Source organism: Limanda limanda, chromosome 16, assembly GCF_963576545.1.
Source record: "Limanda limanda chromosome 16, fLimLim1.1, whole genome shotgun sequence".
In the NCBI taxonomy this organism is placed as follows: Eukaryota; Metazoa; Chordata; class Actinopteri; order Pleuronectiformes; family Pleuronectidae; genus Limanda; species Limanda limanda.
Window position 1 is genome coordinate 11,856,553 of NC_083651.1, and position 144,179 is coordinate 12,000,731.

Sequence of the window (144,179 nt, forward strand, 5' to 3'; positions counted from 1 at the left end):
GGATCTACTTTTTAACATTTGCTCAGGCTGTAAAAGCTAATATTTGCAAACCATTGTATGAATAGCCCTCTAGCAAAGTAAAAATCCCTTTCTTAATTTGTTCACACCCACTTGATCCCATCCATTCAGCCAAAACATTTACCATTAGACAACAGCCCAGAGGGACAAATATCGCTGGTTTCAACATCTGCTGCCAGAATCATATGTGGTTGGTCATACACCACTGAGCTCTCAGCATGGCCTGCCTGGGCCAGACAGCCTCAAAAATAAGCAAACCTCAGAGTCGTCTACATCACTTGTCTATATGTGCCACGTGTGTATGAACACGCATGTGTGTGCCACTGCTTCCTCGACTACTTCCAGATGTCTGTCTTCTTGACATTTAAAACAAACGGAACACAGTGAACTGTCCGTCAGGTGTATGACGTCAGGAGACTCGGGGGAATGATATATCTGTAAGCTGTTGTTTTTGCTGAGTCAACCTTCTCCACTCCTTATGCGAGATGCAATCTCCATAAAGAGTAAAGAAAGAAAGAAAGTACAGAAAATCACCCCACAGATTATCATGACACTTTACTGTGAATCTGGGGGGATCCTGGATTTTGTTCTACTTTCTGTAACATTGTGAGATTTCTTCAATATTCTCATTGATTTCCACAGAGAATAACTCATGGATTTTGATAAAAAAATATATCTAGACAACAATAAAAATCTCGATCTAGAGAATTTTAAAGTGGTTTCATAATGGGCCTGTTGGGCCTTGGCCAAGGTACAGTATGCTCTCTGCTGAGTTCTATTCCAGTTTGCTTTGGAAACACCTGTCAATAATTGAAGTATCATGGCTACTATTAATGATGGAATGGATGCTGGTGTGTAGTGTTACTGCAGTTTCAGGAGAAATCAATAAACAAATGTATCTGTTTCTGCAAAAAAGGCAGGGATACCGTTATTTTGGGGGATAAAAGATTGCAGTGATATTGCTATTGTGTGCCAAACGGCAAAATGATTCTTATGCTTGCATCATAAATTTAATACATGTTAATGTCTTTTTAGGTGGTGTGATTTGTATCCTAAGATCCACAACGTAAGTGAGGACTAGGAAGGTCTAGGTGTTTCAATGATTCCTCACTCATGAAACACACCTGAATCTGGTGCCCTGGATTTACTTTGATCTGTTACAACATTAAAACCAGTTCTGATCTGTATATATTGCTCAGCTGATGGGACAGTCCTTCCAATTGCCTCATTCTTTCACAAAAGCACGTTTTAACCTTTCCTCTGATCAAGATGGAAATATCAGCTGCGTCTACAAGTCTCCAGACACATCTGTCCATCCCCCCTCCTCCGTCGGATGCAGACACCTCTCTTCTCACCGTCTCCACTTCTTCCTGCATCTCTGGCCGAACAGAGCCGTGTCTGTTCTTCACCGGCTTCACCCTATATCTCACTCCTCTCCTCTCTGTCTCCATCTGTCTGTTTGCCCCCAACGGCCTTTTTTCTCCTCTCTGGAAACATCCAGCTTCAGTGACCTGGAGCCACTCAGTGACCTTGCCGACTGCAGTGGAGGTCGGAGGGTGAGACGGTGGGTCTCTTTAAGCCACCTTGTCAACAGAGCAGGGAAAAGAGCTACAGAAAAGTCCAGTGGTGGCCATTTGAGGTTGAACAATGGATCTGTTGAGGTTTAAGTGTTCTTACATGCATGTATTACTTGTGCTTTGAGTTTAAGTGTGCCTGCAAAAGCATTTACAACCTAAAACAGTCACTTATTCAGCCACATTGGGTCCTACTTAAAGTTCGCCCCCATTGCTTCTCTTAAAAAGGGCAGCCTGACCAAAAACTAGTGTTTAAATCCCAGTGAACATGTTTGGCAAACCGCTCTGCCTTCCTGCCCGCACTGAGAAGCATTTACAAATTCAAACCTAGGCCAGCGGTGCCCTCGCACTCAATCTTGGTCAGTGTACCGAGGCTGTGGTTTCTCGGGGAACAACATTTGCAGCTCCACGGCTCCCTAAAAGCAGCTATTATCACAGAGCACACCTCATAAAATTAACACCTCTTCACGTCACGCTACGATTGTCCCCGTTCAAACAAATCTCTCTCTCTCACACACATACACACACACAAACACGCACGCACACATGCACACACACTGACACAGCTGTGCAGCAAGTGTTTGCCTCCTTTCCTCTACTTTACCCGACCATCTTTCTTGGTTTTCATTGGGTTCTTTTGTCTCTTTGTCCTGCACATTCCTGAAGTTTGTCAAATAACAGATACAGGGACGTGCAATGCACGTGCACATGCAAATACAAGCACGCACTACATTGAAAGTTCATCTATTGTGCACAGGACCATCCGAAATCTCAGGGCAATGCAGGACCAATACATTAGTTTTAAAGTACGAAGAGAGAAAGAGAAATAAAAGCGAGAAGGAGAAATGCTGAACATCAAAAGACATTAGAAGCTTGTTTAATAGATTTTTTGGTACACAGCATAATGTGTATTTTCCTGTAGGTCCCTGAACACAACGCAATCAGATCAGAGTAGAAATAAACGACATATTGCTCATCCAAGAGGAGAAGTCATCTTTCTCCAAATAAAGCAAGAATAAAATTAGCCAAAGATCAGAATTTTAATCTTAATTCTTTCAGAGAAAACTGGCAGACAATATGGGTAGGTGCCACATATTGAAAAAACAAATCCACATAACACGAAAATACTTTTTTTTATTCATACTCATGCAACTAAAGCAAAAGTTCTGACTTCAACACTTGTTTCCGAATCATACACATCACATCTGAGGTGTAGCCTCATAGTGACAGGCCTGAAAACATTACATTTAACATTAACCCATATAAACGTATCATTGTTCTGTCTTTTTAGGCCTCGGGTCCATTCCTCAGTTTGTACACTCCTCCGAAGCGGTAGAGATTTTAGCTCTCTTTCTTTGTAGCAAGTGAATCATCTCAAGTTTGTGTGACTGAGGCCTCGAACTGAAGATTATCGTCAGAGAAAGAGCGTTACAAAGCAAACCAGGCCACAGAGACAGAGCTGCTCTGTTTGCTCTGCAGGCTCTTCTCACCAAACTGCTGCACTTGCCCCCATCGCATACATCTGACAGTTTGGCTTCAGCTTTCTGCATACACACACACACACACAATCACAGACACACAGACAGACAGACACACACACACACACACACACACACACACACACACACACACACACACACACACACACAAAACTAAAACATTTGAACGTGCTGAATATTTGCCTTTAGCCCAGACTTTCTCTCACAGAGATCCTCACAGTACAGCTCTGTGACATCCTGGAGAAAGGAGTTCAACTACAGGGAAACAGCAGTTTGAGAGACACCACTCAGAATATGATCTCTCGATGATGAGGCACAGAAATTATGCTAACATCAAAGGTAAAATCTGTGAGGCCTATAGACAGCCATCAGCAGCGGGGAACAGATACCACTGACACGTCAAGTCATTTCAACTACAGAGAACAAACATGTGATTTCGGGCTTGGAATAGGAATTATTTATATTTATTGTGTATATCTAATATTTACATTGATTCATTTAAATCTTATCATGGAAATCTGTTAACAGAGTGAGAAATGGGATGTTTAAGGACTCTGCATTCCTGGAATTCACACAATTAAAAGCTCTATTGGCTGCATAGTAAATCACAGAACGGGCAAACAATTCACTCAAGGGAATAAACCAACTTTCATGCAGATGAATGAGAAAAATCCCAATCGATTTACTTGTAGAGGTTAAAATCAAAAGCATATGAAACATTAGTCAAAGTGAGAATAGAGCCGTGCTTACCTTTTTGAGTGGTCGTTTATGGGGAAATAATCACTGCAGACTAACAGACCGAATACCAGGCAGACAGACAACCACACAGAGGGAGCCCTGGGATATGTGCTCATAACAGACGCACACCTTAAGGACACAGCTTATATCTGCTGGAGGGTGGAGCCACGTGGGTGGGAGGGGGAGAGAGAGAGAGCGGTAGAGAGCGAGAGAGGAAGGGAGGGATGGATGGATGGATGGATGGATGGATGGATGGATGGAGGGAGGGATGGGGACTTGACCGCAAATAAATATAACCTCCCAAAATCTTATGCCACCATTTATAGATCCAAAACATGCTCACGTCCCGATGCTGTGCAGCCGCAGAGAATGACAGTGATGAAGAGGGAAGTTCATTACATTAATGGTGTGATCAACCGTCACTGAATGTGATAAAGAGTGAATCTTTACTTGTGTGTATGAGCCTCGACACACTGGAGCTAGTTGTCATTAATAAATTGTCAAATTTAACAATTTATTAATGAGGTTAACCTCAAGTAGTAAGTATTTCTTTTTTTCTATTACCTAAATCACGTTATATGATGGCATATATGCATGTCACAGCTACTATAGGGTGAATTAACTTTTTTTTGAGTATGAGACAAAAATAAGAGATACGGATTTGCTGTACCTCATATTTAATAACTTGATATATTAAGGATTAAGCATTAAAATAGGCAATAAAGTGTAAAGTCAGTGTATTAGTTAGTCACTAATCAGAGTTAGTGTCAATTGCCCAATAGAACATTAAAAAAATTGTACTATAATAAAGTTTCTACTATAATATAATTTCTGAAGTCATATTTATTTTAATTTCGAAAACACTTACTTCTGATACTTCCTTATTTTTTTCCATTTATTTTTGTATTTAGAACTCTAACATACCACCCTACTATTAATTGAGCAAAATCCAACCTAAGAATTTATAAAAATGTAATTATGTTATTGTGGCAATGCTACTTTAGTTTTCTATAATTAAACTATTTAGGCTCCTCTTCAACCAATGAGAACTGTAGAATGACACATCCTCCATCAGTCTAAGTTCAACACCTGCGTTTTTCTATAAGCAGAAGGAAAAATAACATCCATGCTTTTATACCGTTTCATAGCACACGGGTGAAAAGTGAAGTCAGAGTTAAACTGTGGTAAAAAACTGTCTAATCCACATTCTGAAGTAGCATTAAGTCACAACCACGGACTAAAAATAATCTTTCTCTCAGAGGTTCTTTGTTGGTCTCTGACGACAGACACTTTCCAGGGCAGGTTTGACACCGGCGTACAACAACCTTAGCAACTCTGACGTGTCCAGCCACCTCATTATACAGAGTATGAATAGTACTGTACCTCTGCTGTGTGACTGTGTGCCTTCTCTTTTATTTCCTTCGCTGCAGTTGTATGATCCCTGGAGTCTAGATACAGAACAGAGGCCGGCAGTGTGTCCCAGCTGAGGGTCTCGGGTGAGGGTCCGGGGTGAGGGCTCAACGTCTGTGGTTATGAGGGATGCATGCGGATCCAAAGTGACACCGTGGTGTTAAAGGGTGGATGTCCTGCTGCATCTCCAACAGCCAGGTGTCAGGTTAGTCCGCTTTCTGCTCTTTGGCGAGATGTTCTCAACAGTGTACAACCTTTTGTCCATAACACAATAAAATAATAATATTGTATTTTCTTATAGGTGTGAGAGAATGCTCCAATGATATCATCCTTTCGTTAATGAGGTAATCAGCTCAAATCCATCACGTTGGCTCCATTGCTATGGTTTATATAGACTATAAATAGAAGTCAAAATATAGTTTTCATCTCTAAGGAACAATTCAGCTTGTAACTGCTCCCCACCCGCCCACTCAAACACAAAATTCACATAAATGTTATAAATGCACCACGCACACACACGCACACACACACACACACACACACACACACACACACACACACACACACACACACACACACACACACACACACACAAACACGGACACATTCGGACACACTTTGAGTTGCAGTGTGAAAGGTACACGATAGCCAGGGGGTAATGAGTTGTGTGTGTTTGCCCTTGTGCTTCAAATCTCTTCCTGTTCCATTAATGAAGCCTCAATGGGCCTCAGCGCTGCCTCCCGCCATCGGGCCTGCACTGCATACTGCAGCGTGTGAAAGTAGACGGTGAGTTCAGTAAAACTCTCGTCTCTGACTCTTCTCGCCTGTTCCACAAATTAGAGGTATCTTGAAGCTGGTGTCATGTGTACGGAGTCACTCATAATGGTGAAGCTTTAAACATACTGTACACTAACCCTCAAATCTGCAGATTGCTTTTGGCGTTGAGACTTAAAGTCAGGAGTGTGTGGAGACCAAAGAAGAGCTAAAAGTAGCGTTAATATAGAATGTAAATCCATCACATGACTCTGTGTGAATGCAAATGTTGCTCCAGGTCTGCTGGAGGTATTTGCCATATCAACTGATAATATAGATCAATATAATGTATGTTTAGTATATTAGTTATTCTACTTGTTACATAGGGAAAAATTAATTTATGATTTGCCTCTTGAGTTTCAAAAAATAAAATTTTTAAAACAAGATTTGACTCTGATCATATCAAACAAGGAGCTAAACAGCTATAACATATATTAATAAACATTCGGATGAACAGTTGTACATTTTGAATGTATATGATGAGTCTTTGAAAATTTGCAAAATGATAATTGTGGAAGAAAAGATGGTTGACAAAACTTCAAATTTTGTGAATAAATGGGAATGTTCCATCAAAAATATGATGTTGAGTGGGGAAGAAGGAAGGTTTCGGACTGTTACATGAACTTTGACTTTTATTCTCCTGTGGGGTTAAGAATGGCAGTGAGCAACGTTTCAGAAACATATACTTCCATCAGCTGAGTCCTAGTGAGAAACAGGCTGATGTATGTATGTAAGATAGAGCGTCTTTGTTTTACCACCAGCTGACACACCTCTTCTGTGCCCTGAGAAAGTTTATGATGCAGATTTTGCATGACATTGTCCAGAGCCCCTGGTGAAAGTTACATTTGTTATTTGTGTTTTAGGCGAAGCGTGCCCTTGGAAAGCCACTTACAGGCAGAGTTAATTAAAAGTAGATGGCAGGGTGAATGACATTTTGACAAATTTGTCACAGTGGGGAAATGGGGTGAAGTGTCTCCAACTTCCACCACTATTTTCTGCGACCTCTGCTCCTCAAACTGTACATGCCCTTGTTTTGTTAATGAATGCACATGTTGCCCAAAGGCCTGCAGGGTCCAAGCAGCTCAGTGCTATAGATGCCGTTTTAAATATTTGCCTGGCTTTGAGTTGACATTTTACAGTCATAAAGCGGAGACAATCAGCCCATCACCACAGTAACTCTCTGTTAAGAATCTGTTTTGTTACAGTTTTAGAGTGGCCGTCCCACAGTCCTGTCACATTTTCAGATGAGTTTACGGCATCTGAGTTTGTGAGGCGGCGGCATTCCTCACTTCTTCCCTCTTCACCATGAGGCAATCTTGGAATTTGCAGTGCAAACAAAAGTAAATATCTGAAAGTGTTTGTGTCACCTCACCCGTAGGGACAGAGAGCTGTGGAATTTAGCTCTGCCAAGCACCCAAAAATACTAGTGATCTATTGATCAGTCAATGGCTTCAACACAAGAACGACAGCCTTTTCTAAAATCACCCTTGACAGTCATGGAATAGTTGCTTTCAAGAAAAGCATCCCTATACTAGATAGTTACCTAAATGTAGTCTGAAAATATCCATGTGCCTGATTCTGATCTCACACACTGAGTGAATATTGACCTCTTCATGATGTCACGCAGGGGCATCCAGCTGCTGGAGGATTCTTTCAGCTCACCACAAGTAAATCAGGGTTATGCCCACAATGCTTTTCAACAAGTGTGTGATCAGCTTGTTCTTTTCAGACTTTTACTATTTTGAACTTTTGCCCCAGTGCCCAGAGCAGTGAACCTTGACCTTCCTTCTCTAACCCCAGGCGTCACACTGAACTAACCCGGAACATGAACAAAGGAGGTGGTAAACCGAGAAACTCAAAACTATGTTTGGAGAAATTACTGTACTGCAGAAATCAAATGTGTATGTGGACACTGACACAAGAGCCATGGTGCCCCTCCAGCATCTAAAACTGAAATGTATGAACAACTATTTAAATGGTTTACAATGAAGTTTGGTTCAGGCATTTGTGGTTACCAAAGAATGAATCTGAATCGACTTTGATGATCCTTTCATTCGTTTATGACCAACTCTGCAAAACATTCCCACCACATTGCTGCTCATGGTAACCAGCAAATTTATGATAGACTGAGCTGTAGACATGGTCAAATATTTATCAATTAGGATGTTATTATGCTTCCATTATCATTACTGGTTTTACCAATGCTAAATTCATCTCTTTCTTAAAACAAATTGAGCTTCAATCCGGACTGATTAGAATAAAAAAACTGGAGCATATTTCACCTCTTTTGAGAAGACGTTTGTCTACCGATCACTGTCAGAAGCAGCTTAATGATCAGAATCAAACCAGTTGATAATATTTGTTGAGACTTTCTATCTACCAGCCATGGTCTCTTATAGCAATTTATTCATGCAGTAAAATGTTCATATTTTCCCTAGAAAGCTAGCCTGCTAGCAGATGTATTAAAGGCTACAGTTACCATGAAGTCAGCTCAGTCCTAATTCTTCACCATGACTTCATCGCTGTTGCAGCTTTCACCCCACACCTGCTTCACTCAGGGTGGGTACCTTTCATTCTTTACCCCGACCTCAGGTCTATTCATAAATCACTGGGTTTAAGAGTCCCCTGTGTCACTTGAAAAAAATGCCCCACTCGCCACCAACAAGGCCAGAGGTTTGTTATTCAGTATTTTAAGAAAACAACGTCATTGCTCACTCAGTGGAGCTCCAACAACTTGAACTGCCTCCCCCCTCTATCAAGGGACCTTTTCAAAAAAGTCAAAATCCAACAAGCTTTACTTTATCTCAACAGCTGCTTTCAGACATGCACTGAACTCCAGATATTTTCCTGAAATTAACTGAACTGGCTGTATGTGAGAACACAAATTTTCGAATCAGTTGCTCCTTACAGAGCGTTTCCTGCCAGTCCCCTTGTAAAATGTTTGGAAAATGTTCAAGTGAGACCATGCGAGAATAGCAATTGACTACATATTGATAACATTTCTAACAAGCAACAGATGCAAAACTGAAAAAACTGAACAAAAATAATACAAATATCTTAGGATGAAAAGGAGGAGCGATACACATAGAGAATGATGATAAAGACAACTTGGATGACAATGAGACAACATGATTTCCAGACCTGTATGTTCTATCCATGCACCACCCCTCGCCTGAATGTTCCGAAGATTTTAGTGTTGTCGTGAATATGTCGGACCTGCACAATCTCCTGCTGCGTTCTTCATATGTAAAAGGCAACCTCTGGAAAATGTCCATACAAATTTCCTGACAATTTCCGGAGCTCTAAAATGGCTCCTATGTTACGGCCATTAGTCACAGTTATAGTATGCACTACAGAATTTTCTTTTAAAACAACACGAACTACTTGAAGAACCATTTAAGCAAATTTTCTCCTAAAGTGGAACTAAATGTGTAAAGTAACCGTCCCTGGAGGCTCCCATGTTTCAGACCAAACCACCAAGAACAACACAGTCTCCACTCTGTCTATCCAGGGAACCGGGAACAAACCCTGTGGTTACAGTATCATATCCATCATACTGTACATGTATCTCTGTCTCAAAGTGAGTAGTGGGCTTATTTAGCTTTGTGAGTTTACTGTGAACGTGCAGGCGGCCCACACACTCCCCCGCTCACAGCTGGCTGCAGCGAGTATTCACACAGCGGTGTTGCAGCAGAGCCCCCGAACATGCACATACTGTGGAGGTACACATGCACAAACACATACACAGTCTCTCTTCATACCACATGTTAAAACACAAGCACACACACACACACACAGCACCCATCACACACTCCTGTCCCTCAATCAACAGGCTGTTACATTCCTGCGTCTCACCTGGGTCTGTCCAACGATGACATCACTGTCCCGGGAGACACGGGGGTTTACAAGGTATGAGGTGACCTGGTGGGTCGAGACTGCTTCAATGGTCTCTCTCTCTTTTCATGGGCTCTTGTGAAAACAGAAATATATCCAGATGAAATATTTTACAAGACATCCAAAAGAATGAATCATGTTCATCAGATGTTTCTTAAGGGTCGTGCTTTTGTCTGAGAGGAATGCAACCACGGATGAAGTCTGTGATCCGTATATTTTATAGAAATAGTTCCCATTTTGGCACATACCCATGTCTACTTTCTCTTCAAGGGTGGTATGGAAAGTTAGGCTCAACCTAAACACGTCCCGACCCCCGCTCCTCACTCATGCCATGTTTGTGTACTATTGGAGTTACCATAACAACCCATTTCTGACTTAAAAATGCACATCCACAAGCACTTTTTTCTGGAAATTACTTTAAAAAGGGTTGGACTATTTTCAAGAAAATCCTCCCTGTATGTTATGTGTTTGTTTTCATATTTGTTTGTAAGCAGGATAACACAAAAATAACTGAACAGGTTTCCACAAATCTTGCGGGAAACGGTTGGTAAACTGCGGTCCGGAGAAGAATCCGATCAATTTTGTTGCAGGTCTGCATTATGGGTTGAATCCAGGAAATTGTTCCCCCTTTCTTTAACATTGTAAGATTGGCCTATTTCAACATTTTCACCATTTCCCCAGGGAATAGGTCATGGATACACACATTTGGCGAAATATAGGAAAATATATATCTTAAAAAGGGTTAAACAATAGTTTGTGGGCTGCTGTGAGCCCCGGTCATGTGCACACTGGAAGAAATCTTTACAGTAAAGTCACACCTACCTGTAAATCCAAAACAGTCTAAAGTCACACATATATACATAACCTCCACATACGCCCTCATCACACTACTGTACGACTGCCCAGTCCCCATACACCTGCACCCACAAGTTGGCAAACAGACACAATGATATGAGTGAACATTTCCGAGAGAGACAGACAGTCTGTAAGTGTAGGTGTTTGATTTACTGGTCAGATCTTAAGTGAGCTAGAGAAACATGTTAGTGACACATTTAAAGGAGTGAACAGGGGCATGAAGCTGTGGGTGAGTCTAGCCTGTTCTGTTGTCCTGTCCTCTGACTGTCCTATTACCTGATGTCCTTGTCTCATGTCGTTTGCGTAGACTACAGACTCAGTTACTCATATGGTCCAGCTCAATTTCATAGCTTTGTGCTGGCCCTTGAGATTGACTGATTCTTTTTCCAATCAACACACTGATTTATGGACTATTTACCCATGTCTCGGGTCTCAGGAGAATTTAGAGGCAAAGGAATGTTTCATCTCTGAGACGAGCCTCCCAGGCAACACCTCCTGTCAGGCTGTGTGCACATCACACAGGCTCTGCTGGGATAAACATACCCTGTCTGACCGCAACCATACTTCTTCATTCAGTGGCACAGGCAGATCGAACACAACCTCACATTTATTTTCCATGAGGAGCAACACCCATTGACGATCCTGTAATAAGAGACCTGTAAGCCGCACACCAGTAAATGATCACACCCTGAATCTGTCTGATTTTTATTGTGAACACATGACAATTGCTTATGTTTTACTGCTGAAATAAAACGAAAGTGTGACACAGCCCCTTGAGCAGCTTATCTCAGTATGAAATAAAACCTTAACAAGAATGGAAGCCATTAATGAAATGTACTTCTTACATGATACGATGATGGAGCCACCCTAAGCAGTCAGCTGTGGGAGATGTTGATGCTTCACTTTCTTAACAATAGCCTGAGACAGTGACCTGGGGTGATGTCATCAGTGAAAATAGTCCCACATATAAATTCCTATAAGATGCAAAATGTTCTTACAATCGGGCTCTTGTATAAAATAAACAACAAAGAGACAGTATAACGTGTAAGCTGGTGAGCTTTGGAGGCACCGGTAGGCAGATGTTATTGGATAGAATCAGGCCTCCTAAGCCTTTCTCCTTCTTGATTCTCTAATTGGATGCTGGCTACAGTTTCATATTCAAAAAAACAGATAGGAATGTGAAATTCAAGTTTCAGATCTAACTCTCTGCTGACTAATTCCATAAATGGATAGGCATTGTAGTTATGAGCCTAAAGAGGAGCAGGAGGATCAGTGTGAACGTCTCCTGGTCAGAGCACAAACAAGATGTGCAGAATACGACCTCATACTTTTAGGTGCTGAAAGGTCAGAGGTTAAATGATGATTCTGGCTTGCATGCAACAGATATAGGAGATTGTAAATGAACACATCCACTTTGCGGCACTAATTTACACCGAGGGTGATTTCTTATCATACCTTATTTCTCTGTTATCTGCTGTTTTTGAATAAAATGGAAAATAATACATGTGTTTCTCACTGGGTAAAAGGGTAAGGTATTAGGCTCTAAACACAGGTGCTCGCTGAAAAGGCATTGTGGGTAGAGTATTCTACAGTGAGGTGTTAGTATGTGTGGAATGCTGATAGGACTCATTGTTGACTTGGGACAAACAGATAGCATGCTGGGATGCAGCACATGGAGACAAGGCAGCAGCTTCTGCAGTTTGCCAGGTCTCCAAAGTTGTCGTCGCTGGCAAAAGTCAATCAAGAAAACACAGAGTGGAGTCAGACCCTAAAGAAAAAACATGTCTGTGTTTGGTGCCCTGAAAAGAGGACAAACATCCAGGAAGAGACAAATCAGAGAAAAATAATACTAATATTCATCTAAAGGAAAAATGTGCCTGATGTGACAATTTAAGATTCGTTTCTGACAAAAAATTAAACTTGATTTGCTTGAAGCTGAATGGGATAAAGCCCTATTTTCCCCCTCCTGCTTCCTTCCTCTCTTTCTCTACGCTATGGTATTGAGTCAGAAATGTGCCACAAGCTGAAAATACAACTCATAACACTCAATAACTGAAATTACATTTAGCTTCACTTTATTTCATGCATCTTATCCTCTGACACCAAACCACCCATCATGGTTTGTGCTAACCCGCGATCTCAGCTTACACAGAAGCCCTGTTTAATGTCTGCCTTGTGTCTGGGAGCACGTTGAAATAATCTGCATAATGACTTTAAAATGTTGGCACTCCAAGTGGCCGGGGGAGAACAGCTAATGTACAGTCCATAGTCCCAAATGAGCTGCGTATTAGGCGGCCCACTGCACTGCCCTGTGTTATTTAACACTACACAGACTGCTGTCCTCATTACATTTCAAACCAAGAGCTCTGACATGGCAGGCAAGTGTGACAGGTATACTTACTATGCTTGAAATAAACCCTGCCCCTTATAAATTCTAAGAACTGTGACTTGTGTTTGTCCAAGTTTTCGCAGAACTTTATCCACACTAACCTCAAATGACATGTGGTTAATGGCAGAGGTGTGTTCTTGAATACAGCACAAGGTTGAAGTTGTTTGGCTTTATTGTACCATGTCGAAAACAGGATGGCGACATCAGAAATAAGTGGTGAGTGTTGTCAGCAGAGGTCTCTTTAGTACTAATAGTAGGAGTTTCCTATTCGAATGTAGATTGATTTAATTTAATGTAGAGTATTTCAATAATCCCAAAGGGGAAAGTGCATAGAAATAGAAATAGAAAGTAGCAGTGATAGTCAAAGCAGTCCCACTTGTAGGAGCAGTAGAGGTGGTTGTAGCAGTTGCATAAACAACGGTATTGGAAGTTTTAGTAGAGTCATAGATTGTTTATAAAGATGGACGACATGACAACTCTCCCAAAGTGAAGCCAAATCATCTTGATCACCCCCTGGTGGCTGGCTGCAGTACACGTCATGAACCATAAGATTGTTTCTGTCATCTCAGGTGATTCTTATTTCACTTGTGTATGTTTAAATTCTAATTTTTTACTGTAAGTGGGATTTTAAATAGTGTTCTGATGCTATGAAAAATTGGGTGAAACGTCATGATTGACAGATGAGACTCACTACTGGTCAAGCACATGTATTGGGACGCCACAATCACTATTGCGCAGGCTCCGGCTCCAAATGACGTCTTCAGCGCAACATGGTGGCATCCGATATTGGTTTTATTTTTGCAGGACGTGAAAGCTGCGAGTCCTCCTCTAGGGGCACAGGAGGTGTTAGTTACCCATATTTTCTTGTTTCAAACTAAGTCAAAAGCTTTCTCAAATTCATCGACAATTCAAATGTCTCATTGAAAGCAAATTAATCAAACAAATATTCAGTATAATTAAATAAAGTGAATTTTAACAATACATATCGTGTTTCCGTTTTATATATGTGAATTCATCATTATTCGTCACAAGCAAATGTGTGTTCAGCTTTTTGTCGAGGTTAGATGAATAAATGTTTAGAGTTTTGAGGTTTATTGCATTTCAGTGTTTTCCAACAGAGAGCAGACCTGCTGCTGTTCAATCCTCAGTCTTCTGCATCTGCATGCTGAAGTGTACTTGGGCAAGATACTGAACCCTAAAAAGCCCCTCATAGATGTTGAATGCACTAATTGTAAGTCGCCGTGGATAAAAGCGTCTGCCAAATGACATGTAATATTGTAATGTAATATAACACTAAACAGGAGCAGTTGTCTACTCTGTGTCTAGTCTCCCTCTATCTATCACTAATGTATGACTGGGCTGCTTGTTGCTACTTGGGAGACCATACAATAAAACCTGTAATGTACACACATAGCACATATGCAAACATTAGACCACACATACACACACAAACACGTTTCCATATACAGTAGAGGGGCGTTGAGCGTGGGCAGATGGACCTCCTACAAGTTGACCTTTGAACTTTGAAAAGCACATTTCAGTTTATTTATTCTGTCTTGGAAGATGAAACACCTATAATATCCGCCTCCCTCCCCCCATTAAAAACTGACACCGTAACAAACTATACCCCCTGTTGATGTGTTTACAAAAAGAGTATGAGTGAATGAACAGAAGATCCCGCTTCCTTCATTTATGAATGAAAAATGTATTCTAGATCTATGATACAAGAAATTTTACCCTAAACTGATGTAATCAATGCTTCTTAAGCTGCATGGTTAAAGGGGCAGAGTTGATGCTTGAACCAGATTCCTTTACCCACTAAGTTCTGGGCTGGCTGCCAGAGAGATGAAACCCTTTATTGTATGTTTGAATAATAAATGAATTTGGCCGGCAAAAGTTTACATGTGGTGCTCGTGCAGAATGAAAAAGAAAATACACAGCACCTGGACCAGGAATGTGTCCGGAAAGCCAGGAAAGGTTCCTGGGCGGTCAGAGATAACTCATCCATGCAGCTCAGGTCCAAATATCTCAGCCACAAGAAAAGCTCAGATCCTCCAGAACACTTTCTTTTTTTAACCACAGGTTAAGAAAAGAAAATCTTTCCCAGTTTTAGAAACTTTAAACTGAACTTCTGTCCCACATCCAAACCAGAATCATAGCTTGTAAAACTGATATTGTAATACCTCAAGGCACATACTGTAAATATATGCATAAATGAACATTGAAAGACCAGAAAAATAGTGCATGCTATCATAACACCACAAAGTAAAGAAAGAAATAACAAAAGACATTGCTGAAGCTGAATCAACACCACTTTTAAAAAGATCAAATATTTAAAATCTAAATTGAAATATCTTAAAGGCATTTATTGCAGATAAAAATCATTATTAAAGCCAAGATACATTAGTGTAGTTAGAATGATAGATATAGAGCTGTTAACAAGTTAGAACTATATATATATTTACTATTCAGTGATATTTTTGCCAGGTTTGTTGTGGGAGCTACTGGCATTTGTGTGTACGTCACTGCTCTGGACGGCTTTTGTACCTTTCTCTTCTGATGAATGGGCATCAGTTTGCAAACATTTTGTCTCAGACAATAAATACTACATAAATAAGGATGGAGAGAATGCGGAGGAAGAAGAGGAAGAAGAAACGTGTAGGACAGGGTACTTTGCTGAATTAGCAATGACAAAGTTCTTTATCCTTCTATCCTGTCACGATTGACAACTGCACAGACGGCAAATATCCTGGATGGTGGCATTTGTATCCGAGATATTTCCTCTTTATTTCTGGACGGTGGGAGGAAGTGGAGACGTGTCGTCCATCTTTAAATACAGTCCGTGGATTTTATCAGTGCAGCCTCAAAATACTGCAACTTTCAACTAACGGTTGGTTCATTTTACATCGGAATCTATTTGGTATTAAAAGGGTCTTTCATGTGATCTGAAACACAAGTGGGATTTGTGAACCTCACCTCTGTACATGTGTGTGTCCTGTAAAGCTTGAAGAGGATGGTCCAGTGATCTCTCAACACCTTCGTGTACCACACCCTATTTTATTTTCTTGCTGGATTGCACATTGACTGTATGTACTACATAAACAAATACAAATAATCATATGCAGTTTAAAGGTTTTTCACAGATTTCTTTGGGAGATATTTACAGATTTAGGGAACTGATGCTAAGGTGCAATTTGCTGCAAGTCCAAATAAAATCTGGATCATAATAAGTGGTTTCATAAGGGGACTTCTGGGCCTTGGCGGTTGTAAGCACTCTTCTAAGAGCCTTGGCATTGAATGTACTACTTGTTCAGTTGATTATTAATGTCTATCCCCAGTGAAGATGGGATCCTCCTTGAAGGTAAATCGATACACATCATTTACATCCACCCCTGGTTTGGAGGAAGCTGTGGTTTTATGATTATTTAGAAAACTACAGCAAATTCTCCAGTTTAAAAGACAACAATCTGTGCACAGGCTCTGATTACCACCAAGGGTACGTCTTCTATAAAGTCTATTTGTGTAAGGAGGGGGGACGGAAGCTGAAAATGTCCATCTTGTATGTTGACTGTCCCACTGACTGGTGCGAACAGACACTCCAGTTAATGGTTATACAGCAGTGGACCACCAGCCACGATCTCCCATGAGTCAATGGGGAGGATACCGGACCTTAATCATCAAGTCACTAGTGTTTATTTAATGAAACAAAAAATACGGAACAAACCTGCAGCTAGAAAACCTCATTTCCTTCCACATTTGTAAAACCACCCAACCGAGAACCCCAGACACGGAGATACTGTTCTTCTGCACAATGTTTATGATGATGGATGGACGACGACGACACAACTCACACACAGTCATGTATACACTCAGACACATACACACACACATGGGTGCACATGCAGGGAAACAACTCACTGACTGAAACACACACACACACACACAGATAGACAAAAAAGAGCTACTGTTGTCTGAATAACCAAAGCTACCATTATTGTGGGAAGTAATGGTTGGGATCAGTTGATATCATAAATGCTTTCAAAGATGATGTCAAACAGAGGTTAACTTAATCTCTGATCTGATAACAGTTCCATCTGGAAGAGTGTCATAGCAACACACTCGATGTTGAAATAAAACAAAGTCTATGTGTCTCAAGTCAGGCTCTCGCTCTCTCTCTCTCTCTCTCTCTCTCTCTCTCTCTCTCTCTCTCTCTCTCTCTCTCTCTCTCTCTCTCTCTCTCTCTCTCTATCCCAGTAACATCTGTTCTGACTGATTCATTTTATTGAATTATTTCCTTTCTTATTTCGTCTTGTGAAAGATTAGAGATTAGATTCTTTCTTTTTTTTCTTATTCTTATTCTTTCTGCTCCTTTTCATTCAAGATTTGAGATTTTGTGTTTGCATTTAAATGATTTTGTTCGGTCGATGAATGAAATAAACGTATAAATATAAGTAAATCTATTTTAAAAAATCCATCGCAGACACAATCCCTTAAAATTACACAAATTCAAAACTCATTAGGCATTGAGAAGCAATTCCTAAGCAACCAGGACTCACACACATCTGTCAACAGTCCCTTTAAATTGAATAGACTACCAAATATCACACACTAATAGATATCAAATTCCTGAATATCCATGGATTATTCCCTCTCTCACACCATTAAGGAAAGGTGCAGGTGAAACACATTACCTCCTTGGCGGAAGTAACCAGACATGAACCCACAGTAAAAAATCCCCATATATTCCCAAGATCATACCAGAAAACGTTTATGTCTACATGTACCTGAGAGGATCGAATTCACCAAACTCTCACTCAATCATTCCAGACTCTCTCAGTTATCATGTTCACATCTGAAAACACATTTCACCTGAGACAGCCAGAAGCTGTGTAATGGTTTTTAATCAATGTCAGGGCAGCTGATGGTGGTTCATCTGCTCTTGTCTGAGCCTTATACTGACTTCTAGTGGAGATTCTAGTTAGTGCACATATTTTACTCCTAAGAATATAATAGTTTGTAATAAGAACTGCAGCTAAGCAGGTCACTGCAACATATTTAATTACGTTTGACACAATGAATCAATACTTTAGAATGTTCATCACTTACTGTGTGAAACAGTGTGCACCCACACCATCCCCATTTATTCGTGCTCAACGTGAAGGTCCAGTTATAACAAGTGAGAGTCCCCTCTCCAGAGCAGCCTCCAGTTGGAATCCCCATGGAAACCTTTGACCCAGTGGTCACTGTCAGGACCTTGGTTGAATTCTTTGAAATCCAATCCCCCCTTTTACAGCTGAGTGTGTTAGAATACCAATCAGGTCTCCCCCTGCATCTGCTGACCTTCTCGAGCCGCCCGGTCAAGAACAGCTACACGCTGAGATTTCTGAAGCTCGCAAGATATTCCATTAATTTCCCACAACAACAGATCGATATCGGTTACAGCCTTGTGCTACTTGCTTGTGTTTGTCTATGTCCGAGGGAATTTAGGACTAGACACCCCATCTTTGCTAAATATTTAAGTATACTGCTGTTATTTGCTGCTTGGTGGCTGCTGTTAAAGGAAGGTATTTAAAGATTAAATGATGCAGATAAATCATACAGTAAGATTTATTGTTCCACAGAGACAAAACTCCAATATCTGTGATCACATATGAGCACTGTTGTGGGGGTGGACAGATCGATGGTGGTGAGGAACTGTGACGGAGCGCACGGCGCCCGTCACGGCAGTGATGGCACTGCCCCGTTTACGTGTGTGTCGGTGCGCGCGGCGACCGTCACCGCACCAATATACTGTCCTGTTGACACGTGTTATATATGTAAAATGTTGTCTGTGTGTGTTACGTGTCTGTGGTCTGGGTCTGTATACAATCTGTTGTATTATTAGTAGGCTATGCCTTCATGGAACAGTTGTGTGTAAATATGTTGCCGGTTATGTTACCAGCCATATGGAGTTTTAGTGTTTAAGCTGTTAAAGCTATGGAGCTGGCCTTACCTGGGACACCCCTGTGTATAATGGTATATTGGAATGTTCCAATTGTAAGGGGCGTGGTTAGTCCCATTTAAGCCGGGCTGTTCATTGAGTCAGGGAGGCTGGACATGGGAAGACGTAAGTCTAGGAGAGCTGCTGTTAGAGGGACGTAACTCTGAGAGCTCTTCATTTTAAGTGTTTGCTTAAACAGTATATTGTTATTGTAATTATTTATTTTGGTCACTGTGCCTATTTATTTTCTTATTTCGAAGTGTTTGTTTTTCGCTCTTTTGTTTTATTTTATATTTACTTTCATAATTCTGCCTTGTCGGCCTTACTTTGTGGGAATAATAATACCCCTCTTCTACCTGAATCTCCAAGTACTCCTGAGAGTTATTTACACCGAGCTCAGCCGCTCATATACATACCTACCTTTTAACAGGAACATACAACATACTACACAGATTTTAAGATGCTCGTTCTCTACTTAATATTATTAAGAAAACTTGATGAACCTAATATCATTTAATTTGATTGAATAATTAATGAATAATTGATAACTTAATAATTTATAAGTTGTAGATTTTGTGTCTGTACTTTTATTTTCATATTTCTTCAATAAATATTAATATTTTTGAGTATTTGACATGTGAAAATAGCAAAGATTCGAGAGAAAGAATTCATCATATAAAAACACATATAAGCGGCAGAACTTTTTTTTTGTAATAATTTTTCAACTCACTTCTCCTCACACACCTGGCCACTCAAGAAGAACCTGATGTTGGGAACCACTGGACTAAATTACTGGAGTGCATATTATGTAGTTTAAAATAGCTCCACTTCAACCAGCTACAACAGAAAATGCTTCTACATCTGTAATTAAAAAAAAAAATTTGTTATACAGTTTATGATATCATATGATGTCACAGGAAACATTTGACAGCAGAACAAGTATTTTTCTTTTGAGACTTTCAGCACATTTAGCTGATAATACCTCTGTACTTCTGCTCGAGTGTTGGAGTATTTTTGAAACCGCTTCATGTGTTTGTTTCTGAGCTGATTGTCGTCTTCACCCGGAGCTGCAGGTACAGACATGATGACTGTGATGACTAATCTCTCACTAACGGTCTCTTTTACAAAACGGCTGCATCATGTGCCAAGTAATCACCTGACATGAGAGCAGAAAGGAACGTTCCACTGGTACTCGACTTACTGTCACTATCACATCACACACTCTAATTGTATACACTGAAAGTTACATAATAAGAAACAAAGGCATATGAAACAAATTCAACTGACCAGCAGTTGTTAATGTGCTGTGGAACTTTCTGACCACCGGGGGGGCACAGTCTCGTTTCTGTGGTGTGCCTCTTTCCAGCAGAGGTCCTCACAGCAACAGTTGACCTGTTTTATTGATGACAGCGGGTTAAATGCAAATGTTAAAAGTGTTTTTTAAAGCACAGATGTGGCTCCAGGACACTTTACAAGAATTCATATCTGGATGTTGTTCGCTAAGATGGTTGATCATTGACTTTTATTTACAAGAAAATAATTTAGATACTACACAGCCTCAACAGTGTTTCTACAGAAAAAAAAAAACAGGGGCAGATTTTTTTGTGTTAAACAAATGAAGCCTTATTATATAGTTTCTATATATATATTTATAAGGCATGACTTCTATTTGTGACCGATTGTAAAATGGTTAAATACAGTGAGTTTTCATGTTGTGAGGCCTCTGTTTTCTATTTGGATTTTGTAACTTTATGTTTTAGTTGACCTGGCTGATGATTGTCGGTAGATGTATAATATGGGAAAACACACCGCAGACCAGGTTCCCTTCAATGTAATACAATCATATATATTTTTTACAACAAAAAGGTATATTTTAATTGTCAATTTTGTTCTTTTTCCGGCCCACTCGGGTATGTAAATAAAGAGGACAAAACAATAAGAATCACCCCTCAAAATAAAATAGTCCCATACTTTGACTACGACCTCATTAAGAACACACAAACATACATCTAAATAAACTTATAATATATATCAAAACAAATCAAACAATGTCGCCTTAAACTGAACATTAGAAACTTTGCATGGGTGGAATTTATGGCAAAGCTGTTGCATTGAACTGCAAGAGACTGAATGGCGTTTTGTAAGATAGAAGAAAAGCAAACATATGAAGGGAAAAAGTAGGTTTGCAGTTTACACATACAGCAACAAAGCCAATGCCACAAACATTTATGTCTTTAAAGAACTATCCTGCAGGGATAGTACTTTGAGATGAATTTGACTTCAGACCTGTGTACTGTATTATGTTATCTATGTTGGACGTTTAGGGGGAATTAAGTCCCATATCTAGATAAGCCTGCCACTTTGAGGATATTGGAATTCCCCTCATGTGAATGTGTCATAGAAACACAGACGGACAACGTGCAAAGTGAAAAAGGGTGGCGAGGGGCGGGTGTGGGAGAGAATTAAGAAGAGGACAACTTCAGCTTGAGTGACTCTCTCTGGCTGCTTCTCCAAACATTACACTTCCATACACCCTCGTGGACGTCTGCCTGCCGTCTGCACACAGATATGTAGAAACAAAGTCACACACACACACACACGCACGCACGCACGCTCGCACGCACGCACGCACGCACGCACGCACGCACGCACGCACGCACGCACACACACACACACACACACACACACACACACACACACACACACACACACACACACACACACACACACACACACACACACACACGCACACACACTGGGCCATCCATCAAGAATGAAAAACTCTGAATCATTCAACATATTACTCACAGGCTACAGGCTAAAAACTGTGTTTGTTGCTACATGTTACTATTGGTTACTCTTGGCAGTTGCATTACATCCAAGCTCTTTGCCAGGTCAGGGTGTACTGTCGAAGAACAATAAGTGGATATTTCTTGAGTCGCTTCACGTGGCTCGGCTGCTCGGAAGGGTTCGGCTAAAACCTGCACGTATATGACGTGAGAGGCTGAGTCATTAATCAACCATAATAAATGTATGTATGTGGAGTCTCCATTTCCAACGTCCCTGCACCTATTGTAAATTCTCTTGTGTTAGATTTGGGTTCAGAGCTCATAGCTGAAAGGACAACCCAGGAATGGAGTAATGAAGGGTGGGCAGTTTATTAGCTCAGTCCCAGAGAATGAGCAACAAGCGCAATCCCGATGTTGACGCAACTGCTACGTCAATCTCAAGCGCTGTACTTCTTTCTCCTGAATAACATACATTTTTTATAAAACAAATCTTGTAAATGTTATTGAAATTATAAATGGGGATGTAGATTCCCTGAAGTAATACATGTTTCACAAGTTAAAACCCATATTTTTAAAAATGATGAAATTAAATGACTTCATGCTCATAATATCATACATTTCTTTCTTGTACAACTTCAACTTTATTCTCAAGATGTTTTATAATTGCCCGCAATAAGCGATTGCGATAGAGACAGACCACAGACATCTGACTTGTCGAGTGTGCAGATATTTACAAGGTCAGGATTTGGAAACCTTCAAGAGGTTTTCAAGAGTGACTCTGAGGGTTGTTGTCCCCAGGATTAACCATCAGGGGATAAAGATTTGTTTTGTCTACCGACCTCCGGCACACAAAAAGTGTCTATTGTTTAAGTTTTAGGCTAAAGTGGAAAAAGTTTACTGGTACTACCTCCTCTTATCGAAATATTGGTTCTCTGTTGGTCATTACTTTTGCCAGTAACTACTTCTAATGCATAGTTATAAATATTGAAATTCCAACTTGCCTAATACTTGTTACTTGTTTTTGTCCATGAAATCGACCATTGCAGAGAACATTATACGAACTCAACTATCACCTGACTTAACATTATCACCAATGAGTGAGTCAATGAATCAGCATTAGGCCACACAAGGGCAGACAGGCGGAGTAATGACAGTATTACTGACGTCGTGTTTGATTTGAAGCCGGTCGAGGCTACAACAGAAAGGCATGTTACAACATGTCTGTTGCATTTTATTGTTCTACTTTTTTCTTCATCAGAGTGATAATGGACACATGATAGATAAGATTTGACATTTGTTTTGTCCCACAGTGTGTTGCAGAATCAGCAACACTTGTATAGTAAAGCTATATTTGTATCAGAGAGTTGAAGAATACATTGTATAGTAACTCAAGGGTTTTTAGAGATGAAACTAGAAACTGTAACAAATTACACATTTTCAGAAACTTGGCCAGTATTGTGTTTGTTTGATAGTAAACTGAATTGTTGGGATGGGGACAGTTTGAGGTTTAGGTTGTGTATTTGCCCTGTTTGTTGCGAGTCAGAATGAGGTAGACGAGAGGGTTAAAATATAAAAGTGCAATAGAGTATAAATAACAGAATTAACTTAAAATATTGAGAATAATTACATAATATACACCTTTCACTACAGAAGTGGTCTGTATAGAAATGCTATTGAGAAAAGTGCAGTGGCACAGGATGACTGCATGAGGATGTTAAAAACTGTGTTTGTAACATGCTATAAGGAGATATTGGGATAGACGTGTCCATATGTATGCAGGTGAGACTGCTTAAACGCATATAGGTAGATATGTTATACAAAAAGAATATGACTATAGCATGCTATACACATACATGTAGTAAAGTAAAAACAGTATAGTTCATATAGTAAAGCTGTAGAAAGTTGTATATAAATATATCAATTCACATTAGTATGCAATATAGTATGGATATAGAAAGGTATGCAGGTATTTGAGTGTGGAATAATTACTATTAATTAGTTATTCATTTTTGAAATTGCAAACATACCAATTTTTTAAATCTTCGATGTTTAAAGTCTTAACTCTTGTTTATTCCACCTCCTTTTAACTGAATCTGTGTGTTTGAGCCTCTACGAAACCAGGCCGACAAGACTAATGGATCAAACTCAGAAGCTAACAAGAAGCCCTGTGGATCTCTGGGCTCTGTATCTCTTGAGCCCTGTGGATCTTAGGCACTGTGGCTATTGAGTACTGTTGATATCGGGGCCCTGTGGATCTCGGGCAATTTGGATCTTAGACCCTGTGGATCTTGGAACCTGTGGATCTCGGGGCTCTGTGGCTCTTGAGCACTGTGGATCTCGGGCTCTGTGGCTTTTAGACCCTGTGAATCTGGGTCCCTGTGGATATGGGTCCATGTGGATCTGGGCCCATGTGGATATGGGCATGGATATGGGTCCCTGTGGCTCTTAGACCTTGTGGATCTGGGTCCCTGTGATTTTAGACCTTGTGGATCTGGGTCCCTGTGGCTCTTAGACCTTGTGGATCTGGGTCCCTGTGATTTTAGACCTTGTGGATCTGGGTCCCTGTGGCTCTTAGACCTTGTGAACTGGGTCCCTGTGTCTTTAGACTTTGTGGATCTGGGTCCCTGTGTCTTTAGACTTTGTGGATCTGGGTCCCTGTGTCTTTAGACCTTGTGGATCTGGGTCCCTGTGTCTTTAGACCCTGTGGATCTGGGTCCCTGTGGATGTCGGGCCATGTTTTGCCAGGTCAGTGGTGCAGCTCTCCTCGCTGTGACTCATGGATCATTCAGACCACTTGGGGGACTGTGGATCTGGAGGAGGAGCCTGAGTTGGAGGAAGTAGCTCCACAGATTGGATGTGTGTGTTGAGTGTGTGTGAGTGTGTGTTGTGTGTGTGTGGAGCAGTTGCCTCCACACAGCGAGAGAGTCGCTAACCACTGGACTGTAAACGAGAAGGGAAGATAAAGGAAGACCCTGGGGAGGAAAGAAGCCGAACGAACAGCCGCAGATTGTGTCCGTGTTCAGTGGCCGACCCTCGGTCCTGGTGGAAGCGGTGCAGCCGGTGGAGCTGACGCGGGCAGCAGTATGCATTCAGACTGCAGGCTGCTATGGGCAGAGCGGTAATGGTGGGCAGGAGACCGGCAGGGGCCCGGGTCCTGGTCCTGTCGCTTCTCATCATCCTCACCGCGGAAACATGTCGAGCTCAGAAAGGTTGGTTCCGCTCGACAACCCGGAGGAACCGAGCACAACCACACTACCACACACACACACAGGCGCCGCCATGCTGCTTTTAAAAAACGCGTGAACACGGGCGGGTTGCGGGGTAAAATCTTTTTGTGTTGTTGTTGTCTTCAACACCTCGGCCCGCCTCGCATGTCCGTGTGGACCCGGGCTTCCGCTCGGGTTCCGCCGCTTGCCGCCGCCCGCCACGGTGCTTTCTAGGCGGAGGACGGGACTAGCTAAACCAGGCAAACCGGTTCTGAAAAGCCTGATTGTAAACGAACAACTGCTTATCTGAGGATTAAATGTGCGCAGAATCTACACGTAGCTTTTAAACGATGTGATAAAAGTTTAAAACCACAGTTTAAACCTCGTTTACCAACCTCTGATAAGCTAGTGAACGTTAAATTGCGACTCTTCTCAACGGAGTCTGGTTTTTAAAGTTTCCTGTGTTTGAGACAAACAGCACATTTTGGGAGCCTGTGGCCTTGTTGTGCTTCCAGGTTGCTCAGTTTCCGTTTTTACCTTGATTCTGATTACACAATCTCCGTAAATGCATCACATTTTCTTTGATTAAAAGATAACTTTACACACTTATGTGCCCAAAAGCGTAGATTTAGTAGTTTTCCTTAGAGGCCACAGGCAGCTTCAGGTGGCCAGGGATTGGGGGTAGGGGGAAGCAGCCTGTGGGGGTATGAGTGTAAACACGTGGACACAGTTTGTCATAACTTTAAATGTAAAGTGTCTGATCACGTGGTGTGCTGGGAGACGTTTTAAGGTGAACTTCCTTCCTGAGGAAGTTGTGTGTTTTGGATGGTTCTAGGTGTTGCCCTGAGGAACTCCTCCAGAACCCCATGCAGTTGTCCCTGAGCGTCAGTGAGTCAGAGTGAGGCTTTTTGTTTTTGTCTTGCTCATCTGGATAGTGTCCACTGAGGGCCTCTTACATAACTCCAGGCTGGACAGAACATCCACTTAGCACCACGGAGCTTGACTGCTGAGTGTTATCTCAGAGCCATGAGCCCACAACACCAACACACACACACCACGCCTGTGCTTTCTGACAGCTCAGAGATGCAGCACACGCCAAAATCAAACCTCCTTCCTCAAAACTCTGCGCTCATAAGTGTCGTAAAAAAGGTCACAAGGCCGTAAAAATTGAAGTCGAGAGTCATTAAATTGTCTTAAAAATTTTAATTATTTGGTCGTTAATGGCCAGAAACGAATAAAATCAGATAGCGGATTCTTAAATTTTATGTTTTGGTCATATTTAGTTGCCGTTTCTTCACAGGGCAGCTAAAAGGTTTGATTGGCTATAAAACGCAAAGCCAATCTAATGCGTATTGAATTATTGTGACATTAATTTTGCAGATGCTTCTATGCAAAGCAAATACCATCTGTTTTACACCACATCCACACACAATGTGGGACAAATTCCACTTACCTGATGTCCTGACCTGCAGAAATAACCCTAAACATAAACCCCCAACACACCAAGCCTCGCATTAAAAGGAGATAATGCAAGGCAAACAGTTATTTTTCAACATTAATGTATCTGTTGGTTATTTTGACTTACTCCAATTATCTTGTTTTGTCTTTCAAAATATTACGTCGTCAGGTTGCTCATTTTGTCAGAGCAGAAATGCAAAACCCAAAGATATTCACTATGCGATTATACAAATGAGGAAAAAACTCGGCCCCCCTGCTGGTGAAAATCAATCGGAAGTGCTTTGTAATTATCAATAAATCCATTTTCTTTGCAACCCTGTTTAGATTGATTACACTCTGTGATACCTTGTATTTATTGGGTATACGTAAGGAAACTAAAGTCACTGATACAACATGTATAGTGGTAAATAAACTAGAAGAAGCACAAACTGTTTACATGTAAACTCTCAGATTGGCCTCAACACAAGTGGATGCTAGAAACGTAAAGACATGTAAATTAAGGCTTGTGTCGTCCACTATTTCTCTTTTCAATGACAACTGATCTGATGATAGGACAAAAACAAGCATCACCCTGTCAGCCTCTTCAGTCACAAACCCAATTTTTTTAAAATAAATTTGATTGAAAGATTAATAAAGGAACCTTGCTATAATTCCTATTGTAACTTATTCATTAAATTCAATTCAAAAATCTTGATCTAAAAGTCTAAAGTCTATGTTCCTCCCACCTACTTTTCCCAACTCTGTTTGTGTTGCCCTGCAGGTGACGGCTGTGGTCCCAGTGTGCTTGGCCCACGCAGTGGGACTCTGTCCTCTCTGGGTTACCCGAGGACATACCCAAACAACACGGTGTGTGAGTGGGAGATCAGCGTGCCGCGTGGCTACAGGATCCACTTTCGCTTTGCGGAGCTGGACATAGAGAACAGGGACTGCCAGGTCAACTACCTCCGCCTCTTCAACGGCATCGGGCCCAAGAGGAATGAGAGCGGTGAGAGCTGTCGATACCGGACTCGACCCTTTGTTTTTATTTATTCAGTGTGATCAACCATTGTGTGCCATTATCTCACAATACTTGTTTGAGCGTATGCATGTGAGGCAAAAGCAATTGAAGAAATGACGTTATGTCAGATAATTTGAGCCACATAACCTGGTTAAATGGTCCCATTTAAGTAGTGGGAATTCGATTGTAACTGAAATTCACTGTGAGAATATTGCTGCTTTCACACATGTCCTGAAGTCCGGACCTTCTCCTGAAAGGATCTGGAGAAGCTGTGTGAGAGAATGCAAATGTCCAACTCACTTTGCTTTGGAAATTCTCTGGAGTTTTCCTGCCAACCCCCCAGTAAAATGGAAATTGAAAAATGAGCCTGTTTGAGAATACAGCAGGAAAATAGCCTGATATTTTTAACAATTGTTGAAATCCCAAATTTTAAAGACAATCTAGCAAAAATATTTATTAATCCAGGAGTATAGACAATTTCAGTTGTCTCATCCAGCAGTAGATTATAAGTGAGACCGGGCTGTTGGTTCTTGTTATGTACAGCTCAGTTAGTTAAACTAACCACCACACAAGGATCAGTTCTGTATTATTATTCATTACAACAAATGGTTAGTTTGTGGGTGTAATCGTTAAACTAAACCAGTTTGTGTAACTAACCAGACCCCGTGTCTCTACGTGTGCTATTTAACAGTGAAATACTGCGGTTTGGGTCTGAAAGTCAAAGATCTCATCAATTCCACCGGCAACCAGGTCACTGTCCAGTTCATGAGTGGGACCCATCACACTGGACATGGATTCTACCTGTCCTACTCCACCACTGAACACACAGGTAACAATCATACATAGGTCCTGGCCAGAGGTGCTACAGGAACAATGTCTCAGTGTTGTTTCTGTTTTGTTCCTCGTTGTAAAAGTTGCTTGTGTGTGACTGTTCAAGTCACAGCTTATTTGAAATATTTCTGCACCACCTAATGTTTGTAACAGTTCTGCAGTTATTATATCGTCCTGGAAAGACACAAGTGATTAATGCGTGCGTTTATTATTCTAAAACTTAATCACGGTTGTGTGAGAATTTTACATTCAGCTCTGCCCTGAGGACCATCAAATACAATCCTGTCTGTTGCTCCATCTTGGTGCAGTTTGTGGTTTTCAGCAGGTTCCTGCTCTTAGGCTTAGTAAGAATTCTTGAGGACGAGCTTGATTCAGTGCTACAATATATCTTTTTTTGTTTTTTTTCCATGTTGAAACATGAAATAATGGAAAGTCGAGCTAACAAATGTTTTGACTGCAACCCTCGTTTCTCTGTCATGTCGGTCATAGAACAAATATCTTGGACAAAGCCAATGTTGGATGCTGTTGGTGACAGAGGAGAAGTTAAGTAATTAGTCAGTAAGATGAATCATCTGGGGGCTTTAGAATATTTGCACACATATAAATGGAAACTCGTCTCTTAATTAGTATGTAGGTAGATAATTCGGATTAGTTTTTAAAAGAGTGTCGGCAGATCAGATGGTTGCCTTAAAGGAGGCCTAATATTTTGTTTTGTAGCTGTAATACTTGAGGACCAGTGTCAGGAGTATTCATGATATGGTGATTGGTCCACATTAAGTGTCTACATGGCATGATTTGTGTGAGTAGAGATTTTTATGTTAGACAGATAATTCAATTTCAGTCAACTCATCCCAACACTGGTTTGTTCATGGAAATAAAGAATGAAAAGGTGATTGTCAAAGATTTTTTAAGACAAGTTTTATGATTCATCAGAAAGCAGCAGTGACTGGTCATCGCTGTAGGATTTACATTTAATCTGGAATGTGGTTTGTAATGAGACTCAGTCCCACCTGTACGATCCACTTCTATCACATTTACCTCCAACAAGTTCATGATGTGCAGTTTTCTGGCACTCTGGTGTTAAATGCCTAAATTAAATCATATATAGGTCATTGAGGTCATAGTTGAAGATGTTGTTGTTTTGGACTGCATCTTTTGTCCTCCATATTCACGTACATTCAGGGTGGGTATTAGAACATTAGATTCCATCACCACTACTAACTGTAGCCTCTAAGTTAAAACATGTAATTGAATAAACACATCTATGATAAACTGAATATAGTCATCATAAAAGTCTACTTTACAGAGTAACAGGTGGACCTAAGAATGTGATGACGCTGCAGTTTTTCAAAAACAAATCCAACTCGTGCTGCTGTGCTACCTCCACCCTCCGTATGTGGTGGACTATTTAAGCTTTCCCATTGCTCCTATGGCTTGTCACTACCTCTGGGAAGAAATGAAGTCAGAGCCTTGACACCAAAATCTAACTCCAGCTTTCAAATTTTAGTTTTCTGACCGTTATACATTTTCTACAGTCACCTGTACTGGAGCTATGAGTGTTAATAAGGAAATGTTGAAAATTTAAAATGTTTAGGGAGAGTTCTTTTTTGTAACACCAGTAATTAGATAAAAGAAAGCTGAGTGATGTGTTCCAGGCATGATGGTAGAGACATGAGAGAGAGAGAGAGAGAGAGAGAGAGAGAGAGAGAGAGAGAGAGAGAACAGGTTCGAACCAAAACACATGATGATGAACACGTTTGTTTATTCACTATCACACTGCATTGTGTCTCCTGATGCATGTTGTCTGGCCCAGCTTTCAGTTGATAGAGAAGACAGTTGTTTCCATGTGATTAATTAGTTTCATTATATTTTAGTGTTGGTTTAATTTTTTGATCAAGCAGCAAGTCCCCAAAATGTCACAAACCGGGGAACAATGGCCGTCAAAATTTCCCCTGAGGTCGAAATGCCTAATTTGCAAAAATATAAACCAGACGAAAGCAGTAAATCCTCACATTTGGGAAAGATGATAAGTCACTGGACCGAACAATAAATTATGAAAGTTGTTGAAAATTTTTCGCTCTGCTTATTTATAAATTGATTAATGGTGTTTTTTCATTTGCATACTTAGTGCAGACTTTCCCCAACTGCTTCTGCAGCAACAGAACAATTAGTAAATCACTCAGTGCAAATGACCTCGGAGGACCTTTGTATAAAAAAACAGTTGGGAACTGGTTTATATCAGAACTGCTCTAATTAAAAAAACTAAAAAAGTGATGATGGCACAGATGTAATTCTTATTTCAAAATCATCTCCACCTCAAGCTATTGTGCTGTATGTGGTTGTCCATACGGCAGTGGAACAGATAAAGTTGGTGGATTATCTCTTTAGTAGCGTTGTGATTTGTGTTTTTTGAAGGTTGTGCTTTGTCCTGTGGGAAAACTTCAGTGGATTCAGTTAATTGAAGCCACAAAGCAGTGACGTGTGTGTGCAGGAGGAAAAAAAATCAGTCTTGTGGTCATCTGTGTGGGTGAATCACATCGGGAGGCCTGTTGAAGAGTCCGTCTCATGTTCTCACCAAAGTGCAGATGCAATGTTTTTTTTGTCTTGTAACTGACGGGTGAACGGTTGGTAGAGCTGAGTAAATCAGTCACCAGCTAAGTTGTGGTGGTTGAGGGGTATTTGTCAGTGTGACTCACTGGTTGGTTTAGCAGACATATGGGAGTTTTGATCATGTGGTCATGACTCACAGAGAGTGACCTCCACCACAGGGTCTACGTAGATACAGTCCGAGCCGCCCACGCCATCCCGCTGCATGTGGCGCGTCTCTAATCCCCCAAACACTCATGTCTTTAGGAACCCTCAACATGCGTTCACATCAAGGCTGTATGATTTTGATGTTTTGAGTTATTATTAATTATGATAATTAAATGGTTATAATATATTTTTTTAGCAATATAAAATTCCCTCATTCCAATTTCTGAATTTGGAATAATCTCTGCTTTTCTTTGTCTCTGATATAAAACAAAATGTTTTCAGATTTCTGATTGGACTGTTTGAATGTTTCACTTTGAGCCCTTAAACATTTGATGATATACATTTTTTAACTGTCTCCGACATCTCCCAAACAATTCACTGGAAAGATCTGCAAAGAAAACACAGATCGTCATGTTTTCGAAATGAATGGTTAACTAAACGAATGATAAACTTAATGGTTTATCAAAAAAAATGTTTCCATTACCTTTGTATCTACAGAGCAACTGATTAAGCTTGTGAGTGTGTTTGGTCTGTTCTAGACATCTTGAAGACGTCACCTTTGGCTCTGGGAAGTAGCAACGAGTAGTTTGTCACTATTTATTTACTTTTGACAGTTGTTTTCTTTACAGAGGAAAGAGAATTAAAAGTATTCAGGGGAAGCGGTTTTTCAGGAACGTGCAGAGAAACCAGTTCTGACATTGTTTGTTTGCCCTTTCAGATCTAATCACCTGCCTGGACAAAGGAACTGATTTCCCAGAGGCAGAGTTCAGGTAAATAACGTTTGCTTTGTTCGGATATTTGTGCAGCGATCAAGTTGTCCGATGTTTATTGTGTATGATCTCTCTTCGTAGTAAATACTGCCCAGCAGGCTGCCTGACGTCCACCGAGGAGATCTCTGGAACTATACCGAATGGCTACAGAGAGGTGAGTGCGTACAGTATGTGCTTACACTGCAGATGTTTTCGTCTGTCTCCAGCATCACATTTCCACGTGAGTCACGGTGCCCATTGGTCTCCTGCAGTTTGGTCACAACCTCCACACTGTAACCGCACACAAACCAACACATCACTGGGTCGTTTCTTACTCATTATTTGTCTCTACCGTTGCCGTGCTGCGAGTTTACATTTCTTTCATTTTGTAAACGCCCCCCGCTCCTCGGCATGCGAGACCCGGGTCTGATGACCTCACGGCACCCCCGCTGCGTGTGAGGTCATGGGTGCAGAGTCTCTGGCTGATGACCTCATGCTCAGAGCTTGAGGTTTTTTGTCGAAGAGAAGGAGGGAGGGCGGGAGGAAGAGAGGGAGGGAAGGGGGAGATGTTGCTGGCTGATGGGAGGACAGGGAGGAGTATCGGGGTGTGCTTCGGGGAGAGTGAGGCGCCCCACAGGAACAGAGGAGGGGCAGGGTCAGCGGGTGAAAGGGAGGTGAGATAATAGTTAATAATAATAAAAATAACACTCTAATCCAGTCCAGCTGCAAAAGGGTGCTGAGCTGAGCTCTCTGTGTGTGTGTGTGTGTGTGTGTGTGTGTGTGTGTGTGTGTGTGTGTGTGTGTGTGTGTGTGTGTGTGTGTGTGTGTGTGTGTGTGTGTGTGTGTGTGTGTGTGTGTGTGTGTGTGTGTGTGTGTGTGTGTGTGTGTGTGTGTGTGTGTGTGTTTTGTAGCTGGAGAGGGACTTGGTGTGATGGTGAAGAAAACATTTGCTTACACATGCCTGTTTTTTATGTGTATGTAGGCATTTGATGTGTTGTGTCTTGTTGTGTGTGTGTGTGTTACAGTGGGGGCCTGATAAAGTGTGACTTGAACCTGATGCCCTACCCACACACTATGCAGCTTTCTCTTTCTTAATTCTGCCTCAGTATCTTTTACTGTGATCCATTTGCTGGTCTTGATATTTCCACATCCAGCTGATCATATGTCTTCTCTATGTGTGTGTGTGAGAGAGAGTGTGGTTTCCTCAGTTGGAGGCAGGGTGCGGCGGTTTGGAGCACTGCTTTGTGTTTGTGTTAGTGGTTTGGTATGACTCCCTTTAGGATGTGGTGTGTGTTTTTTGGGGAGTTTAAGAGTCACAGGGCGAGTGTTGATTGCTCGTGGCAGCATTCAACTGCTGTGCATGTGTGTGTGAGAAGACATAATGTGTACATGTGCTCGTCACTCTCTGGGTCACTGGAGTTTTCCCACAATCGTGTCGGCTGCGAATTCCAGTGTGGGTCTTTTCCAGTAATAAAATTCCAACTCGCTCGAGCAGCTGTTCATGGGAAGGAGCCTGTGGCCAGAGAGGATCCAGGTTTTTTTTTGTCCTTTCCTCAGTGATGTGGCAGCAGGTTTGGACAGGAATGCAGTCGGCAGTGAATCATTACCAGTGCCACTTGGCGTTCTCTCTCCACAGAGAAGTGACTTCACGCTGACTCATCGTCCTTTATCTCTCCTCAGTCTGAAGGTTAAGCGCTGACAGTACGGCCTGTTCCGGGGCTGTACCTGCACACGGTACCAAATGGTGCAGCGCCATTGAATTAACAGAGATTCAGTCAGACAGTGAAGGCTGTCATCATGGTTCAAACTCATTATGGCCATTTAGAGACGGCTCGAATGCAAGTGATCGACAAATGAATAGTCTGTGAGAAAATGAACTGAATAGTTTATCCGAAGCTGATCTGACCATCAACAATTAGTTAGACACATCAAGTAGATATCTTCCTGCTACTTACTTTCACTGCAGCTCATCAGAGAATCACAAAGAAGAAATTCTATACTAGATCCTTATTGAACCTGATGAAAACTGGCCTTTGGTAACGTCATTTATCCTTTGCTGATAAACGCTGATGTTAAAACTTATATTTTTCAGATTAAACAACGCAAAAAGGATGTTTATTTATATTACTTTTTTACAAAAAAATAGTAATTCAAGTTCTATATATTTTGTTGTAATTGTATTCTTTTTAGTCGTGGTTATCTAAAATAAAATGTATGGTTAAACTGTAAAATATAGAACCTCACTTATATTTCTTAGTCATAAGGAATTGTTAACCTCAATTTTTGAATAATTGTCAAATTCCTTTTATATGATATTTGTCATTATTCCAGTATCAGATTTTTTTAAATTTTTATAGAATTTATTGAAAAATGTTCTCTCCCCAATGTTGGTGTTGGAATCAGCCCCAAAAACCAAAACTGATCGGCCTCTAATCTGTAGAAAATAGAAGTCTATACAAATTGAATCTGTCCTCTTCTTGGTCTCTGCAGTCGTCTCCTCTGTGCGTGGCAGCCATCCATGCAGGCGTGGTGTCCAACGCTGTGGGGGGGATGATCAGTGTGGTCAGCAGCAAAGGCATCCCTCACTATGAGGGCACACTGGCAAACAATGTCACTTCCACTGGGTAAGAACTTCAGCTCACATAAAAACCCTGTCTCACTTCATAATTAATCATATTTGCGTTTATGTACCTTTATTTTGAATTGAACAGAATGTGCATCTAATTCTTCATCAATGATACAAACTGGTCATAATAATATTAAATATAGTTTCAGCAGAAAAACTTTGAGGGAGTCAAATATTGATAATTATTGATTTGTTAAAAACTGACTTAAACAACAATTTTCAATCCCGATCTTCTAATCCGTCATTTCTCTCCTCAGAGGAACGTTGTCAAACAGCCTCTTCACCTTCAGGACCAATGGTGAGTTTTTCTATAAAGCACCATTATGAGGGAGAATATCTTTGCTGGGAGCTGTCCTGTAAATGTCTGGACCACGAGCAGGGATCTTAAAACCATCACATTAACACCTCCTACATACTTTTATATCGTTATTCACGATGGGCTCTGTGTTGGCAGGCTGCTATGGGACGCTGGGGTTAGAGTCGGGCAGTGTCGCGGACACTCAGCTCTCGGCTTCATCTGTGTGGGAGTGGAACCTTGATCAGTGGGGGCCGTTGGGGGCACGCCTCAAAAAGGCGGGACTGCCCTGGGCGCCCGCTCAGAGCGACCAGCATCAGTGGCTGCAGGTCGACCTGAAGAGGGAGAAGAGAATCACAGGTACACAACCACATGCACACAATCACAAAGATCACACCTCTGTGTTAAATGCCTAGAATTTTGGCTGTGTAGTAGAACCGCTGTCAGTTGACCCACCACTTTTGTCTAGTCTGAAATATCCTAACAGATAACTAATGGGTTGATAAACTTTTTGTTTTACATTCATAGTCTCCCGAGGAAAATCTTCCTGACTGTGGGGTCTTTTCTAGATTTCTCTAGTTCCAGTAAATTGAGATATCTGACACTTGTCATGAGAGCCTGACGTCTTTATTGTTTGGCCAATGTGAGCCTTTCACTGACATGTCTATATATTTGGTTGTATTTGTGTTTTCTTATTATTTATTGATATTTGTAACAAACATTAACTTTAAAGCTTCAATTACATTTCCATGTCATAAGGGTTTGTTAAAGACAGGAATGATTGCAAATATTTTATATATCGGCTCATATGTTTGTAGTTGTATTGGCACTGGCCCCACAAATCCATATGAGTTGCTCAACACTGAGTGAGTCGCACAAAGATAATTTTCACTTTCATAAAATGTGACATACAACTGTGGGATTTTAAGCAGAAAGTAGTGTGCATGCCATTAACTCTAATTCCTATTCCTTTTAACTCCTTTTTTGAGGACACTATATACAGTAAATTACGTCAGTTTCTTTTATTCAGCCTGGCTGTCTCATACAAACAATAAATAGTTTTACCTGAGTTGAGACAAAAAGTGTCAGCACCACAAATTGCACAACAAAATAGGACCAAAAACACATGAGTCTTAATCACAATTACCTTCCTCATCAAACAGTTTTAAATGTGATGCTAGAGGATGTTTTTTATATGAAGGCAGCATATGATTTACACTCTATTTAAATCACGGTGGATATTAAATATACTGCACTTTATAGAAAACAGGTTGCTATACTGGCCGCAGCCTGAGTCCTGTTTAAGTCGTCGACTGAGCTCTTCATCATCCTTTGTCTCTTCTGTTTGTCCGAGCAGGCATCACCACCACAGGCTCCACCCTGAGGGAGTATCGGTACCACGCCTCAGCGTACCGGGTCCTGTACAGTAATGATGCACAGCAGTGGTACATCTACAGGGAAGCAAACTCCACACAAGACAAGGTAACACAATCACAAAATCAATAAACCATGCCTGCTCAACAATTACGTCATTGGCTTTTATGCTTCTTTTTTTTTTTTCTTCTTCTTCTTTAAATTAGTGCAAATGGACAGAAATGTCACTTTAGAAGGCCAAGGGACCCGTTTCCATAGCAACTGGTATTGACTCAGAGATGTTTGTGGCAGGAAATGCGAACAGTCAGTGGTTTGAGTTAAGTGCTGTGGTAGACAAGTCAAGGCACTCGGGCATTAATAATGAATGGATATGGATTGAGTGGCCGGGTTGTTAGGCTGGAACTGCTGCTGTCTACAAGTTGCCGGGATTCTCACCGCCTCTTATTGGGTAAAGTGAAATACTTATGAGCTCGGCAAGTTGAAGAATAATCAGCTTATGGCTTTTAGTGCATTTGTTCACAGTCTGAAAGAAGAATTGCTCTGCTGCACAACCTTTTCCCTCAACTTCACTACTACGGTTCAAAAAATACGGTTTGTCTCTTATTTCATGGCAGATTTTCCAAGGAAATATGAACTACCTGCAGGAGGTGAGAAACAACTTCATTCCTCCCATCGTGGCCCGGTTTGTGAGGGTGAATCCAACGTTATGGCACCAGAGAATCGCACTGAAGCTGGAGCTGGTTGGCTGCCAAATCCCTGCAGGTAAACAACGTTGGTTAATCAGCAGTTAAAAGGTACATTAAAGGGCCCATATGGTGTAAAATACATTTTCTGGGCTTTAACTATCTGTACTGACTTGAAGGGAGTCAGCAGGGACCCTCAAAGTACGACAACAGTCGCTCCGCGGACTTTTAAACTCAGTCCTTTCTAAGAAATATGTTAATGAAATGTTGTGTTTCGTACTTCCTCCCCCGTATGACTCGTATGGGTTCGCATTCGTCTCCCAGGAGTAAAGTCTACGTTACTCCGTACTTAACCTCCATTGTGAAACTCAGTACGATACATTTGCCGACTGTCCTGCTAAAACTTGCACAAACATGAGGACGGTTTAACTCATTGTTCAGAAACGTCCTGTTGTAACCGACAGTAAAATATGTGGCCGATCTTCAATAGTGGTATCAAAACTTAATTTGACTTTCAGATGTGTTTACAGCCAGAGGTCGTCAAATGCACCAGAATGAGACCAGTGATAGGCCTGGTCGCGTGTCACTCAAAGTGCAGACAGCCAATCCGAGGAGGGGCTCAAGAGGCAGGCGAAAACAGAGAGGACATGGAAATACACTGCAGTAGTTTTTAAGACAATAAACCACTGATATATTGTTGTAGGGGTACCAATACCTTAAATTAAATCCCAGAAGGGTGTAAAATATGGTGCCTTTACATACATTTTCATTAAAAAAAATTAAACACTGATGAATAACCAATATGTGCCTTTTTATTGATGAGACATGAGTGAAATAAACAGTCAATGCCTTGAGAGAGAATATCTTCAACGTTGCAGTTAACTAATGCCAGTCGGAAATTCAAAAGAACAGGTTGGGGTGCTTAAAAACTCCAGAGTAGTATAGAAAATATATTTGAAAATAGAATGTAGTGTTGATGAAGCTGAACAAAAATAATAGGAGCTTTATTATCCAAGATTATAAGATGTAATTTCTTTACGCAGCGAGGCCGAGGACCAACGCGAGGCCAGAACCCGGGATGATTCCCACGTTTCGTCATTCTCCTCCTGCGGGAACAAAGCCCCCCCTTCGCCTCGGCCAAACCACACACACCCCGGAAATAAGGAACACCACCATGCCTCCACACAACAGCAAAGGTGCGTCAGACTAAAAGGGCAAAAGCCTGTTCTGATCTCCAGTAGAGACGGTTGTTGTGTGATGCTCATTGTCCTGTCTTTGCTCTCAGATGTGGCGCTGGCTGCAGTTCTGGTTCCTGTGTTGGTCATGGTTCTGACTGCTCTCATCCTCACTGCGGTTTGTGCGTGGCACTGGAGGAACAGGTATGAATTCTTAGCATTATAACGTGCAATATAAAAATGTCAGTTTTGGCCTCCATTAGTAACTTTCCCCTGTTGACAGGAAAAAGAGCTCAGAGGGAACTTACGATCTTCCTCACTGGGATCGAACAGGTATGTCATCACTCTACTTCATCGGCTCTTAGCTGTGCATGTGACTTGTGAGCGTTAAACTGGAAGGAGTCATATCACTGTGCTCCTGCTGCAGACTGGTGGAAGAGCATGAAGCAGCTGCTGCCATCCAAGATGGTGGAGAGTGAGGATTCAGTTCGGTACAGCAGCAGTGAGGTGGGCCGACTGACAGGGAGAGGAGCTGGACCGAGACTACACGCTGAGCCTGCAGGTAAATATGGTGACCTCTGAAGTCAGCCACCGTTCAGACTGTTTCATTCTGTGTGTGTATGGTACTGTGGAGCCGTTAAAGGGGAATTACTTACCTCCGCCAGGGAGTTTGGTTTCAATTTGACCGTTTGCAGGAGTAAGCAAAAAAACTATTTCCATGAAACTTTGGGGGGGGATGGGGGGTAAAAGCTACGAGCTACGGTAGAATTTATACAATTTTGGAGCGTTCTGGACAAACTGGGGGATCTGTTTTGTTTTCTTGAACATGACAAGAGAGGGTGTTATTCTTGGCGTCTAGTTGTTATACGTTTTTAGATTCAGATTCAGTATTGGTCACTGAAATGCTATGTGTGTGTTCAACAAAAAAACTGAGTGCTCTGCTTATCTAACAAAACATTGCAAAACCTTTTTTTATGTTGTGAAACCTTTTCTTCAGTAATTCAGTCTCTGACATTGCAGCCATTAGTCAGCTGCTTGTACAGATCCTTGTGGAAATGAGGAAATTTACGACAACTTGTTTGAAATGTTTAGTCTTTGAGATAAACACCAGTCAGATTGGCCACGACTTTCGATGGTTTAAAGATACACAGTGAACTTTTCTTGTTTGAAAACTTGTACAAAACACATTGTTTTTAGCTTTGAGCTTCAACAAAAGTGTGTGCACGTCCTCCATTGTTCACATCTGTTTTCTGCTTCAACTTGTCGTCTTCGCAGCATTTGTTGAGTTCACTTCCTGCCACCATGTGTTGCTGAATCTGGCACCTACATGATCATGGACATGCACAGCATTTTTGCTTTAATTATTAGTTGTAATGTCACAGTTATCATCCAAAAATCAACAGCGTCTGCACACATGTAGGTTTTTGCAGAAAAAGCAGTACAAAATATTCCATACACTTGTTTTTCTTTAAATACACACCAGTCTGCAGTTTTCTTTTGTTTTCCTCTTAAATATGATCGTTTCCTTGGTTGCACAGCTTCACAGACACTGCACTTGACTGTGTGCACATCAAGGGACCTTCAAAATTATTAATACACTACAACATGCTGTCTTTTCAGAATACGCCCAGCCGCTGGTGAGTGGGGTAACAACTCTGGGTGCACGTTCCACTTTTAAACCAGACGAGGGTCCGGACCCAGGCTACTCTGACCCAGACCTGTACGACGCCCCCATTTCACCGGACGTGTACCACGCGTACGCAGAACCCCTGCCAGCCTCGGGATCCGAGTATGCGACACCTATTGTGGTCGATATGGGTTGCCATCCCTCAGGTGGCACATCTTTGGCCCAGCCCCCCGGTTTCATGGGCGCTGGGCCCGCCTCCCTGCTCACACGGACAGACAGCGGCCAGTCGGGGAGGTCAGCGTACGATACGCCAAAGAACGCCACTGGACAGGTCACTGAGGATCTGACTTATCAGGTACCTCAGAGTTGCACTCAGAAGCAGACGGGACAAAGCTGAGGAGTTGGGATGCCTATGGCCTGACTCCGCCCCTCGCTGCTCAGCACAACCCGAGGGCCAATCACAGAGGGTTTGTCAACGGCCGAGGAGGCGTGACCCTGTGAGCCCTGGAGCCAGGGCCCGAGTCTTGAATGAACACTACCTTAGCTTTAGATTCATCCGGAGATGTCTGTATTGCCTAATTGTTCCTGCATGGCCACGATCTGCTTGTGTAGTGCCATTACAGTCCTATCACTGAAAGCACGGAGATGAATGTGTTAGTGCCAGGCGGGGGGGTAGGAAACGGAGAACGCTGACTACTATTTGATTAAGACTTTGTCCCTGTTCTGTGATTCTTAGTAGTTCTTTCATTCTGTAAAACTGTGATATCCACTATTCCATTTTTTTTTACCCTGTTACACGCTAAACCAGGTTCAAATCGAATGGTTCTCTTTTTGAATGAATTGCAAGTTGTACCCCAGGTTCAAGGTCAAATAATTCCTCCTCTCTAGACGGACTCTAGTTTTCATGGTACGTTCTTTGTCTGACTTTGTTTAAAAGCATGACTTGAAATTGTGTATAGTTATATCAATCCCATTAATGCAGAAACTGTTAAAACTCTAAAGTGATTTACTGATATTTATTTCACATCCTGCTGATGAGGAGAGACTCTCAAATGAAACCCCACATCAACCACTACTCACTGATTACAGATTGAGAAATTGTGGTTACACTGTCTTATACTACGATGGAGTGTTAGGGACATGAGGAAATAAGTTCTGAGATTTCGAGAATATAGTTGGAGTTTAGAAGAAAAGAAATAGGTCGAGAATAAAGCAAGACCCAAAATATTTAGGAAATAAGCTGCAATGAGAACCCCTACGTGGCAAAAATCTTGAACTAATCTTATGAAACAAGGCAATGGCGATTAAGTCTGTGATTCTTTATTTAGGAGACTCAATTTCTTACACCATCTTTTCAAAGTCGTGATAAAAGTGAAATTTTGTTATTTGTGAAACATACTAAGGTATAACTTAACAAGATGTTTTACATTCTTCATTTTAACGCTGACTACAGACTGATTTTCTGCTATTCCCCCTAGAAAATTTCGCAACATTTATGACGAAACAGTTGTCTTGTTAAAGTTCGACTTTCTTCTCAAAATCCACTTGGCCCTAATACTCCGTAGTAGTAGAAGCCTTACTGATGAGTGTTCCCCCCCCAGAGATGTACATTAACTTGAAGAGGCTGATTGGGAGAATTAATTCATCAAACTCCTCCAAAGAGAAAATACTTTTTATAGTATTGGAGACCAAAATGTTGAATCACAACACGATCATGCCATCAGCTCAGGTTTAGCCAAATAAACAGTGAAACAGTCTTAACATAGGGAAAAAACATTGTAATTAAGAGGATGTTGTAGAAAAAGGTACAGAGAGCAGAGGAATCTGGGTGAATCTGTTACAGCTGAGAAAAGTTTCCTGTGTGTTTGTGTATTTGTGTATCGTGACGATTGTCTCATGTTGAAATGAGTGCGACGTGTTCCTTCCTTGTTATTAATGTGCATCGACATCTGTATGCGTGGAAACCTGTTTCCATATTTCAGTCCTGTGTGTGTGTTTGTGTTGTGTGATGATAGTTTTTGTAGCACCAGTAGACTGCATTCCCCTCCTGGCCACCTGTGGTACTGACCCGACCAAACACAACGTGGCAGGAGTGACGATGGAGCAAAATGAAAAATGGACCGAGCTGCTTTAAAACTTTTTTTTTACCGAACAGCAACCTGCCCCGGAGGGAAGGTGTTGTTCACTCACAGCTGTGCCACCAGTCGTGCTTTGATTATTGCTCAGTAACCACGGCGATCGATACGCAGAGTTTTGGTGCTCGCTCCCTGTTCAGAGGGTTTGTGTTTGTGGCTCTCACAGATTGTATATAGAGAAATAAAGAGTTATTACGTCATGTGATGTTTTATTTCAATCTTCAGCTGTCGTCAAGACAGTAAAAATCATTACACTGACAAAAAGTTGTTGAACCAACCAAAAATATGCAGATTGCTAACACAAAATTATTGGGTTTGTCCAAATTAAAATCAAGAAGTTGTGAGGACACAATTTATAGCTTCGATTTGAAGAAACTTTGTTTTTTTCTTTTATGAAGTTGTTAAACATTTTTCTTTTCTCAGTGCAGGCAACTTGCATATGATTCATGTCTGTTTATCTTTAGTCTCAGAATGTAGAGTTCACAATTACAAATTCAGTTTTGTTTCCTCAATCAACAACAACCATATTTAACTTTATGGAAAAACACATTAAAATTGAATCATCAGTCATTTTTTTTTTGATTTACAGCTAAATATCTATTCATGACATTTTCAAGTTGTACTTTGTGTTGCCAGACATACACTGAGCTGGTGCACATAGTAATAATTATACCTGCAAAACATGTTACATGGTTACTTGAAGCATTTAGCTCAAAGCTGCTCTGAACCATGAGAGAGCTGCTGACATGATTGTGTATTTTTAGTCGTAGGCTGAATAACCACATCTAGAGCTCATGTAAACCTTGACGTAGAAACAGCACGCGCTGAACATTTTATCCATCCATCTGTTTTCTATATTTGAGGATAGCGGAGGGTAAACTGGAACATATAGAGAGAAACAACCATTCCAATATTAAGGTAATTTGGATAACAGAAAGATCCCGTCCGTTCCTGGATCTGAACCCGGGGACCTTCTTGCCATAAGACGACATTGCACAGATTAATCTCATTAATTATATTAAATTAAAAACTACAATTCAGTTTTTTGACTGGGAGTTACAAGGTTGTGTCTGCTGGTGTCCCTCTTTATTATACATCACACTTTGAATATAGTGGAGTTTTTGTATATCACATTTACTGCGGCGCCTCAACACCAGAGTGACTGGGTCTTACTGATAATGTGATCATTAAAATAAATATAATTATCTTATAAATATTAACAGTGCATGATGTGTGGCTTGTTAAAAATACAAAAAGTTCATCAGTTCAAATCAACAAGTAAACCTTTTTAGAACCTTTTTTCCGTTCAGGTATTTTTAAAACAGCAGTTATCGATCTTCAGCGGCTTGAACGTTTTTACCGCTTTTCCCTTCACTCTTCCATGTTCTTCCCCGTCTTTCCAAACTTCCACCAAACCACCGTGAGGAGGATGGCGATCAGGAGGATCAGACTGCTGGTCACAAGGTAAGCGATGGGCAGGAAATGGTTCTGACCTCCGAACCAGGTCAGCGTGGTCAGCACCAGTTCCTTCCTGCCTTGGAAATGCTGCACAGGGAAGTCTAGGAAGTCAGAGGTCAAGGATGAAAATAAGCGATGGCAAAGTGAAGCTCGATGGAAGATGGCTGGCCTGTGGTCTGAAAATAGTTGCTAAGACACAGGAAAGAAAAGCACACAATGGGACGTGTGTGACCTGATTTAACCACGACAGCAGTGAAAGGATACTGTAGGCTATCTCGATCTCGTAAGACCCCGCTGGAAGCCCCTTGGTAAAGGGGGGGTCGCCTCGGTATAAAACCCCATAGAGCTTCTTGAAGTTGGGGAACGCTGCTTCCCTCATCCACACGATCAGGTCGTCGTTAATGAAGCCGTTGTTTGTTGGATCCATCGGATCGAGCTCGTACACGGGTTTCTGCCAGAACAGAGGCTTAGCTGTGCCTGGGGGAGACAATTCAAACCAGTCACAATGAAGGAGTAGAAAGGAATAATACAGATTCTGTGTTTGGTTACATCTGGATTTATTTACCTTCAAACACTTGATCCAGGGTCAAGTTCTCCATCTGTGGGTTGCGGTACTTGACATTTTTGTCCGTGTACCAGGAGATGCCTCTCCGCAGCAATGGAACCCTCACTGGGCTTCCCGATTTGATATAGTGCAGAGTGAAGGAGTCTGGGAGATGAGAGGGAAATGAGATGATGAAAAGACGGAGAAGGGATGTGATGATCGATGGAGTGATTGAGAAATGGCGTTTTACCATTGAACATGCTGTTGGCCACAGCACCACAGGGGGCGATGGGGAGTCCGTTCTGGTCTCTGTCGAAAGGCGTGCAGTAAGAACTGGGATTCTGGTGAAGAAACACTCGACCATTATTTACCATTTAATACCATTTTAAACTAAAAAGCAGTGGTTGAATTTAACGAATTACAATTAACTTTACTTTGTTTCAGAGAGACATAGTGATTATGACTCCCTCACCTACAATTTTATTATAAATTAAAATACCTAGTGGTATATGAAGCCGTCAATCAGCTTTGCTTTGATCCAACTACAGCAAGAAAATGATGCTCACATAGAAATCATTCAGGGATAATACGATTAAACATTTTATATCATACTATACACAAACTAAACATATGAGCATTTTAATAACTCAAGTATATGTTTGAATTGTCCACCATATATAATTATGGACGTCACATATCATCTCACTATCCAGAAATGAAGCCAAAATACCGCGGATACGAATGCTGCCATTTTGCACATTGAGAGCCAGAGTTGCAATCGGGGGAGAGGATGTATTTTTGGGAAATTTCTAATAAATCTATCAGGAAGTTAAGCGTTTTATTTTGGTTAATTAAGTGGTACATTACCTGCAGTACCTCAAAGTGCTTTACACTACACGTCACATTCACTCCCTTCACACGCACACACTCATTTCGCGCTTACACTCTTTTCTATCCGGGCCATCAGGGGCGGTTTAGCCAGAGCTGAGCCAATTAATACACGGAGCTACCTTTAAGTTTGTCTTCCTGCCGACCATCTGTCCATCGTCTCTGGAGTCCATGTATCTACGCAGGTTCTGGTGGAAGTTCTTGAGGCCGTAATAGAAAAAGACGTCTCCCTGGAGCAGCCGAGGTGAAAAGATCATCAGCACAGAAATGAAACAGAACTCTATCTTTGATTTACAATATATGGTGTTGACTTTGACTTCAAGGGGACAACAATCTGAACTAGAGGTCAATTTACCATCTTCTTCTTCAAAGGTTTCAATCTCAGCTGACCTCACTGGAGGACCACATGCAGCTGAAAGCTCTGATCGAAGCTCCTACGTGAACCTTGAGTAAGATGACCTCGTCCCACTCCGTTTGTCAAACTTTAAGGTTATTTACCTTTAAGGGTTTCTTGATGTCGAGGACCACTGTGCAGCTGCAGCTCTGTCCTGCGTTGCTCTCATTTTGAAGCTTTTCAAAACATATGGAACATTGCCCAGCTACGGTGTAATCCATCTGCAAAGACAGGAGAGATAATTGTTGATCTAATTCACAAGCGGACCCCAGACCTTTCCTCTCTGGCACTCCCTTTTTTTATTGCACACAAGTTGCACTCGGTTTCTTCCTCTCTCTGAATCTTACAAACATACACAGTATTTAAATACCACATAAACAAATACAGAAAAGGCAAGTGTACTTTTCACAACCACACTCACTCACCTTTACTTCCTGTGTGCTCTGAACTGTGAGAAGCAGCCACACTCCCAGCAGCATACATATCAAAGCCATAAAGTAGAAGAAAGGCAGCACAGTGTTAGCAGTCAGCATGGGAGACCAGGCCGGTAGCCTCTGCTGTTTGAAAGCCGAGTTGTCTGGCCTCCGGGCCAAGGGCCCAGGCTTGCCCTTCACTTTGCCCATGATGGAGACCTTCAGCCGGGGACGGGAGAGGAACTCGCTGCACAGCGGGAGAGCAGAAAAGTTGTGTACGAGGAGGCTCGAGTATCTTCACTTCCTGTTCCGTTTTTCAGCGATATCTCCCTGCACCCACTCACACACACAGTCTGCTTGCCAAGAGATTTTCCCAGCAGGCCTTGCAGGGCGGGGAGATTGTTGTGGCCTGTTACTTATTAACCACATTTCTTTACTACGTAACTACCTCTTTCTGTTTGTCTTACTTCTATATTTTCTTTGTGATAAGGTTTTGTTCTCTACCATTTCCCTCCTACTAGAAAACACACACATACACTTTCTGTTTATTTACATCTAAATCACACAGAAGTTAATTTTATGTCTTTATTGTAATTGGCTGTGGTAGAGCATCTGTTGTTCTGGGCATGTTTGTGCTGCTTTTAAAATGCTTTTTTTAAAGGATGTTATGATAAATGAGGCTTCCTAGTGGGCAAGTAAACTGATGATCTCACATTGTCAGTAGGAGGGACTTCCCAAGGTCGGAGTAAACAAACAGAGGGACGCCGGTTCCATTCGGAGTCGGTTTATTCAATGCATCACACTGGGACATTGTGTTGAAGTACAAGAGCGAACAAACATTCGACACGGCCTCTGAGAATAGTTAAAAACACAACACAGGTTTCACACAGACACAAAAGGAAATCAAACAGGAAGAGGCCCCTCGGCTTGTTGTCAGGTCCACCATCGCTTTGAACATCAAGTCGTCACATGGATTGTTTGCAAGTTTTTTATTATGTGCAGTTAAAAAAGTCCAATCTTGAGTTTGCCTTCCCTGCAGCCAGTCAGGATGCCGCCCTCCAGCAGCTTCATGAAGTCCAGTTTGATCTGAAAAAAATAAACAAAGACATCAGTAACATGTATTTACTTTAAAAACTAACAAATCCATCGCTTAAGCACTGTGTTCAGGCATCTTTTAAAGTATAAAGAATAGAAAATATGCTGCTTTGAATACTAATTTGTTTCTGATGTTTAACTGCTGAACACAAGATGTGGCTTTCTTCACTAATACAAATAACTAAACAAAAAAAACCACAGTCAGTTAATGTGGAGTGAAGGGTGCAAGTTTCCATGTAACTGGTTTTTACACTTTCACTTTCAATATCACAAAGCCAGGCCTGGATGTTGGGCTGCAAATCTTGATTATCGTCATTATGAATTCATCCTTTCATCATCAGTACAATGTCAGAATGATTCATATTATAAATTAAATCCTTGTGCTTCACTAACAATCCTCAACCACCTCTGAAAAGGAGAAGTGGCAGGGCCTCACATTTCAGGAGCTGTAAAAAGGTCCAAGATTTCACTTGTAAAATCAGACTTGATGAAAAAAAAAAGGTACTAAATTGATAAATTAAGTGAATGTACATCCGTAAAATGCAGATTGAAGGTGAAAACGATTAAGCATGTAACCTTCAGCAGATGATGTGAGGGAAAAAACTGAACATTTTCTGCACAGAAAAATGTATATCCTAGAGTAATATTATCAAATATATTTCTATGTACTGCAGGACTTATCTGCTGATACTATCACATACTTCATTAAGTAATCTTATGTGTTTGGTCAGAGGAAGCTAATTATGTTTTCAGTCCAGCAGGGGGCAGTAGCTCACCTCAGGAATGTCGACCATCCTCCTGAGCTTCTGGTCCCTCAAGTTCCAGTCCAGAACCACGTACCTCAGTGACTTCAGGGTCAAACCATCTGACAACAATAAACAAGAGTTTCCACAGATTAAGATTTAAAAACCTTAAAATTTAAACAGAATCTATTATGTTGTGAGTGACATACCTTTCTCAATGAGAGCACTGATTCTGCCTGGTGTCCCTACGCCAATGTGTGTGACGCCTTTCTGCAGCAGGTTCACCTGCTCCTCAATCTGTACAATAGAAAGACACACGCAAAAATACTGTTCTGGTAAAACTGTTCATTGCACAGAATCCACAGGCATCATAATAACCATGTGCCATTTCCAGTACCTTGATATGTTTTGCAAACAGTTTCATCGCTTTGGTTTCACCCTTGAATGTGGTCAGCTGCCTGTGAATTATAAAAGCAAACAGCACCATGTTAGGTTTGATAAAAGCTGTGGAGTTCAGAATGTGTCGCTGTGTCACTTACTTGATGAGCTCGATGGCTCGGAGAGCAGAGCTACAGACGATGAGCAGGATCACAGAGCTCTTCTCCGTGTGCTGCTTCTGAATCTTTGCCCATTTGGGACAAACTAATGATGAAAGGAAAAAAGAGTATGAAACAAAAATTAAATGTGTGTTTAGAAGTAACAGATGATAAAAGATCCACCCAAAGAGAATATAGAAGCATCACTGACCCAGTTTGAGGTAAGAGGAGAGGGTGTGCGTCAAGTCGTTAGAGGACAGGAAGCAGGAGTCTGGAGCATGTGGGAGGACAGACGGTGACCTTGGTGAATCAACACATCAGCAGATATCGACTGAACCTTGGAGCTAAAAGGGCCCGGAGCCCTGACTCACCCTCCAGGGTCAGCTCCTCCTGCTCGATCACAGAGCGCTTGTCTGAGAAGTAGAGAGAGACCATGCTCTGCAGGTCGGCCGCACAGCCCGGCTTCGGCTCAGAGCTGGCCAACACGTCTGTGATGGTCTTCTTCTTCTTCTGCAAAACAAAGTAGGATTGGATGCAATACTCCCCAACACATACTGTGTTCACCACTGCACTGAGCAAAACTGCCGCTTCTCTTTGCAGCAGCAGGTGGCGCCACACTCACCTTCCTCTTTTTCTTGGGTTTAGTTGATTTTTCATCCTCAGTCTCTTTCTGTTGAGGGATTACACCCTGACTCTGTGATGAGAGTACAGACAGAACACACATTTCAGGCACACTACTTATATATTTGATATGTTGAGAATGTATTTAAATATTATAGGTGAAAAAAACATCATTCCATGTGAGAAGTTTGACACATTTCTAGTTGCGTTTTCCCATATTTTGCATGAAACAGCATTCAAAATCCATCAAGATGCAGCACACTACATTATTTAGACAAAATAGCATTCTAGGCAGTTTTTTGGATTCACAACTTGATTTTCTGAAATCTATTGGACCTGATAACATATGTTTTCCTTTATTAGTGGTTTGAAATCACAATGTTTTCTGGATAAACGTAAAGTTACCACAAACTAGAGCCTTTTACCATCTGTGGTACATCTCTTTGTGCTTGTAGCAGCCTTATTTTACATTATGTATTTTTATTTCAACTAATTTAAAGAGCAGCTTCCACTGCTGCTTTTGTAGAAATACCTTTACAAAAACTCACAAACCAAAGAACAAACTTTCTTGAGGTCTTGATGACATTATAAACTAACTTTGGTGAAAGTTTTTTTGTACTTCGATATTTACCGTTATAATCACTCATAATGCTGTTATTTTTCATATACTGGATAGCATACTGTTAAGATGAAGATGAAGCTGAAAAGGAGCTTTAAACAATCTGAGAAGAAAAGAGCAATCTGAGACCAGTCAAAGTCACAGTTTCCCAAGAAAGTTCAAACTTGGTAAGCTTGTATCCCTGAATTGGGACCCAAGGCACATGGAATGTGGGTGACATTTGTTTCTCATGTGTGAAATCAGCACACCAAATTGCATTGGGTGAGGATCGGACACAGAATAAACATCTACTGGGTGAGCAGGTATGACATAGTAATAACACAACACATTTGATACCTCTTCACTCTTTTTCTTCTTCTTAGCTTTATCTGTTGTCTCAGTTATCGTTTTCCTTTTCTCTGGTTTTGTCTTTGTGATAGTTTCGTCTGTCGTAGGTATTTCTTGTTCAGTCTCCTCTTCCTGCTCCCCCTCAGATGCACCTGAAAATGACAGAGAGAGCGATGTTCTTTATATATCTGGACTCATGGAGTTAAGGTTTAATCTGCAAGAGTAGTAATGATGACAATGTTTGGATGAGGCAATTCAAAGCAAGGACCATATTTCAGATCAGTTGAAACCAGGCTTTGCTTGAAAGAGACATGCCCGACCAACATGACATCTGGGATCCAGACAAACTCCTCTTATGATACAAGCTTACAGAGCTACAATCTATTTCCATAGTTTGGCCCTAAACCACAGATTTAGTGTTTGCACATCATGTCTTAGAATGTTTGTCCAGTACACATTTCAGTCACGACAGGGAAACAGAAATACACAAAAGTGACTTGCGATAACAACAATGCAGCAGAGTTCAAAGCATCTGGTTATATTTAGCCTCCCTGCTGCTACCACTTCTCAGTGCATACCTCTGGTTTCATGCTATGATGTCATGCTCAGACCTTTTGATATATACACATGCTTGTTCAAAATACTTTAAAAACAGATGCCAGAATGAACTCTGCAATAAATCTGCAGGTTTTATTACACTGCCTTGGCCTCAACATGCACTTATAAAAAAATAGTACTTTGACTTGGAAGTTCTTTCTGTGATTTTTCAATATCAAAGAACAAACAGGCCGACATTGACTCTGTGGACAAAGGCTATAATTCATCTAAGAGAAGTTGCAATCAGTCACATCACAACAGGTAAATGACTGTCGGGATGTCACAGATTGGAGAAAAGACCACAGGGAACAAAACGCTTCAACTTCGTAAACCATAGAGATTGACTCAGCAGAAACAGTTTTCAGAAGAGGTTGTTGCACTATCAAGTGTAAATACAACATGAAAAAGCTCCATGAGGCTGATGCTGCTTTTACAATATATTGTACAGACTGTTTAAATCATGAGCAACTAAACTGTCCAGCCCCAAGCTGTAAGTCTGAGTTAAAGATACAGGACATTTCTGACAGTGACAATTTGAACTGCAAGGATAAGTTGGTTAAGTAATTTGTTGACAGAAAATGTATCCATGACTATTTTCATGGTCAGTTAATCATTCTGAGTATTTGTTAAGCAAAACTGCCAAAGGTTTCTTGTTGGACCTTCTCCAAATAGACTGCATTACCTCAGACTATAGAAATGTGGGTGTTTCAAAGATAAAATAACTTGATTGAAAACAAAAAGGCCCGAAGATACATTTTTAGTTATAACCCTCGATGAGGATATGTCCTTCTTGGTGAAAAGAAGTACAGAAGGGCAAGAACACTGCAGCAAGCCATGTCCAGTTGGAAGTTCCATCAAAATTTAACCCAACATGGATTAACATGTGATTTTCTATGCATCTAGTTTTATTTAATGAGACCAGCTCCAAATACTGCAAATGTAGCTTTTAGGCTTTTCATCAATATGAATACAAGGCATTTGGGGTAACCATGCTAATCTAAGTAGTAACCCAGCGTGAAATCGTTCGTTGGTTTGTGCCATTTTGAAACCAGTATGTCCTTTACCGCCTTGTTGGGACGTTCTAGGAACAGCCCTCTGCTGGCCATTTGAAACAACACAGGTTTCAGACACTAAACATTGGCTTCACTTTCCAGACATGGAGTATACCCTCATTTTTATGTCCAGTCTCCAGGTTTTCCAGTTTTCTCCCACTCTGTTTAACACAGTAAAAAAAAAACACTTGGACATTGCTGCTCCAGGTCAAGAGAACTCCCTTGAGTCACATCAAACGCTTGCCCTCAGATTTCCTATCCCTCAAATGATTCATCCAATCCTTATTATCAAACCCATCTACTGTTTACTTCTCCTTTGGTGTCATTATAGGCAACAACCATGTAACAGAAAGATATTGTGACAGATGGATGAGGTGTCTTTGTCCACTCTTCCGCTCTCATTCTCCCTCAGGTCTTAATCTTTCTTAAATTCAATAACCACTTCCCCTTCATCCCTCACTCCTAGACCTTTTTCTGTATTTGTTACAGTCAACTGTCCAGGCATACACCCCCTGTGCTGAAAGACCACCCCTAATATTGATGGGCCAAGCCAACCATTCACCAGTCGCTCTCTCTTTCCACTGCTTCTCATCCCCATCATGTCATTTTGTTATTCTGGACTGTTGGAGGGAAAGTGAGGATAAAAAGACCAAGGAAGAGAGGACAAAAGGAAAAGAAACGATTAATTACAGAGGTGAGGAGGATTTATCAAAGACAAGACCAAGCCTATAGATGACCAGAGAGCAGCCCATCTGCATCAGGTCAGTGTTTTCCCCCTCGCTGGTATTGACAATGCTCATCTTAGTCTGGCTTTGGTTTCACTGTGTTCACTAATTAATGAGGACATACAAACAACATGGTTTTAATCTTTACATATTCAAACTATGAACCAATAAGAACATATATCACAACCGTTATCCAATAGTATTATAATAACTCTTTTTAGTGATGATCATCATCGTAAAATGTTCAGCTTATAAGAAAAAAATCGTACAATTAATTCATCTTTCTGATGTGATTTGAATCTAGAGGCAGGATGTGTGTGCCTTCATTGAATGTACAAAATGCAATCACCTGTCACCGGTGCTCTGTGTTCAATGAGCTGTGAAATACTCAAGAAATTAACCAAACTGTCAGATGACTGGAAGGTGCTGACAGGGCAGCCACACTGATGTTATGTATTAAAACTCATTTCTCACCGATAGCACAAAGAAAAACCTCCACACACTGGTGAAGGAACCGATCAGCAACAGCCTGAGGGCAATGAGCTGCTGATTCAGCATTTATTTTGATTCGTTTTTTGTAGGGAATGGGCCGTTAGGATAATTCATTAATGTGTGTGCGCACCTTATAAAAAGAAAGCACATCCGGTATGTTTACATAGATTAAGTCCGTGTCACCAATTTCAGAGGTGGTTTCCCTTTGGGATCAACGCTGCCTCAACATTTAAATATGAAAAGCCTCTGTAGAGGAGAGAAGATGGCCATTCGAGGGTCGGTTGACAAATAAAACAATCTATCATCTTAATTTACTGTGTGTTTCCACTCAGGCCTATTTACTGTCTGTCAATGTGTTATGTTTAAAGATGTCCTTGTTTGCTATTGTTAGTGTTGTGAATTTCCCTGTATGAGGTAATAAACTAATTAACTAACTAACAAGTAATCATAAATCCATTCATATTTTTAAAAAGTAATAAAAGTGTAGTATTTCAACACATCAAGTTATAATTAAACCAAAACAACACACATGGATAGGTTCTAGAGGTAAAGCAGGTTTGGGGTTAAGTTATTATTTAAAACAGACGGATAATATACTAGTTAATGTCACGAAGTAGCGCAAATGTTGCTTGTGCAGTCTTTAAAGATTTCAAATTAAAACTAGTATATGATGCTATTAAATGACCCCATCATGCACAGTTACAAAAGCGAGCTATAAATTCTATGCTGGCCACTAAATCAACCAACGACCCAGGTATCACGTATTTGATATTATAGTCTTGATACTCAGTTATTTGTCAGTGGACAGCTATCTTTACTGAAAACAGGGTAAGAGAATCAGAGTAATAGACTTATAATTCCTGGCGATTACTTTTATCTTTGTAAATTCTGTCAAAAGGGGAGATCTAACTTTTCTGAAGTCTGAGGCCCAAATTTATGTCAAGTAAAATCTGCAAATTCAGTCTTTTCGCAATTAGCACCTGACTTCTTAGAGCCTCAGAAATGCACTCAAAGAGGCACATATGATCATCTACTGATGAGTAAACCACACAGAGGATGATGCTCCTGCCAACGATAAGTCTTAGAGGACTTATGGGTCTGGACGTACATCATCTCTAAAGCAAAACAGCCCAACGTTTTTAGGATGCTTCACAAGTGAAAGAGGAGGGATGAACTCCAGTTTACATGATTTTCTGACAGTAGTGTCTTCATGCCAGTCCATAACTTTACATAGGTCTTCAATTTGGTTGAGTTCAAGGGACTGTGAAGGCCACAGCCGACGATTTGCCTCATTTTCATACTCGTCAGAACGTTCAGTGAATGCTTGCACCCTGTGGATGTCAGAATAGCAATATTACACTCCGTATATCTTGTTAATTTGCTGTGGCCTTCTTCTATGTCAGGGTTGGGGGACATGCAGCCTTGCGGGGGCTGCTAGACTGTTTGATCGAGCCCCCGGTCGGAATTCATAAACACCAAAATATTCTCATGAAAACAATTACATTTCTTCTGCAAAAAAATGCAGATAGTCACATTTTCCAGAGCAAATGGACAAACAATTTGTGTTGAAGTAACAGACAGGCCAGCCAGTGTGCCTAGATTGTGGGGACGTGCTCGAAGGGATGAAAAAGTCCAATCTCAAGCCTCATTAAAACTGGAAACATACAACTAAACTGTTGTGAGGACAAACATGCTTGGATAAAGTTAACTTCCTGTATAATAGTGAAGGTACACATTGTTGTCAAATGCAATATCTTAGGAAATGTAAACCTAAATTAAAACAGAAAATAGTCGATAACATAAAGGACTAGTCAACTATAACTATAAAAAGTTGAATTTAGGTTCTGCTTTTTGTTTCCTAAAAAATGATTTTTATATGAAAACAAGCCGACATATGTCTGCAAGGATGCATCTACCTGCCAGGAGCCTTTTATTCATCTGCCAGGACGTGTCTGTCTACATCATGCATCAAAGTAACAGCACCTTTGTTTTGATACGAGCGAGCGCTTAACATGCAAGACTAATGTCGGAGCAGCAGTTTGAAAGATGGACTGGGGTAAACAGTCAAAAGTCTGGCATTGCTTTGACAGAGAAAGGGACAACAAGGCTAAATGATGTAAATGCAGGGTGTTAATTAGCTGCAAGTCAGGTTACAGCTTAAATCTATCTATTCCACATCTAGATATTAAAGTTATCTAAATATTTGACCCCTTTTTATATTTTAATTGAAAATCGGAATCATTAAGAATTGGAACTAAAATTCTAATGATACACAACTCTGATGCTGACTGAGTGGAGGTTGTGACAAAGACTGTCCAACTCCAATAAGTACTACAGCAGCAAGGACACCAAGATATGTCCAAAGTGTAGTCTAGAGAAAGCAGACGGTGACCCATGAGAAAACCAATATCTTCACCGTCCCCAAACACGGATTCCCAATATCCTTCATGCCACACTTGATCTAAATGGTGGAGGAGGAAAAGAGTATCCTTTAAAATGTATATGGGACAATGAGTTTACAGCTCAGATGACCAGAGATCAATGAAGTCAAAGGCAGTTGAGAGAAATCACATGCAGGCAAATGGGGCTTCCTGCTCATCTTTAATGGGTGATCAATAGTGGCGACTGGTTTTAATGGATTGGTCAATGGGGGTGAGTGGATTTAATGAGGATCTACTGTCTGGAACCAGGAAACAGAAGCATGTTTCAGTTCCACGCAAAGGCTCTAAGATTTGGTTCTGGATGATGGCCTCACTCATGTAAACTGGCGATTTGCCAACACGGCTGCTTAAAACATTGTCGGCCATGACCTCAAAAGCTCTTAATCACCGCTGCAGTTTAAACTATAAGTCCGATTAAAGATAACACGATGACGATGTGCTGAGGGGGAAGACAAACCAATTACACCTTTTATCCTCCTGCAAAAACCAAGATGTCCTAATTATTTACAGGCATGTCCATGCCCAAAGACACTGCGTGGTGGTTATGTTGTCTTATTTTTCTACTTATGATTCATTCCATTAAATCCATTGTCAGCAGGCCAATTCAGCACTTGTTTCAACAATCAATAACTCATCTCAAGACATGTCTTGGGAGTGGTGTGGGTGGGTGTAGCACTTTATGGTTTTGGAGGTTTGTAGCTTCTGCTTCTATAAGCAACAATTTGAGCAGGTGTTATTGTTAAATCAATGGGGACTTAAGGCTGCAAGCACACAATCAAGTGCAGTATGTGACAGACTCTGGTCAGGAACTTTGTGCCCACTCTATAAAAAAAAAATTCTTAAAAGTACATCATCACTACAACACCCTTAGAAACTTTATTTGCTCAGATTTGATAACTTCCTATTATACTCTGACGCATTTCTGAAGTTGAAAATTGCTAGAGGATGCCTGGCCTTTCCAGGAAATTACTGTGCCAGTAATAGGACTACAGCATTTATTAAAAATGCTTGGGTACCGCACTTCAGAGACAAAGCCATTGTTCAATCTGTTTTCCCTGTAGTGGGTGAGTGGAATTTAATGCCTACAAATATTAGAAACTCTAGAATTTCTGTGATGTTTAAAATCAGCTTTAAACTTTGGCTTCAGTCAGTACAAATCTGTCGCGACCAATGATCGCCCTGTGTTTATCATAAAGAATTAATTTATCTATGGACTTTTATGTGTTGTGCTGTTTTATGTCACATATTTGCTGTTGTGCGATTAGTTTTTTGTGTACCTGCCCAGGGATAACAGCTGCAAATTATCTACTAGCTGACTCTGGTGCAATTACTTTTAATTGTGCACTGTCCCTGCAAAAGGAAACAATAAAGATTAAAAATTTAAACGAAATGGTTACAAATCCACCTGGCCTCCCAAATCCCAACCTCTCGCTGTTGGATGCTGCTCTTGTTAGTTTGTTTGAATATATATATATATATATATATATATATATATATATATATATATATATATATATATATATATATATATATATATATATATATATATATATATATATATATATATATACACATAAAACACTCAAAGCTTAGACATGACAAAGGATGCAGGGATGGAGCATCACCAGCAGGAGGACTATTGGATGCTCAGACAGACAGTCAATGATTCACAGGCTTAAATCTCATATAAATTATTTTCTGGTCTTTTGGTTGATAGATCTTTGTGGTATCTCCCAATTCATATTGGTGCGTGCTGACATTCCTATGTTGAAGCGAAGCCAATCTTCCCTGCCAGACTGATAGCAGCTCCTGATGTCCTCGCAGGAGATGCTAATCACAGACACAAGGTCATGTACAAAGACATAACTCAAAGCTTTTAAGCTTTCACAAGCACCAAACTAGGAAACCCTTTTCTCACCTTGATAGCATATTGTAACTTATGTAATGTGGGTATTGTTGGCCAAAATAAGTTAAGTCTGCCAAACTACAGCTTAAATAATTAGGTTTTGGCACCTCTTGTCCTGTTCGCATTACAGATCTGTCTCCTGTCCCATTTACTTTTTTTGCACAGGGCTAATCCTTATCTTTGGATCTATTCCTCTCTCGCTCTCCACCCCTAGTGGCAAATATCACATGGATGATATTAATAACACGGTGCTCATCCTTCATTCTCTATCAATCATCAACGTAACACTGATGTAATACACATGGAATCTAGCATACGATATCAGAGTAACAATAAAGACCATATTTTACTACAACTGCCAAAATGATTATTATTTAACTTAGTACAACTATGGATGTGTTTTTGTAGGAACCACTTCATTAAAACCTACAAGAATTTAGCCAAACACAAAATACATTGAAGGTAAAATAAATTAGATTAATTAGATTAAATCATTTACAACCCCGCCCCCCCACAGTACAAACCTGTTTAAACCTTATGACGTACCCTAACTACCGCTCTAGTCCAGCCAACACCACTATATTATAGACTTCAAACATCACTTCAGGCCTGACAGCTGTGTGATGGCACTACAGTGTTCTCTTTCTTCATAGATCTTTTGAGTGGGAAAATATTTGATTTCAAGTGGAGCCAAACACTCAGATCAAAATGAAGCCTTTAAATAAATCTATATCATAAGAAAATGTTTGTTCTCTTTCATTAACCCCAATGTTTTGCAAGCCTCGGGCACTTAGCAGATCAGACGGCAGAAAAACACATTCACAGCTGGTGCTCAAAACTTCTCAAAGACGACACAAGGGAAATGGGAGCCAAAGTCAAATATTGAACACTTTCTATTAGGCACATCCAACAAATTGGCAATGAAAAATACCGTTGTTAAACCCTTTGGACAAAGACATGTAATTGAGGCTTTTAGTTTTTTCAGTGTATATCAGCAAATGTGTGTTTATGTCTGTGAAAGGCTCATATCTGCAGGTTTTTAATATGCAAACTGACTTTATTTCCATAATACAAATTTTCTGGTAACGTAAATGATTTTGCAATTGCTGGTGACTAAATTAATTTATAGCCTCTTCAGCATCTCCAGTTCTTTTTAGCTGGCTTGCTAAATGTATAATTTCTCTGTTAAAACACTCTTACCAACCATGCCTGCAGTACCGTACTCCTGCCAAAACATACATCAGCCACACAGATGAATTACAGGGTGCTGTGCCAATCTGACCCTGGAAACTGGAGGCCAAAGATGACTCCAGGGCACAGACTGAGCCAGCCTCCCATGACAGGTGGATCCAAAGTGGATATGAGCTGCCTGCTGGGAATGGATAGCTAGAGCAGGGGGTCTCAAACTAGAATTAGCTGGGGGACACAGGCCAGGTTGTTTGCTCCTACAGGAGAGGGGAGGCATTCAGAGTAAAAATTACAGCGCCACGGACAATAAATTGGAACCATTTTATTCACTCCAGAGATAAGCCTCTACCAAGCATATATAAAGCAGGATGCTTGGTAGTGCTTGGTAGAGAAGAAGTCGGTTTATGGTCTCTAAGACCCACTTCCTACATGCTGACTGAACTTGTTGCAAATCATATGTGTTTCTAGTTGTTCCAAACAGACACACTGGGGGACAGAGTGAAAAGTTGGCTGTGATAGAGAGGTGAGGGATGTGAGATTGTTAAAAACCCATGATAGCTACACATATTTTCAGACAGACCCTCGAGAAAGACATAGAGGTTGTTCAGTGAATGTTTAAATAAACAAATAACAAAAGAGATCTAGAGAGAGATGTTTTATGCTCGGCTCTCTTTCTCACAGTGTGACGTGTGTGCGAATGTCAGATTGTCAGTTTGAAAGAAGTTGTCAAAATGGTTACACACACCCGATCCGCATATTCTCACATCTATACCTCTTCTACACCAAAACTTGCAAGTAAACTTTCTAAAAAAGGATCAACAATGAGTCACCTTTGATTGCACAGGAAACCATCACATCCACAATCAATGCATCAATGGATCTTGCACGATACGAAGAGAAAAATAAATCACAGTGCTGCAACTCTCCGAAGTTAAAAATAAATAGATAAAGTTATAGAAATTAGCGCATTCACCCGGGTGTCATGTTTCCATCACTGCCAATTGGAGCCAAAGCCAATAAAGAAAGCGTGTGCAGCCGATTCATTTGACGTAACTGTCCAAAAGACTGGATTCAGTTTCATCAACTCTTTGATCACAACAGAACACAATGATTTTCCCCACTGCTCATGTTAAGGACGGCCACCACTAGTAAATGTGTTCTTTGTTTAAATTATCAAACAATGAGTCATCGATGTTTGTTTCTGGCTGATGGTGGTAGCGTTAGCAACATGGCTTTCCAGTGCCTTTTTATGTAAACAGGAGGGATGCAGCCATGGGAGGTGCAAATAAACAGAGGCAGCCAGCCACATGTGTGGCAGCCAGCCTGCCTGCCAGTGGACAGTCCTCGGTGGGGCAACCCTGGCAACCATTATTAAGACTGCTTCTGGCTTCATCTGAGCCATCTGTTAACTTAAGGAGGTATTTTCACATGCCTGGCATTATGTGGGAGGATGCTTACACATCAGTATACATGTGCTTGTCTAGACAATGCGAACACACCAAAGAAAGAACACTGTCTGAGTCATGTCATCTGCGTGTGTGTACCTGTGTGTGTTTTCATACGAGTGTCTATGTTTATACTTGAGACCATTTTAAAATGGTCAGTCTCTATCAGTGTTAGTTATTTGAAGGCCAAGTTAACAGTGGCACGTGTCTCGGCCCGACTTCCCACATTAACAACACCACTGAATGGGTAGAGATAAAAAGGATATACAGCACACTGGTGTCCACAGAAAACACACCAGATCAACTCACATGTCTATATCTTGATCAGGCCTTGACGACAGAGTCTGTGTCTCTGGCTGCTTTGCTGTTCAGGAAAATAATTTCTCACAAGCACCAGTAAAAACTTCTGAGGAGATCTTAATGATCTTAACTGCACTAAAAAACACAACCTCTGGATGTTACCACATCACCCAATTGCATTTCTCAACTTCCACAGGGCAGAAAAACAAAAGGGCGGGTTTTAACGATCTTAAAAAACTTGAACAAGATCTTGGGAATTAGAGGCGTTCATGGCTTATGTGAGAGCTTGGACGAGAGAGGCTGAGCTGAAGAACAGTGAGAGATGACATCATCTTTCACTAATGTGAACCTGCTTGCTTTCTCGCTCTAACTCTGTGTTGCAAACATCGAGTTAGAGAAAGCTGGCAAGCTGACGCTGTTTAGCTGGTGTGATTTGCTTTAATAACACACATACAAATGGTACACATATTTAGCCCTAACGTATGTGGTCAGTAATCAACTTTCTACTTTTTGGCAACTATTTGTACTTTTGTCTGCCAAGCGGACAGTGATTGCTGTAACTGTGCCAAGAATATGACATGACATAAGCCTCATATAAAGTAATGCCAGGCGCACACTTATCCGTTTCAGCAACAGTAAGTGTTATGACAAGATGCCTCCTGACTTTGGATTAGCTTCGAATGGTTTATATAATCTGCATCAGCCTGTCGCATATTAAAGCCACATAATAACCACTTGTGCTGTAAGGATACAATTCGTGACCTTGTATAACCTCCTTGATCAGAAGCACAACATTTCTCTTTTCCCCTTATTCAGCTGACAGCTCCAATCTTTTTTAAATCTCCACTTCTTTCTAGGCGGGCCCGAGAACATGCCCCTACTTTCGTAAAGCCAGCAAAATGGTTTCTTGCTAGCCAGGTCTTGCAAAGAGCCAAAAGTCAGAGCATTTCTTCCACCCCATACAGCCCCCCAAAATCACTATCCAGAGTGGCAACATGCAAGACAAGAGGAAGTGGAGGGCAGGCAGACACAAAAGAGAAGACCTGTCCCGAGATGACTTGTTGTTTCTACTCAGTATCCTGGAGGGTGAACTGCAGGTAGGATGATTTGTTCAAATCTAGTGTGGAGTGGATCATGTGAAACGGGCAAATTAACTGCAAAAATTCAGATTATGATCGTAACAACAGCTTGCATAGTATATTTAAGGTTAAGTAATTATTCTACTTGTCACACAAGGCCAGAGATGAGGTTATCACTGTGTTGAAATCAGAGAAGATGGATTTGGCTCTACTGGGGGCCCACTATGGTTTCAGCGGACCGGAGAAGGTGCTCCGAGCCCTGCAGAGAGACTCCCTCAAGGCCCAGCAGGACCACCTGCAGGATGTGTACGAAATACCAATTGCTAAGGTACCAACACAAAAAACTAAGAAAACAGACACCATATGGAGCGGTTAATCAAATTTAATGAGATTAATGCATTACTGTCTGACAAAAGAGCATCTGATACTTCTGCATCATTGCACAAATTGTTTTTTTTCTGCACTGCAGGTGTTACAAGTGCTGGATCTGTTCTTTGCACGTGATAATGCATCTGTCAACTGTAGCATTGTTTTTGCTGTTTTTCTACTAATCTACATCAACCTCTCTGTCAACAATTTTTGTGATGACTATTTCTTAAGGGGAATATAATTTTCCTGAATACCCACGGCCTTGTTTCAATGAAATACCATCTACAACAATGGTATTGAGGTGAAGGTTTTAAATCTCGAAGGCTCAACAGACCACAAACTATCTGCATGAGAATTTACATCTCTGTTAATTCATCTTTTAAAAATTACTAGTGATGCACAGACGCATGAGCCAGGTATTGGGCTATTAAAGTAATAATGTAAGAGCTTGAGTTGCCATATTTACATGTAAGCACAACTTCCTCACCTTGAACAACCCTTCTCCTGGTCAAGGTAGACTAATATTTTCTTCACATCTGACAACTATTGTGTTTTGTTTCCTATTATCCCTCAGGTCAACCAGTTGCTGGAAGCCCAGAAGCGTTCATCCAAACTGATGCTGGAACAGCTTGAAGAGGTGTCCCGCTCTCACAGTGTTACCCTAAACAGGCTAGAGAAGCAGGAGAGAAGCCACAGGGCTTTTATCCATAGGAGCAACTGCCTTACAACTCTACTTGAGGAGGACCGAGAAAGGTTGGTGCACCAGACCCTAGCAGCGATTATGAATACCAGAGAAATACTGCATTGCCTAAATTGGTAGCCTGCATTGAAGAAATATCCAGCCATGCCTTTCAGAATCCCTCCTAATGTACAAGAGTTGAGGATTTACAACTAGAGTAGAAGAGGATAAGGGATTAAAGTATTTCAGCACCGGAACAAACCAGATCTGAGCTCTGTGATGTACACTTGTGGAGGCTTAGATTCTTTTAGTCTATGTCGGTTTGCAATGCTCTTTATGGCTGAGTGACAGAGAAAGGCACTGTTGGCTGCTTCATTTATACCAGACAGTGAATGTGACCTCAAGACTGTACTTAGACTTATTCCACTCAGACACAGTCCATTACATCCTGGACCGGGTTAGACCTTGCGGCCAGCCTGGCTCTGTTCACTCGCCCTTGTAAACACATAAACATGCACTCACATGCAATTACATGTACAGTCTAAATTGGCACCTTGCTCCCAATTTCAACAATACCACGCAGAAAAGGATAAAGCCTTCTTCAAAACTAAGTAAATGGGTTGAGGGTTTGCTGGTGGTTCTAAAATAGAGAGCACATTTAGATGTGGACTCTGGAGTATAGCTGAGTCTAATATGAAGGTGGCCACTGGTTCTCATATGCAATTTGAGGCCTACAACAGGGCTGTTGTGTAGAGGTCCATGGTTGTCTCGGCTCATGGACCGCCACAGTCCACTCTGTAATCTAGCTGTACAGAGACTGTATCCATACTGGGCTTGTAGCCTTGGGAGGAGACTAGTTGTCTGCATCTGAGTGCCAAAGTGAAAACGCTTTAGTGATCCACACACACAATTTAAGACAAAAAATAGTCATGCCAGTAAAGTGATTAAGTTTACTAGAATTCTGTCAAATACAATGTGGAAACCCTAAAAATGCACACATAAAGGCTTTGTGGTTCATCTTAGCCTAATGATGATTAATACACAAGTAGACAGCATTTCTGTGGTGTGGCGTGCACCCTGTGTGGCTCTTACATTCCTAACTGCTCAAACACAGAGGGGTTTGATCTCCCTGCCTGCCCTCCTTTATGTGCCTTCAAGATCATGCATCTAAACATCGCAGTTGAATCACATAACACATAACATAAGTATGGGTTAACAGGAATTTAATTTTTGATTTCAGGGAATAGGATTTTTCCCCAAGGTTTCTAAAAAAAGTTAGAAGAAAGGTGAAGCAAATATGCTCAATTTCATGTTACGCCCTACCGCTTATTTCCATGTGGTCCAAATTCCACTATTTCTGGCAAACAAGGAGCTTATACCTATAAGAGGGGCTTCTTCAGTCACATGGATGTGGTTTGGGTATTAATAGTCTGACCTGGACGAGAAAACCACACGTTTACTTACTATTCTGCTTAGTGGTTGCCACAACAGACCATCGCCAACCTCTTTTACCACCTAAACAAGAATTATGTCAAACAGTATGCAGAGAGTCTGCAGATAAAAACCACAACAGTACAGTGGGGAACTCAAAAGAAACCCCAGGTTTAGACGTAACAAGGGTTTTTTGGCTGATTTGCACCATATGGCAAAGAATCATGATGATGGAAGAAGGTAAGCAAATGAAAAGCTGCAAGGACATGGCCACAAGTTTACAGATTAGTGAAAAGCAGGTGTAATGGATAATGAGGATATTGCATTTATCAGGATGTGAAAATTCAGTCATATCGCACAACTCATCACATTTTTGTGAGTGATTGCACTGTGCACCACACAAAATAACATTGGGACTGTAGTGAATAGATTTTAACTGCAATCTTTGTTGTCCTTCCATAGTGTCTGCGATGTAATCGTGTATGGCTGCTTACCAAAAAAAATGTGTTCGAAAGAACGCCTCTATGCAGGTCACTTTTCTTTTTATTTCCTCAAAAAAAAATTCACAAGGTGCAATGTGCACAGCAGATGATCTGTGTTAGCTGTGACGTATAAAGTTAATTCCAGTCACGACATATAATCACATTATGCCATTGTATGATCCCTGTTGCGTGTCAGAGGATGATTACCTCTGCACATCACTATGCAGCAATCTGATTGTTCAAACCTCAGCTATCTGAACATGCTCTATGCCTGCATGTGTTTCCTATGGTCTGTCAATAGGCTGACGACATCTTAGCATTAACTGCACACACATGTTCAGCACACAAAAGACAGCCATGCTCTCATCTGTCCACTTGTGTTCTGAATCACAAACCCTTCACAGACTCCTTGCTATACCCGCAAACCACTTTTTAACTCCATCATGTTTTCAGCACCAGATGTGGCCTTCTCATCAATACAGAATGTCATCAATAATGTGTAGGAAAAGAATGCATGTGATCTACAAAAGAGATAGTACATTGTATTTTTGTGTTTTAGCATCCAAACAGTTGCTTATTAGCATTTATCACAATGAATATTGTCGTTAGGTTTGAATGTCCTTTTAAAATTTGACCTGATTTTGGTTCAAAATAAGGAATCCCCAATGTTAATAGAATACATGGGAGAGGGGGAAATTCATATTTGTATTAAATTTAAATAACAATCCGTCTTATAATTGTTGAGATATTTCACTCAAAACCACAAATGCCAACCTTATAGTCGGAGGAGAGTAAAAAGTCAGGGGATCCCCATCATTATTATATTTCATCCTCTACTGACCATGAATGCTTAATACATATTTAATGGAAATTGATCAGATAGTGGTCGAGACATCACACTAAAAGTCCAACCAGCTCGTGGTGCTAGAAGAAAAGTAATCAGATCATAAAAGTTGAATGAAGTTTACATTATTTACTTGGGAACATGAATATCTGTACAATTGATACAAATCCATAAAATATCTGCTTACCCAAAGCTGTTCTATCCACCACTAACACTAAAACATATCCACCATCAGCCAATAATGTATTAAGAGAAGATATCCATAATATACCATAGGAGTCTGGCACCACATTGCTTTAGAGCCAAACTCCTGTGCTGATTGCAAACTGTTGGGACCATTTCCTAACTAGCCTTAGCATATGAGGTCACTTTTGTATTTACTTCATTTTATTAAATGCCAACAAATAAAGAGAAGAAAACCAGCACATAGTGCATAAGAAGCTCCTTTCTTTCTTCTGTAGCCTTTTCCATGACCCAATACAGCAGTGTTCAGTACAACTGGAGGACTTATCAAAGGCAGCAGCTAAAAAAAAAAGAATCGATATCTTAACATTATACCCCTGGTTTAAAATAGGAGATATGACAAAAGGAGAGAGATTGCTCCTCTCATATATGGGGGGGATTTTACACATGGGCAATGTCTGAGGGTTTTCTTGGAAATGCCTCTGAGGGATTGGATCATGCTTGTAATTGAGGACAAGCGGTGCAGATGCCAGCCCCTCCTCTAAGGGACCTCATGAATTCTGGTTTGGGAGTTGGTCTGTGGACAGAAATTGCGAGGAATGAGGATTTTCTTTCCCCCTCACATTCCACACCAAGAGAAATCTCTCATCTTACAAGACTTTTTCTTACAAAAGAGTTTTCAGAGTCAAGCCAGAATAATTATACAGGTTATTTATATAAATAACCACACCCTCCTTCCCCTCTGGGACCTATGGCTGATCATGAATTTGCAAATGGTTTTGAATGAAGGCTGGCAAGATACATTTCTTAATGTTTAAAGGTGAAGAGAATTTTAACAGCCTTTCTTCATCTCAAACCATTAGCAGGCTTCAGTTTAAGAGCAGTTTACGAACCACAACAGCACGTGAACACTGAATAAATGGAAAGCAAGAGCAACAAAAGTCTTTTGGCTGCTTTTCAAGGCTAGCGTATAAAGAATGATCAAATGGTGTTTATGTGGCTTATAATGAAAAAACTTATGGATTGGTTCACAGGACTAAGTCCTGTAGTTCAGGTTGGGACGGATTGAGTTTTGACCAAAACCCATGTATGGAAGCAATGTATTGAAACTTAGGTGGTCATTTTTGGCATTTATATGTTTCACAGAATGAAGAAGATACCAGATACTGGTTCTCCAGTATCGGTATCCTGCAATAAACCTCAACTCAGGAACATCTGGCAGTTTGCCTGAGGTGCCCATTTTATCTAATGTTGTAATTATTGTTTGTGTTGGTAACTAACCACTATACTGAGTCACCAGTTGCATTTCAACCTCTTTACTTAGAGTGAGGAAAGTAACTCCAGATAGGTGTATAGCCTCTGAGTATTGCCATTTTACTAAGAACACTTAGATTAAACTAAGTCTCATAGAGCAGCATGCATAAATCCTACATAAGTCAATTTATATCATTAGTGGGGACTAAATATTAGAAACATGGCTCAGTATAATGCAATACAATTCAACAGAACCACAAATTACAGCCTGCACAAGTTGAATTAGAATCTCTACAACAGTTTCGACAAAACATTACATTTCCATAGCGACGACCCAACTACAACATTTAACTTTATTCAAAATCAAGACATCACAGACCAAAAGAAAGTTGAGATGAAATGTTAACGCAATAATCTCTGACTTTAAAATAGGCAGCCTGTGCTGTGCTGAATCATTAATGGATTAAAGAGAATGCCAACAAAGCACAGACCAGAGGCCTTGCATCATTAACTTGTGTATCTGGCACAGACTGTAACTTTATATATTGAGGCTTGTGAACATAAATGTCCAAAAAGTGAAGTTTAGGCTGCTTTGCAAATTCTTTTGTGATGACAACATGACACAGGGGAAATGGTTCTCCTTTAATTGGGAACTGGATGGGTTTGCTTGACAGAAAGAAATACCACCATCAGTACATTTTGCAGGGAAAGCTGGAACTAGGAGGCACAGTGCTTGACAGTGTTCTCAGAGGGGAACATGCGTCACATGCAGACCTACAAGTTCAGTTTGTCCTGCAACTCAAGTAGTACCATCACCTAGCAAGATAAAATATAATTTATTTTTCTAATAGGATTATCAGTGAGAATAACATGAGTATCATCTGTCATTCCTCCCTGCTTCACTGTACACATGGACTCAACTAAAGTGCCACAAAAAAAAAACTGAGATACAAAAGATATTGATAATGCAGTGGTAAAGATGAAATCGCACAAAAAACTTGCACTCCATACATTGAAGCAACAAAAAGGATAGAAAGAAAGAAATGAGAACAAGATAGAGAAGAGGTGTGGGTGAGGGTGAGAGAGAGAGAGCGAGAGAGCGAAAGAACATATGGATGTAATTGAGGCCCGATGAACTCATGAAGTCATCTCCCAGTCAGGTTATCAGGCCCCAGGCAAAGCAACTCACAAAACATGTCTCTCCTTAAAACATGAGAACATTAACACACAAAAACACACACAAACACACACTTGTAATGCAGTTTGCATGCTGTTAGATGAGCGGGGGCAAGCTAAATTAGGTTTAGTACTTAGGTAGCATGGTTAACATGTTCGCTTGGGCTAATCCCACCACAAACTGAGAGTATAAGTCTTTTGAGTCTGAAGTGTGATTGAAGCTTTAGTTTTCTCACACACACACACACACAGACACACACTCTGTCCTTCACATTAGCCTCTTTGGCATGGCTTCACAATGACCTCATCTGGAATGGGCTGAACTCCAGTACAAACACACACACACCCACACACACAGTAACACATACACACACACACACACACACACACACACACACAGAGCCGTAGAGCCTGTAGAGTTCCATATAAGGACTTGCTGATGATGTAATGGGCGCCACTGACTGCGAGTGAGACTCAGTGTGCAGAGCACTTCTCATAATGTTTGGTTTTCTGGATGGAATGTCCACATCACTGGGATCTCCGGGAAAGGGAGAGGTGAAAGCTGAGAGAGAATTTATTCTCCGAGGATTTTAAAGGACAGGAGGCCAACTATACGGCACAGGTAGGAACATTTCAAAAACTTGCAAACATTGGAAAGTGCAAATGTTTAATTAGAAACATAAATGACTAAGAAAACTTTGTAAGTACAAGATGAGCTGTTCGGCGTTAGGTAACCTTTGGGTTATTCTCCATAGATTAAATCGATCCAAGTAAAAGGAACACACATATAGAAATACATTAATTTAAGTATCCCTCTGAAACTCTTGCTCTGAAAACTAACAGCCTTTAATTGTAACTCTTATTCCAACTGCCCAGATCTTGATTTTTAAAGAAACATAATTGAGATAAAAAGATAAAACTTACAAAGAAAGTGGGACTCTATAAACAAATCTTGCAGTTAAGTTGTGAAAGCTTTTAACTACTCATTAGAGATACTGACTTTATCTTTCCAGAACTGTCAACCATTCCATCCAGTTAACCTACAAACATTAAATACAAATGTGCGTTTCGATTTTACACTTAACATCATCTTCCCTACAAATAACTCTCCAACTCTCACTTTTCAATCTACAATGCAAATATACCTTAATGTTGGAAGTAACCTTGGAACTCAGTATGCAACGCTGACAGAAAGAATGGAGCAGATGGATTCTAAATAGTAAAAATGTACTGGTGAGAAATGACTCAAGTTCCCCCTCCTTGCATTAACATGACAAAAACGTATAGTGTGTATTAAACACATTTTTACATTGCTCGTGTGCATCTGTGGGAATGTGAGGAGTGACAGCACCTCGTGAATGTAGCCAGTCTGTAATTACTTATTGATCAGGGGGGAATTCCTGCCTCACGTAGCTGGAAATGGGGTAGCATGCGAGGTGCACAGAGGGAGGGTGATTGGTCTGCAGTGTCGAGGGTACTCAAGAGTAGACGAACTTCTTAATTAACAAACACTCCCCACCAAGGGACCATCTGCCATGCTAGTCAAAACATAACACAGAACGCTGCATGGAAAGAACAGAAAAACATGGGAATACATGGAGACATACACATGTTTTAGGGGATTAAAGGTAGGCGTGCGCACACACACGGAAAATAATGTATTCTTGGCTTCTCTAGACGTTGACATAAGGAGAACAACGTTTTTTGAATCATTCCTAAGATGAAAATAAATGTTTATTCTGGAAATAGACAATTAGGGAATTATTTGTGTTTAAAAGCTCCGTTGAAGAGGTTTAGCATAAATATCATAGAGGGTCTTTGGAGACTGAAAGTAGAGTAAATTACCCAATGAAACTAGATCACAACTTTCCTGTTTTCATCAGTGTCGTTTGTTTTTTTTCTTTACAGACTCAAGCTACTGATTGAAAAGGAAAGAGAATACCAGGGAATAAAGGAGGAGAACAATGAAAGAGAAGTATCTGCCCTGAAAGAGGATCTGACCGAGCTGAAGGCTTTTGCACGGCTGGTTGTGAAGGAGCAACAGTGTCTGAGTGAGCTGCTGGAGGAACACAGGAATTGTGTCAAAGAATTGACGGCCATCACTGACCACATCAAGCAGGACGTGGGTACTGCTTACTCTCGTGCAAAGGAAGAGGTCAAATCACTCCATTTACCGGTGGAGCACCAAAACCAAGTTTCAATCTTCAGCCAAAACAAGATCACCATGACGACCCCAAGTCTGCTGTCAGAGGTGGAGGTACTAAGAAGAAGAGTACTGGAAATGGAAGGGAAGGACGAGGAGCTGATACGCATGGGGGACCAGTGTTGTGACCTGGATCGCAGACTAGCGAGGGAGATCAGCCACGGGCGTAGCCTCAAAGTTGAGGTGGATAACCTGAATGGCAGGATCGGTGGATTGGACAGGATCGAGGAGGCTTTAATTAAGAGCAAACAGGACCGTAGTATTCTGAAGAGCAGCTTGGAGCGAGAGAGAGAGGTTAGCAAGGCAATGTCGAGTGAGCTTGATAATTTGAAAGTCAAGGTGAGAGAGCTTGAGGCAACTGAAGGACAAATGGAAAAGAGTGAGGCAATGATTAGACAGGACCTGGCCCAGCTCAGGTCACTCACTGTGGCTTTGGTGGAGGACAGGAAGACCATGGCTGAGAGGCTACGGCAGGCTGAGGAAAAACTCAACAGGAAGGAGGGCAATAGACACGAGCAAAGCATTATGTCAACAATGACAGAAAGACTAAGAGAGGAGAAGCAGCAGGCACTGAGGTCTCAAGCAGAGTTAGAGGGAAAGCTTAAGGACATAGCAAAGGAAAAAGAGGAGCTTCAAGACAGACTAAAAACAGAAGAGGAAAGGAATATAGAGCTACAGAATAGAGTAATAATAATGAAGAGAAGATTGCAGGTCTTGGAAAATAGGAAGGAAAAAGAGGAGAAGTACACGCACGGCTCTATTCCAAACAACATAAGCCATCACTGCCAAACAGAGGATAACCAGGTCAAAGAACTGACCCAGGAGCTGGACAGGCTGCGAAAGAGACTCCGGGACAAGGAGGTGTTGGAGGGTGAACTGTTGAAGGTGGAAGAGGACTTTCAGTCCCTGGAAGAGAGGTTCAAGGATGAACAGAGGAGGTCTAGGGCTCTAATAGAGGAGCTAGAGCTGGCAAAGAGGGAGCTTTCCAGGTACGAGCAGGCAGAGAAGCCGGATATCAACCAGGAACATCTTCTCCTTTGTCGTCTTCAGAAGGAACAGGTTAAGTCCAGACTCTTAGCCAGAGAAGTAGATACCCTGAAGGAGAAACTCCAGAAGCTGATGGGGACTGAGGCATCAATCTGCAGGGTGCAGACAGATCACTCCTCATTGCAGAGGAAGTTGACCCAGCAAGAAGCCAGGAACAGAGAGCTGGCCAGAGAGATGAAGGAACTAAGTAGTGAGCTGGACAGATATAAACGAATCAAGAATCTGACACCTGGTAGTAACAGAAAACTCTTTTCAGACCTCCATCAGACCACCAAAGAGGTACAAACTGAGCAAGCAGACAGCCAGCCTCCTGACTACAGTGAGCACAGCGAGAAAGTAGATGAAGAAAACGATGACAAGGACCCAAACCACAATGCACAAGTCATAAACAGAAGAAGCTCTCTTGACAGTAACCTCAACAGCTTGAACAGTGCAAATAACATTTGCCAATACAGCAGCCATTCTGGCAATGGCATAGATATGCAACAAACAGTTAATGGAGAGGTGATGATGTTAACACACACAAGAGGGCAGCCCTTGCACATCAAGGTGACACCACATCATATACTCAACACAGCCACACTTGAGATTAGCAGCCCCACTGGAGACACAGCTCCATCATACACCAGCACGGCTGTCATTCCAACAAGTGGAGCTTCACCCAAGCAGAGAATTACCATCATCCAGAGCTCAGGTCTGCCTGCGGTCAATACTAAAACCCCCCCATCAAGCCCTGACCGCACCTTCTCCCCGCTTCACGGCACAACCATAACTCGAGTGTTAACTCCAAATTCATCACGCTCTGTGACACCCGACCTCAATGGCTCCCCCATTCAGATTGTAACAGTCAGGACCTGTTCTCCAGAGCCAATGGAAGCGGCAAATCAGGCGGTTTTTTGCAAGAGTCCGGAGTGGCAGAACGGCTGGCACCATCAGAAGTCCAATAGTGTCGACATAAGTCCCAGTATCATCACCACTGAGGATAACAAGATACATATCCATCTTGGGAGCCCATATATCCAGTCTCTCAATGGTACGACCCACAGCCTCCCACAACCTGATGGAGCGTACTATGTTCGACATGAGCAAAGGACTCAAGTACTCGCCAATGGCTGTCAGGTCAAAGGTGCTGGAAAAATTGCAAGTAGCATCACTATATCCCCTGGTAGTTCTTCAGCCTCACATTCCTCATATAATAATACAGTAAGTGGCCTTTATGACTAGGTGAAAGTACAACATACAGGTTTTTCAGTTATATTCCTGTACTACTCAACTATAACCACATTCTTCTTTCATTGATGACCAAAAATTTGTTGTATTTAGTATCACTGACAATATAAAGATTTTTCAAAGAGAATTAGATAAAAACCTGTTTTTTCTAAGTAGTAGTTAGTGTTTAACAACACTTTATTGTTTGTTTGACATGTGTCTAGTACCTATCCGAGAGCTAAATGAGATATCATTGCGATCAAATGCATGATGTACTTTTCATAAAGTTTGTGTTTTGTTAATGTTTTTTTTCTGTTCATTAAAATCATTTCTGTTGTTTTTACTTATTCAACTTGAACAACATTGAGGATTTAATATCAATGGCCGCTATGCAAATAAAGTGTCTTTTTCACTTTAACCTATAAAAAAATATCTTGTTTGCCACTTATTCTGCCACAGCAGGTTAAATATTCAACACACGCTAAACTTCCGAATGCATAAATAAGTGATACACAAATAGTTTAATATATTTGATTACTTTATAAAGACTTCTGATTGTCTTTATCAAATTTTCTACATGGGAAAATTGCCAGTGTTCTGTCACTTAAATGATAATCTAATACAAGCACACAATGCACTTAGACCTATTTTCTGATTTGCCGTAAAAAAGTAAGTTTAACCTTTAACACATGCAGGTGAATGAGAATATTAAAAGGTAAGAAGGATGCAGATGACAAATATAATAAATATAATAAAATGTAGGTGAAAGGGATCTATTAGCAGAAATTGAATATAAGATAATCCAAGTGATCTTTTCACTATTCTGTACTAATTGTAGTTTTCTTTACACTAGAATGGGCAATTTATATACTTTATATTTATATCTGGAGCAGATCCTCTCTATGGAGGCCTCCATAGACTGGACAAACCAAACACTTTTTTGAGTTTTTATGACAACTGAAGGCTGCCACAGGTTCTCTCTCATGTTTGAAAGGGGAGGGTCAGGTGAGGAGTATTCAGCGACAACATGCAACTTCACCACTAGATGTCACTAAATTCAACACACTGAACCTTTAAGTATCATATAAAACTTTTAAAGGTCAACACCACAAAATATAGTGTGACAGAAATAAATGGACTAAGATAATTGCCTAGTAAATAGCTTTAATATTTAATTTCTATCTTGCTGCCAAAGTTGTAATGAGTTGCCATCTAAATAAGTAACTAGCTGACTGTTAAGGGGACTCATGGCAGAGAGCCAACACTGCAGTATATCATTACAAACATGGAGAACATTTAGTACCCTGACATCATCCATTGGAAAAATGGAAACCAGACGATTCATTTCAGGACAATTTGGAGCTGACTATAATGCGACAAAGACTCTAATTGGAATCGTTATCATTATTGTGAGCACTTAGCCACAAGACACATTCACCATAAACATTATACAGCTTCTAAAAGGTCTACGCTTCATTCTTAAAACTTCAAAGTCAAGAGGCTCTCATTAGACTCGTTATTATTGTGGGCATTTAGCCACAAGACACATCAGCATAAACGTTACACTGCTTCTCACAATTCTCTGCCTCATTCATTCTTAAAACTTCAAAGTCAATCACATCTAACAGACGTCTGCTCTCCTTTCCTGTCTTGTCAGTTTTAAGTCAGCATCAGAGCTTATTTCTGTCAAGCATCTGTCTGACACAAATGCGAGTATGGATGGGATGTCAGTCAGGGTAAAGAGGGGCCAACCTAGAAAAAGAAACAGCTGCTCAAAGCTCCTAGTACAAACTGTACCTGAGTTTAAATGAGTGATCTCATAAAGGTTTGAGTCTAGAATGTTGTAAATACATTCTTTCTAAATGATGAAACATATGCAGCTGACCCAGTTAGAGCTTGGTATGGATGTATGTGGTTTTTAATTACAGTTTTATGATGGGGCAAACTCAGAACAACTAAGAAACATGCACCCGCTAATTATACTTCATGTGTGTATCCTGAATAGAGGTGGATATAAGCACAGATCTACCAAATTGATTTGGCTTTACAAAGTCCAGAATTTGTTTTACTTGTTTCGATTAATGATGATTCACTTACATCAGCTCAATGCCAATGTTGCATTAATCACTTTTCAGGACTTATTCTGGGAACTTACATTTTCTTCCACATTCAACAAGTGAGCAACACTGTGGTTTCCTAGCTAAATTGGAAACACATTTCCCAATTACAAAACCATGGGCCAACGATATATTTTACTTGGCAAATGCAAAACAATCGATATTTCTTCGGCCGACTTGTGCAAAACAGTGGAGCAAGAATAATGAAAGAACTTGCACCAGTTACTGGGGTGTCATTAATATGCATAGTTTAAAAAATAAGCACTATCCCATACAGCAACGCAGCCTGTCAGTAGCAGAAGCTTCACCTAAGTACAGCACATCCACTTTAATTATCACAGACAGAGCAGAAAGTTAGAGTCTGCTCACTAATTCATCTGCACTGTTTGTGTTGACAAGACATCAGCCTGATCTCTGTAGACAGCCGTTAGCTAGTGTTAGCTCCCCAGCAGGGACACACGGTCCACTTTACTACCAAGGCCTCACATAAATGCAGCCAGACATATTACCTCTTAAACAAACACAAACAGGGATCACATCAGTGTGCAGTCTTTTCTGTCAATTCCTCTTCAGGATGTGATATCAGGATTCAGTACATCACAGGCAGAGTTAGATAATAATACAACATTGAGACGGTCCTGCAAATCCATGTTATTCATGTCACAGACCAAAAGACTGTCATGCCTCAAGGCCGCTCATAATACCATCTACAACTGCATAAACTTTCCATGTGGTGCAGACGTATTTACAATGAAGGTGGAGATGCAAAGATTTTAATAATTGATATCAGATAATTCAAGTAAAATTTGCTCCCAATATAGACCACAAAATCCGTTAGGAAGATGCACATGATCATGGCTCATTGCACTATGGGTTGGTTAAACTATGGTACAACAAGCCAATTGAAACAAGCAACATGTTTCTCTTTAGAAAGCACAACACTAGAGCATCTTCACACAATCAACGCATGCTTTAACAAAATAAATAAGTGATAAATCGTCACTGTGAGAGTGAACATAACAAATTGTTACCCCTCTTTTCTTGAATCAGATTCCTCTGGGGTCGCTACAGAAGCCTGGCCAAACAAGGATTCCAAAGATCAAAGGGTGTGGCACTAATTGGAGAAGCAGCACAGCTCTCGATCCAGGACAGAGAAACAGAAAACCTGCCTCAGTGCATACAAGGAAAACAGCGTGCAACATGCCTGCAACTATATCATGTGTACCACTACAGCTGGATGTTAAAAAATAAAAATGCTCATTATTTAAAGACAGAGTATATGAAATAATTGTGAATTTTTGTAGATAATGCAAAGGAGAAGTAGTACAAGCAGTAAGAGTTATTAGATTTCTCTGTTTTTAACCTATGTAAGGTGTCTTTGAGCCATGCTGAAATAACTTTTGAAGGCTGAAAAAAATAAACTTGCAGTTAGAAATATGTATGTTTATGCAAAAATTAGATTTTTCATTGCATTAAATCCAAAAGGCCCAATATGTTTGTCAAAAATGTATCAAATTGAGTTGAGAAAAAAGATTAATTCCATGAAAAAAAGTTGTGTGATACTGTATGAATTGCATGTCGTATTTCCTTTAGAATTCTAATTCAATTATACTACTTCTGTTCCGAAGTGTTACCATAGCATTGTTAAATAAAAAATAACCTAAATTCCCTTGAAGTGATTAAGAAATAACATGCTAACATTTTTCCCATGATGGTATAATGATGTGCAGTTGAGTGTTTATAAACTACCAACTGAATGTATGTGCTCAAGTCCTGGGCTACATGTGTGTCATGCATGGCATTTGAATGTATGCATTTGTGGTCATTTCTGTTACCTCTGTAGGACCTTTTCCAACATAAACACAGACTTTGTCAGGAGCAGTAGACCTCCGTATGATCAAAGCCTCATTCTAAAGAGGCAAAACCTAATTTCAGAGGTCCTGGTTAGGGGTAAGATGTGGTTAGGCTTTTAGGGTTAGGGCTAGGCATGAACTGGTTAAGGTTAGGTATAAGGTGTTGGCCATGCTGTCCACAATTAATGGAAGTCAACGTGGGTTAGAGTGTCAGGAGACACAGTAATTCAGAAATATAATGATAAGGATAGCTGCAAAAACACATCTGTGTGTTACAGAAAAAGAAAGAGGACAGGAATAGAAAAACAATACGTCCAAATTAGCTTAATATAAATGCTTAATTTCATTTTAATACGGCACTTAAAGGTTCACAGTGTAGAATTTAGTGGTGAATTTGCATGTTGCAGCTGAAAACACCTCACCCTTCCCTTCCAATAAGGAAAGAGAACCTGTGGTAGCCTAATGTTGTCATAAAAACTCAAAAAAGGTGTTTGACTTGTCCAGTCTGGGCTACTGTAAATATCCTGGACCCACTCCTGATGTAAATATAAAGTATTCAAATATGAAGGGTCCATTCTAGGGTAAAGAAAAAGACAATTCGTACAATTTAGACGAAACACTAGTCAAAACAGGAGTATTTTATATTCAATCTCTGCCAAAAGATCCCTTTCGCACTGAACCTTGAAAACACTGTCCAACATGCTCAGGTGACCAGTCCTTGCAGAACAGGAGTGCCCCCTGTTGGTGTGCAGAGTGCATGGAGTGTGTGGAGTGTCCACAGGGAGCTTCCTCTTGTTGTTGTGTGGAGAAGAAGGTAAAACGCACCAGAATAAAACCTGACAGCTGAGTGTGTGGCTGAGAAACAGTTAACTGTGACGTTCAGTGGAGGAAGAGGGGACGTGAGAGTGAAGCTAACACACACACAGAAACACTCAGACAGAGACACACACGTGTTACACATCTTCTGCTCATAACAACGTGTGTGACCGACACCAACTTTGTCTGAAAGTCGCAGGTAAGAAAAACACACACCACACACACACTTCCTGGTACTGTAAGTGTCAGAGTTATCACCATGGTAACACACAGAGACGTGAAACTTCCCAACGTGCCACAGCCAGAGGTGGCTAGCAAACGTTAGCTCGCGGTTAGCTACAGCTCATTCTTTCTCACGGCAGCAACATGCTAACGTCCAGAGCCGGCTTATCGTGATGCAGCAAAAACCTCCCGGACCGCAAGGATTTAAAAACCCGGAACATGTAGCGACAACGGGGCTGAATGAGATGAATGAGTTACCCTCGTGTTGCCACCACTCGTCTCCCAGGTCGTCCCCCATTTTCGTCTTCACCGGCTGTGTGTCCAATCAGAGGGGGCGCGACAGGGTTCGTTCACAAGCAGCACGTTGAAAACCACCGAGAGGAACCATGAACTCAGAATCCCAGGAGGCTTTGCGCCACCGTGAACAATATAAACTGAACACTGTAAATAAGCGACGTAGAGTATCATTTAATTTGGTGAAAGTGAAGTTTTCTTGTTAACAATATATTTTACGTTAAAGGTAGGAAGTGCCAAGATTTTCTTAATTTCAAAGTTTTCAGTAACATAAGTAAGTTTTTTTCTTTAACGAAACAAAGAACATTGAAACTTTTTTTTTTTTTAAATATAAATACAAAGAAGCCAAAAAAGAGCCAGTATTCAACAGACATTAGTTGGCACAGTATGAATATATAAAACATCCTGTATGATACAGGTTCTGACTCACACATATGCAATGCTGCCAATTATGCCAATTGTCTTCATTAAAAGATGTGCAAGAACATTTCTCCTAATGAGACATTTAATATCATGGTTGCATAGCAAATGCAACACGGTGCGAGACTTATCTCCACCATGTGTGATCTAAACTCCACAAAAGTACCGCATTAGACAACTTTAAGTACTGGATATAAAGTTCTCTAGTTAACAATTTTATATGATGCTGATGCTAAATCCGCAGTGAAACAGTGGAAAAATCTCAAAGATCCTTGGAGCAACCTACCTGCCAAAACTGTACAAGTGTACCCAGGAGAACCATTGCTGTTTTAAAGGCAATGGGTGGTTGCATTTCCAAAGTACTGTGTGACATAGGCTCTGACTCACACATATACAATGCTGCAAATCTGTTTTTGTCTTCACCAAGAGAACTCCTAATTGGACATTTAATGTCATGGTTGCTTGGAAAAAGCTAAGACATCTCCAATATTTAAAAGCAAAATGAAAGCTGTGTGCCCAGTGTTTCTAAACAGGCCTAAACGGAACCTCATTAATAATAATGATAATGTTTAAGAGCAACAATCTATGCTAAATACTTTGCCTGCCTGCATATTATTTAGTTTGGCACAAAAGAAGACATTTTTCTGAGCAAGGTTGTTTCCACCCTGAATGTGTTCCCTGCTGTATTTGGTGTTGAAAGAAATGAGGACATGTTTCAGTAAAAAGAGCAATTTAGATTAGAGACTATCCCTCCAGATAACACATTGTCACATGTTGTGCTAACAATTATATATTGAATAGATAATGTCATCTGAAGACTAGAGACACAATGGGTCGTGTTGGATTAGTAATATTATGGTGATGAGCAATAAACATGAAAATAACTAGTTCGACTCTGTTCCCCACACATTATACCTGCTACAAGAGATTTTCTGTAATGGAAAAGGACTGCAGACACATCACTTTACCTCAGATACTGTTCCTTTCTCTGACATTTAATTATATCTATTTAGCTTATAAACATCAGATGTTTACCTTTTTAAAAATAGCAAATGAAATTGCGGGATAAACCCTTTTTATTTATCATAAGGTGAAGTTCCCACGGAAGATGATAGCAACAACCTACTGTTTTACTAAGTGTTTCTACATGTTGGAAAGAAAAGAAAACCATTACGTCCTCTGTCATTATGGCCTGGACAGGGTGATCTCATTTTCCAACACACAGAAGAGAGGAAAGTGGAGAGAACGGAGGAGGACGTGTTTGGAATAGTGCCCTCTTTTCTGCAGCTGTAGCGGAGAGGAGAGACAGATCCTCTGGGAGTAATTGCATGCTTTTTTGTGTTTCAGTCGGAACAACACATTTCTGGCTGGTAGAGGCTACGAGATGTTTGATTAAAGCTTTGCCATGAAAAAAAAGAGAACAGACTGATTACTGGGGGAAATTATAAAGGGTTGAGGATGGTTATGCTGTGTAACTCTAAAAGGGGGGAAGAAAAACAAATCAAGAAGGAGAAAGGAAGGATGCAGTCAACACATTGTGCCGAGGTCTGCCAACATTCAGGCAGAACAATGGACGCTAAATGGCAGCTTTGAATGTAATTAAGCATCATTCCTATAAAACGCATGCCTCTTCCTCGTGTCCCCTTCCCACAATGTTTGGCTGCATTTTTACTAGAAACAAGATGCCGAACAAAAAGCACAATGCTTTTGCTCTAAACCTCAGAGAGACTTATTATATTTTGTCAAATCTAGTTTTTCCTGTGTTGATCGGCCAACATGTGTGCGAGAGAAATAGTGCATATTGAAAGGATACAGTTTGGAGAATAGTTCATAATGTAAAAAAAATATTTTTTGGTGCAAATGAAGAAGAGATACAAAAGGTGGGTTGAAAAAGACACAGATGTTCTTTTTTGAGCAAGTGATTGTGGAAGAAAATTGAGATTGTGTGCATTTGCTGATGCAGAATTAAATATATATATATTTAGTTATCTAAAAAATTTAGAATATCTTTGTCCTGGTGTTCTATTTCATTCTTATACTTCTAAGAAGTTTTCCACGTTTTGAATTAGGGTTTTTGCTGAAAGTAAATTGTGAAGATTAATACCAGTAAACTAACGCAAAAACAACTGAACAGATTTCAACAAAACTTGTTTGAAGGATGGGACATTGGCCAAGAAAAAGACCATTACATTTTGACACTGCAAGATGGGGGGGGTTTAAGACATTTTCACCAATATCCCAGGAAAAGATTTATGGATTTTGATGGGCAAAAATCTGCTTGATTGACTTTTAAGGGGCCTCGAAGGAGTGTCTAGCTGTTACCTGTGGACAGAGACAAGTTACCTGTTGCCCATTGTTTCCAGTCCTATACTAAGCTAGACTAACTGACTGGAGTTCTAAATCTAACAGAAAGCCACAAGAATTGTGTTGGTTGTCCCCTCTAAATTCTAAGTAAATTCTTCTTATATGGATTAAAGTCTCACATTTATTTTTCGGTAGCAACACAGGAAAACGATATAAGATGCCAAAAGACCTAACTACTGTCAATAGCTGTCTGGGAACTTGAGAAAACGCTGAAGAAGAGCGAAAGAGAAAATAAGCATCATTGTAATTAAAGGCGGACAGCTGTCTCTTCAGGCTCCTGTGATTGCACACTGCGGAGCATTGGTGTTAATGTGTTTATTTTGTTGTAAGCAGCTGTTCTTCCACTTTCTCATTTTAATGATCTAAAGGAGTTGTGTTATTTTCAGTTGCCATCCTCCTCTCTTTTACTGAGTGTATTTTTTCCTTCTATTGAACAAGAGAACGAGAGGGAGGATGAGCGATCGAGAATGGACACGGACTAATTATGGCTTAGAAGAAGTTCAGTGCTAATTACAACACATCCACAAAACTGTCTATTTCCTACCTATTTTCATGCTTTGTGTTTTCAAGTAGGCCCTTAGCTAAAGATCTTCTTTATCTAAAATCCTTACAGTGTCTTTCCCCAAAAAAACATCTCCCAGATTGCAGCATTTTAAAACTGTTTTGATTGATGCCTTGGCCGTCCTATTTGTAGTCCATAAAGTAGCAAAAGATTTGATTACTTCCCTAATTGGGCAGTGACCTCATCTAATTAGTGGACAACCCAAGGAGAGTTACGCATTAAGTTAACTACAGAGTCAAAGAAGAAAATGATGATTCAAATGAATATGAAATGAAATACAGTAACTGTCATGTTAGCGTGCCACAGCCAGAACGGAGGGGTCAGCCAGGTATTTAATGGTCTGACAGCCAGTATGTTACAGAGCGCAAATAAACAGGAAGTGACCTTGAGCTTTCTAAAACTTCATCACACACAACTTCCAGTCCAAGTTACAACTGTATTCATGAGCAGCTGGCTGAGCCTGACCTGCATGGAGATGCGCTGCATTATAAACACTTGGCAAATATTCATTTGTTGCTGTCGCTTTCTGTCATGTTCGTTGTTTTTTGAGGCTTTTTTGTGCGTGTTCTGTTGTAATGGTGGAAAAACGAAGACATTAAAGTTGGAAATATTCAAAATTGGCAAAAAAAACTCCATCCATCATCATCAGTTTGTCCTGTTGAGGGACTGGCGCTAATCCCATCTGAAACTGGACGAGAGGCAGGGTACACCCTGGACAGGTCACCAGTGTATGGCAGGCCCAACATCCATCATCAATCCATTTGTCCGTCCGTCCATCCATCCATCCATCCATCCATCCATCCATCCATCCATCCATCCATCCATCCATCCATCCATCCATCCATCCATCCATCCATCCATCCATCCATCCATCCATCCATCCATCCATCCATCCATCCATCCATCCATCCATCCATCCATCCATTAGATCCATCAATCTAAATGTATGCCACTATTCTTTTGAGAGTAGAGGAGAATCCCAGCTGGATTTGGACGAGAGAATTATACACTACTTTACTATCGCCAGTGTATCACAGGGTTAACTAACAACCATTTAGTCTCACAATCATACAATCAAATTAGAGTCTTCAATCAACCTGACCCCAATCTACAAGTCTCTAGACTGTGGGAGGAAGCAGGAGTTCCCGAAGAAAACCCAAGCAGGCACGGGGAGAACATACAAACTCCAAAAAGAAAATTTCTTGCCAGCCCAGGATTCGAGCCAACAACCTTCTTCCTGCGTGGCGACAGTGATAACCACTGTAGTAAAAACAATGTTCAATATATGTGAACCCAGAGCATAGACTTCCTCTTTGAATTGATATATCCTTATGAAAGAAGGGTTCTGTCTGTTTGCATCAGTTTTGGTCGTACACACGTCTCTGGCCACAGATGGGATTAGTGCGTGACTGCCCTCCTGTCGAAGTGTCAGGGGTTTAGAGGTAGGACAGAAGTTATCTCAGCGCAGGCATCGTTGTGGCAAAGGTCCCAGTTACTGTCAGCATCACCAACTGTCCGACCACATAGGTCAGGCTGCACCTGATAGAAGTTTTAAGGCCACACACTGTACAGCGTGCCGGAGAGGAAACGACAGCTCAGAGGTTACAGCCCATGACATGCTGTGAAAGCTGTTGCTTTCAGTCAGCGAGTTCTACACCTTCACAAAGCAGAGAGATGATGAGATGTTGTCATGTGTTTCTGCTGCTGAAATGTTGCTGATGTAAACAAGTGCCAGGATTTGGTAAACACTGACAACATGGGTTATTCTTCCCAGTGACTGCATTTGTGAAGTTGCAAGTAAAGACAGTAAAAAGAGTATTTTTTCTTTGAGATTGAAGACGCCCTATTTATTTTATATTTCTTGATGTGTGCTACACTATAGTTAAGAGAAAGTTATAAAGCCTTATAAAGCTCCAGAGCATGATACGGAAGATGTGATAAATTGCCGCAATTGATGTCAGCAGGGTCTGAAGTCAGAAATCTGCAATTGTGGAGTCAGAAAGACTCGAGTTTAACAGACTTTACTACTCCACTCCATATTGCTGCTTGAGGCTGGAGGCTACATTAGCTGCCTGCCACTTAACATTTCAGCCTTTGAAATAACTGTTGGCAGGTGAGATGCATTATGGGTTGTGTGGCCACCAGGTTTTGGCAAGAAGAATGTTATATTGCCTTTGGTCCCCTTTTAAAACTTTTCATCATGACTGAGTGGGCTGAACCAGTTAGGAACCATAAATAATAATAGAAGTAGAGCAGTAGAGCACACACCTACACCATTCAATCAAGCTGCACCAAATATCACACACTCATAGATATCAGTTCCGTATCTGTGTCTTATATTTTTTCCACCCATTAATTATGCCCTGAAAATGGAGAAAATGTAAAAAAACACTGCTATCACAAGAAAATGAAAGAGAACATGCTTTTATTTCCCCCCTGATCTGGATCCGCAACAAAATATATTGGGTTCTTTCTTTACCTGTAACACAGTACATTTCACCACCAAGTTTTGTGGTTATCCGTTAAGTTGTTTTTGTGTAAAAACACATTCAGGGATTTCATTTGCTTTTAATAAATGTCATTCAGAATGAGCCTCATAATGCCCAAATGTGCAAAATGTGTTCAGGTAATGTAGACTGCTTGTTCGTATCAGTAACACCCCCACTCCCGATTCCCTGATCCTCCTTCATTGCCACAGAAACATTAACTGAAATGAAATTTCGAGGTCATCTGACATTTAGCTTCTCTTCACAATAAAATAAAGAGGATGGTACAGTTGTTGTGATCAAAACTGACCTTTGCTCTTCAGGGATTGACCATTTTAATGTCAAATGCGACGTGTCTTCTTACTTTTTATTTCCAGCAGATGGGACAGGATATCAGCTCCCACGTGTATGTGAGACCTTGGAGTGGATGGACACAGCTTGTTTGTGCTGCGGACAGCAGAGACTGCTGTGTGGGCTGAATGACATGTCACCTCTTCCCCTCTCTGATCACGGTACGTGGAGAGTCAAAGCGTTAAAGGGCTGAGTTCCGTGCACACAGGCAGGAGCTTAGCGACACGTACATATTTTTGCTTCAGCGCATTCATCACTGAGGGGACACAGAGGCACAAAACAAGGTGAGAAGGGACTTCTGGATAACGCACCTGTCAACTGGGACATTGCTGCCCGTGTGACACTGTGTGACCCAGCAGAGGAAGTGCCAGGACAGTTGGAAAATGAACAAACACCTTGTTGGCTAAATGAGATGAGTCTTCTATGAGACATGTTGCTCGTGAATCGGTTAATGCCACTGAGAAGGTGGATGTGGTGTTATTACCTCGGCCAAGGAGGTAATGTTTGCACCCCTGTCTGTTTTTTTTTGTTGGTTGGTTTTCTGTATATCAAAAGCAAGATTACACAAAAACTACGGGACATATTTCCACGAACCTTGGTGGAAGGATTGGGCTAGGAAAGAACCAATCAAACTTTTGTTGGATCAGGGCAAGTGTTTTCAATCACTTTCTTTAACATTGAGATGCATTACTGATTTCACAGGGGATATTTCATGGACCTTGATGAAAGGCGCGTTAAGGTCCAGTCAAATCAACTCTAGTTTTAGTCTGACCTTAAGTTCTTAAAAAAATAATAAAATAATAATAATATAAAAAAACTGAGAAAACTAGATAGATAGATGGATAAAGGACAGACATCCAAGTACGACCATACTTTATTGATCCCAAATAGGTATATTCCTGAAGGGGGTCTTCAGCGATGCTTTAAATATTTTAAGGGGGACTGTTGGACCCTGGCAGGCGTATGCGCTCTACTGCCATTCTAGTTTCCCTATCACATTTCCTAAGGCAATTTGAGACACCCACAAAAACCTTAGTGACGAATACAAAAGATTGCGACAGTTTATTGCTTCATCAAGACCCCCTGCTACGATAACCAGCCTCCCACACACCATCAAAACAAAGAGCCATCTTGTAATATTGTTATTAATATTAATATATTATAAATGTGTCAGAAGCAAACCATGCCATGGCATTTATTCACTCTTGGAATCATTTAGTTTTTTCTAAAGCTTCACATGAATTAATTTAAACCTCAATTCATTATTCATTTGAGAAGTAGAAGGCTTTTGTGTGGATATTAAACTGTATTGAGGAAACCTGATTCACAATCCAATAATCCAATCACCTCCACTGTCAAATCAAAAACAGTCTCAGAGAGAAAGTGAAACAAGCTGATATATATTGTAGTGCACTCTAGTGATAGTTGAAGCCCTTCTGAAGCAACAAATCTACCGAGCAGTCTGTGAGAGCTCGGGCTCTTAGCAGCCATCAATAGCAATTGCTGAGGAACTCAGTGTGAAAATTATTGAATTAAACTCGAAAAGACCAAATGCCTCAAACGTCTGCCTCCATCGATTGTTAGTCAACAACAGAGAGTTGACATTTGCACAAATTGGGTTCAATCCATTGTTGCAGACCCATGGATTTATATTTATGTTTATTAAACAGCATTAATAAAAGATTGGGTGATCACTACAAATTATTTTGATTTTACATTTAATCTTCTATAGGATCTTCGTCCATAAAAAGGAACTTCTAAATTTCAAGATTGTTTTCCAAAATTCTGTTTGCAAGGGAAAGAAAGAAGAGTCTGTGAACCAAAATAGAAAGTTTAAGATATTCTTTAATTACAATTCTGATGTACTTTTTACATTACATTTTTTGCTTTAGGCCTATTTCATTGCCTACTTTTACTATAACTCTGAGGGTTTTTCTCTATAATGTTATCTTTATACCATCAACACGTTTGTTCAACAGGTGGTTCAACATTATGGTTGGTAGTCACCTACAAAACCAGCTTTACTTATCACATTTTTGACATTAAGATATCTAGGAATTAATTCCAGAAAAGAGACAATCGGAACGAAATATCTGTTGCATCAAAAAGTGAATTTCTGATGCAGAAGTCAATTATCATATAATGACCCTCAGATTTATGTTGTGGCGATTTGTAGTGGGCTCAAACTATAGGTAAACCGTCAAGCTGAAGCTCCAGCTTAACCAGCAACAATAGTAAAATGTTACATACATATTGATGCATTGACAGTTTAATAACGTAATGGATAATAATATGTCATACCGAAAAAGGACTTAAACCTTTTTAGACTTAAAATCGAATTTACTAATAATACGTCGGTTACACAAGAAGCACGGGTGCTCAAAGTGGAACTGGCCGCTAGTTAAAAAAAGACAGTACTTATACAAGGAGGCGTTTTATAAAATATAATATGAAAAAAAGACATGAGATCATCATCTGGGTCTATCTGCTGTAGCAGCTGGACGAAAACATCACACAATAAGGGCATATTTATATGCCTGTTTGTCAAGGTCATAGCAGTGAGACACCACCAAATAAAGGTTCCATCCTGTCAGGTAGACTATATCACAGTAGTGAGACACCTGGTCAGTGGAATTTTCCTCCACACGTCTTTACATTTATTTGAGACTTTACCTGTAACATTATTTGTACATTGCTGCATTGAACTTTGACTTGAATAAAGAATGTGAGAATGTCCTCCACCACTGGAACTGGGCAAACTCCATCTTCTCAGTAAGATGTCATCAAAAGCTCCCACACAGCTATTGAATTGCCCTTTAGTTGAGATTTCTAAACTTCTGTTTACTCTTGTGTACTATTGATCACATTTGACTGTAAGACCTTGAGGCACTGCACAAACAAAGAAGCTTCCAGTATTCACACATAAAAATGCAGTTATGAAACATTGAACGTGTTAATTTGATAACTTTGTGGAGTCAATAGGAACATAGCCAGAGGATATTCTATCCCAGAAAACCCATCTACATCATGTTGTGCAGTAGCTCTGCGAGATACAGTGGAGTAATAGAATCCTATATAGAACATGTGGTTTTGTTGTAACCCAGTCTTCTTCGTCCTTTCATTTGGTTCCTTGTCTGAGTGTCTGAGCCCTTTTCCACAGAACAGACAAACATGATAAACCTGCCCACCACGATGCTTTTAGTCCGGAAACTACACATCGCAAGGCAGGGTTATGCATGATGATTGGGGCTGAAAGAGTTTTAAAAACACACATTGATCGATTGAAACATCATGTGTGGAGGCTCCGACACTGAAGGGAAGCACCAACATGTGAATTCGCTTGTTAAGACAGATGTTGGAACTGATTCGATTAGATGCGACACAAAGCTTGTCTTTTGCTGATGTTTGCTAACGTTAGCTAGCTAGGGTTAGCAGGGCAGCACAGAACCCATGACTATCCAAAGACTGAAAGGACATTGATTAAATGAGTTGAACAATTTGTGCTCCTGCTTGTCTGAAAAAAACGTGGATGTATTGATGCCTCACTGGTTCTGCCATTGTTGTTTGCTTGTGACCTGACGGTGTTGACCCGGATATGAATTTTACGCCATACACACTATGTCACAATGAAGCCGATTAGAAACAACAGGGCCATTTTACGACTCTGCACGGCAGCTAGCTGGATTGCTTTTGATTGGTTCTGCTGCACCCAGGTAGCTTTCTTCAGTTGTGTTAACTCTTGTTGAAGGGGCCACGTTCATTGTGCTTCAAGAAAATGAATTCACCTCACAGTCAATCCTAAAGACAGACAATGACCTTAAACATTCAGTAACACCAGGTTATGAGAGAAAAGCTGTCAAATATTTCTCCTGTGCCTAAAATATCGCTGCTGTATGTACACCTAATAAATCTATGAAAATCTGAAAAAACTGGAAAAAGAAAACCAAACGTGAAAAATAATAGTAAATCTCAAATGTGATAATGTGCTGAAATTCTAAATTCATTCTTGGTTAATTCATTTGTAAATAACCTCATAACAAATTAAATGTTTATGTAGTCATGTTTAACTTTAGTTTATTATAAGACAGGGTTCAAACTAAGCTAATGAAGCTAATTGTCCTTTTATAATGTAACACGTGAATCCATTTAGTCCTCATAATCAATTTCTCAAGTGGACACGACTTCCATCAAAGTATAATCACCAGTAATTAAGGTGAAGCAAACATGCCAATGCTCTCAGGGCTGCTTCCTTTACCCCAACCCCCAATACAGCTCCTGCATTATATACTTTATGTAAATAAGCCATCACTCGTGAATGCATGAGCTCAGTGAGGTATCACACATGGGGATGACAAGATGAGATATGAAAGAATGAGGAGAATGCAGGAGAGGTGCAGAGAGAGAGGGATGCAGATCGAGTTTGACTAGCAGCAAAGCGGTGAAAGGGTAAAGTCAGGATTTCCCGCAGGTCATGAATAAAAGACGAAAAGAATAATTTGGACGTTTCACTGTGGATATCGAAGCGATTAGTATCATTGAATCACATCTTTTTTCCACGCTCTACTTCTCTTTCTCGTTTTGTTATTTCTCCCTCTTTCTTTACAGTGCACTGTTATCTTTCTGTCCCTGAGAGCAACACTAGTTTTGAATGAGACCACAGACGCACACTTAACATTAATATGGTTGTCTTGTAGGTGCAGTCACCACAGGGAATTAGCATGATGCAAATTAGGTCGGATCACATCCTTAGAGAAGCTATTAGCCCCTCACTACCACCCTCTGTAACTTTGCATGTGGGTGTGTGTGTGTGATGCTGCAGAGTGTGATGTTATCAAGGAAATCTCTGCTCCTCCAGTACATCATGTTCTCCACATCAGAAAAGGGAAAGATTGATTCTCATATGCACACACACATATACACAACTTCCTCAACACGAATAACACTATTGGACCCTGCTGTGTTGTTGCCCAGAATTCATGAAGGATAAAGAAGACCAGTGTGTTGCTGTGGGCTACGCTTTGTTCAACAATGCAGTGTGAAGGACTGTTGGTGAAAGAGGGGGAATCCTTTACATGTACAGCGGCAATTCATTTTCTGATCTAGGTGGAGATTGTAGCCTGTGAGAGACCAGGTCATGGTTTTCTGACAAGATCTTCCTGAGAGGTAGATTTGTCTTGTCGCCATTTGCTGCAGGTCCTTGGCTGATCACCATTTAACAAGCAGCTCTTGAGCAGCTGTTTCCACCGATAACAAACTGATGTATTTGTCTATAATTTTAGGCAGATGAGAGAACCTGGTACCATGCGCACACATACAGACTAATAACGACTATATGCTGATTCCGAGAGGCGGTTATCTAGTCCCCTCTTTACCCATGTACATTTTCCGTGCATGTTATCTGAAACCCTTTACATTCAAATGTTGAGTGTCATGCAGGATTTTTCCTGTGTCAACTTAAAAAAAGTTAATCTCTGGAAATGTCCCACAAGCTCTTGCTGTCGGGAGGAGAATTTTACAAGTAGCTGCACAATAGATTTTATTATGCTGTTGTTCCGCTGTCGGCGGTGATAAGAATAGGAGAAGCACACTGCCAGCAGAATCTCACCAGAAATGGTGCCACATCTACATAGTGTAGTCAAAATAATTGAGATTGCAGCTTCAAGCCTCCCTGGGCGACTGCAGCTCTGCTGTGCGTTTATAACAGTAGCGTCCTGCTAGAGTTGGGAAATTACTTTTTGCGACCTCAGATGACATTTAAAAATCTCCTTTTCCTCAAAGACAGGAGCTCCATCAACACTCAGTGTATTGTGGGATCAAGCTCATGATCCCCGATTGACCCCTCACTGATTTTAAATGTTGAGATTGATTTGTTTTTTTATTGCAAAGGGACAAATGGCAATTTTATGAATCATTGATTTCACACAAGCAGAGAACAAACAAACACACATCTGCCTCTGTCCAGAACTTTTAAATATATAATTGGGTTCTAGTCCGGCAAAACAAACAAAAGAAAACCCAATATAAATACACGTAAATGGATCATGTCATTGTGGGTATCTAATGCCGATGGAAACCAAAAAATCTTAGTTTTTTGCCAAATTTTAAATTGTATTTATGTTGTATGTTAGTAAGTTATGTAACATCACTGTCATAATCATTGGTGAAGGCATTCTTCCATAAAGGCTTTCGTAAGTCAGATGAGGTAAAGTGCAACAATGTCCACATACCCAGCGTGGTGCGTGATCATGGTGTACGAGACTCGGGTTTATATTCAGTTTTGTTTTTTGACTTACTTATTATTTTCAGGCGTTTTTCTTTATCCTCATTTTATATCAGGCGGAAAGGTTTCCTGGCTGAATGCCAGAACAAATTATAAAATAACTCTCAGGAAGCTGAAGTTGTCTGCAGTTATCTCATGTTGGGCTTGGGTTGCACATTTGAACAGACGTGGGAGCCAAAGTCATGACGTTGCATCCAGGCTAACCTCTGTTCCTCTTCAGCAGCTTCTGTAACTCGATAAATCTGTAATTTTGTAGATCGGTGTGAAAAAAGGAAGCTTTCGAAATTTTTGGACAAATCAGTTCTTCAGCTCTTACTATTAGAACCTGAAACCTAGAGGATTTAACAAAAGGAAAAAAACTACAGATCCCATTAAATGTTCTTGTTAATAGTAATTTCATTTCATATGAATAAAATTCACCAATGTCAATTAATTGTCAAATGTTCATGTTAAGTTACGTCCACACGGTTCCGTCTGTCCTTGTCTAATTAAAGACGTGATTTCATTTCAATTCGATTTGATTTGCATAGCACCAATATTATCTCAAGGCACTTTACATAGAAGGTTGAGAATGAATGAGCAAACCACGGTCACTCAACTTGCTCATGGACTCAAGTCTTATGTTCAGGAGTGACCTATAATCTTTTTTAGTTGTTAAAGTTAATACAGATATCAGTGGGATTTTGAATTGAGTTTTCACTTTAGTCCTCATTCAACCAGAGACGGAGGCTCTAATTGAAGCCCCCTTTGACTTCTGTGATGCACGTATCCAGTGTTTTTTAGGCTTGACTTTTACGTGATACTAAAGATATGGATATTTCAGGCTTAATTGCTTTAGTGTTAACCACTATTTTTAATGTCTCTTGAAAGTCAGAATTTAAGATTTAAGTGAAGTTCAGTATCTACCTATAACCGAAACCTCATGTAAGCCAATGACTACTCTCTTTCACAAAGTATGAGTCATTTTGGGGAGTATTGAGTGCTTTTTATAATCTTTTGTAAACAGGTGTCACTGTGTGCAATGCCCAAGATCAAATTTTTGATCAATTCTAATTTGAAACTACCTCCTTCCTCCTGTGCTGTAATAGAAGGTCCCTTTGGATGATAATAGATACTGTAGTGCTGCACTGGCAAACTGTTACTAATCATGTCAGATTAGTTTCTTGGCTTGAAGAAGGAATAAATGGAAAGACGGTGGCTTGGCAAAGACTGTCGAGAAAATGATTTTAGGGAAATCTGTTGGTGTTTATTTCCCCTTGGCCGTTGGTAGTGTGGCAGATTATTCACAGTGTAACCAGTAGATGGAGCTGAGATCCTCTCAGTGCTTCAGGGGCACTGGAGCTCTGCAGAGTGTGTACATTTGTGTGTGTGTGTGTGTGTGCGTGTGTGTCTGCTGCATGTGTGCGATTATGAACACTGATGTTTTTTAAAAGGATTTTTAAAGCGGGGAGAGGGAAGTTTTAATAGCAGTATCTGCATGTTGCCCTGACAGTTGTTTGTGTCGACATCTCAGTTTCACTCCCATGAGGTTAGGCTTGTCAGTCACATGGGTGTCGAAGTTTTCTTCTTTGAGTGGTTTACTTTTGTTGGAGGTCAGAGTAGGACAGGACCTAATTCTCAGAGGCAAACTTCTTAAAGGAGCATCTCTTCAGGCCCCTGCGGTGAACTGGCACTTCAGACGCTGGGTTCAGGGGCTGATTTAGGGGGTTAGTTCTGCACAGTGGGACCGGAGTTTGCTTTTGAGGCAGGGTAAACATGCCTCTCCTCTCATTCTACATTTTGTCTTCATCTCTCATGCTTGCCCCAATGTCTCCTCTCTCCTCTCTGTGTCCCTCTTAAGTTTGCCTATCAGCCCTCTGGCCCTGAGGAGCATCTGTGCCCCTCATCATTCCCCATATGCCCCGTGCCTTTAAGCCTGGCCCCCAACTCTGGAGCCGATCACTTATTCATCAGCAGCATGAATAAAAAATCGTCTATTTTCCATCGCACCAACAACCTGATGGTTTATTTCACTCCTGACCTGCTTCTGGTTCTGCTTGTGCATCACGCAAACACATAAGCCGATGCACGGGAAGTGGGAACCTCTACATGTCAATATACAGATAGAGGAAGGTGTTAACATCTAGCAGCACAATGACCTGGGAAACCCAACCTGGAAAGAAAATGGACATGGTCTGTTGCACAGTCTGGTTGCTGTTGTATAACACCTACAATTCAACTAGGGGAGTCTGACTAAAGATTAAAATTCAATAATTTGAAGTAAAAAGCCTAATTGCCTTGACAGTGACTCGGAGGTTCAGTAGCTGAAGGGTGATGCAGAGAAGTGGAAGAGATGAGTAGAAGGGTTATGATGATGAGCCACTTGCCGTGTCCTGCATAGGGTTAACGTTTAGCTAAATTCACAATCAGCTGTCCAGAGTGTGCTTATAAACCTCTTCACAAATCCAGCTCTTCGTTACATCCATCCAAATCTTCAACCCTAATGATGCTTCATTCTTTTTTACCACAGCAGTTGTACAGACTCCATCGGTAATATAAAGCCCACTTTCCACTGGTCTAAAAACCAGATAACACCTTTCAACGTCTGGCTTTTGTCTGCAGTGGGAATGGATTCAAATGGCAGTCAGCCCCGGGTCAAATTACTCTGCAGTGGACACAGGTTTTTATCGGCTCCGGCTCCTATCGGCAGTGATGGGAATGATACAGTCAGCTGAATGCTCTACGGCAAAGCAGTGAGGTCGGCAAGCTTCTCAGTTTTTGGTGCGATTGAGATAACGAACATGATGCATCGGAGGAAAAAACAGAAAGGCAAACTCCTCTACTGGCAATGGGAAAGGTAGCTTTTTCAAGGCAGACTTAACCACATTTAAAAATAGCTGCATATGCATGCTAATTTTGTTGTAAAACATGTACGGGTTTGAAATTGGGAAATGTGCCTTTAAGACATACTGTGTCACCTTGTTACGAGAGGCACAACATCGTCCGCCAGCATTTTCTAGGATGTAGAGGAGCTCCTATTGTTCTGCTGCCATCAACTCCAGAGTAACTTGTCTATTTTATTCATATTAGATATGATAGAAGCATCCAACCGGCATGGTTGAAAAGTGTTAAGGTCAATGAAATAATACGTTTTCTCCTTACTTTCTAATCTGTTTCAACCAGGAAACATGGATCCTAATTGTCCGGTGGGTCATGGTCCATCTAAACCCGTCAATGTTAATTCTTGTTGCAAATAGCTCCTCACATATTGTGTTTTATTGTGCACACAACAGGCATAGATTTATTTAATAACGCTTTAACACCCTATTTTCCATTACTCTTTCTTCCAAGAAAGTATGCTGTTGCTTTCAGTACAACTTCAGAAAGAAGAAACGATTGGTTAAATGCTTACATAACGGTTGGTTGAATTATTTGAGAAAGATAATAAATAAGAAAATAGGTAACTGCAGTAAAATAAGGAAAGAGAAATGAGAAGGCCAATAAATGGACTGGATGAAAGCTATGGTAGAATTCTTGGGTTTGTCAAAGAACCGCTGCTGGAGGTGGTTGAATATACATTTTTTAGTTATTGAACAAGAGCTCACAAGCGGCACCTGAAGGAGCCTTACATGTCCGTCCCTATTTGACTTATCATGAAACAAGTCAGGAATAAAGTAAGTATTTTTGATACACTTACACCAACCTCTCTAAAGTTCATTAATTAAAACGTGGTATTATATTTGAGCTGAAGTGTAAGAACAACACTTTGTTCCATTGCTGGATTTGTGCCAGATTATTTCTTGGCCGTTTGTACAGTAAAGTTACTGTGCCTCGCCAAGAAATACTCCCAACTACAACTCTCTGCTCACATTTCAGAACAGGCCTGTTTGCATGAGAAAACAGAACTTAGTCCAAGAGCACAGCGCAGGTTACAGGGTGATACACGAGAAACAAAGCTGCTATCATCCAAGTGGCACGTGCAGAGTTTGACTTTTATGAAACATCAAAGTTGAGGCTAACAGACACAGGAGGAACTAGAATTCACTTAGAGAGCGCATACTTCCAGCAAGCCCAACAATCCCCTTATAAAACCGTTGAGGGAAATTCCTGGATCTATGGATCTATTCCTGATCCATGCAGATCATCACCAAACTTTAACAGGTTCTTCCCTGACTCATACCGCATCCTTTCTCCAAATTTCACGGAAGTACAGTTTGTATCTTTTGCGTAATCATACTAACAAATGCCGATGAAAACAAAATCTCCTTGGCAGACATAAACCCTTTCATGCATTTCACAGGGTCTGGCATATGTGAATGTTTCAGTGGCTAACCTTCACCTCCTACTCACTTCCGTGAAGCAAATCCACAGTGTGGCGACGTGTGGATGTCAACTTTTGTGAAATTTGACCATCAACATTTGCCTGCATTTGAGCGTGTGTGAAACCATTCCCTACACGGGTAACTGTGAGTTGGAAAACTGGGATAATGGTTATTGGCCGACTGCCCTCCTTGGTGTCGCAAAGATTTGCAGACAACTGCATCGTGTTGTCAGCAGGAAGTAATTGTTCATTTGGAACAATTTGAGGAAAGTAGGATGCTCGTTAGTCCAATCAGTTGCTCGCTGCAGCAACAGAGAACGGTGTGTGTGTGGGGGGGGGGCGTGTGCTGCGAGAAGAATGAAGCACAGAGATGTTGGTACCATCTGAGTACACATGTCTTGATACATGATGTTTGCAAGTGTTTGCTTAGAGGGAGTGTCAGTCTTTCTATATGACGGTTCAAGGACACAGTTCAAAGCAATAGCAGGCATCAGCAGAGCCCTTTGAAGCCTCTTCTCTCACCTCTCTCAAAGGCTTGATGGGGGAGGATTGGTGGAGGGTTGGAGTTGGGGGAGTGGGCTCGAGTGTTTTTTCCGCGCACCGCTCAGTGTTTACCTCACTGGGAGTTAACAGCTTTTAGTTCTGAGAGGAATGGCTCCCTTGATATGAACCATCTCCATACCCTTCTCTCCGCCCCGTCCTCCATACATCACCCTCCTCACCTCAGAAGCCCTGTCCATTGTTTAACCTCTCTAAAAAACACCCACCCACCTCCATCCCCCTTCAACACCAACAAAACACTCACACACAAACAGTCACACACCTCCATCACAGTATTTTAAGGGCAGGATAGTGGCGCCTGGAGCCACATTAGCATGGCAAACTCAGCGTGACAGCAGTTTTGCTACAGCGCTGTTATGATGGAATGAATATGCTCACAGTTTGGGCCGCTCTGGGGGGAAAGCGGTTCCCTCCAAAGTGTGTTATCATGTAGCCCCGAGTGGAGCTGAGAGGGGGGTGGTGGCGGTGGGAGGGGGTGTGTGTGTGTGCAAGATTGGGAGGAGAGCGGGGAGGCATGGGGGAAGTGGAAACGGGCCGCAGGGTAGAGACTGGAGGTGAGCTAAATTCTAGTTCAAAGTGGCAGAATGCGACTGTGAGCCGAGAGTGAGCTGGGGAGGAGCTGCGGTGCAGACGGAGCGCGGGGAGCCGGGTGGATGTGGAAGCGTGCCGGAGTGAATGGGCCTTGGCGGCTTGACAGTCACTCCACACATGAGTTTGAGGGAAAGAGGAGGTGACAGTGTCGATCTTATTGGAAAAGACAGGGAGAACACTGCAATCAGTTCTTCCCTCCTGCGAGGAGGGAGTGCAAAATCACATGATATAAATGGAGGGTAAACAGAGCTGTGCCTGTGCAGCACACGCAAACCTGCATGTGCCACGTGATGCCTATTATAGGTATTGAATATGACTCTGTTAAATCATTACCTTTCTCCTACTCTAAAACACACTTATTTTAATCAAAGACCAGTACAAGGAAGTCGACTACTGACATTCTTTAACATAATTTACATGAATTACAGAAAAAAAAATCTGTGCGATTTGGTCGGTACGTTAACAGGATTGAGCCGTTTTCATATAACGAACACAGCAGGAGATTCTCCTAGTCAGTTGTAACGAGTAGAGAGTTTTGACACTGGCATTGGCCCCTATCTCTCGTATCTCATCGTCTTTTCAGGTTGACAATCTTTTTTGGTGTCCATGTGTATCTTACATTTTTTTTCATTCACAGATATTTGTATTTTTTGTATACAATCTCAAACTCATAACTCATGTCAGAATTTCCGAATCAAATGAATTAATTGGACAATTGCGCTCTCCAGATAATTTCAGGATAATATCCAAAAGAAAGAGTTATTCCCTGGGAAATCTGTGAAGACATCATAAAAGGCATTATCTTGCAATGCTAGAGAAAATTATTAAAAAATCCCGGATCTGCCCCTTCGTCAGGATCCGCGGCAAAATGTGATGGGTTCTTCCCAAAAAAAGATAATCAGATATGCAGTTCTTGTTTGACCCAACAACACAGCAATGAAACATGACGTCTTTGCCAGTGGTGCAGGTTATAATGAACCCTGTGCTTACTTTGCCTCGACATGCTTCTACTACAACCATCCAACCACTAATACAAAGTCCTCTTGTACCTGAAATAATGACATTTTCTCTACCAGGTTACAACTAGCATTTATTTTACTTTCTCATCAATCTGATAGAGAAATGAGGGGAAAAAATTACATCATTTTATGGATGAGAGAAGAGAAGGAAGATACTCCCGTTAACCCGTCCAAACAATTTCACCAATTAAAGGCAGTTGTGCAGTTATTTTTTTAATTCACTGAGTTAATACAAGTGTAGCACAGCTGCAATCTTTTTTCTTCTTCTTCTTCTTCTTCTTCTTCTTCTTCTTCTTCTTCTTCTTCTTCTTCTTCTTCTTCTTCTTCTTCTTCTTCTTCTTCTTCTTCTTCTTCTTCTTCTTCTTCTTCTTCTTCTTATTAAAGCAACAAGCCAGGAGGTAGGGGTTCATTCTAGCAGGGAGCAAGTACAACCCTTCGAAGCATTAGAGACCAATTACCAGCTCCACCTGACTTAGTCATTAAAAACAGGTACTGCAACCTGTATTTAATCTTGTGAGCTACTCACCTCATGATATCTATAAATTAAATAAACCAGCTATGTTCAGTCCTTGTGGTTTAATCACATATCTCACAGATTTTGTTTCCATGGCAGCACACAATGTACTTCCTGTTGTTCCTGGATGGTTTCCTCAGAGTATGAAATCATCCACTTTAACAAACTCATTATTTCATAGAGTTGTCAGATCGGCTTGTGACAAATGTTACAACACTTACAATGGGTTCAGATATCAAAATGTTAAAGTTGCAAAATAGTGGAGTTTACTTTTTTATTGGTAAAACTTGGAGGTTAATAAACAACCGAGTTCTTCATGTTCTATTATTCACCAAAACAGACTGTATGTAAAGATGGATGACACCACGGTTCTCCAAAAGTGAAGCCAAATCTTTTGCCCCCTGATTGCTGTCTGCAGTAAAGATCCAAAATCCTGCCTCCTTGTGTTCATTCTAAGAAATTATTCTAAAAAATGGTTTCTCTCATTTTAGGTAGATCTATCACACTGTTGTGCGTTCAAGTGCTTATTTTGCTAGTAAGTTTGAATTAAATTACTTGCTCTAAAAAAGGGTGAAATGTCATGACAGTTAAGATGTACTCACGATTGGTTGAGTGTGTGTATCGGAAATCGATCCTCGATACCGTGGCTCCATCCCCTGACTGCAACTGTGCAGACCCTGTCTCCAAATTCACAAGATGGCAATGTTTTTATCCAGGCTGATTGCTTTCATTTGTAGGGGTTGTAGAATGATTAAAAGCCCTAGCATATTATAAGCAGTGATTGGGTTCAGTGTTAATATAAAAAATATGTTATTTACAGGTAAAAAAGCATTTGGTGCTATCTTGAATCACCTATTATATTAGACACTCATCAGAAGTCTGATATAAAAGCTTGGTGAAGATTTTGGCTTCAGTTCAGCTTTGAAAACATTGTCATGCATCTCTTGGTTCTGTGAGATTGGTTATTATAAGATGACGATGAATGATTATTGATGAAGACTTCCTTGTGTTTCTTCTCTCTCTGCTCCAAACACTGTCCCCAGAGGAGCAAACACTCACTCCAATACAGTTATGAAGTGGCCCTTAGGGGGTCACATCATCTGTCCAAAATATCTTGTTTGTTTATCGCACCAATTGACGTAAAATTCAAAATAAACTCATAAAACACCCGACAGACAGATGGACAGAGAGATATAAAGTTTGGATAGGCTCAAATCTAGGACTTCAGAGACCTTTTTTTTTCTCAGTCACCGGGTTTAATGAAGCTTTCTCTGAAGGGAGCAGGCAGAGAGACCTTCTTTATTAAAGCACGGCCACTGAGGGCCCCCGAAGGACCCACATAACAAAGTGTGTCATTAAAAATTTACTTTTGGTTGAAGAGCCTTAGTCACAGAGGAGAAAAGCCGAAATCAGCCAGGCCTGTAGCTGGGAGGCCTGTGGAGTGACAACAGTGTGACAGGGGGAAAGATCTGAGTTTGTGGTGACTGTAATGACTGTGCTCCACTGAAACTTTTGTGTTTGACCTATACTGCAGCAAGCCACTAGGGGGGTTTGAGACACTTTGGCTTCACTTGAGTCGTCTGCTTTTATATATCGCTCATGGTTGTAACACAGTGTTTTCTATCAAGAAGATATGAGTTCAAACAAAATCAAGACTAACAATCAGAAATTGATCTGCATGATGATAAGGTAAAAAAAAAAAAAAAACAAGGGTACACATTTATACACATGACATTTCAGCCAGGACAGACTTATTGCATGAGGGACGTCTCATGAAGAGCTTCTGGTTTGAGGATTCCTTTTCCCTTTCGTCGTCCTGAGATATTTGCATTCTTCCAGTTTCACATCTGTTGTGTGTTAATCGTCATCGACACGTCCATTCGCTGGTTGGGAGTTTTCCGGAGATTGTCCTGATGTTTCCTCACATGGGCTCTACGATACGACGATATTTTTTGGACATTTAACCTCAGTGCAAGCAGGAGAATGTCCAGAGCAACTGACTTGGACATTTGCTGAAAGCAGCTTTAGAGATAGCAGGAATTGTGCATGTGACATAGGAGCCAAGTATTTTCCCGACTAAACTGTCATCAAGCTTCATTATATTATATTATTCCAGGAAAAAGGAGAAAGTCATATTTTATAAAATTTGAAACTTAAAAAAAGAAAGTTAAGTTAAATATCTTCGTCAGTGCACTTATAAGATAATATCAAACAAGATGAACCATAGGACTTGTAAAAACTAGTTTCAGTGGACACCTTCCCTCTGAGCAGCCTGCTGCCTCTGACACACTTGCTTTAATAGTTCCTCTTTATAGCGCCAGGCTTTCATATCCATCCCTTTAAGACGGCTCTTTCAACTACAGGTGTCCAGCCTGAGGCAGAAACATGCCCTCCTGTGACTGGCTCACTGTACGCACAAGGTTACTCACAACCACAGACCGGAGATCAACTACTTTTGATCCGAGTGCAAGATTTTCAGACTTGACAAAGACCTGAGCTTAGATTGGCCATGTATATTGGCTGATGTATTCCCTCTTTTATTTAATTATTTATCTTTAGTCTCTGCTGTTGTTTTCGCTGTTCTGTGATTACTTGCTCCACCCGCATGTGTTTCACCTGTGTCTCATTACCTTCGCCTGCTGTGCGTATTTATTCCCTGTGTTTCCTCTCACTCGTCAGTTTGTCTGTTCACTTTCCCTGCGTTTCCTTGTGCTTTTGAGTCTTTTGAGTCTAGGATTTCTCTTTGCATCTGCCAACCTGTCAGCCGGAGCATCTGTAAGCATATTCATTTCTTAATGAAATATCCACACTGTACCAACCTGCCTTCACGTATGTCTGCAATAAGGTCCTGAAATCCTTCATCCACCACAGCCCTGGGGTAGATTACTGTGCAGAAATCTATAAAAACCATTACATGACGGGAGTGGCACAATGACTTGTTACCATCACACACTGATGTTTGTGGTTTAGCTGAGTGCCCTCACTAACCAGATCATCAGACTGAATAACCACTTTGTTTCACTTCCTTCAATCAGTCCGACATTATGGTCATATGAGCTAATGTTTTTTTTGCCCCAATCAATGAGTAACAAGAGAAGAATGTCATTTTTATTTGATACAGGACCTGCTGTACAGGTTGTGGTAACAAGATGAAAGAAGCTCTGTGACGAATTTCAGCCATTTCATTCCGGTTTTATGGTTCATGACCTTATTTCTGCTCCCTGTCCAGAACATGAGCCACATTTAAGGGTGACAGATATTGTGATGTGGTGGAGACATAGACATAGAACAATAGTAAATGTTCAAATAAACCTCATGTATTACTATTAATAAAGAAATGTAAAATGAAGGTAATGGAAACGCAACAGTTCATGCATGAAGGCATTGTGGATAGTATTAACTGAATCAACTGACATGAGCAAGATCAAGTCGGTGAGAGGTTATAAATGGTTTGATAGATTTTCGGTTAGTTACCCAGCCCTCCGACATACACATTATAAAAGCACTGGGTACAAACACAAGTCATTGCTCCATGTACAGAAGATCTTTCTCATGCAGATTTACAAAGGTGGAGTTAAAACTAAAAACTGTCAACACGACTGTACAAGCTCAACATCTTTCTGCCCCTATTTGGAGCCCATAGACCCAGACTGAACACCACTAATGTGTTATAATCACACTGCACTCCTGTTGATGTGGACGGAGACGGAGCGCAGGCAGGCAGACAGGCTCTCAGCTCTCCTGTAACAAATCAAAATCAGTCAAGGCCTCTTATTCTGTCATTTCAGACAGACTGTGAACTACCATGGAGACCATGCAGCCACTGCACTGGACGGAAGCCATGTTGAGGTAAAGGATCATTATATTCTGCTTGCTCTCGCTGCTGTCATCTTCTAACATTTCTCTTCCGCACAGTGACCATGAGGAGGACAGGTTAGAACACCCGTCACCCAAACGTCTCCCTGCCTTATCGTGAAGAGCTCATAAAGATCCACTCTCGTCCGCTTCAAGTAGGCTAATCCCTGTGTCAGCCTCACGAGGGAAAGGTACCACACACACACCGAGTGCCAGGCTCAGTGCTGAATCAGAGTAACAGACTATTTCATCCCCGAAAAAACTTGTGATAACTGAGAATTGTTCTGCCAAAGAACCATTTCCCATGGCTGATTACATTCATATTCATTAAGATTATGTTCCCTTCACTATGGATTTTTTAACTCTCCTCCCCTGAAACCCCATCTGACCATTCAGGAAGATTAAGTGAGTGGCACGGATGATGAAGTGGTTTGATTCCTAAACAAAGTGCTACTTATTATCTTTGCCCTCTCCGGTTGTAAATGGAGTGGAGAGTTGAAAGGTCAATCAATTTACCCCTCGCTGACCTGTCACCTCTGCCCTCAGATTCTCTTGACATCATGAGACTGAGCGGAGGGTCACATTTTAATGACTTTTTTTCTATTATTTCTACTGGGAATAATAATTAAAAAAACACAATAATGGTAATTGAAGCCAGCAACTAGAAGCCTATTATATTCCCTGTTTTCTACCAAACTGTTGTGTGGCTCTTTAACAGATAGAGACAACATTGGGTTGTCACAAATAAATAATATGGATGTGACAGAAAGCGGCAATTTGGATTCTCATTAAAATTTCAAAAGTCCTGATGGTCCTCTGAAAACTGAACCAACTGTTCCAATGCAACCTTAATTTTATGCTACAGTAAGTGCAAATTAGTTTCAAAAAAAATTTTTTTAATCACACTCTGCCGAGTTAATTTGCTGTGTGGTAATTTTCCCCTCTTAGCATCACGCTCCGTCATGAACCATGATGACTCGTATAATCTGTAATCACCCCAGGTCTGCCCTTGGTTCACACTCAGGGTTTATCTCAATCTGTCGAGGCTCCATACGCACTTCATTGACGCAAACCCAACACAGTCTCTCCTTCATTCGTCTCTGATGCGCAGCAACACTGTCGGCCTAGGAGGCAAATGAATAACCTTTGGTTCCTGATTATATTTCTAAAAGCAAAAGGGATCGGGAGTAGAATACTGGGATTTTCTTGTAACATTACATTACATCTTATGTTTATGTATTCTGATGAAGACTATTACAGATTTTAAAGGAATATAATTGCATTTACTTGCGTACCCAGCAGTCACATCTTTTAAACCACTGTACCTGAAAAATATTATTTGAGTCTTTGGTCATTTTAATCAAAACTTTGACATCTGAACAGCTTTATTCCATTTCATTTTAAATTAGAATGGTTATCTCCGCCAAACAGTAAAATATCATGTTAAGACACAAATTCACACTTTAATGACTCAATGCATATTTAACATTGTGTTAAATATGTCTCAGATTTAACATTGTGTTAAATATGCAGTCACCTTTGTGCAGCACAGACAAAATGATAAACAAAAACTAATGTTATACACATAAACATATTATTAACATATTTTTCTTCATGTTCTTTTAACATTTGATACGTATAATGTTTGGTCCAGTTTTCTCTAAGTCCACATTCTCTAATACAGTGAGGTTCAAAGTAGTACATAATGTTTTTTTCCAGAAAAGTATGTGCTAATTACAGCTTTGATAAATATTAAGAAATGTATCAACAACATGAACATAAAACATTACATCAAAAGAAAACATGTCAGAATCTGTCCTTTCTTCATGTTTGTTTGCATGCATTCATGTCAGAGATAAATAAGTCAACAGCTGACGTTTGTGTGTCTGGTGTTTCCTTCTTCAGTTTGAAGATGCTTTTCACTGTCATGTCTCGAGATCAGAACAATTACTGTTGCCTCAGCCCTACGGCAACATGGATTCCACAGTGATGACTAAATGATGCACTGTTGCAATAAAACGCAATGAAAAGTCACATTTGTTCATGGAAGCCTTTGCTAAGTAGGGTTAGGGTATAGTATGATATAACATATTTTAATGCTTCGGCTCATAATCCAGCAGATACAGCCCAGTTTACCATGAAGTAAGTGAAAGTGAAGTTCAGTAGGAATTATTCTTCTGATGTCGTGAATTTCCCACGGCATCCTTCTCCCTGATTGGTTGGAACGCAAAGGCAACTTCTGAAGATCTCCATGTTACTGAAGAACTCTGAGCAGCTCATGAATTACACATTTTCAATTGGACTGAAACAAATTCGCAAACTGTCATGAACCACAGCCACAGGTGTCAGAGCAGCCAACGGATAATGAACTTTATAGGGCACCTATGTCATAAGTAATGAGTCGGGTTAAGATTAGAATCCCCAAATACTTCACTTGTTGTACCAGCGCATGAATTATCAAATTGAAGCATTCGGTGTTCAACCGTAGCAAATGTGCAGATGTTTAAATAACACTGATGTTGAAGTGTCTCAGATCTTCTCCTGTTGCTTTATGGACACTGAACCTTTTGCTTTCCTAATGGTTTGAACTCTTGTTAATTCATTCTCTTTGTCCCCTGTCATTGATTATTATCGATTATTAGGTACATGTCAAGATAATTGATGTTACGGGAACATGAATAGCACTGAATACTGAACATACTAATTGGCACTAGAGGGAAGACAGTCCATCATAGTTTATTAATGTTTATGAAAACTGCATGTATGACACAAGACCATCTATTTTAGTTGCATGAGACCTTTTCAAATAGAAAGATAATAAAGCAGAAGGAACCTCCCCTATCAGAAGTCAAAGCTGGGTCAACTTCATAATTTCCTCTGAAAGTAATCTTGCACTTGAATTCCACCCTTTTTATTCTTTCTTCTTTAGAGAAAAACCAAGTAGCTGATTGTAGAGTGGCAGAGGTCGTACCATTTAATAGCCCACTACCTTTATGTAAATTCCATGTTATTATCCTCTGTCGTTATAAAAGTGATGTGATTATAGCTGAGTTAATTGGCTTTTAACAGCAACTTGAAAGGTCCAGCAACTTGCATCATGGTCACCTCCTGACAGATTGTTTCTTCACAGCCTTTTCTCTTTGTTGAGTTCGATTTAGTCATTTTGTTTTAATCTTTAGTTTGTGTTGCCCACACACTTTTGCTGAAGCTGGCACCGCAGCAGAGGTCTCAGTGTGCCCTGTCTTACATGGGCATCCAATCCAAGCCTGTCCATCAAAAACAGAAGGTCCAATAGAACAATAAACAGCCCCTCGGGAAATATGCCAGATCTCAACGTTGGCCCGCATATGAGATTTTGCACTCTTCTCCTAGAACCAGCACATATGTTCCCTGGGGCAGGATGATCGGCTCCGCCTGGGAGAATGGTGAGAGGAGGAGGAGGAGGGAAAGATAAGAGTCTCCATCTGTCTGTGGATCTGGGGGCCTCACAGACCGTTACAACTCCCCCTAGAAGAGAAGGGAATCTTGGGCAGGTTTCACTGAACACAGACTTTCTCAGTTTCCTGGCCTTGCGCTCCATGGTTGCAATGTTACAGCATGTGACATGTTACAGTGTTTGCCAAAGACGGGACTGACAACAAAACCGCATATGGCAACAGAAACACATATGGTTTTTTAACTTCTTTATGCCTTTTACTGTCGCAGAGCTTCATTACCTTAGCTCGCCTAATGTAGCAGCTCCAATCCGATGATATTTTAACAGTTCACCATGAATTTTTTGTACTTTAATTACGTGGAATAAAAATACCCACATCAGTACCATGCTAAAGTTTATTATATTTCTAGTATAGTATTATCGTAGAATATTTATTCGCAGTGTGTATATGTGTGTTTGAATTTGCACGTGTGTCCCTCGGGGATCGACCATCTCCCTGGCAGACAGTGACCATCTGGCCGAGGCGTTTAGAGACAGACACTGTCTGCTGAGCACTCTAACCCTTATCTCCATGCCATGTCTCAGATGCCCCTTCCACTCTCCCAGGTTCCCCTCCACGCTGGAGGAGACACTTAGATGGATGAGAAGTGACAGACAGGGAAGTCTGGCCTGGACGGGACGGCAGAAGGAGTGATATAAGGGAGTAGTAAAATAGAAGAAAAAGGAATCTGTCTGGTTTCAGTCGGCCAAACCAAACAGACACATACCATCATTCTATTGGGCAAGGATCCAAATCAATATCTTGTTACTGAAAATGCTCGTTGTTTTGATGTATGCTGTTGTTCAGTCCTCAAGGCCAATCGCACATCACCAGTCCTGAGGTGTGAGCGTCGACAAAAACATTAATTGTAATCGTGTGAAGCAGCAGCTCGGGGTTAAGAAAGCGTGTTGGTTCCCTGAAGGTGGATCATCACACATTTTCGTGTATGAGTCAGATTTCCTCACTGATGGATGAAAAAGGCCTTTTCAGTATGAATCAGGGCTTGCAACAATTTCCTCTGTGTGGTCAGATGATTGGGCTTGAAGTGCTGTAAAAAGGCAATGCAGCAATGTGTGAAGGCGAGAGACAACTAGGGCTGCAGTAAAAGAAGGAAAGCATGGGGTAGAGGGGAATAGAATAATGAAGAGTGGAAGCAAGTGCCCGACGTATCCAAAAGAGTTGCTGCCCTTAAACAGTGCTGTGGCATTTCATTAGCAAGCTTGAGACAAATCATGTCCTTTAGGATGGATACGTGGAGGAGTACTTATGCTTAATGTTGCTGTGGGAATTGATGAACTCCTGTGGCCTTTTAGAAAGTCAACTGTTGGCTTCAAATCTGCACTCGTTCAAACTGAGTATCAGTAGCTGTGGTTTCATGGACATGCATTCTCAATCTGATTGGAGATATACGGTCAACTGTTTCCATGGGTAGTGATTTAAAGGAGACATACACTCACTGGCTACTTTATAAGGCACATCTGTTCAATTTCTTGTTAAAACAAATAGCTAATCAGCCAATCACATGGCAGCAACTCAATGCATTTAGGCATCTAGATGTGGTGAAGACGACTTGCTGAAGTTCAAACCGAGCATCAGAATGGGGAAGAAAGGGGATTTAAGTAACTTTGAAGACAGGCTTGTCTGAGTATTTCAAAAACTGCTGATCTACTGGGATTTGCACAAAAAAACCATCTCTAGCGTTTACAGAGAATTATCACAAAAAGAGAAAATATCCAGTGAGCGGCAGTGGTGTGGACGAAAATGCCTTGTTGATGTCAGAGGTCAGAGGAGAATGGGCCGAGTGGTTCGAGATGATAGAAAGGCAACAGTTACTCAAAGGTATGCAAAATACCATCTCTGAACGAACATTATTTAGAATTGCCCTCCAAATAAAGTTGTTTTGAATTGAATTTCCCCGGTGTGTGGATCAGTAATGTTTTTATCTTATCTTATCTTATAATCTGCTCTTTTTCATAATTTTAATTCAGGTTACCTGAAAAGGTTTACATGCTCTAATATTCAGAAAACACTTAACTTTCCTCTAACTGATCATTGGTGCAGCTCCTCTTTTCAGCCTCTGTCTGAAACTCTTTGTTTTAGCTCCTGTCTATTTAATGGCCCCGATAAAGTCCAGTCCACTCATATATGCCAGCTGGCCCACTCTGTTTTGATTGGTCAAATGCTTCCAGTGCGAGTAGGACATGTCGGCCTCTGCTCTCGATTTGCTTGGCGTGGCTAGGGGACGTGCTTTGGGTGTGATTCATGCAAGATTGGACAGACTACTGACGAGGCATTTCAGGAGCAGAGGGAATTTTCCTAACAGTGGATTTTGGGCTTTTCAAACCGTTTACGTAAACCAAAAACCCCATATGGAGGAAAGAGAAACACTAACAAACCATAATAACCCCCTTTAATACAGTTTGGTTTGTGAATGAACTGACACATTTAACCAGTACAGCGGTCTGACATGTCCATTGTGGTGAATACGTCAAGCCTTTATAAGAATGCTTTGTTTCTCCTCCTCTCACGTTTTCTTTCTGTCTCGGGTGAAATTGCTCAGAGGGTCCGCCCACACGTTATCCCCAGGTAGCAATAGCAATCTTGCTCTTTGTGCATAATTGTGAATACGCTTATGTGTGAGTCAACCTGTATAAACCTTTGGCTGGAGCAGGCTGTATAAACACTTTGCTGTACACAGCACTCAGCTCAGAGCAGATAAGCTCTGCACACTGTGTGCTGTCTCTCTCTTGTATGACCAATGATTATACGCCGAAAAGTTAATAGAATAGTAATTGAGGTAGGCTCACAATTTTAAACACACAGCGAGGGGGGTGGAGATGGGATGAAGGACAGACAGAAGGTATTGGAGTGGATACCTGACGACTCAGGAAATAATAGGGATGTCATCTCTTTCCCCTCGAATCACACTATTCATCTGAGCTGCGTGTCGGACGTGAACTCCCAGCCCCGACTGTGACAGAACTCATAAACCTCAGGCTCTGCTTTCCATTCGGACAATGTTCCTTGGAATAAGACGTAGCTGCAGCCGCGGTGAGAGCCAGTGAGCACTGAGAGCACGAGTATCAAGAGCACACTGTCATTAATAACTCATACGCATGAGCATGGTGTTATTGAGCTGTGCCAAATCCCAACAATGAATGTCGCTTACTCTAAATAAATGTGACGAGGGAGACAATGATTGTTGCCCATTATACAGGAATTGTCTCTGTAAACCACCCTGAGTTAGAATTCAGGATCTCAAATAGGGCATTTCTTTGTGTATAGAAGGTTTACACAAAAAATACATGGAGATCTAAATAGTACACATGCATTATCGATTGTAGTAAAGTATAGCGGGGTCACGCTGAAGTAAATAATCCATAAATACGTGTTCGTCATCTACAGTAGAGATCACCTGTGACATTGTGTGTGGGTGAAGAGCCGAGCAAAAACAAACTGCTGTAACACACGTCACAGTCACATATATATATATAACCCCAGAAACTGAGATAAAACCTAAAGCGTGTCAATATAACTTTAAACATTATATGGTTAGAAAGCATATAACCATATAAGATATACCTGTAACAACAATTAAAGCAGTGGAAGGATGTATAACAAGAACAATTATAACAATAACAATTTAGCACCCTAATATAATAAGAATCAAGTAATCAAACATACCCTTAATTAGATAAAAAGATAAAATAGTCAAAATGTATGTGGGATATATGATTAAAAACAGACAGGTTAGATAGACCTTAACTTTGAAAATACGGCCCTGAAGTACAACCTCAATGCAGTAATACAGTACCTGAAACAAATGCTTGCACCTGTAATTCCCAATCGAGGATAAGTACATGACCAGAGTTATAAAATAGTCTGTGAACAACACAGATGATTCAGTTTTGTTCTGGACCGTTTCTAATGTCCCAAGATGAAAACTAAATGACCTGAAAACATGTGAAAACAGATTGAGAGACTTTATAAAGTTGGCAAAGAGTTGAAGATCATCAACCAGCTACTGAACATAATCTGAAACACAGCTGCAGCAGTGGTTAACGGGTTCGTACTAATAACTACTAATGGGCTACTTTGGCAAAAACAAAGAAAATGTTATTAAATATTCAGGATTTCTAATTACCAAACATTTCAATGATCCGGACCAGATGTGTTCTCAGGTTTGCTCGTCACTGTATATTGTTATTATTCTACTATTTAACATATATTCATATCTTAAGCTTTATATGCCTGATCAAGATTAATAGTCAATTATATTGAGCCATACTTCATACTGAAGTTATACTGGCAGCTCCTTTAATTAGCAACTGTCTTCATCACGTTGACATCACTATCAGAACAACGATTTCTAAATCCGACATTTTCAGTAGAAAGAAGCGGCTGAACTAAAATGAAAAGATAGCAACATTAGTACATTAAAACAATAAATAATAAACAACTGAAGGTCCCTATTTAGTCCTTTCAACACTGCATCTACTCCCAGTTCGTCGCAGCCAACTCTCACCACTCTCTTTCAGTAAAGGCCAATTTGCTTTCTGGTCTGCTGGCATGGCTTTTTGCTTTGCTTGTTTTCGACTGACAGTGCAGCCACGCTCTTTCCCAAGGAGCAGACAACATGTTGTCCGACAGATGAAATGTGCCTTTTCGAGGGCGAACACATTGTTTGCGATCTTGAATCTCAAAGTCTGACACTGCAGCAGAGGATTGGATACGGATCCCAAGTCCAATGTGCGGTTACCTTAATGCAAGGTTTTGAAAAGATCCTGGTTACTTGTTATGTTACTGTGGATTCTTTTCGGTATTAAACTCTATTCTTAACAATTTTCTGTGCACATAGCAATAAAAATGTGGGCGAGGCATCAGTGTATGAGTGGATATTGTAAAAGAAAAGAAAATATGCAATAAAAATCTAAAAAGATTAAAATTTGGTAGAATCACCACTAAAATATAATAATAATAATAATAATAATAATAATAATAATAATAATACTAACATTATAATTGCATTACTTTTCTATCTTTTTTTTGTAATGTAATGTCTTCACAGTGTTGCACATGCGGTGTTATATACTGAATCTTGGATGCACTGTGCAGAGCTGCAATGCAGTACTGACGCTCGGCCTCCTTATTCTATTGCAATTAATTATTAGTGGATCTGGGTCCTTTGGGCGAACAACACTATCAATACTGCATCTACTTGCTGCGATCAATGAACAAGTTATTTAGGGAATTGGCCTCCCCCCTCCTCACACACTGACTCATTCCTGCTCACACACTCTTATGTTGAAGTTTCTCTTCATCACGGTCTCCTTGAATAGCCTTTATAAAACACATAAATCTGAATGCGGCTTCGCCTTCTACTCTCATCGCTCGTGGCCTTAGTAGTGTATACAGATGCCCCTCCTCCTCGCCTCCATTGCAATGAGCAGTCCATTAGCAAATGCCAATAAACCCTCTGTAGCGTGACAGCATGTTCTCAAACAAATTAGAGCCCTAAAGACAACAGGAATATTATTATTTTCAATCCTCCATCATGCGTTCATTAATCTTCATTTAGACTTGATGAGTGTGGCAATCAAATGAAATTATATCCCTGTTGTGGCCTCTTGTGGATACCCCTCTCTCGCGCGCTCCCATCCAACGCATTCCCACAAGCTATTGGAATGCAACAAAATTTCCAAACGACTTCAGATTAATTTTGTCTGATTAGCAGCTAAATATATCACCAAGCTCTTCAAAGTCATTAACGGCGACAACAGCGGCGGCAGAAACAAACACAACGCAGAGCTGACGCACTATCATGCAGCAGCAGAATCAGGTCCTTTTTTTTTTATATATATTGAAAGATAAATATCACCCAGCAGACTTTGATTCTGAAAACATTACAAATGTGTCAGGGCTGGCTGTGTGGTCGGAGATGGTGCCTGGTAATTAGAAGGTGTGTGTTCGGGGCCGGGCTCCATTGCTTTAAATCACTGTAATCGCCTCTGATCTCCTCTAAAAAAAAATCACTATTCATTCCTCCATAATTACCGGCACATCTGTGGGAGCACATGTGCGTCGGTGCTCTCTGACATCACTGCATCACTGTCTCCTTGGCCACAGTCCGCGATCTGTTGGTGGCCCGCATCATGAGAGTAGCTGTAAAGACTGCAACAATTAATTATGACACATTATAATAACTTTGCTTTACAACAATTCCCCTTCTTTCTCGCCTTCTTGTATCTTTCGACATTACTGATCAGCAGGGATTTCTACTTTTTCGAGCATCCGGCTGCTTCGTGCCTGCAGGCGAAGCTCTATATAAAATGTGACATAACATGTAGGGAGGGTCACGGCAAAACTTCTCTGCTTCAGCTAAGTGCATTTCCAGACTTTTTGGTTACTTTGAAAAGGCAAATGGTCAGGCAAGAAATCGACTGTTTATTGCCTCAATATGGTCATTTTGAGCAGTTTGGACAAATAAAATCACATCCATAAATCTGCTCTTCAGGCAATATATAATACACTGTTTTATAATCCCTGGTGTTGTGACTCATTTTCCTGCTTTCACAACAGCGCACTATTTTTGTGAACAGTTTAAATAAATGCTCACCATGCAATCCATCATGACAAACGTTATAGCACATTTTGACCAAAGGCGCTTTTATATCTACTTTGTTTGTTAAGGACCTTTAGATTGTTCTGTTTAGTCTGAATAAAAACAGTCCAGAATAACAGACCAAAATCTTGCATGGCATGACCAAAGGAAAACCATTACATTTTGGTGAAGATCCAGAAAAACAAGGCTTGGTAGAGGTATGCTGTCCGCAAAATGTCTTTCAGCAATTTAGTTAAATAATTGCAAATCCCATGTTAATGAATCATAAAGGTTATTCCAGTTCATCCTGAGAGGGACATGAATATCTTCCCCACATTTCCTGGCAATTCACTAAATGGTAGTTGCGATATTTCAGTCAGGACCAAAGCACCTTAAGGCCCATATTGTCTTGCCCATAAAGCCAAGCAGCGAGTGTGGCTAAAAATATCCCAAAAAAGAATCAATGAATAAACAGTTTATATATTTATGTTTTCATTTTATATAAAGCAGATGCAGACAGTAGTAAATTGGCTGTCACTTGAAACCACTGTAATCACCTTTGGAGTTGGCCTGCTGCCATGCTATTGATTTAAATAGCGAGAAAGTACAGAGAATTATATGGGACAGCTGTCTTTTATAACAGTCTCACCTTGACAGTTGGCTGTACATTCACGTTCATTCTGCTGAGTCATTGTTGACAAACTTGGGGCAAACCACAACGTGGAGGAAACTTCCGAGGTGGCGTCCATGCAGGCCCGAGGCACCGGAAATCCTGTGTGACCCAATTCTCAGCTGTCCTAGATCCAAACACTTGGCTTCCAGAAGAAAGAAACCAACCACTGCAGTGCGAGAGATGAAGAGGCACTGAGGGACGAATGCCGAAGGAAAAGGGGGATGCGTTAAAAGGCAAAAACTTAGACAGAGGAAGACATGAGGGTAGAGGATGACAGAGGTGAAGCTGTGACGTGGACACATGAGCAGAACTTCATACACATACTAGCTGTGTTTCAATTAAGGGGCTGCATCCTTCGAAGGCTGCATTTGAAGACCGATTGCACAACAAGGCTGCCCCATTAAAAAAGTCCATCCTTCTGTCCGTCAAGTAATGAAAGCACCAAGAGGTTGATCCTTACCAGCCCAACCGCCATCCTAAGATTCATTGCGGTTCAGTGACGAATCATTTTTCATAGGCACCGGCAAGCGTCAAGACGTCCAATGCTTGAGTTTAACGTTTCCTCTCAAACGAACAGCTAACGTTGCACATGTTAAAAAACAAATGTCTCATGTCCAGCGGGTTGAGCTGGTGAAATAGATCAATGAGATTCTCGGTAGACCAGACCGTCGTATTGGCCTTCAAGGTGTACACAGCCCGTGGAGGGGGCGGCCTTTGTGGGCCATGATCCTAGCTATAGAATTATCTACGGAGAATTATGAATATGGATGCAACACAAAGAGAGAACAAATTGTCACTACAGAAACTACAGTTGTTCTCTCCATAAAGCTGAAGGCAACGTTTGAAATATGCTTACCCATAATCAAAAAATTCCCCTTATAGTGACTTTAAGCTTTACTCTCTTTTGCTCTACATGCTGTTGACAACATGATACAAAAAAATCATTTTCCTGAAGAATGCACTTTTGTTAGTATAATGATGTAGCAATGCCCAGATCCAGCAGCGCTTAGTTAATAGTTAATCAATAATTAACTACACTTAATTAGGTTTGTAATTTAGTGGATGAAAAGATTTCTTAGCAAACCATTTGCACTTCAATTGATTAATCTGACCAGTGTTTTGTTCCTGTGGTGAGTGATAGAAGAAGTACTCTGAGTTTCTACATAAGTCAAGTAGAAATACTTTGTTGGTAGTAAAACTTTGCATTCATCTGCCCTTCGGAAGGTCTCATTTCACGAATTGTGAAGTTCTTATCCAGTCGTAATATGGAAAAAATATTGAAGCCGTAAAACAAAATATGTCGTATTTATCACGTTAAAGCATTAATATGACAACAATTTCCTGATACCTGCATCATAAAGAAGAACAGGTGTGGCAGCATATGAATTATTTAAATGTATGCACGTTAATCATAAAAATGTCTGGTTTGGCTGAAAAGTCAGGTGTCAGGTGCTTGTGAGACATAAACATTTAATCGCAAGTTACAAAAGTGTTACATTTGACAAATTTACTTTAGAAACTACAATTTAAAGCTGATTGTAAAACTATGTTGCAAATCGGAAACTTGTGAACCAAAATCTTCGCAGTCCTTCCGAGTTGTTGCTATGACTTGAGATGGCGTTCACAGTCTGAAGCTAATTTTTCTAATTATTCTGACACCACATGAACGCACCTTTAGAATTTGGATAGATCAGCTTTAACCTGATGATTTTTAACCATCAATCTACTTCCATTTCCCCATGCTATCACAGACCTTCTATTGTCATATGCTTTTCACTTCTTGTCTATCGTAAACTTAAAGGTCCTGCTGGTTCCACTTGCATTTTACAATAATCAAGGCCACTGTTCTCCTGGGAACCGTCAAAGCTTTATAAATGGTTTGAAACTATTGCCCCGATCTGTGCCTTGGCATAATTCTCAGCCAGTACAGATAGAGACTGCAGAGAGTTCCTCGGACTGGTGCCTTTCTAAACTACATCCAATCTATTGAATTTGCCAAAGGTGGACTAGAGAATTGGAAGCAAAATCAAATCCTGCTGTGTCATTACTTATCCCCCGAAAAACTCCTTCCAGTGGACCTTGTTTGATCTTGTCTTCTTCGGTACACCAACATTTCCACTCCATCCCCTTCGGCTTTCTGTGTGTTTCTAAACCTGTGGATAGGACTGTGTGCAACATTTAAATTAACCAGTAGCACACAACAGTTTGTCTTGGTGCAACATAAGCTGTTTTCGGACATGATCTGAGGAGGAAGTGAGGATAATTAGGTACGGACTTTCTGTAGATGTTCCCTTCCACACATGCACAATGCATATTGCTTCCACAACAGGAAAATATCCTCTGCAGGATTCAGGTGAGGGTTGGATTAGCAGGAAGAGGATTTTTATTTTATTTTTTTTTTTTTATAGCACATTGACACTGGTGTTTGCTCGTATCCCAGGGAGGAGTCTCCTGCTGCATTCTCACATTGGCTCTTCCTGACTTTCTGCTGACTTTATACTAAGGGGCCAGGTGGGGAGAGTCCACAGAAAGTCTGGAAGATCTCACTCGGACATTTGCGCTCACATGCACAGCCCCTGCGGCGAAAGTGCAGAGGATCTCCTGAGTTCAGGGCATGTCTGAAAGCAGTTATACAGTATCTGACAGCAAAGGATCCTGGATCACAAAGCTCCACAGGGGCCTATATCCCCATTTACATTCACCCTCTGTCCCAACCTGTGTGGCTGTTGGCTTGACCCACACAGACATGCAGCGGAGCACTGGTGTCCCGTCCTTGTCTCCCTGTTTCCCCAGCGCCATCACTCAGGCTCATGCAGAGGCAATATTAAAATCATAACCTCCCTCCATGCACAAACTGCTCTGATGGAAATAAAACACTCTGATTTTCATTCACTGAAGCCAAGTCTATCAATAACTGTAGCTCATTTATTTATGTGATAATGGGCACAGTGTCCTCCGGGCTTAGCAATGAAAACAGCATTTTCTATTTTGGTTTGCCTTTTGTAGATAATTCTTTTTTTCTTCATGTATATTAATTTTGGATTACAGAGGAGGCATAATACATTCATAATAACTGTCCCCGCTCTTGTTTCATTTAATTGTTAACTGGGAAGCTTCATCACACAGAGGTGGACAATAATTAGGTGCTGCATAATTTCACCCCCCTATGTTTAGGGAGATACTGTAATTCGTGAATTTTTCAGTCACTAGTTATTATTATATATCATTGTTATACTAGTAGTTTTTTGAGTAGTTGATTGTGAGAATTTTAATTGATTATTTTCATTTGTGTCGCATGTCACATGTCAGCAGTTGGTTTTCAATCAAATGCCACTGTTCTTTTTTCAGCATCAATAATACCATGTGTGTATGTTTGCAATTTATTATTATTCACTTTGTTTATTTCTTTTAAGAATTAATTAGATTTTTTTTTTTTTAACGTCTCGTTCTAGGTTTGTATCTGAAGGCAGATAGGACAGAACTACAACAGCACAAGACAAACAATTATCCACTCTCACATTAACACGTGCAGTTTAGTGCCATCAATTAACCTGAGCTGCACGTCTCTGCACTGAGTACCAAGACAAAACCCACCGTGGAACAGGGGGAACAGCACCGTGCCACACATACAAAAACTGTTCATCAAATATTATCCCTTGTTATAGATTACACCAGTAGACCACGTAAATCAGCACAATCTCTGCTCCATTTAAAAATACTGTTATTTTAACCCTCTTACAACAATAATCCAGTGATATAATAATAATAATAATAATAATAATAATAATAATAATAATAATAATAATAATAATAATAATAATAATAATAATAATAATAATAATAATAATAATGATGATATGCGTACTTGCAACATCCACGCATCACCACAGCACATATAACCATTATAGCAACAAGGGAACAGTTTGACTTCTCTGATGGTGATAGCTTTTATTCTCTCCCCCCTGTGATCAGGGGTCAGAGGTCAGACTGAGCTGGAGAGCAACACCTTTGTAGCTGATCGGGATTCTGGTAAACACATAAGACCCATCCCCTCAATCACAAGGCAGAAAATGATTCAACCTTTTCCACAGTAAAGGTGAAAGATGCAACATAACGGCGTAACGCGGCTCTGGAAATCTTCTTCTTTGTTGCGCAGGGCTCAAAGGCTGACGCTCCCAAATCAATTTCCCAGTTTTTTACCAAAGGTGATTTAACGTCCCTTTTGCACAAAAGACGTTCCTTATGGTGCATCTGCCACAGCAGAACAGAACAAATCAGATTGTGTGAGTTCCCTGATGAAACAGAGGAGTATTTCTGCTGTGTGTCATCATACTCATTATGAGGCTCCCATTTATAGATCTGAGAAGGTGCTCTCACATCCTTAATATAGCCATGAGGTCAAAATGAAAAGAGCTTTACTTAAGCAGACAGAAGTGTGTCAGGCACACGTCTGAAATATGCAGCACTCCACACAGCATGTTCCCTCTCCCCTCTAATACACCGACATTTGTGCCTTGAATGACACATTCTTTTCGTTTACCATCCCACTGTACACTGTATTACTCACATGCTGGAGGTATTTGGATGGTTCTTTTCTTTTTGTCTCCCAGGGCTCCGATGAAATCCAACGCTGTGCTGCTATTGACAAACAATGAGGTGCATTATTCTGCAGCCATAAAAGATTAGTCAATTAATCCAGGAGTCAATATACAGGAAATGAATCTGCAACAGTTTCAAGAATCGATTAATTGTTCATCAAGCAGAAATGTTAATCAATCGTTGGTTTAAACTTCTTTAACGTGAAGTGAGCTACTTTTCACCTTAATGTTATTACAAATACAATATATTTCAGTTTTGGATTATTGGTCAGACAAAATTTGAATATGTCACCTGAGAACTTTTATACTTTTATACGCATCAAGCTAAATAGAAATAACTAGTAACTAATACACAGTTCCAACTGATAATTAAGTTAAGCTATATTTTCCACTGTATATTGTATATTATTGTTATTGTATATTAGTGACTGTCTATTTCTCAGGTGAGATATGTAATCAATTGAAATTCAAAATGTAAAATCAAGGTTCGGTCTGATAACAACTCAGACATTTCTGACAAAGGGCCCTCTGAAATAGAAATGACCAAAAGTTTGTTTATTATCAATTGTATTTTGTACACTTAATATATGTTTCCTTAATGCAAAAAAATTATAATGACGAAGAAATACTGTTTATGTGATAAATAACAGTAAATATGGATTTTATTTACATGGCATCTTTCAAAACAGCTGTTACAAAGTGCTTCAACAAGAAGTTAAAATAAAAACAGGAAAGCAAAGATCAGAGACAACAAACTAAATAATTCAATAGTATTTGAAGACAGCAAATGGTACAATACAATTTAATTTAAGCTCCACACACCTAACAAATAATGGTAAAAGAAAGGATAAAGCTTTAAACCATCTGATAAATGTTAGGTTCGAGCAGGAGTGTTTCAAGGGACTTTGGGGGCCACACACAAACAGGACCTGGGCCTTATGAAAACTGTGCATAATTGTAAAGTGCAAACCTCCACCACCATGCCAGTCACATCATACAGATGAATTTAGACATTCAAGTCTCTTTATATCAACCAAACCTCTAAAATGATAAAAGCTTTTGGCAGAAAACTAGTGGCATGGGGCTTTGTTCATTCGTTTCCAACCATGGTTTTGTTGTGGTCCCATAAAGGGGTTCTCGGGGTCCCAGGCAATTGTCTTCTTGCAACACCCTTGGCTTTGAGAGATGATTTCCGACAATAATGTTTCAAGTTAAAAGCAATGAGTAGCGATTTAAAAAAGTAGTGGAAAAGAAGTGCAATATTTCCCCTCAGAAAATTGCCTCTGAGTTTACCACTTGCTGTGTAGATGATTCAACAATTTATATCGCACTTTATCACACTGTGAGGCCTGCACATATAATGCAGGTGTTCCAACTCTCTGAAGCGGCATTAATCTCTAGACCCTGTGCAGAAATTCATGGCTGAGTTTAATTAAGATGAGTGATAAAATGTTGCTCGCTACTGAGTGAATATATAAAACAACGGCTTTGTTGTAAGCACAATGAAAAACCTAATACTGAAGCCGGGCATGAAAAGACTGTCTGGGGGAAACAAAGAATTCCCTCCCTCTGCTGGCGTGTATGGATATCTGCCATGAGGATAATAAGACCCCCTCATTCAAACACTGGTGAGCCCCGGAGTAACAATACATGTTTGAAATAACTATCACAGGGACCATTCATGCAACTTTTGCTTAATCACCCAACTGCCTTGTGCCGTTCTGCACATCCTTCTCTCTCTCTCACCTCGCGCTCAATACACCTCCACATAGCCCAGGAATCCCATTTATCATTGCAAGTCCAGAGTGGATATTAGTTATCGTGCAACAGCGTGCGGAGGTGTATTATCTCCCCGCTGCTCGTCTCCTGACTTCATCACAGAGTTTCCCGTGTAATGGAGTAATTTCCAGAGAGCAGCTGATTAGAGACTCGTTGTGGGTCTGCTCGTGTTTGTTCGTGAGTCATTGTGTTGAATCAGTCTGACCTTTCTGCTGTTGTTTCTGTGGACGCTGAGATCTCCTGTGACCTATTGTGTGTGTCGGGATTGTTTTGTGCAATTACAAAAGTTGGGAAGAGGCACACATGCAGTAGAAAAACCTCTTAATACATACTGTATCGAAGAAAATTACATAACACTTCTAGTACACCACAGTTTAGAGGGGCATACTGCACTTTTCACTTATTTTACAGTTAAATCCTGTCCTCATAACAGATCAAGATTTTAGAGCTCAAATCTTAAAAAAACACATCATTGAAGATGAATCCAGTGGTTCTCAACCTATGGGGCCAAATTTTTTGGGAAGTTTTCTGGGTCAGACACTTTCACAACGACAGGGACCTTTCCTGTCTGCTTTGTGCTGCAGAAAGTGTTTTTCTGCAGCACAAAGCACGTCAACACTGATGTAGGCCCTTATCATTGTCTATCCATGTCCACATCTTAGTCTTCTACCTGTATGCCACCATGTTTTCATCCTGAGATATTCGTATTCTTCCAGTTTCGTGTCTGTCATGTATTGGAAACATCATCAAGACGTCCACTTTCTCGTTGGACATTTTACCAGAGGGTGCTGGCAAGAGAAGTTCCAGAAAATATCCGGAGTACCTGACTCTGACATGAAGACTGCATTTTAAACACATTTTCACCAAACAAGCAAAGGACAGAGAAAATTAAACTTGTGTAGATGCAACTGAGCTTTTTCTTTTGACGTTTATTTTTCTGATGATACTTCTGTACAAGATTTTGAATATAGGACCTGTAATGGAGTACTTTTACAGTACTCCAGTTCTATTGGAGTACTGGAGTTCTATTGGTACTTGGAACTGAGAACTCCCCCTTCTACTCCTACATACCCCCCAGAGCAACAAAAAATTTCATTTTAAAGGAAAAAGAGGAAGCAATATATATGCATTGAAAATACATCTTGTGCAGGCAATGAAAGAGGAAGGCTCTGAAGGCTGGAGGTGTCTGTTCATTCTGCGAGCATCCTCCTTGTATGGTAAAGAGTGCAGGTGTTAAAGGGCTAACTGAGCATATGGCAACTCTCAAAAGACTTTGTCTGAAATCCCTTCCCTCCATTTTCCACCCCGCAACCACACTGAGATGTCGACTAGTTTATATTCTCAATGCAGAGCCACGTGTATCTCCCCAAGACCTTGGTCCGTGTGTGGCATTATAGACCCAGCAGGGTGATCAGTCGGGGTCACAGCTAGCATTTAACCCTCTGTAGCCCCGGCAGCCTCTCTCCCTCCTGGACACCTGTTCTTATTTCACATTGGGAGGCAGCCGTTGACTCCGAGGTGAAACCAGAGATATGGTGCAAAGGTTGAGATGTTTCTGAAAGAGAAGAGGGAAATCACTCAACCGGAGAGCAGACTGCCTGGGTAAGAAAGGTCTTTATCTCGCACTATTAAGATCAATCAGGGACACACAGAGAGGGACGTTGCTCTTTTTGTCCTCTCACACATTCTCCCTACACACAGACGAGAGGACAGCGTCTCTACACGTGGAAAATTCAGGATCTATTTTCGCGACAACAACAGGGATTTCTGCTCGGAGAGATGTAGGAAATGTTCATTGTTTGGTTGAGAAACGCGTGTGTCCCTGTTCATGTAACTGTATGTATGAGTTCCCAATCCCTTGCCAGAAAGACAGACAGAGAGAAAACACAAGTGGAGGAGCCAAGAGGGAGGGGTTCATAGAGGATTTGGGTCATAGATTGCCAAGAGGGATCGTATTATGTGTCCGTGTGCATGTGTCTTTGAACGTGTGTGTTTGCTTGGGGATTTTTTATTTCTGTCTGTGTGTGTGTGTGCACTGTATCAGTTACACAACCGATTTCCTGATTAAAACCAATTAGGGTTTTAATATTGTCTCTTTTGTATCCATTCTCTCTGCAGGAAATAAAGTTACTAAGAAGCAATTTAATGGTGATTTAAAATATGTACAGAGTTTTTGTGGGTACTCAAGCTTCCTCCTACACTCCGAAGACATGCAGGTTGGGGTTAGGTAGAGAGGAGACGCTAAATTTAATGTATAGGTTTGAATGTGAGTGTTAATGATTGTTTGTCTCTATATGTTGGTCCTGTGATACGCTGGGGAAAGGTTGCTCACCTTTCACCCATTGTAAACTGGGATTAGCTCCATTTTGTCTCTGCATCCATCATAAAATAAAAACATTTTGAAGGGGAATTCCTAGTATAGCCAACATATCAAATCATAGAACCATTGAACAATGTTATAATAATAAAAGAAAAGCTTCTTCAAAAAGAAAAAAATAACTTGGCAGCCATAAAAAAACTAAGGAGTTGAAGTCGATCTCAAAATGAAAAATAATTGTGCAGTCTTTTTGGTGTTCTAAACTTTTTCTTTCTTTGTAATGTCTGTTATTGCTCCTCTTGGTGTTTGGAGGTAGATATTTGTTTGAGACCACCGGCTTGATATCTTTTATATGGACAGGTCATTCTCTCTCTCTCTTTGACACCATCCTCACCCATCTAGTCTTGTGCTATTTTACCTATTCCTACATAGAACCACATATTCACGATGCAACCACCACTGATTTCATCCAATATGTTGCTTTTATCTTAGTTTCAGGTAGAAGCTTGAATCGCTTTAAATCCTGTGTGGTCTCTTTGTAGCTACCTCATTGAATCTGGGCTGTGGCAGAACAAACATCCACGTCCCCCTCAGGATACATTTCTCTTTGACATCCCAGTAACTTTTCATCAACCGCCACCATCTGCTCTAAATTTCAACAAATAATTTGGTTCACGAATACCTGCAGACTCCTGCAGAACGAATCACATCCCTAAATCCCAGCCCCAGCAGCCTCAGCTATGCATTGGGTTTGCAAATGTTAGCAGATGCTAACAAGCTAAACTAAGATGGGGAACATGGCAAACACTATACAGAGTTGTTATGCCTCCAAGCCGCTGACAGTCATTGGCTGGAGGCCTTATGTCATCCGTCTGTCTGTCCCATTCCTTTGAACCAATATCTCAAGAACGCCATGGGGGAATTTCTTCCAATTTGGTACAAATACTCACTTGTACTCCCGGATAAACTGATTACATTTGTAAGTCAAAGGTTAAGGTTACAGTGGCTTCACAAAACATGTTTTTGACCTCTTAAATGTGATATCTCCAGACCGCCTTGAGGGAATGACTCTTTAAATTGTCACTTGGACCAAAAGATTAACTGAAAAGATTTCAGTCATCTTGACCTCGTATGAATCTAGAAAAATGTACAGGGTGGTATTTCTAGTTCTTCTGTGCTCCTTCTCACAATATTTTTACCCCCACCAAGGAGGTTATGTTTCGCTCCTGTCCTTTGGTTTGTTTGTTGGTTAGTTGGTTTGTTTGTTAGATAGCAGGGTTATGCAAAAACTACTGGACAGGATACCACAAAACCTAGTGGAAGGATGTGGTACGGTTCAGGGAGGAACCCATTAGACATAGGTGTGGGTCCACGTCAGGGGGAGGAATCTGGACTTTCTTTTTATAAATATTGTGAGATTGCGATTTTAGAAATTTAGAGGACTGCTATCCATTGATGTGTGAAAGACAATTTCGATTTGGTGGAGGTATGTGCTGAACTGAGTGCAGTTCTAGATGTATATGAAATTAATTTTGGTAAAACATTTCAGTCATAGTTATCACTAAGACAAACGATATACAAAATCACATGCACAAATCAGTATCATCCACCGCAGGGTCACAGTAAACAGGGTCAGCCAAAAACCACCATGTCTGGAGCACTGATCTGTAGCTGCTGAGGGCCTTGCACAAAGCCACACATTTGGCACTGATGTTGGGAACTATGGGTGAAATGCCAGCCTGTCTCTGAGCACTGGCTTGCATCCAACTGACACTCTCCTCCGAGGTTGAGGGTGATTGGAACCGTGACCTCCAGAGCGCCGATCAGCCTTTTTAACTGCATGGATAATGGAACCTTATCTAGTCACAAAAAAAACGTTACAGTACTGATAAAAAAAAAAAAATTATAATAAAAATGCTGCGGTTAGGTCAGCTCTGCAGCCTCTTGGCTGAATTTATGTGTTTGATGAAGTGTTTAATGTTCAGTACCACTGGGGCGCTTTTATTTTGTAGCTCTCGTAGGCAGCCTTGGGTGCAGGGATAACCCAGTAACTCCACATTCTGTCTGTCATTCACTCCAGTGAGTTGCAGCGTTCATCGTGAATCTCCTCTATTTATTCAGCTCAGGGGTCAGGGGGTGGTGACCCACCACACTGGACTGTCATCACATGACCTCACGGTGACATCACTCAGGGAGACGCTCAGTGGACTCAGCATATCTGCACTCATCCACTGTCAATCACATCACCTGGGAAGGAGCACACGGTCAGAGGGGATGCTTAAATGTTTTCTCTTTGCCCCACTCTGTCACAGCGTCCTGAGTAGTTGTAAATATTGTTTAAACATGAGGAGAAGAAACGTCCTCATGGTTTGGTAGTTGAGTTGAATCAAGGACTCTCATAATTTTCCAGGGAAAGACAGATCTGCCTCTGATTATAGCTTGTGAAAGTCACAGCGGCGGAGCATACACTCACCACCGGAGGCATATTCATGAGTAATCAGATTTTTCGGAGAGATTTTCGAGATTGACGAGCGATCTCTTGTGTGACTGAAAAGACGAATGGAAAGATCCTCTGTGCCCACTTTATAACACGGAGTACAGTGAGTGTTACATTTTAGTAAATGTTAGAGAAGATAAATACATGTTTTTGATCTATGGGTGATCCTCCTGTGACTAGTGAGCCATTCAGGACATACCCCTCCTCTCACCCAATCTCAGCAGGCATTGGCTCCAGCCCCCCCCCCCCGCCCACCAGAGGAAAGCGGCACAGCTAAAGGAGGGATGAACTGATCTATGGATGATCCTGGTTTGAACCTTTACCTTTCTCCCCAACGACTGGAATCTGTGACTCGTTTGAATGTAATTGTTAAGCTGAGATAGAGATTGGAGGAAAGATTGAGGACCGGGCTCCAGACGCATTATCTCGAAATTTCATAGAGTGAGATTCGGTTAAAAAGACTGCCTCTGCTTCATTAGCAAAAAATGAAGCTGTTTAAACTTCTCAGCTGGCCTGGAAGCACAGTTTAATAACCTAGAATCAAATCATGGGATGGAGAATATAGTGAAAACTCTGCAGGAGACATTAGTTTTTAGAGATTTAATTGAGGTGTGTCTATAAAAGGGTATTTGAACACACAGGCCATTCAAAAGTCACACATATTATCATAACTACAGTGCATCTCTCCTTTAATTTAATGTTTTAATTTACGTTATGCAGAGTAGTTGTCATCATCTCCATTTACAGTTTTAGCCTCGGGAGTCACCGCTGCTTCTTTGACTTTTCAGTGTTACGCACACAACTGTCGTGGCTGCACATCAACATCAGCGACTACTGCGATAGTTTAGACTAATGTTTTAATTGGTTCCTAAGAACAGAGGGCAAACCAAATTGCTTTAGTGTCCCAGAGGCTTTCTCTCTTAATGAGATATTCTCCCCTCTCAGGATCAGAGGGGTCCTGACCCCCGTGTCGTCACCAGGATATTATTGTAGCACGTTCGCCTCCCTCTGATGAAGAGCAAGGGGAGGTTAATGAAAGCAGGCGTCAAGGAGACAACTGTTCACGCAGAGGACTACTTTCAAGCACAATTTACTGTAAAAGCAAATTATGACTATATTCCTATGCTTTCGTTTGAAAACACGTTTTGTCCACATACCAGCTTTAATCTCTGCCCATTGTAAGAAGAAGACCATGTGGTGGCATGCGGTGACTGCAAAGTCCATCCACACCTTTCATTAGATGATAAAGGTGGACAAGAGAAAAGAAGGACACAAGATAGAACGAAGAAGCTGATGTCCTTCACCTGTGGTAACCCGCGACAAAGGGTCTTTAGACAGGAACAGATAAATGAGAAGAGATTAGAATCTGTGTGGGCTGTCGGTGTGGAGTGGCTGCCTTTCCTGTCTCGCTCTCTTCACTGTGACAAGAGGAAAGAAAGGGAAAGAGAACGAGGGGAAAATAAACCAGTTAGATGGCCATTCTCGCCCGCAAGCCATTTTTTTATTGTTCAAAGGGCCTTTTGTTTATACTGATGATGAAACTGAGATATCAGAGATAGGGGAAGCAGTCCTACTTTGCTGATAACAGCACATATGACACCAAACTCTTTCCCGCCAGCAAAGCAGAGATGTAGCAGATACCTAGCGCTGAGATCTTATTCTGTCTGCCTCAGGCCGCACAGCACCACCTCTTTCCTTCCTTAGTTCTTCTCTATGAGCACCTAAATGAATCTGATACACCTCGTTTAACCCCCCCAAGGGTCTGTAGGATTAGGAATCAACTGACAATCTTAACCTACGATCCAATCAAACCTAAAGCCTGTCGATAACCTCATGTCATGGAGAAAAAAGGAAAGACACAATGTTCCTATTTACAGCAACAACCTGGTTATCAACCTGTGAGATAAAAAAAACATGCTTTGTTCTTTATCAGCTGAGCGCTTTGTCCTCCTCCTCTCATAATATCCTGCTTTATGTCAATTTCCTTATTGATTATGTGCAGTTTGACACTTTCAAATTTCAAAAACATTTTATTGGATTAAATTAAAGATTACAATATTTTAAACATTAACAAAGGAGCAGAAATTTCCCTCCGCTGAGAACAAGAGTTAGTGAAACCTAAAAAACAAGTTTAAAAAAACACACATTTACCAAATAAATCATATACTATGCTGCTTTGATGTTCTTTCTTATTTTGTTGTGCTTATGGTTGTTTTTAGGGGCCACTCATTAATTTGGCTTTGCAACACAGAAGACCAGAGGTGTGACTGACAGAGCATTTGTTTTGTTTTATCTTTTAAATACACGTTTAAGCTACTGTGTCCGAGTATGATTTTTACCACTTTGGCAGCCAATCGGGATCCAGCATTCAATTTGAAGTTGACACTGAACTTCCAGTGTACCAACCATAGACTGAATATAAAGATGGACGAGATGTTGGTTCCCAAAGAGTGAAGCCAAATTAACTGGATCCCCCCTGGTGGCTGGCTGCAGAAGTCTTAAACTCTGTCTCCTCCATGTAAGTGGACGGGGCACAGACCAAGCTAAAAAGTCAAAGTACGCGTCATTTTAGGTAGTTCTCTTCACAAGTGTTAATTTTTACAATAAGTTTGGTTTTAATTTGTGAATCAATGGCAAAAAAACAGGGTGACACATCATAATTGACGGTGGAGACTGCAATGTGTCGAGCTGTGTTTATCGGAATTCGATACGGCAGCTCCATGGCAACTCCTGTGCGAACCCCAAGCTCCAAATGACATCAGAAGTCCAAGATGGCGGCACTGACTTGTGTCAACACAAACACCTTTGAAATTAAACACATTTACATATTCATGAGCTTGTGGCAGGACAAGGAAAGGCAGAGACGCAGGTACTGCTTACTGTTGTTTAATCAGTAGTCAGGAAGAACAGGCACATGTTCCCCATACGGGAAGTATATATAGCTACAGACTTTACATTTCCCATCGACCCACTGGGTGAGAGGACACACCCATGAGTGCACGCCACACAGCCCCCCCCCGAACACCCAGAGGGAAAAATACAAAATGGGACAAAAGTCAGTACCTCTCAGGGGGTTTAACGAGGCGACCATAACGGCTACGCCGATCCCCGTCCGCAAACGCAGGGGTGAAACAAGCAGAAGGGACATCATTTACAACAGACACAGGATCAGGAGGCACAACTGGAGAAAACAACACAGGGGTCTTAGAAGGGGGGCGACCACGACGGGGAACCCGGGCCGGTAGCACCTCTTCGCCGGCCAACAGATGAGCTGGCTTAAGTCTGTCTAACGAAACACGCTCCCTGCGCCCGCCCATGTCCAGAATGAAACTTTTAGAACCCGCCTCTAACACCCTAAACGGGCCGTCATACGGGGGCTGGAGGGGAAACCGGTGAGCATCGTGACGCACGAAAACAAACCGAGCGGTCGCGAGATCCGTTGGCACGAAAGACCGAGGAGAAAAATGATGCACGGGCACCGGTGCACAAGCGGACTGTGACGCAGGACGCGGAAAGGGGGCCGAGCTGTGAGGCAGAAACTCCCCTGGGACGCGGAGCGGCTGACCGAGCACCAACTCTGCAGGCGAGGCATCCAGGTCAGCCTTAGGAGCCGAGCGCAACCCGAGCATCACCCACGGCAACCGATCCAACCAGTTTGCATCTGAGAGCGCAGCCCGCAATGACGCCTTAAGCGACCGGTGAAAACGTTCACACAAACCGTTAGCCTGGGGGTGGTAGGCAGTGGTACGGTGAACCTGTGTGCCCAAAGACTTTGCTAGCGCCGACCAGAGCTCCGAAATGAACTGCGGGCCTCTGTCAGAGGTGATATCAGACGGTGCACCAAAACGTGAGACCCAAGCTGAAAGAAAAGCGCGTGCCACGTCCGCAGATGTCGTGGAAGACAGAGGAACCGCCTCTGGCCACCTAGTGGTCCGATCTACCATGGTAAGGAGATGTGTAAAACCCTGGGAAGGGGGAAGAGGCCCCACAAGGTCGATATGCACATGATCAAAACGCCTGGCTGGAATCAAAAATGGCTCGAGGGGCGCCCTAGTGTGCTGGTGAACTTTAGCTCGCTGACACGCCACACATGTGGCCGCCCACTCCTTGACCTCTTTGCGAAGGCCAGGCCACACAAACTTCGAAGACACCAACTTCACCGACGCCCGGACACCCGGATGAGAAAGAGAGTGCACCATATCAAAGACCCGACGGCGCCAAGCAACCGGCACCACCGGGCGGGGGCGGCCCGTGGAGACGTCGCAAAGGAGGGCAGGCCCACCATTTTGCACAACTGCCTCCTCCAGCTTCAGACCGGTACTCGCAGCTCTCAGTGCAACGATACCCGGGTCCCCAGGTTGATCGGCAGCCAGAGCGGAAAAATCAACCCCAAGATGCACAGGGCACACCAACACCCGCGACAGGCAGTCTGCAACCGGGTTCGCTTTACCCGCCACATGTTTGATGTCCGTTGTGAATTCGGAGATCGCCGCTAGATGGCGCTGCTGGCGAGCAGACCATGGCTCTGTCACCTTTGCCATAGCAAACGTCAATGGTTTGTGGTCAACAAAGGCTGTGAAAGGGCGGCCTTCCAGCAGGAAACGGAAATGACGCGTAGCCAGGTACAACGCTAACAGTTCCCGGTCAAACACACTGTATTTTCGCTCACTGTCTCGCAAACCGCGGCTAAAAAATGCAAGGGGCTGCCACGCATCCGCAACCCGCTGTTCAACAACTGCACCAACAGCCACATCTGAAGCATCGGTCGTGAGGGCGATGGGCGCCCGAGACGCGGGGTGCGCCAGAAGCGCCGCGTTAGCCAGGGCAGCCTTAGCCCCCTCAAAAGCCTGGATCCTCACAGGGGTCCAATCAACCTGGTCCTTGGCTTTCTTAAGCTTCAAAGCACCATACAATGGTTGCAGGAGTTGGGCCGCACGCGGCAAGAAACGATTGTAAAAGTTTACCATGCCCAAAAACTCCTGTAGCGACCTGACCGAGACCGGACGGGGAAAATCCGCAACTGCATGCACCTTCGAGGGCAAAGGAACCGCACCCTGCGACGAAATGCGATGGCCCAAAAAGTCTATGACAGACAGCCCAAACTGGCACTTGGCTGTGTTGACAATGAGACCATGCCCATCAAGGCGCTGGAAAACCTGCCTAAGGTGCGACAAATGTTCATCAGCCGACGAGCTGGCCACCAAGATGTCATCCAAATAGACGAAAACAAACGCGAGGTCACGTAGCACCGAGTCCATCAATCGCTGAAACGTCTGCGCTGCGCCTTTAAGGCCGAACGGCATCCGCAGGAACTCGAAAAGCCCAAACGGCGTAATGACAGCAGTCTTGGGCACGTCCTCTGCCCGCACAGGCACCTGATGATAACCTCGCACCAAATCGATTTTAGAAAAAATTGTCATGCCCGCCAGACGAATCGAAAAATCCTGAACATGCGGAATTGGGTAACGGTCATGGGCCGTAATGTTATTTAAACGGCGGAAGTCGCCGCACGGCCGCCAAGAACCATCCGCCTTGGGCACCATGTGGAGCGGTGAAGCCCACGGGCTGTTGGACCGCCTAACGATCCCCAAACGCTCCATGGTAGCAAACTCCTCCTTCGCGGTGGCTAACTTCACGGTGTCGAGGCGACGCGAACGTGCGAAAACGGGCGTACCCGCAGTGGGAATGAAATGTTCCACGCCGTGTTTAGTAACCGCGGCAGAAAATGCGGGCGTTGTCAGCGAAGGAAATTCCGCCAGTAAGCGCTGGAAGACATCCTTTGACGCCGCAAAATTAGCGTGTGTTAACGGCCCGGGTCCCCCTGACTGACACGGAAAAGACGCAAAAGACACAGCATCAATGAGCCTGCGATTAGTTACATCCACTAACAACCCATTAGTGCACAGAAAATCTGCTCCGATAATAGGAACCGTAATGGAGGCTACAACAAAATCACACAGAAATTTGCGTCCATTGAAACACACAGTCACAGACTTGGTACCAAACGTCTCTATAGCCGAGCCGTTAGCCGCTGTCAGACGCGGACCACTGCCACGGGCCGAGAGGTCCGTAGCTGCAGGAGGGAGAAGGCTCTTCTGCGAGCCGGAGTCCACCAAGAACTGATTACCTGATATGGAGTCATGAACGAACAGCAGCTCCTCTTGATCACCAGCGCCCACGGCTGCTACCGAGCGCCGGCTCTTCCGTTTCCCGGTGCCTGGAACGCGCACGGAGGAACGCAGCGGCGCGCCTTGCTGCCGAAGCGCTGATGGAAGAAACACAGCTGGCCGCGCTGTGTGCGGGTGGAAACTGCAGCCGTCACTGCCGGAACCTCGTTCTCCAACGTCGACTGCGAGGACTCCACGGCCACACTCTGCACGGAGACGTTCCTCGAAGTCAGCAGGATCCGGTCCGCCTCCTCAGCTAATCCACGGAAGTCGCCGGCCGCCAAACAGGAAGAGTTGGCGAGGGCTGCGCGCACCTGCAGCGGGAGCTGGCGCAGAAAGATGTGCGGGAACAGGAAACCCTCATCCTCGGAGCCCAGCAACGACAGCATCTCGTCCATCAGGTCCACTGCCGAACCATCACCCAAACCAGGAAGCGACAGTAGCTTGTCCGCTCTCTCCGCGGCTGACAAGCTGTAGCGCCGGAGGAGAAGCTGCTTGATGGCGGTGTACTTTCCCCGCAGCGGCGGGGCTCGCAGGAGCTGCATCACGCGCCGGGTGGATTGCTGGTCCAAAGCCGCGACCACCAAAAAATACCTGGAGTCGTCTGCCGTTACTCCTCGCAGATGGAAGAGAGCCTCGATGTGCTGAAACCACGGCGCGGGGTCGTTCTGCCAAAACTCCGGGAGCTTAACGTGCTCCGCGGAGCTGTTCGATCCTGGAAGCTGCTGCGCCATGGTCGTCGTGGAGACACGGTCCACGGGAGCCGGGGAAGAAAAAACGTCTTCCCCCGATGAGGAAGGGACACTATCCTCCTTCACCTCGAACATGTTCAAAAAAACGGGGTCACCAATGTGGCAGGACAAGGAAAGGCAGAGACGCAGGTACTGCTTACTGTTGTTTAATCAGTAGTCAGGAAGAACAGGCACATGTTCCCCATACGGGAAGTATATATAGCTACAGACTTTACATTTCCCATCGACCCACTGGGTGAGAGGACACACCCATGAGTGCACGCCACAAGCTCTGTATTTTTCAATAAAGGGGAACAACTGCAAGAGCTTTTAATAAAGTTTGAATGTGTATGTCATATAAAAATAAACACAAATTCTTATTCAACATACCATACTTATCCCTAGAAACATTCCTATGAGTCTCTTTCAAAAACAAAGAAGTTGAACCAGATCACACCGAGTTCAGAGGCATTGAAGCGTAAAGAATAAATGCCTCCTTGTTGGTTTCTATTCACTAAATATGTCTGTCTTCCTGAACTCATTAGAAATGCGACAAATGATTGGCTCAGTTAAAACAATAAATTAGCGATAACGACCTGTGGATTAATCTTTTCTGCTTGAACAGCCTAACGGTTGTACCTGTCGTGCTGCTGTTTCTCCCACCGTGGCTCTGCTGCGGAAACGCTCTCTAACGGCACCGGGGCCGGGGCAGGGGCCGGGGCAGGTAGGCCCTTTGACTGACAGGCCGATTTGCTGCCTTCTCCGATGCTGTTCCTCTCCACCAAACCGAGAAAATTAGATCTAGAGTCGCTGTGCTATTGTCAATCAGACGCCTCTGTTGCTTCTATTAAGCTGCAGCAGCTGATTTTGTGTTTGCATATGTTTATGTGCTGGCATAGGTTAGCGCAATTCAAGTGTGTGTTCGTTTTTGTCCCGCGCTCAGAAAAATCGAGTGCAGTGACCTGCAAAAGGCGAAATCATAATCTCACTATGCAGTCTGGAGCAGGGGAGGGGGGGGGTGTTGGCCAGCTCACAACGCTGCTAATGTAATGGAGGCTGATTCTGATTGGGAGGTGAGGTGAAGAAATCCCTCTGAGAATCCCTGTTGTGGTATATCAGTGGGGAAACGAGGGGGAGCAGATTCTCAACAGTCAGCCTCAGCTGATGGACCTACTCACCGGCTCATAACCTAACATGGCTCCTTGCCTCATTGGCTCTGCAGCGCAGCATATCATGACCAAGCACCAACTATGTGTGCATGTGTGAGGGAGCATTTTAATTCTGATTGCTGTTTGCGTATGACAGTAGACTGTGAGTGTGCGGGCGCTTGATCTACTCAGTGATGCTCTGCCAGGGAGATTCGTCTCATAGCCCATCCAGATACAGTCATTACAGTTTGCAGCGGGAAAAAAAACTCCAGCACTCTGCTGCAAAACAGAGCAGCCGAGCTCTGACCCAGATCCCAGACGATGGAGGTTCTTCATCTTCTCTCTCTCTCTCTCTTTTTAGAACAAAGGCTCATCTAGCCCTCTGATATGTGCCTTCATACCACTCGTTTGTGTATTTCCTCCATTTTCTACTATTTCAGTGCTTTGGGTTTTGGAGCTAAAATCCCTCAAGTTGGAGAGGATGCTCTCCTGAGCCCAACTGATGAAAGGGCGCTATCTGGTTTTAGCACGCTCCCCAATTAGGAAAAAGCACAAGGCAGAACTAACAAATACAGTTTGTTGTTGGGTCGCCAGACAAGAGCGTCTTCAGCAGATCCTCGGTTGACATGAGCTTCCTCATCACTCAAACTTCTATAACTTTTTCCTCCTTTGTTTATGCAACCTTGTACACTTCTGCCATCTTATTTCTCAACGTACCAAATGATATCAACCTTTTTAGACGGGCCTGTACCTCACTATGCGTCATTCTCCCAAGATTCATCTACTTTCATGGGAAATTAAATTAACATAAAATCAATTAATGCATTAATTAGCCTTCTTTAATTACACTAACTGGAGTATAGTTTTTGATTTCAATTAATTATTCCATAATTAATAGGCTGTAATTAGTGTGGCTGATATCAACATTAAATGGCACGATAATCCCGCTGCGTGAGGTGGACATCTGAAGCTCATTAACAATTTGCTGGACCAATAGGAGGTCTGGTGACTCCCTGAGCAGCCAATAGTGCGACGGGAGGATCCACTTTGAGATTAGCCTCTAATAAGGATCATGTCCTCTCAGTTTGCATACAGTCTGCTGTGTATTGATTTCTAACAGGTTAATTATGGGATGATTTTGCTCCAAGGTTTGTCAATTTTATTTATTTTCAGCCAATCGTGCCTATTGTCGCTCATTCAAATAAATATACAAATATGATTAACAGCCACAGTGCGTGCCTGGGTTTTGGTTTTCAGAGTAGCATCAAAATAAATCTGAAGTAACACTTCAATTATTTTTTTAAAGCAACGTTAGTTTTGACTTTTTAATTAACTTGAATTTGATTTATTTAATTCCTTACTTTCTCAGAGACACGTTTACAGGAAAACACTTTTCTCGTAAACAGACCAGTGCTGCGTTTGTTATTAATCTTTCTTTGGTGTTTAATCTTTCTCCTGTTTTTGAAAAATCGATTTAATAAAGCGAGCGATGGTGTCCTGCTCTTCAATGCCGCCAGAATAGGAGGGTGTCTCTCTCTCTTCCATCGTCTCTCTCACCCCCTCGCTCACTCACTCACAGTCTCTCTTATCTAGCGGCTGGGACCACAGCTCAAGGTGATACGGCAGCTAATTAGCAGAATTATCAGTGACCCCGTTAACAAGACCGTCATTTAAACCTGTTCTTCTCCTCTGAGAGTCCAGAAAAAGAGAGGGAGATAGAGAGAGGTGGAGGAGGGAATGAGAGAGAGAAAGAATGAGCAAACAACAGAGACACATAAGCACAGATAGAGAGAGAGGGAGGGGAGAGAGACCAAACGATGACCGGGAGAAAACAGACAGAGAGAGATGTGAAATCAGCGCATGCATGGAAATTTGATGGATGGCACGAGGAGGCCGAGGAGAGACAAATGTGGCAAGGTGTGAAAACGGCAGCAGTGAATTGACATTTGAGAGGTTGAATAGCGCACAAAGAGGACGGAGGGGTGGCGCGGCACCGCACAGGAAACAGAGCCGGTTTGGAGTTGATGGCTTAATCTGGGAGAGCATTTTTCGAGGAAAAGGAGCAGAGGAGTAATGGGAAAAAAAAGAGAATGAATAGGCCGGAGAAATGATTTGAGTGTAAATGAGGATGGACAAGCGTGCTCCTCCTGCTCTGTCCTCGCCCCTGAGTCTCTGACAGCCCACAGCATACAGATGGCACTGCTAATTACACACTGCTAAGGGAGAGGGGCAGCTCCTTCCTCCTCATACTGCACAATCAGATCTAGATGATGTGATGGCTGTGTGTGTGGGTGTGTGTGTGTGTGTCTGTGGTTGTGCAGTTTCCTCAACTGTCTTGCTGACACGTGTCTTTATCAGTTGCTAAAATTGTCTCCCACATATCTCCATGACAAAGGAAGCACCTTTTAAGATGACTGCCACAGTTGGACATCTCATTAGTGACCAAAAAGATGAGAGAGACGAACACACTCACAACTGCACGTCGACTTTCGCATTGCACAAAACTTGATGTGTGTGTTACAAATAATTGACAGGCATGGTAGAATAATTCATGGCAGCTGTAAAGCTTGCTTTCAGGAACTGATAAGCAGAATCAAAGTTTTTGGGGATTTCGTCTCCTTAAGATTTAATCCCTGGCTGATTTGACAGAACAGTTCAATAAAACAACAAACACTGATTGAGCAGCTAGTAACACAACAGAGGAGCAACCGGTGTATCTGTTTACAGAGCAGCCAAACCCACTCTTTAATTAAAAAGTCTGTTCCTAATGAAAACTGCCCACATGATCTGGTTGTCCTGCTTTATTGGAAGTGTGCAGTCTACAGATCATCTAAAAATTTAAATGTTATGGATAAACAGCGTTGGCTCCAAACTGCTCCTGTGGTTTAATCCAAGTGAACGTTAGCCCTGGGATTTTTTTTGGGCCTAAATGGCCGTTGTTATCCTCCTCATAGTTACTGCTGCAGTTTTCTTCCGTTGTTTCTTTTACGATTGAAGAAATGGTCCCCAGTTACTTACAATTGTGTTGGATTTGGCTGCAACGCTGTTAACCCATGAAACTGGGAAGAGTTCTGTGGACTCAAACATTTCACCCAACCCTCCTTTGGCATAGTTTTGGGTAGATAATGAGTACATTTACATTTTTTGGTGAACTATCCCTTTATGGCTCATTTATACTGCCTAAATATACGATTTAACCAACCCTGATTTTAAGAAGTACATACACTAGAGGGCAGCACAAAGTTTCTGAAAACGACAAAGGTGGCGACAGTGGAGGAGATAAAGTTAAGAAAGAGGCGAAAGCTGTTGTTGCACCTTTTGTTCCAACTTATCAACTCAAATCCTTTCCTCAAAAAGTTCTGCCATTTTTAAAACGTATTCCTCGTGTCACATTTAAATCTGGCTGGAACTGTTGGCAACACTGCCCCATACAGTCTCCGGTGGCACTGCACCATTTCATCTGTTTTGTCAGCATCCCTAAGCTTTCAGAAGACAAAATCATTGATATACAAACAGACTTATCAGCTCCTTTTTGTTCCATTCCTCCCCGCAAAAAGTAAAACATGCTGGTAATAAATGACTGTGGACTTGTTTAACAGGTAGATTTTTGATAAATGATTGTAGCTGAAATTAGTTCTATATAAAATAAAAGTAAAATAAGAGTTCTGAGCGACTGCTTCACAGTATAAAAACCACCAATGTTGGGCATGTTTGTAATTTGACGCAGCAACAGAAGAAAATGTCCTGTTTGCGTATATCAGTAACTTAATATATGCATGATGCAGCTGTATAAGTGTGAACAGTGAGACTGATGTCAACAAGATTAAAAAGAGTAAAGCTGGATTACAAACATTCATTATTTCCTGTGAATCCCCCGTGTGAAGGAGGCAAATTGAGTCAATCTGGAAATCACAGTCTCCACAGCTAACAATGAGAACTAATGCATAGAGAGAGGTAAACACAAAAAGTAAAGACATTTGTTGAAAAATGTTTGAGCATAAATAAAATCAGAACCAGGGAGCGATGTTGGAAACATCATCAGGATTGTAACTTAAATGAAAATACAATTTCAGAGCCCGTCTGTGACCAAAGAAACACAAAACAAAACCGTATCTTTTAAAATGAAAACACAATGATTGAAAAGACAAGAATCTTCGGAAAGTTGTGCAACTAGACTAAAACAATGACAAAGAGAAAACTCTGAGGGCGAAGGCTGAGTATCAAACACAAATTATTCATGTACCAGTAACCCACTTAGTTGTGTAACACCAGTGATTATGTATGCATAATTGTGCTTATCTAGAGCTGAGGGAAGTCGACAATGTTTACTGTGAGAGAGCTGATGCTGGGTGAGAGGATGCTGTCGGTTTATTCCCAATCACATTTTCACAGCTAATTCCCACATAGACTCAACCTGAGAAGATACTCTGAAGTAGGATACGTGGAAAGAGAACAATAGTACCGACAAATTACATAAGTGAAAATAATTTCAACTGTTCAGAATCGAATAATTGACGTTTAGAATTATTAATCATCAATCAGCAGTGATGGATGTATTTGTTCTTTGTTTGACATTTGCATTCAACACAGAAGATGCAATATTTGTAGTTGCTGTCTTTAAAGACTTATTACACACGATTCAGCCCTTGTCATTGGACTTTGTGGCCTTTTGATTTCTTTGTAGATCTTTTGTTGGACCATGGACCCGAACACACGTACATAAGTGTATCAGTGGCAAACCTTCACCTCCCGTTCACTTCTGTGCAAGCGAGGAGGTGAATAAAACATTTGCTTCCTTTCAACTTTCAGCTTTAGTGAACTTTGATCCTTGATATTTGCTTCACATTCATGCATGTGTGACTGTGCCCTCTACGTGTTTTTGGACTTTGGTCTCGTCTGCCTTGCGTTGTTGTTTTTTGGAATTTGTGTCTCAGTTGTTTGTCCTTTGAGTTTATTACCTCCTCTTTTATTTTTAACATACCACTTCAATTCTTGTCTATCTGCCTCCCTGACATGTGTGATCCCCCCAGTGACAGTGTGTGATGCAAATGGAAAAGTACTGATTGTCCCAACTGATCTTCTAATATACTGACTATCAACGGTTATCAACCAGCTAGTTATTTAATAGAGCTAAATTTTATTTATATTATTGTTATCTTTCACCGCTATCTGATTATTAATAAGGAAAGAAGCCATTGAATTGTAGTGTGAAGCGGATCATGGGCCGGATCCAGGATTTTTTATATCACTTTCGCATTTTTTCCTGATCTTTGAATATATTCCTTGATTTCTTAGAGAAAAATTCGTTGATCTTGTTAAATGAACGAACATGTTTAGGGGACTAATGTTTTTCTGTGGTGCAGATCTAAATAAAAATCTGGATCAACTTTTGGGCCTTGGTATAGATATGCACTTTACTGATAGCCATTCCAGTTATATGAGGTCTGCCCTAACCCTTTTTCTTTTACGAAACCCATAACAACCTTGAGAATATGAAATGACTAGCTGGGCCCTTATAAGGTGTGTTATTAAATGTGCTATTGCTTCTGTTTTTTTTTTTTCAAAGAACGAGAGATATACATGCATAAAATAATCTTGTTTATACAGCAAATGACCCTGGCAAATTCAAGTTGTTAATGCTGATTAATTTGTGATTATCTGCTTATTATTAAATCAAAAATATTCCTCTTCTGAATGAATCATTATATGTGGTTGACTCTGATGTGTATGTTTTCCTCACTTGGGTAAATTTACCAAAGGGTTAATCACCAGGGGCATAGAGGTACATTCCTGCTAGACATTAAAGTGAACAGTGGGGAAGGTGATAAATTGCCTGGGGTAAAGTGGGAGCTGGTACTCAGGAAAAAAAAAAGGCTGAATGGAGAAGTGGAGCTCATAATGATAATGGGAATTGCGGATATAGTACGGGGGGGGGGGGGGTGGACTGGGAGCTGGAGTGAAGATAGAGGGATGGTGGTGAGTGGGATGTGCAGTGGTTCTAATGAAGGCAGTAGTGTGTGTGAACTGCAGGGAGAGCTGGGGGGGGGGGGGTGTTGTGCTCAGAACCTTGGTGAGAAGGCCGTCACGTGTGAGCCAGTCAGGCTTCATCAGTCAACACCACCTCCACGTGCACAGCGCACGTACGAAGTCCACCAGGGGAAATTAGTCTCGGACTTGCCTCCATTGTTTTTTTTCCCCTCTCTTTACCTGTTCCCCACATTTCCTGTGTCGATTTCTGCTGTTCAGTTCGAAGGTGTTTAGAAACCACAGTGGAGCCATGAGGAGTTGACTGAGTGTGTTATCGTGAAGGAAGTAAACAGTGTCCTGAAGTTCACCAGCAGGTTTTTAGCCCCGACATCTAGTGACATTTAAGATAAGAGGTGCAGTCTTCATCAAAGAAGTGCATGAGGTGAAATCTGAACCGAATATCAACCCTGATATAACGTTTGATCCTTGGTCTGTGTTTGTACTTTGATAAGTAAAAGCTCTGAGTTTGGGAGTATGTGGTGTTGAGGAACCATAACGTGCTGTCTTCAGATCATTTCTGATCATTCACAAAATCAATAAAACACAACTACAGGTCACTGCAGACTCTCTTTGTTACTGTACTTAAAACATCTGAGCGGTAAATGGAAAAACATGAAAGCATCTATAATTATATTTATGCAGCACAATGTGTTACTCAAAGAACAGGGTGAAAATACACGTGACATGTGTGTGTCAGAAGACAAAGCGGTTTGAAAGGATTCGATCCCAGTGATGAGACATGAAACTTAATGGAGCCTCTGATCTGAGCCATTAGCTGTTTTCAGACGTGACCGCCGGGTAAAATCCAAAGAATTGGCTATGGAGTTTATCCCAGAGTTTTCCTTTCACACATGCACAACACAACAGGAGGATCTCTGCACAGAGGTGTTCACAACAGCAACCAATCCCCCCCCCCACTCAACAGCTTTGTGTTCATTACTTTGTGCTGACCCCAACGAGTTGAAGCCAGATGATATTTATTTACAGTGAGGTTCCCAGGGAAAATAACAGCTTGGTCACACTGTCAAGGCAAACCCACACTAATACACAAATAGCGTCCACCAGTACACACGGTCACCCAACACACATGTAAACATCAGCCTTTGTTATGACTTTTTATGGATTTTGAAATTAGATTTTCTTCACATTAACAGAATAGATCAAAACAAACATATGTTAAGACAGATGTAAAGGTGTATACCACAATAACAAATGCAAAAATATAATTTAAATAAAGAGTACATGGAATGTGTCACATGAACAAATCAGACATACAAGTTAGCACTAGATACGACAAAGCCCTCTCACAACCATATGGAATCACTACAAAACATAATGAGGGAGTTGTGATTGGGTTATTGACTAACAAAGTTTTGAGGTTTGGATTAATGGACCAACCAAAATTATCAAAATTTGATCCAAACCTTTGTGTTCCCCTAAAACTGGCAAAGCTGGGGTTTTTGGTTCCAAACCTGACCAAAAATTACCCATAATGTTTGCACTTAACAAAACAGACTCATTATTCAAATGTGATTTGTAACACCCTTGGAAAGAACAGATAAATGTCGACCTGATAAAAGGACCATCAAAAGCTTGCCCTTTAAGACATGACATTCAATTAATGAGTCAGTGATAATAAGTTTCATTTGGAAGATTTGTCTAAAACTCAAGAATGCTCTTTACAACTGCAACTGTCAGTAAATTATCATCAGCCTACAACGTTATCCCACAAAATTCAGCTTTTATGAAGCCAGAGAATGTTACTCAGTTAAATTAGAATGTTTATTATGTCTATTTTAGTACTTATGATATAGTGTGTATATTTGTGTGCAGTTGTTGCTTGACTGCATTTGCAAGTGTGATCAAGTGTACATACACGTGCGTGTGTAGTTTTTTTAGGTGCATGCATTTTATGTCCCCCCCCCCCCGACCTGTCATCTCATCCCATAGCGTGCATGTAACTCTGTGAGGCAAACCCACGACATCCTTGAAAGAACCAAGTTGTTGTGCCCAAGCTGGAGCTTCTGAGTATAAAAAAAACATGTCTAAACAGGTTTCACATTTTTTAAGCTGAAGCAATAAATCTGCACCTGCCTCCACCTACCTTCCATCTGAGGGCTGTGGATACAGATGTGAGATGCTTTCAGTTTACTGTGAGTGTTTTGGATCAAAGAAAATGATGCAGGGGTTTATTCTTCTCTCTCTTATGATCAGATATACATGGGTTCGCCCTCTTACTGTACACTGCCTACAGGGAGACCACATGACCACAACTGATGAAACAGGTTGTAACACGTTGTTCCCGACACATCAGTGACGTTCACACAGCAGCGTAAACATGTTTTTATCATCGGGTGGAAGGTGGCCCCTGAAATAAAAGATATTTAGAGAAATTAAACATTTATTTACACAGACAATGGAAATGGATCAATTCTGTGTGACGCAGTAACCAGAGAATAAATCCTATTGTGCAGCCGATCCTTTGTATCTTTCTTTTATTCGTGCATAAAGGGAATATCTCACGTAGTATATTTATCCTTCGATTTCATATTTAGACCAAACACTGCTGTGCTCACGCTGTTAATCAGTACCTACCTCTGTAAGAATACCGCACTGTAGTTTAAGATATTTGCCTCTAGTACGGATGAACCAGGCAAACTGCTGAGAGCAAGCTGCGTTTTCTTCACCACCAGATACAGGGAATTTAAATATGAAATGTCTAAGGAATAATGCTGCCCTACTGTACTCAGTTTATTCACGGGTATATCTTTATTGTTTAAAACGAAAAAAGCGACAAAAAAGGCAGAAAACTGAAACTGTCACCCACAGTCATAGATGTCCCTCAGCCACAACCACTTCTTCCAAGTTGGGTACAGTTTCTCAGGCTGAACCATAGTGGTGGCATAATGTTTTCCTCCAATGTTACTTCTGCGTGTTTGTCATATAAAAATCCAACTTCTAAGCCACAGGGGTGTCTTATGCAGGCCAGACAGAGAGTGTGTGTGACCTAAACATTTTATGGTCTCAACAGTGTAAATTCACAACCCTCCTTGTCCTCATGCTGAAGCTCAATCCTCTGCTGTCCTCCGTCCGACTCCCCCCAGAGCAGTGTACACAAGTCGTGGAGAAACACACACACACTGCTTAGACTGGGGAGAGGTCATTGTCGTACACTGTGTGCGTTTGAAGGTGTGGATTTATTTATTTAGTCGGACATTTGTGTGAGTGTGTGTCTCATCTTGTCTGACTATAAGAGGTAGTTTACCGCACTGCTGCACCACCAACAGATGGCCATTACCATACTGTAGCAAACTCAACACAGCACAGGGACCTTTCTCGTTTTCAGCAGCGAAACCTCAGCCACTTGACAACACTGTGCCCTGAGCATTTCCTTACACCCATAATGAAATATGCTCAGCCCTTAACAGTCAAAAGATAAGTTTAAAGCGCTCAACTATTTATGAGCCAACACAGCGTTACAGGGATTTTCGGGCCTGTTCCTCAGCAAAACACTTCCACAGCCTCAAAGCTGTCAGGAGAAATGTATCTCTGAAATGGAAATGAAGGGACAGCCCTTTTAAAAGCACATATGCGTCTCTTTTCATCCGCTCTCATCTGATATGAACAGTTGGGTGAAACTCTCTCTTCTTGCTTTCAGATTCAGAGAGATTCAGAGAGAGGGAGGAAAAGAGGCGAGAGAAGAATGGGTGCGGAATACACGCTTCGATAAAAAAGCTCCGACCCCTGGAAGTTTGTGTCGCGGAAAACAATTTTCCGTCTTATTATTTACTTTCGGAAGCACCGATGCAAAAGTATGATAAGATATTGTTATTTGATTTGTGTGGCCGCTTGTGTGTGAGTTGTCAATTATTCTCAACATGGCCCCTCACAATCATTCTTTAAAGGAGCCATTGGCATCAAGAACTCTGGGCGGGTGACCAGGCCACAGATGGTGGCGCGTGCACACACACACACACACACACACGCACACACACACACACACACACACACACACACACACACACACACACACACACACACACACACACACACACACACACACACACACACACACACACACACACACACACACACCCACACCCACACACAAATGCCTGAAGGACACACTCCGCAGGCACCATATGACTCACTTTTTGCTCTCCGGACTTAAATCACAAAACTACTGACAGGACAACAATGTGAGCCTTTGTGCTAAACTAAAACACTTCATCACTTCACCTCCCTAATCTTGAGTGAGCTCTCAGTGATTAGCTCTCACCTCTAAGAGCCTGTTTTGCATTGACAAAACATTTTCTGGGTCATAGCATTAACACCACGGAGCAAAAGCTCACTTAATTCTTAAAAAAATTACTTATACATTTCCTCTCAAAGGAATAGTCTGTGATTTAGGGAAATAGGCTTTTTTAGTTTTAGACTGAGGGTAAAATACTTGTTGATGATCAACTGTTTCCCAGATGACAGACAGTGCAGTGTGAAAAATACGTAGTAGTTATCCGAGGCAACATGAAGGACGCAAAGCTAAATCCAAAATTCCCGATACTAAAGTTGCCTTGCACAATTTTCCGACAAACAAACAAGGATTGGGTTAATATTGAGTGCTACTCATCAAAATGGATTGTATGTCTGTATTCTAGACATATACAAACATGATGGACACATTTCCTTATTAATAAAAAAACATTTATTTATTTTATTAGATAGCAGTGCTTGGTGCATTGCTGCCACAAACTATCAGACTTTTTTATGACCCACGACCTGTGTCCCAATTCAGGGTCCCCATCCTTTGTAGGACCCAGTCCAGGCAGCCGGCCACAGCTGCGTCCTTCATTTGTCGGAATGCATTTGAAGGAGCTTACGAATTGGGATGGTCAAGTTGCCCCGCTGTGACGCAATCGCTCTTCCTCTGAAAGATGCGACCCCTGATTGAGAGACAACTGGTTTTATCGCACACACTTAAAAAAAAATTGAAATATCAAGAAAACTCAGTCGGGGATATATCGGTTGTTAAATAGCACTTTTATAATGATCTTTTTATTATGTTATACTTTTGGCTTTGGAATAGTTAGGTCAAGTTTGGTTAGCTTGCGCTTCTACATTCCTTCCCTGTTACTGGCCGGCTACCAATATTTAAATGAACCTGGTTTATTGAACGAGATATAAATATGACAACACAATTTGAAGAATGACTCGTTAACTTTTTATTTAAGTTTTTCTATGTGATCTATGTAACATGATGCAAGATTATTTATCATCACCTTGTTATAATAATCGGTTGCTCAGTTTCAATACCATTGATTGCCATTGCTGAGTGTCACCTTTGATACTGTAGTTATTATTATTGAGTCTGTAAAATGATTAACAGGCACGTTAAAGTGAAATTATCCCATATTATGACTGGGCTCCGTGTTTATGGTCACAGTTTCATTTCCACTTCTCCCAGCCAGAGTTTTTAATGTGCTGGACGGTCAGGGTTCTGAGTGGCTCTGCGCTGTAAAGAGCCGTCTCCTCTTGATTTGACCACACGGGGGTCAGGCTGAACAGGAGCGCTGGGTTGTGAGGCCTCTCAGCATCATGAGGAGAGAGAGAGAGAGAGAGAGCAGTCCAAGTGCAAGCTACACCGAGCGCTCTGACAGATGGAATGGGACTACGGAGCATTATTTCCCAGTTTGTAGGTTTCACACATTTCAAACAGAATACCATGCCAAATTAATAGAAGTTTGACACTTGAAGACCGTGAATTAAAGCAGCTGAAAATACCACTCGCCTCGCTGTTTGTATTTTTAATTTCGGCAAGTAAAAAATGAAATTGAGTAACTGTTGTCTAAGAGGAAAATATCAGCAAGGAAAATACACTCACAGCTGTGTAATATAATAATTCACGCATCAAGCTCAACTCCACCAAGCGTAGCGGCCTAATTTGTGTAGGTTGATTGTTCATGATTCAAACGTTCTCCAGAAAATGCAACTGGACCCGCTCTCTCCCTCTCTCTCTCTCTCTCTCTCTCTCTCTCTGTGTGTGAGAGCCAGAAGCATGTGTGCACATGTGTGATTTGTTTGTGTGTGTGTGTGTGTGTGCGAGGGGATGTGACTGGAAGGGAGATGAAGTGTGAAATGAAGTCACTGGAGCTAAGTTGAACTCGAGCGAGGAATAAAACGGAGTGGTTACCACTGAGTTACCTTGGGGCCACTGCAGTGACTTTAAGCCTCCATCTGCAGCGCGTGAGAATTAGATTCCAATTAGACAAACGAAATTAAGCGTTAGTAATCTCCCACCACGATGCAGTGTGACAGTACCAGTGGGCTAACGAGAGGCAGAGCGGAGGGATGCACACAGTCGCTGTGATGTCACCGCAGCACGATTAAACCCGGATCAGAACCTCTGTGTATTAACTGCTTTCCACAGTGCATTGAACTCCAGACATTTCCAGAGGGGCTGTACGTGAGAACGCAAATGTGCGAGTCAGTTGCTCCGGACATATTACAGAACTCACGCGACAGACGTGAAACTGGAAGAATAACAGGATGAAAAAAAGGAGCCATTCAGATGCTGACAAAGACGTTAACTCGGAAATACAACGAGATTTGAAAGCTTTTGTGGATAAGAGCCAACACCACTGATGTGCTGTAAAGAAAAACACGTGAATTCACCGGTTGAATTTATGCGTAATGTCCGGCCTCCTGCATGCTCCACTAAGGCGCCAATCTCAGAGCCCATCGGCTTTGGGACATCGGATCGCTGCAGTTGTCTGTTCACCGTACACTGTTTACAGTCTGACTTTTATCGCACCAGTCAAACGTTTCTCCACACGAAACGCAAATAGTGATACTTTCTGTAGGTGTTTTATGTCCAGACTACCTTTTGTCTCATCTCTAGTTACACCTATCTGCATACGAACTCAGAATCTGTTGGAGATTACTCAGGTGCCATCTCTTGCCTCAGTGGAACCAACGTGTCATGTTCTTCCTCCTGCGGGTTCTACCCAGACCTCACCTGACTCTACCAGACATTTTCCTCTTGTTAGAAACACGTCAGACCTGCACAATCTCCTGCTGCGTTCTTCATATGTGAAAGATAAACTGGAGAATGTCTGGGCCCAATTGCAAAGAGCTTTACCGTATGTAGCTCTGATATCGGTTGTGCTTTGAAATCCAACCACTTCCTCCCTTCACGTGGCAGCAAGCTGTAATCCAGCCCTTTGTGGGAGCAGCTGTTCTGTCGACTGGCCTCTCTCCCTTACTGGATTACATTTGATTTTGCTTTAAGATTTCTGTCTTGTGTAAAACTTTTCAGGAAGGGCTTTTGCTCTTTGAATTTCTAGGTACCGTACTCTTCACATCCCTCGCTTGAAAATATCCTTTCAACTGATTGGCAGTGGAGCACGTGTTGGCTTTGGCAGAGAATACTCATCGCTAATCAATAATTAAAGCTCTATAGGGTCTCTGTGAGTTAATATTCAGGTCTGTGTCTTCTGCGATCTTAAGAGGTACAAAGGCTCTCTCTTTCTTTCTTCCTCTGAATCCCTCCATCCCTATACTCCTCCACTCTGCGTTTCTTTTTGTTTTCCTTATATTTAAATGCATACACGCATACTCACACATTTCTTCCCTTTTTCTGCCACAAATCCTTCAACTCCCCAGAGAAGCTGTAGCCTAAATATGGAGATTGAAGAAAATAATTCAGTCTCTGTTTCCACGGTATGAGATTTTTTTTATGGGTCTACGGAGCCAAATGTCAATGAGAGTGCACAATAGGTAAAAAAAGCTAATTTCATATGAGATAATCATGTTTTTTTACTGCACAGGAAGTGCAGATATAGGATCTGATCTTCACATTTTGCATTGCGCTTTTAATGTTCTCTGACTGCCTGCTAAGTTTTAATGCTGCTCATTTTGCTCCCTTGTATATTTGTGTATTATAGAAGTGACAAAT

General features: G+C 41.3%; 4 protein-coding genes across 5 annotated transcripts; 2 read left to right on the forward strand and 2 right to left on the reverse strand.

Moving 5' to 3' along the window:
• The first annotated feature begins 24,804 nt into the window (after positions 1–24,804).
• On the forward strand, positions 24,805–42,069 carry dcbld2 (discoidin, CUB and LCCL domain containing 2). The gene is made up of 15 exons (XM_061089200.1): positions 24,805–25,168; positions 27,384–27,608; positions 28,312–28,449; positions 31,924–31,975; positions 32,057–32,129; positions 34,445–34,578; positions 34,838–34,878; positions 35,035–35,235; positions 36,233–36,357; positions 36,864–37,011; positions 37,976–38,128; positions 38,218–38,311; positions 38,391–38,440; positions 38,535–38,669; positions 39,728–42,069. The coding sequence occupies exons 1-15, from the start codon at positions 25,066–25,068 to the stop codon at positions 40,129–40,131; spliced, it is 2,076 nt and encodes a 691-aa protein (XP_060945183.1). The 5' UTR covers positions 24,805–25,065; the 3' UTR covers positions 40,132–42,069.
• Positions 42,057–45,927, reverse strand: tmem30c (transmembrane protein 30C). The gene is made up of 7 exons (XM_061089202.1): positions 45,579–45,927; positions 45,258–45,374; positions 44,882–44,989; positions 44,122–44,212; positions 43,893–44,036; positions 43,592–43,804; positions 42,057–43,428 (listed from the first exon to the last, which is right to left on the reverse strand). Exons 1-7 carry the CDS (start codon positions 45,774–45,776, stop codon positions 43,241–43,243), a joined length of 1,059 nt encoding a protein of 352 aa, XP_060945185.1. The 5' UTR covers positions 45,777–45,927; the 3' UTR covers positions 42,057–43,240.
• A 407-nt stretch (positions 45,928–46,334) lies between these two features.
• On the reverse strand, positions 46,335–76,934 carry cmss1 (cms1 ribosomal small subunit homolog). The gene is made up of 10 exons (XM_061088986.1): positions 76,876–76,934; positions 49,517–49,659; positions 48,563–48,634; positions 48,312–48,450; positions 48,152–48,211; positions 47,944–48,046; positions 47,802–47,862; positions 47,614–47,701; positions 47,438–47,526; positions 46,335–46,652 (listed from the first exon to the last, which is right to left on the reverse strand). The coding sequence occupies exons 1-10, from the start codon at positions 76,913–76,915 to the stop codon at positions 46,569–46,571; spliced, it is 879 nt and encodes a 292-aa protein (XP_060944969.1). The 5' UTR covers positions 76,916–76,934; the 3' UTR covers positions 46,335–46,568.
• Positions 67,644–75,297, forward strand: LOC133021969 (filamin A-interacting protein 1-like). 2 transcript variants are annotated; one of them, XM_061088980.1, is made up of 3 exons: positions 67,644–67,772; positions 69,059–71,603; positions 74,777–75,297. In XM_061088980.1, the coding sequence occupies exons 2-3, from the start codon at positions 69,375–69,377 to the stop codon at positions 74,975–74,977; spliced, it is 2,430 nt and encodes an 809-aa protein (XP_060944963.1). In that variant the 5' UTR covers positions 67,644–67,772; positions 69,059–69,374; the 3' UTR covers positions 74,978–75,297. The 2 variants fall into 2 exon arrangements, with proteins under 2 accessions (XP_060944963.1, XP_060944965.1); XM_061088982.1 differs by lacking the exon at positions 74,777–75,297 and having other exon boundaries at positions 69,059–71,996.
• Positions 76,935–144,179: the final 67,245 nt, after the last annotated feature.

What these genes read in the sequence shown, in the direction of transcription:
- dcbld2 (XM_061089200.1), top strand. Translation starts at nt 25,066, where the DNA reads ATGGGCAGAGCGGTAATGGTGGGCAGGAGACCGGCAGGGGCCCGGGTC. An exon ending in AACATGTCGAGCTCAGAAAG is followed by an intron (nt 25,169 to 27,383) that starts GTTGGTTCCGCT and finishes GTTGCCCTGCAG; the next exon opens with GTGACGGCTGTGGTCCCAGT. An exon ending in ACTACACGCTGAGCCTGCAG is followed by an intron (nt 38,670 to 39,727) that starts GTAAATATGGTG and finishes CTGTCTTTTCAG; the next exon opens with AATACGCCCAGCCGCTGGTG.
- tmem30c (XM_061089202.1), bottom strand. Translation starts at nt 45,776, where the DNA reads ATGGGCAAAGTGAAGGGCAAGCCTGGGCCCTTGGCCCGGAGGCCAGAC. An exon ending in GCAGGAAGACAAACTTAAAG is followed by an intron (nt 44,213 to 44,881) that starts GTAGCTCCGTGT and finishes TTTCTTCACCAG; the next exon opens with AATCCCAGTTCTTACTGCAC. An exon ending in GGCCAACAGCATGTTCAATG is followed by an intron (nt 44,037 to 44,121) that starts GTAAAACGCCAT and finishes CTCATCTCCCAG; the next exon opens with ACTCCTTCACTCTGCACTAT.
- LOC133021969 (XM_061088980.1), top strand. Translation starts at nt 69,375, where the DNA reads ATGACGACCCCAAGTCTGCTGTCAGAGGTGGAGGTACTAAGAAGAAGA. An exon ending in ATTCCTCATATAATAATACA is followed by an intron (nt 71,604 to 74,776) that starts GTAAGTGGCCTT and finishes TTCTTGAATCAG; the next exon opens with ATTCCTCTGGGGTCGCTACA.
- cmss1 (XM_061088986.1), bottom strand. Translation starts at nt 76,915, where the DNA reads ATGGGGGACGACCTGGGAGACGAGTGGTGGCAACACGAGG. An exon ending in CGAGTGGTGGCAACACGAGG is followed by an intron (nt 49,660 to 76,875) that starts GTAACTCATTCA and finishes TGTCATTTTCAG; the next exon opens with GTGCATCTGAGGGGGAGCAG. An exon ending in AGAAGAAAAAGAGTGAAGAG is followed by an intron (nt 48,635 to 49,516) that starts GTATCAAATGTG and finishes CTCTCATCACAG; the next exon opens with AGTCAGGGTGTAATCCCTCA.